We start from the raw sequence: 121,896 nt of genomic DNA on the forward strand, positions 1-121,896 counted from the left end.
GTGTACGGGGTGGTCTTTTTTAATCGCCCCAGTCGAATATTTCGAAAACTAGATGAGATACAAGAAAAAGTTTGATACCAAGTTTGAAAAATTCTGCAATTTTTCTAAAAATTTTGAGAAGTAAAAAAAGAAAATTGACATTTTTAAATTTTCCTTCAAACTCAATATCAGCCGGTCATGGTCGAAATATGTGTTCCCTATCTAAAACCACGAAATACTCGAAAACTCACGAAAGTGACATAATCCACAAACCCTCCAAGTTTTGTATCCAACTTTTTCTCGTATCTCTTCTAGTGTCCGAGATATTTTCCTGGAACGATTGAAACAGACCACCCTGCATAGCGATGCACGTCTAGGTTTTGTCTCAGAGAATCGTATCTTTTTAACAGCATTCGACCCTATTCCTCGAACAAGTTTTTCTTGTTCTAGTATCACAAAACTATCCAAATTATAGTCTAGGAATTTTCTATGAATTTTTGTAGACTGATTCGTTTTTTTCCCTTAAAAATTGAACTGAAAATTGACTAGAAAATTGTACCTTATACAGCAAAAAAAAGCACCTCTTACGTCATTGCCTTCATGTCAGTTGATTAATTAAATTTTGTCAGTGTAAATTTTGTACGCAACATGTGGAAAATAATCTGTCTAAGACTTCCTCAAAACTTTTTAAACTTCGGAAAATTATTCTGAATTGAAAATTTTTACGGGCGGTAAATAAGAATTGGAGAAGTATGAGAGTAGGATAAAGATGAGAATGGACAGAACTGTAAGGTAACGATGTTTTAAGAAAAATCTGCGTTATTTGTCGAAGTTATTCAGCAGCTGCGAAATAAAGTTACTCAAATCTACATGGTAAATAAAATTTTATGAAAGTCTAAAAAGCTAATATTTCAATCGAGGATACAGATGGTATGAATACCCTCGAATAAGGTCGTGTTTCCGAAAACCTCGCCCACATATATTTTTAACTAAAGCTGTTGATTACTCCATCTTCAAACCTAATTTACGTACGACAGGAATAACTTAATCCGTTACGGGCGATAAAAAAGAGAAAGAAACGAATTATTATTGCTCAGGGTGAATTTGAACAATTGTATAGGAATCGATTTCGAAGATATGAAAGCAAAATTGGTAAATTTTCAATTTCACGTTTTATGCCCAATAGTGAAGACTACTTGCCAATATATACAACTTAGAGTTCTGACATTTGAACTAAATCACTGAAAAATACCTTGATAAATATTTACAACCATTAAGAAACATATGCCTGTTGGCCAGAAAATGGTGAAAATCGTTTGATCGAATCTGGTTTTACAAATCTCTCAAATTCATCATCACGTAGATTGTATTTGGTGCATGTATTCACCCTACACGGACCATTCATATTACAGAAACATTACAAAAATATTACAACCGTAATGTTTTACGTTTCTGTGAATATTTAAGTCAAATTTTTGTGACATAGAAGCAAAATAACGTTTTGCACGGAAATGTGAAATTCATCATGTTTTGTTAAGTATTCATCCAACGTTGGAGTATAATGTATTGATAATATTTCTTCGATGTTTTGCGGTTGAAAAAAATAAATATTTATAAAAACTCATCAGGATCATTCTAATTCCAGAATCGTTATTACATCTGGAGACATATTGGAAGTTTTTTTTTTTTCGAGAGAAATTAAAATTACTCAGGTATTCAATTTTGGGGCTCATACCTTGAATCCTGTAGTTCCTCTGGTTCGAAATCCACCACGCTATCATCAATTTCTGCTAAAATCCTCATATTTGCCAACAGATTCTTGATAAGTCCGGCGCAAATCGAATGGGGATGTGCCATGATTGCTCATCGGGGAATGTTGGTGAATTGGTTTTATCGGAAACACAAAAGATTTGATTAGCTGGAGTAGACAAAAGGCTCGATTAGTTGAAGCAGTCAAAAAGTTTGATTGACTGGAATAAACAAAAAGTTTGGTTCCCTGAAACGAACGAAAAGTTTGGCCACCTGAAACAGACGAAACATTTGGTTAGCCGAAGCAGAAGAAAGGTACAAATAACTGTAACAGTTAAAAAGTTTGGTTAACTGAAACAGACAAAAGGTTTCATTAGCTGAAACGGGCAAACGATTCGATCAGTTAAAACAACCGAAAATACGATTAGCACAATGACAAAAGTGCGTGCACCGACAAAGACAATGTCGTTCGAGTAAAGACTAAACATTTCACGGTATACTTACAACGACTTAGTTCGTTGCCCTGAAACAAGAGAAAATACAGTTATTAAAAATATTCTTTCATACACCTCAGATATGTTCTATAAATACTTACGTTAAGATTCTTCACCATCACTGTACACTGCACGATTTTTATCCCCGTGACTTGACCGCCGACTTGCAAATGCCGCACTTTCTCTCAGAACCAAAAGGTATCAAGTCAACGCGCAATATGCACAGTCAAATTGAACTTGAAAACTCAGTTGTTCCGCGTAACAAGATTGTTTGAAAAGCTGAAGGCTTAACATATCGAGCGTGATTTACTTTTCCTTATACCGTTTACGAAATTATCAAGCAAAAGAGGCGATCGATCGATTCGCATCACCAGGGTGACGATAATTTTGCTCAAATATAATTCCTTGACTATGCCCTGACATTTCTCGTCAAAACATTCAGAATTCATTCAGACATTTTCCCACGGAACTTGAATTAGGTAATGTTGAGCAGTTTTTACGACTAAAAGCTCCAGAAGTTCTGCACCTTGAATATATAAATTTGGATCGAAAAAATACATGGTACTGCTTCGTTTCACACGAATAATTAGAAATTGCACGATCCCATTTCCGAAAGTTAACTTAACTGAGTTTACGAAGCATAGCTGAAATTTGGAAACGATTCTTTAAAAACAGCACGTTTTTCTTCTTTATGCCCAATCATATCTCCCTGACGTTTTCCTGACTTTTCCCGATGAAGTGAATTCCCGGTTTTCCCGGTCCGTCGCCACCCTGACTCGATCACTGGATCACTCGACCTCTCGACCACTCGACCACTGGGTCACTGGATCACTCGGATACGGGGTTACTATCACTGGATCACGCGATCACTGAGCCACTGGGACCCTCGATACGTTCGATCCCTCGATCAGTCCGCAAGGGAACATCAGTAATTTCCGGCCCACATCCACAATCTTCATTGTTTCTCTACTAGTTATCCGTGTGTCGTATAATAGTAATAAACGCCTTCCAACGCACCCCCACGACGGAGAGGCTACAGGAGGGTTACAATTGCAGCAAAAAATTGACAAAAAAAAGTTTACAGTCGCTCACGCGAATCTTATTGTACGCATTAATTGAAACATAGGAAGCCTAGAAAGTATCGTCTGCCACCTAAATTCCACGACAAAATTCGTCTTCCACCCACATAAGTAAGTGCGATAAAATATTTAAAGAGCGCAAACCTGTGTAAGAACCTGTATGTATATACACGACGCTGTTTTGAGGTGTATATGTGCGGCACTGGCGAGGCGTTGGGATTCGCGCTATCGGACAGTCGGTCCGCAAACGTGACAGCAACAAGACAGTATATGTAGGCTTGGCCAAGAAAATTTCTCTACATTCATTTTGCTGTGATTTTAATAATTATTTAAGTTATTTATTCCTTTCGACGACCCTGTTGGGCTATATATACATATATTTTTGAATAAAGGATCAAGGACCGACTATACGACGATCGCCAAACAATAAAGCCCAGATCAAATCACCAAAAGATAAGTTATCACAAAAAAGGGATTTTTATCCAGAATTTTATCGTTCTTTTTAATTATTTATTATTAATTTTGTATTGCTGTCTCTTTTTATTTATACTTCTTTATACTCTTATTTATACTTATTTATACTTTTATTTATATTTATTTGTATTTTTATTTATATATATATATCCATTTCTTTTCATATGTTTATTTTATTTCATTATTAATTTGAGACAGTATATTTTATAATTTTAACCTCATAATTTAATTTATTAAATTCGTTACATAATTGGCGCCCGAACAGGGATAATTATGTAACGAATTTAATAAATTAAATTATGAGGTTAAAATTATAAAATATACTGTCTCAAATTATTAATGAAATAAAATAAACATATGAAAAGAAATGGATATATATATATAAATAAAAATACAAATAAATATAAATAAAAGTATAAAGAAGTATAAATAAAAAGAGACAGCAATACAAAATTAATAATAAATAATTAAAAAGAACGATAAAATTCTGAATAAAAATCCCTTTTTGGTGATAACTTATCTTTTGGTGATTTGATCTGGGCTTTATTGTTTGGCGATCGTCGTATAGTCGGTCCTTGATCCTTTATTCAAAAATATATGTATATATAGCCCAACAGGGTCGTCGAAAGGAATAAATAACTTAAATAATTATTAAAATCACAGCAAAATGAATGTAGAGAAATTTTCTTGGCCAAGCCTACATATACTGTCTTGTTGCTGTCACGTTTGCGGACCGACTGTCCGATAGCGCGAATCCCAACGCCTCGCCAGTGCCGCACATATACACCTCAAAACAGCGTCGTGTATATACATACAGGTTCTTACACCCGCAAGGATGAAATTGATTACAATGCTTCATTTTATAGTAAGAAACTCAAGAATAATAGTCAACCACCTAAACTATACATCAAAAGTAGTCTTCCAAGTCCATGAAGCTGCTCCAGGCACGCGTCTACGATGCTGCATCTTTACGAGCTGCCTGAAAGACGATCATTGCTGTTCTGCATGTTGAAAGATTGTCATGAAGTTTTTTTTTTATATTGTACATTTGTTCAGTGAAATAATTTGAACTTTGGCGGATAGTTATACTAAATCTTTTACCATGAAAATCAAGAGTTAGATATATTAATGAAATTCTATAAAATGCTTCAAATTAAAACAACAATGTTTTAGTATGACATTGATCTTTGATATCAGAATTGTTGATTTCACCACCGTCTTCTTCGTCTGATTGATCTGGGTTTTGTTCTGTACTTGTTTTTTTACTTGTAAATATATGAATATAATAATTTGTTAATGTCTAGATAATAATTTTTACATAACTTTTTTAGTTTTTTTCTTTATTCACAATACCTAGACTTTCTGCTGAATTAATTGTTATGTCATCGACGGATTTAATTGAACAACAAGTTTATTATCTGATTCATTTCAACCATAGTCAGTAGGATAAAATTCATTCGGTTGCGGGAGACAAGCATGCCTCCAAAGATTTTGTAAATTTTGATTTGAACAAAATTTTCTCCGGCTGACTGTGGTTGGGAAAAGTCAGATAATAAATTTGTTTCTCAATTGAATCCACCGATGACATAGCAATCAACTCAGAAAAAAATCTAGGTATTATAAATAAAACATAAAACATTATACATAAATAATTATTTAATCATTACTACATTTTTATATTTATATATCTACAGATGAAGAAATAAATACAAAACGAGACGAAGACGCAATGCTGAAATCAATAGTTCTGATATTAAAGATTTCAATGTAATAATGGATGAATGTTCATAGAATTACCTTTGTCAAACAAAATGAGCATACGTTATACAGCATGCACATTTTAAATATAGAATTCTTTCAAGTGAAAATCAATAAGTAATTTTTTCACCTTAACTTACAACTATTCAATAAAAGAATAGACTGAAATTTTGGGAAATGACGGTGTAATATTACTTCGGCTTTGAGATTTCCGAATATTAGTGCGGATTTTCTCGGAATTGATCCTTAATGTCATTGTAAAAGATTGTTTTTCTTATCGTAAATCATTTTATCGAATTTCATCGATATATTTAAGTCTCGATTTTAACGGTAGAAGATTTAGTACAACTATTCACCAAAGTATAAATTAATATACTAAACAAACATGTAACATAAAAAAAAAACAAAAAAACTTCATGATAGTCATTCGACTATTTCGAACAACAACGATCGTCTTTTAGGCAGGACGTAAAGATGCAGCTTCATAGGCTTCGAAGACGACCTTCGTTGAATCTTAGAGCGGTTCAAATAGGGCATTATTTCAGATTTCGCTCTCCACTAAAATTTTTGTACTTTTCACCAAAGAATAGCTCAAGTAAAAGGGCTGGGCTGATAAAAAATTTTTACTACCGCCTCGAGCACATTGAAATTTCGAAAAAACGCTATCCTAGGGAATTTCAAAATTGAGATATCCTTGAATCCTTCAGCGGCTATGTTTAATTTGTATGACGAAACAAAAGTTATTGCAAGACCTGGCATGCGTGCAGTTTTTTATAGTGCCGAAAAATCTGCATTGAAGTTCATTGCAATGTTTAAAAGTTAAAAAACTTCTTCATCTAAGACTTTCAAGATAGATATTTCAGTACTCGAAAAAATCGCACGCCTCTCAGGACTCGTAAAAACTTCTGTTTCGTCACACAAAACATATCCACCCAAGGATTCAAGAAATATCTCAAATTTGAAGTTCTCGAAAATAGGCTTTTTTTGAAATTCCATCGTCGTTGAGACAGAAGTGAAAGAAAATTTTCATCCCAGCCATTTAGCGTTATCTATTTTTTAGTAAAAAAGTGCAAGAATCTCGGAGAAGACCGAAAACCAAAAGAAAGGCCCTTTCTTGAACCACCCTGTGAAATGTATCCTGTAGATGGAAGACTATTATTTTTGTGTTTCTCACTATAAAAAATAGCATTCCAATCAATTTTATCCCCGCAGGCATGAATATTGAAAATATTCTTTCACCCTTACTTATGTTGGCAGAAATAGAATTTCGTCGTGGAATTTAGGCAGAAGACGATATTTTCTAGGCTTCTTATATTTCAATTAATCCCTTCGATAAGTTTCGCGTATGCGGCTATACATTATTTAGTCAATTTCCTGCTGTAAATTGTGCCCCTCCTGCAACCCCCCGTCGTAGGGGTGCGTTTTTAAGGCGTGTACATTACTGTTTTGTGATACACGGATAACTAGTACAAAAAAATGAAGCCTACGGAAATGGTGTAATGAAATATGTTGTTACCTCCCGGACTAAATCACTCGACCCATCGACCTCTCGAACTCTCGGTCACAGGATCCCTGGATCACTCGATCTCCCGATCACTGGATCACTCGAGCACTCGATCACTCGATCACTGGATCACTCAATCACTCGATCAGGTGCAGGATGGCGTCGATTTTACCCAAATAAAATTCCCGACTCTTCCCGTAATAAACTCCAGAATTCCCTGACGTTTTCCCATGAAAATTAGGCAATGTTGGGCAGTTTTTATGGTCAAAGGCTTCAGAACTTGTGGAGCTTCAATATATAAATTTGGATCTAAGAAACACGTAGTATTGCTTCATTTCACACGAATAATTATAAATTGAACGATACCATTTCCCAAAGTTAGCTTAACCGACTTGGCGAAGCATAGATGAAGGTTAAAAAATATTTATTAAAAAGCCAATTTTTTCCCATGGTCCATCATAATTCCCTGACTTTATGAGGTACAAAAAATTCCCCAACTGACTACCCCGGTCTATTATCGCCACCCTGATTATCAATCATATAACGCGCGAATGACGCGTCTGATTCCCGTGATTAATCTACGCGCAAAAAGGCGCGGCCGATTAATCCGTCAAAAAATCTTAAACATCTAGGACTTGTCGCAAAATTCTGTAGAAAACCAATCCGCATTTGCGTCTTTTTAAATCCGACACATTGCGATGCGGATTGTTGTTCCGAGATGCGAGTCAAGTCCGGGAGGGAGGTTGGAGGGCATGCATTATTGTGTGGCGTGACGGTCGGCGGTCCTCTTCGACGCGAAGTCTTCGAGCTCAGCATCTCTCCCGATCTAGCGTGCCACGGAACGCGATAGATGGTCCAGAGATGCATTTTGCCCATTCAGACGATCACAGAGATTAATCGAATGAAACAATCATAGACAATGACTAAATAATTGAATTCAATAACGGTTGGAAAATGGTAGCAAAGTGACGAGATATGGGAAATTGAACCTCGTTAAAACTTGAAAGTTCACTAACAAATAGTCCGGAGACTCTTATATTCAGTCTCTCACGTGTTTCTGGGTGAAAATCACTGTGATCATTTGACGCTGTGGATTACACAAGTTATTAACAACGCGGTGCATCGCGACCTTCCTACCCTCGCCTGATTCCCAATTGAACCACCCAACGGAAATGTTGAAAAGACATTCACACGCACATCCACATCAAATCCCGCGACGGATCCCACAACGACCACCTACCTACCCGATTACCTATATTCGCTCTAAACGATTCTCCATTCTTTCCAACACACATCATTCTTTCTCATTTGCGCCGTGGTCACTGTGACTTACTTTTTCATTGGTTACCTGTGGGGAAAAAAACGTTTTTGTACCATAGTCAGCGAGAGGATTGTTTTAGCGATTACTGACGGACTATCGGTACATCAACATTTTGTAAGATGGATTAAAAACATCCTGTATGCTGATTAGCATTTTTCTAAGCGAGCTAAGCCTGATGTTGTTCGGTATTTACTAAGTATGAAAAAGTTGAAAATGATTCAAGATATATCATGCAAGTTGATTACGTTATGTTATGCCAGACTTTGAAACGTTATGAATTAAACAATCGTTGGAATATGTTCAAACCTCAGGTTTATCCACCGCTTAAACGACATCATAGGAAAATTCAAATACAGGTAGGTAATTATATCTGTAGCTAAACACAATTATTTTTCGCGAAAGTCGAGTAAGCGATGGTAACCTGTCGCGATGCTCATTCCACTTTCAGCAACGTGCCAAATTTCTAACTTTGAGTAACTGTGGTGAAATAGGTCAACTTCGGTGAGAAAGAGAAAAAAAGAAAATGAATCGACTGAAAGTCAAGCACCGTTGAGATCGCGAATGAGCCTATCCATGCAGCTAAGAAATCGAAGATTTGTGTAACAATTTTTACCGCCACGCCACGTGACAAAGGAATCCCAGGGAAATACCCGTAACCTAAACACGTGCAAACTCACCAACGTTGCTGAGTAATGGAGAAGTTACTCAGATGTCTCTGCTTAATTCTGAAAAAACGAAACAGGAAGCTCGAATTAGTTAAGCAAACTGGATTTTCTATTATTACTGTTGTCTACTTCCATATTTGTTTGCCGGATATTACGCAATGACATAAATTAGGTTTCAAATGCAGCAATTGAATTATCAAACAATAATTGAAATAAATTTTTTTACCTCCTCTGGGTTGCTCCACACTTTCCATGTATGTGTAGTAGTCCTCGTGGCTTCCCAGGTTGTATGTCAAATAAGTTTTTTCACCTCCTCTGGGTTGCTCCACACTTTCCATGTATGTCTAGTAGTCCTCGTAGCTTCTCAGGTTGTACGGTGGTGACACACTTTTCACACTACAATGAGAATACAATAAAATATTATAATAAAATAATAACAGGCTAATAAAAAAAGAACAGATATTGAATTAATGCATAAAATTATTGAGCAGCTAAAATCATGTTCAATCAAAAGGGACACAGTAAATGAAAATCATATCGAATGTGTACCTTTCAGTTTCATTCACTGCGTAGCGGGTGGTTTAGTTTTTAGTTTGTTGTCAGAGGTCGATTGATTGGATTACGTCATTTGGATCATCGCTAAATGTGCTCGATAGTGCTGCAATATGGTGTTCTCCTGTTAACAGGTCAGAAATAAATCACTTTATTGGTATTTGTTTTGCAGAATTAATATACAAACGTTGAAAAACCACGATTGCTCGGGTCCTGAACGTGCTTTTTGTGTTCTTGACAGACGTTTCAAACCTTACAGCTTCTTCGCGGTTTAAAAACGTTAGATCTAGAAAGTGTTGGGCCGATTTCAAGAGAGAAAAATAAGTAAGTGAATGTGAGGCTACACAGCGAAAATTCCTGCATCATGCATACTAGATAAAAGTGATTGGAAATGATGATTGAAACGACGAGGGAACGAAATATTTGAACTCATTTCTTGATTTCTCTGAGTGGCATACGATCGCAATTGATATTTACAGACATATGCTGTGTAATAATACCTCGTCTGCATCTTGCCAATTTTTAGAACTGTACAGCATATTTGATAAGTAAAATACAATCATTTATAGTTTAAGACACTAGTCGCGAAATCATAAATTTTTAAGATAACGTTACAGTTAAGAAGATATTGTAATAATAATAATACTAACAATAGTGGCAATGATGGGAGCAGTAAGAATTATTGTTATACTGGTGTACGGGGTGGTCTTTTTTAATCGCCCCAGTCGAATATTTCGAAAACTAGATGAGATACAAGAAAAAGTTTGATACCAAGTTTGAAAAATTCTGCAATTTTTCTAAAAATTTTGAGAAGTAAAAAAAGAAAATTGACATTTTTAAATTTTCCTTCAAACTCAATATCAGCCGGTCATGGTCGAAATATGTGTTCCCTATCTAAAACCACGAAATACTCGAAAACTCACGAAAGTGACATAATCCACAAACCCTCCAAGTTTTGTATCCAACTTTTTCTCGTATCTCTTCTAGTGTCCGAGATATTTTCCTGGAACGATTGAAACAGACCACCCTGCATAGCGATGCACGTCTAGGTTTTGTCTCAGAGAATCGTATCTTTTTAACAGCATTCGACCCTATTCCTCGAACAAGTTTTTCTTGTTCTAGTATCACAAAACTATCCAAATTATAGTCTAGGAATTTTCTATGAATTTTTGTAGACTGATTCGTTTTTTTCCCTTAAAAATTGAACTGAAAATTGACTAGAAAATTGTACCTTATACAGCAAAAAAAAGCACCTCTTACGTCATTGCCTTCATGTCAGTTGATTAATTAAATTTTGTCAGTGTAAATTTTGTACGCAACATGTGGAAAATAATCTGTCTAAGACTTCCTCAAAACTTTTTAAACTTCGGAAAATTATTCTGAATTGAAAATTTTTACGGGCGGTAAATAAGAATTGGAGAAGTATGAGAGTAGGATAAAGATGAGAATGGACAGAACTGTAAGGTAACGATGTTTTAAGAAAAATCTGCGTTATTTGTCGAAGTTATTCAGCAGCTGCGAAATAAAGTTACTCAAATCTACATGGTAAATAAAATTTTATGAAAGTCTAAAAAGCTAATATTTCAATCGAGGATACAGATGGTATGAATACCCTCGAATAAGGTCGTGTTTCCGAAAACCTCGCCCACATATATTTTTAACTAAAGCTGTTGATTACTCCATCTTCAAACCTAATTTACGTACGACAGGAATAACTTAATCCGTTACGGGCGATAAAAAAGAGAAAGAAACGAATTATTATTGCTCAGGGTGAATTTGAACAATTGTATAGGAATCGATTTCGAAGATATGAAAGCAAAATTGGTAAATTTTCAATTTCACGTTTTATGCCCAATAGTGAAGACTACTTGCCAATATATACAACTTAGAGTTCTGACATTTGAACTAAATCACTGAAAAATACCTTGATAAATATTTACAACCATTAAGAAACATATGCCTGTTGGCCAGAAAATGGTGAAAATCGTTTGATCGAATCTGGTTTTACAAATCTCTCAAATTCATCATCACGTAGATTGTATTTGGTGCATGTATTCACCCTACACGGACCATTCATATTACAGAAACATTACAAAAATATTACAACCGTAATGTTTTACGTTTCTGTGAATATTTAAGTCAAATTTTTGTGACATAGAAGCAAAATAACGTTTTGCACGGAAATGTGAAATTCATCATGTTTTGTTAAGTATTCATCCAACGTTGGAGTATAATGTATTGATAATATTTCTTCGATGTTTTGCGGTTGAAAAAAATAAATATTTATAAAAACTCATCAGGATCATTCTAATTCCAGAATCGTTATTACATCTGGAGACATATTGGAAGTTTTTTTTTTTTCGAGAGAAATTAAAATTACTCAGGTATTCAATTTTGGGGCTCATACCTTGAATCCTGTAGTTCCTCTGGTTCGAAATCCACCACGCTATCATCAATTTCTGCTAAAATCCTCATATTTGCCAACAGATTCTTGATAAGTCCGGCGCAAATCGAATGGGGATGTGCCATGATTGCTCATCGGGGAATGTTGGTGAATTGGTTTTATCGGAAACACAAAAGATTTGATTAGCTGGAGTAGACAAAAGGCTCGATTAGTTGAAGCAGTCAAAAAGTTTGATTGACTGGAATAAACAAAAAGTTTGGTTCCCTGAAACGAACGAAAAGTTTGGCCACCTGAAACAGACGAAACATTTGGTTAGCCGAAGCAGAAGAAAGGTACAAATAACTGTAACAGTTAAAAAGTTTGGTTAACTGAAACAGACAAAAGGTTTCATTAGCTGAAACGGGCAAACGATTCGATCAGTTAAAACAACCGAAAATACGATTAGCACAATGACAAAAGTGCGTGCACCGACAAAGACAATGTCGTTCGAGTAAAGACTAAACATTTCACGGTATACTTACAACGACTTAGTTCGTTGCCCTGAAACAAGAGAAAATACAGTTATTAAAAATATTCTTTCATACACCTCAGATATGTTCTATAAATACTTACGTTAAGATTCTTCACCATCACTGTACACTGCACGATTTTTATCCCCGTGACTTGACCGCCGACTTGCAAATGCCGCACTTTCTCTCAGAACCAAAAGGTATCAAGTCAACGCGCAATATGCACAGTCAAATTGAACTTGAAAACTCAGTTGTTCCGCGTAACAAGATTGTTTGAAAAGCTGAAGGCTTAACATATCGAGCGTGATTTACTTTTCCTTATACCGTTTACGAAATTATCAAGCAAAAGAGGCGATCGATCGATTCGCATCACCAGGGTGACGATAATTTTGCTCAAATATAATTCCTTGACTATGCCCTGACATTTCTCGTCAAAACATTCAGAATTCATTCAGACATTTTCCCACGGAACTTGAATTAGGTAATGTTGAGCAGTTTTTACGACTAAAAGCTCCAGAAGTTCTGCACCTTGAATATATAAATTTGGATCGAAAAAATACATGGTACTGCTTCGTTTCACACGAATAATTAGAAATTGCACGATCCCATTTCCGAAAGTTAACTTAACTGAGTTTACGAAGCATAGCTGAAATTTGGAAACGATTCTTTAAAAACAGCACGTTTTTCTTCTTTATGCCCAATCATATCTCCCTGACGTTTTCCTGACTTTTCCCGATGAAGTGAATTCCCGGTTTTCCCGGTCCGTCGCCACCCTGACTCGATCACTGGATCACTCGACCTCTCGACCACTCGACCACTGGGTCACTGGATCACTCGGATACGGGGTTACTATCACTGGATCACGCGATCACTGAGCCACTGGGACCCTCGATACGTTCGATCCCTCGATCAGTCCGCAAGGGAACATCAGTAATTTCCGGCCCACATCCACAATCTTCATTGTTTCTCTACTAGTTATCCGTGTGTCGTATAATAGTAATAAACGCCTTCCAACGCACCCCCACGACGGAGAGGCTACAGGAGGGTTACAATTGCAGCAAAAAATTGACAAAAAAAAGTTTACAGTCGCTCACGCGAATCTTATTGTACGCATTAATTGAAACATAGGAAGCCTAGAAAGTATCGTCTGCCACCTAAATTCCACGACAAAATTCGTCTTCCACCCACATAAGTAAGTGCGATAAAATATTTAAAGAGCGCAAACCTGTGTAAGAACCTGTATGTATATACACGACGCTGTTTTGAGGTGTATATGTGCGGCACTGGCGAGGCGTTGGGATTCGCGCTATCGGACAGTCGGTCCGCAAACGTGACAGCAACAAGACAGTATATGTAGGCTTGGCCAAGAAAATTTCTCTACATTCATTTTGCTGTGATTTTAATAATTATTTAAGTTATTTATTCCTTTCGACGACCCTGTTGGGCTATATATACATATATTTTTGAATAAAGGATCAAGGACCGACTATACGACGATCGCCAAACAATAAAGCCCAGATCAAATCACCAAAAGATAAGTTATCACAAAAAAGGGATTTTTATCCAGAATTTTATCGTTCTTTTTAATTATTTATTATTAATTTTGTATTGCTGTCTCTTTTTATTTATACTTCTTTATACTCTTATTTATACTTATTTATACTTTTATTTATATTTATTTGTATTTTTATTTATATATATATATCCATTTCTTTTCATATGTTTATTTTATTTCATTATTAATTTGAGACAGTATATTTTATAATTTTAACCTCATAATTTAATTTATTAAATTCGTTACATAATTGGCGCCCGAACAGGGATAATTATGTAACGAATTTAATAAATTAAATTATGAGGTTAAAATTATAAAATATACTGTCTCAAATTATTAATGAAATAAAATAAACATATGAAAAGAAATGGATATATATATATAAATAAAAATACAAATAAATATAAATAAAAGTATAAAGAAGTATAAATAAAAAGAGACAGCAATACAAAATTAATAATAAATAATTAAAAAGAACGATAAAATTCTGAATAAAAATCCCTTTTTGGTGATAACTTATCTTTTGGTGATTTGATCTGGGCTTTATTGTTTGGCGATCGTCGTATAGTCGGTCCTTGATCCTTTATTCAAAAATATATGTATATATAGCCCAACAGGGTCGTCGAAAGGAATAAATAACTTAAATAATTATTAAAATCACAGCAAAATGAATGTAGAGAAATTTTCTTGGCCAAGCCTACATATACTGTCTTGTTGCTGTCACGTTTGCGGACCGACTGTCCGATAGCGCGAATCCCAACGCCTCGCCAGTGCCGCACATATACACCTCAAAACAGCGTCGTGTATATACATACAGGTTCTTACACCCGCAAGGATGAAATTGATTACAATGCTTCATTTTATAGTAAGAAACTCAAGAATAATAGTCAACCACCTAAACTATACATCAAAAGTAGTCTTCCAAGTCCATGAAGCTGCTCCAGGCACGCGTCTACGATGCTGCATCTTTACGAGCTGCCTGAAAGACGATCATTGCTGTTCTGCATGTTGAAAGATTGTCATGAAGTTTTTTTTTTATATTGTACATTTGTTCAGTGAAATAATTTGAACTTTGGCGGATAGTTATACTAAATCTTTTACCATGAAAATCAAGAGTTAGATATATTAATGAAATTCTATAAAATGCTTCAAATTAAAACAACAATGTTTTAGTATGACATTGATCTTTGATATCAGAATTGTTGATTTCACCACCGTCTTCTTCGTCTGATTGATCTGGGTTTTGTTCTGTACTTGTTTTTTTACTTGTAAATATATGAATATAATAATTTGTTAATGTCTAGATAATAATTTTTACATAACTTTTTTAGTTTTTTTCTTTATTCACAATACCTAGACTTTCTGCTGAATTAATTGTTATGTCATCGACGGATTTAATTGAACAACAAGTTTATTATCTGATTCATTTCAACCATAGTCAGTAGGATAAAATTCATTCGGTTGCGGGAGACAAGCATGCCTCCAAAGATTTTGTAAATTTTGATTTGAACAAAATTTTCTCCGGCTGACTGTGGTTGGGAAAAGTCAGATAATAAATTTGTTTCTCAATTGAATCCACCGATGACATAGCAATCAACTCAGAAAAAAATCTAGGTATTATAAATAAAACATAAAACATTATACATAAATAATTATTTAATCATTACTACATTTTTATATTTATATATCTACAGATGAAGAAATAAATACAAAACGAGACGAAGACGCAATGCTGAAATCAATAGTTCTGATATTAAAGATTTCAATGTAATAATGGATGAATGTTCATAGAATTACCTTTGTCAAACAAAATGAGCATACGTTATACAGCATGCACATTTTAAATATAGAATTCTTTCAAGTGAAAATCAATAAGTAATTTTTTCACCTTAACTTACAACTATTCAATAAAAGAATAGACTGAAATTTTGGGAAATGACGGTGTAATATTACTTCGGCTTTGAGATTTCCGAATATTAGTGCGGATTTTCTCGGAATTGATCCTTAATGTCATTGTAAAAGATTGTTTTTCTTATCGTAAATCATTTTATCGAATTTCATCGATATATTTAAGTCTCGATTTTAACGGTAGAAGATTTAGTACAACTATTCACCAAAGTATAAATTAATATACTAAACAAACATGTAACATAAAAAAAAAACAAAAAAACTTCATGATAGTCATTCGACTATTTCGAACAACAACGATCGTCTTTTAGGCAGGACGTAAAGATGCAGCTTCATAGGCTTCGAAGACGACCTTCGTTGAATCTTAGAGCGGTTCAAATAGGGCATTATTTCAGATTTCGCTCTCCACTAAAATTTTTGTACTTTTCACCAAAGAATAGCTCAAGTAAAAGGGCTGGGCTGATAAAAAATTTTTACTACCGCCTCGAGCACATTGAAATTTCGAAAAAACGCTATCCTAGGGAATTTCAAAATTGAGATATCCTTGAATCCTTCAGCGGCTATGTTTAATTTGTATGACGAAACAAAAGTTATTGCAAGACCTGGCATGCGTGCAGTTTTTTATAGTGCCGAAAAATCTGCATTGAAGTTCATTGCAATGTTTAAAAGTTAAAAAACTTCTTCATCTAAGACTTTCAAGATAGATATTTCAGTACTCGAAAAAATCGCACGCCTCTCAGGACTCGTAAAAACTTCTGTTTCGTCACACAAAACATATCCACCCAAGGATTCAAGAAATATCTCAAATTTGAAGTTCTCGAAAATAGGCTTTTTTTGAAATTCCATCGTCGTTGAGACAGAAGTGAAAGAAAATTTTCATCCCAGCCATTTAGCGTTATCTATTTTTTAGTAAAAAAGTGCAAGAATCTCGGAGAAGACCGAAAACCAAAAGAAAGGCCCTTTCTTGAACCACCCTGTGAAATGTATCCTGTAGATGGAAGACTATTATTTTTGTGTTTCTCACTATAAAAAATAGCATTCCAATCAATTTTATCCCCGCAGGCATGAATATTGAAAATATTCTTTCACCCTTACTTATGTTGGCAGAAATAGAATTTCGTCGTGGAATTTAGGCAGAAGACGATATTTTCTAGGCTTCTTATATTTCAATTAATCCCTTCGATAAGTTTCGCGTATGCGGCTATACATTATTTAGTCAATTTCCTGCTGTAAATTGTGCCCCTCCTGCAACCCCCCGTCGTAGGGGTGCGTTTTTAAGGCGTGTACATTACTGTTTTGTGATACACGGATAACTAGTACAAAAAAATGAAGCCTACGGAAATGGTGTAATGAAATATGTTGTTACCTCCCGGACTAAATCACTCGACCCATCGACCTCTCGAACTCTCGGTCACAGGATCCCTGGATCACTCGATCTCCCGATCACTGGATCACTCGAGCACTCGATCACTCGATCACTGGATCACTCAATCACTCGATCAGGTGCAGGATGGCGTCGATTTTACCCAAATAAAATTCCCGACTCTTCCCGTAATAAACTCCAGAATTCCCTGACGTTTTCCCATGAAAATTAGGCAATGTTGGGCAGTTTTTATGGTCAAAGGCTTCAGAACTTGTGGAGCTTCAATATATAAATTTGGATCTAAGAAACACGTAGTATTGCTTCATTTCACACGAATAATTATAAATTGAACGATACCATTTCCCAAAGTTAGCTTAACCGACTTGGCGAAGCATAGATGAAGGTTAAAAAATATTTATTAAAAAGCCAATTTTTTCCCATGGTCCATCATAATTCCCTGACTTTATGAGGTACAAAAAATTCCCCAACTGACTACCCCGGTCTATTATCGCCACCCTGATTATCAATCATATAACGCGCGAATGACGCGTCTGATTCCCGTGATTAATCTACGCGCAAAAAGGCGCGGCCGATTAATCCGTCAAAAAATCTTAAACATCTAGGACTTGTCGCAAAATTCTGTAGAAAACCAATCCGCATTTGCGTCTTTTTAAATCCGACACATTGCGATGCGGATTGTTGTTCCGAGATGCGAGTCAAGTCCGGGAGGGAGGTTGGAGGGCATGCATTATTGTGTGGCGTGACGGTCGGCGGTCCTCTTCGACGCGAAGTCTTCGAGCTCAGCATCTCTCCCGATCTAGCGTGCCACGGAACGCGATAGATGGTCCAGAGATGCATTTTGCCCATTCAGACGATCACAGAGATTAATCGAATGAAACAATCATAGACAATGACTAAATAATTGAATTCAATAACGGTTGGAAAATGGTAGCAAAGTGACGAGATATGGGAAATTGAACCTCGTTAAAACTTGAAAGTTCACTAACAAATAGTCCGGAGACTCTTATATTCAGTCTCTCACGTGTTTCTGGGTGAAAATCACTGTGATCATTTGACGCTGTGGATTACACAAGTTATTAACAACGCGGTGCATCGCGACCTTCCTACCCTCGCCTGATTCCCAATTGAACCACCCAACGGAAATGTTGAAAAGACATTCACACGCACATCCACATCAAATCCCGCGACGGATCCCACAACGACCACCTACCTACCCGATTACCTATATTCGCTCTAAACGATTCTCCATTCTTTCCAACACACATCATTCTTTCTCATTTGCGCCGTGGTCACTGTGACTTACTTTTTCATTGGTTACCTGTGGGGAAAAAAACGTTTTTGTACCATAGTCAGCGAGAGGATTGTTTTAGCGATTACTGACGGACTATCGGTACATCAACATTTTGTAAGATGGATTAAAAACATCCTGTATGCTGATTAGCATTTTTCTAAGCGAGCTAAGCCTGATGTTGTTCGGTATTTACTAAGTATGAAAAAGTTGAAAATGATTCAAGATATATCATGCAAGTTGATTACGTTATGTTATGCCAGACTTTGAAACGTTATGAATTAAACAATCGTTGGAATATGTTCAAACCTCAGGTTTATCCACCGCTTAAACGACATCATAGGAAAATTCAAATACAGGTAGGTAATTATATCTGTAGCTAAACACAATTATTTTTCGCGAAAGTCGAGTAAGCGATGGTAACCTGTCGCGATGCTCATTCCACTTTCAGCAACGTGCCAAATTTCTAACTTTGAGTAACTGTGGTGAAATAGGTCAACTTCGGTGAGAAAGAGAAAAAAAGAAAATGAATCGACTGAAAGTCAAGCACCGTTGAGATCGCGAATGAGCCTATCCATGCAGCTAAGAAATCGAAGATTTGTGTAACAATTTTTACCGCCACGCCACGTGACAAAGGAATCCCAGGGAAATACCCGTAACCTAAACACGTGCAAACTCACCAACGTTGCTGAGTAATGGAGAAGTTACTCAGATGTCTCTGCTTAATTCTGAAAAAACGAAACAGGAAGCTCGAATTAGTTAAGCAAACTGGATTTTCTATTATTACTGTTGTCTACTTCCATATTTGTTTGCCGGATATTACGCAATGACATAAATTAGGTTTCAAATGCAGCAATTGAATTATCAAACAATAATTGAAATAAATTTTTTTACCTCCTCTGGGTTGCTCCACACTTTCCATGTATGTGTAGTAGTCCTCGTGGCTTCCCAGGTTGTATGTCAAATAAGTTTTTTCACCTCCTCTGGGTTGCTCCACACTTTCCATGTATGTCTAGTAGTCCTCGTAGCTTCTCAGGTTGTACGGTGGTGACACACTTTTCACACTACAATGAGAATACAATAAAATATTATAATAAAATAATAACAGGCTAATAAAAAAAGAACAGATATTGAATTAATGCATAAAATTATTGAGCAGCTAAAATCATGTTCAATCAAAAGGGACACAGTAAATGAAAATCATATCGAATGTGTACCTTTCAGTTTCATTCACTGCGTAGCGGGTGGTTTAGTTTTTAGTTTGTTGTCAGAGGTCGATTGATTGGATTACGTCATTTGGATCATCGCTAAATGTGCTCGATAGTGCTGCAATATGGTGTTCTCCTGTTAACAGGTCAGAAATAAATCACTTTATTGGTATTTGTTTTGCAGAATTAATATACAAACGTTGAAAAACCACGATTGCTCGGGTCCTGAACGTGCTTTTTGTGTTCTTGACAGACGTTTCAAACCTTACAGCTTCTTCGCGGTTTAAAAACGTTAGATCTAGAAAGTGTTGGGCCGATTTCAAGAGAGAAAAATAAGTAAGTGAATGTGAGGCTACACAGCGAAAATTCCTGCATCATGCATACTAGATAAAAGTGATTGGAAATGATGATTGAAACGACGAGGGAACGAAATATTTGAACTCATTTCTTGATTTCTCTGAGTGGCATACGATCGCAATTGATATTTACAGACATATGCTGTGTAATAATACCTCGTCTGCATCTTGCCAATTTTTAGAACTGTACAGCATATTTGATAAGTAAAATACAATCATTTATAGTTTAAGACACTAGTCGCGAAATCATAAATTTTTAAGATAACGTTACAGTTAAGAAGATATTGTAATAATAATAATACTAACAATAGTGGCAATGATGGGAGCAGTAAGAATTATTGTTATACTGGTGTACGGGGTGGTCTTTTTTAATCGCCCCAGTCGAATATTTCGAAAACTAGATGAGATACAAGAAAAAGTTTGATACCAAGTTTGAAAAATTCTGCAATTTTTCTAAAAATTTTGAGAAGTAAAAAAAGAAAATTGACATTTTTAAATTTTCCTTCAAACTCAATATCAGCCGGTCATGGTCGAAATATGTGTTCCCTATCTAAAACCACGAAATACTCGAAAACTCACGAAAGTGACATAATCCACAAACCCTCCAAGTTTTGTATCCAACTTTTTCTCGTATCTCTTCTAGTGTCCGAGATATTTTCCTGGAACGATTGAAACAGACCACCCTGCATAGCGATGCACGTCTAGGTTTTGTCTCAGAGAATCGTATCTTTTTAACAGCATTCGACCCTATTCCTCGAACAAGTTTTTCTTGTTCTAGTATCACAAAACTATCCAAATTATAGTCTAGGAATTTTCTATGAATTTTTGTAGACTGATTCGTTTTTTTCCCTTAAAAATTGAACTGAAAATTGACTAGAAAATTGTACCTTATACAGCAAAAAAAAGCACCTCTTACGTCATTGCCTTCATGTCAGTTGATTAATTAAATTTTGTCAGTGTAAATTTTGTACGCAACATGTGGAAAATAATCTGTCTAAGACTTCCTCAAAACTTTTTAAACTTCGGAAAATTATTCTGAATTGAAAATTTTTACGGGCGGTAAATAAGAATTGGAGAAGTATGAGAGTAGGATAAAGATGAGAATGGACAGAACTGTAAGGTAACGATGTTTTAAGAAAAATCTGCGTTATTTGTCGAAGTTATTCAGCAGCTGCGAAATAAAGTTACTCAAATCTACATGGTAAATAAAATTTTATGAAAGTCTAAAAAGCTAATATTTCAATCGAGGATACAGATGGTATGAATACCCTCGAATAAGGTCGTGTTTCCGAAAACCTCGCCCACATATATTTTTAACTAAAGCTGTTGATTACTCCATCTTCAAACCTAATTTACGTACGACAGGAATAACTTAATCCGTTACGGGCGATAAAAAAGAGAAAGAAACGAATTATTATTGCTCAGGGTGAATTTGAACAATTGTATAGGAATCGATTTCGAAGATATGAAAGCAAAATTGGTAAATTTTCAATTTCACGTTTTATGCCCAATAGTGAAGACTACTTGCCAATATATACAACTTAGAGTTCTGACATTTGAACTAAATCACTGAAAAATACCTTGATAAATATTTACAACCATTAAGAAACATATGCCTGTTGGCCAGAAAATGGTGAAAATCGTTTGATCGAATCTGGTTTTACAAATCTCTCAAATTCATCATCACGTAGATTGTATTTGGTGCATGTATTCACCCTACACGGACCATTCATATTACAGAAACATTACAAAAATATTACAACCGTAATGTTTTACGTTTCTGTGAATATTTAAGTCAAATTTTTGTGACATAGAAGCAAAATAACGTTTTGCACGGAAATGTGAAATTCATCATGTTTTGTTAAGTATTCATCCAACGTTGGAGTATAATGTATTGATAATATTTCTTCGATGTTTTGCGGTTGAAAAAAATAAATATTTATAAAAACTCATCAGGATCATTCTAATTCCAGAATCGTTATTACATCTGGAGACATATTGGAAGTTTTTTTTTTTTCGAGAGAAATTAAAATTACTCAGGTATTCAATTTTGGGGCTCATACCTTGAATCCTGTAGTTCCTCTGGTTCGAAATCCACCACGCTATCATCAATTTCTGCTAAAATCCTCATATTTGCCAACAGATTCTTGATAAGTCCGGCGCAAATCGAATGGGGATGTGCCATGATTGCTCATCGGGGAATGTTGGTGAATTGGTTTTATCGGAAACACAAAAGATTTGATTAGCTGGAGTAGACAAAAGGCTCGATTAGTTGAAGCAGTCAAAAAGTTTGATTGACTGGAATAAACAAAAAGTTTGGTTCCCTGAAACGAACGAAAAGTTTGGCCACCTGAAACAGACGAAACATTTGGTTAGCCGAAGCAGAAGAAAGGTACAAATAACTGTAACAGTTAAAAAGTTTGGTTAACTGAAACAGACAAAAGGTTTCATTAGCTGAAACGGGCAAACGATTCGATCAGTTAAAACAACCGAAAATACGATTAGCACAATGACAAAAGTGCGTGCACCGACAAAGACAATGTCGTTCGAGTAAAGACTAAACATTTCACGGTATACTTACAACGACTTAGTTCGTTGCCCTGAAACAAGAGAAAATACAGTTATTAAAAATATTCTTTCATACACCTCAGATATGTTCTATAAATACTTACGTTAAGATTCTTCACCATCACTGTACACTGCACGATTTTTATCCCCGTGACTTGACCGCCGACTTGCAAATGCCGCACTTTCTCTCAGAACCAAAAGGTATCAAGTCAACGCGCAATATGCACAGTCAAATTGAACTTGAAAACTCAGTTGTTCCGCGTAACAAGATTGTTTGAAAAGCTGAAGGCTTAACATATCGAGCGTGATTTACTTTTCCTTATACCGTTTACGAAATTATCAAGCAAAAGAGGCGATCGATCGATTCGCATCACCAGGGTGACGATAATTTTGCTCAAATATAATTCCTTGACTATGCCCTGACATTTCTCGTCAAAACATTCAGAATTCATTCAGACATTTTCCCACGGAACTTGAATTAGGTAATGTTGAGCAGTTTTTACGACTAAAAGCTCCAGAAGTTCTGCACCTTGAATATATAAATTTGGATCGAAAAAATACATGGTACTGCTTCGTTTCACACGAATAATTAGAAATTGCACGATCCCATTTCCGAAAGTTAACTTAACTGAGTTTACGAAGCATAGCTGAAATTTGGAAACGATTCTTTAAAAACAGCACGTTTTTCTTCTTTATGCCCAATCATATCTCCCTGACGTTTTCCTGACTTTTCCCGATGAAGTGAATTCCCGGTTTTCCCGGTCCGTCGCCACCCTGACTCGATCACTGGATCACTCGACCTCTCGACCACTCGACCACTGGGTCACTGGATCACTCGGATACGGGGTTACTATCACTGGATCACGCGATCACTGAGCCACTGGGACCCTCGATACGTTCGATCCCTCGATCAGTCCGCAAGGGAACATCAGTAATTTCCGGCCCACATCCACAATCTTCATTGTTTCTCTACTAGTTATCCGTGTGTCGTATAATAGTAATAAACGCCTTCCAACGCACCCCCACGACGGAGAGGCTACAGGAGGGTTACAATTGCAGCAAAAAATTGACAAAAAAAAGTTTACAGTCGCTCACGCGAATCTTATTGTACGCATTAATTGAAACATAGGAAGCCTAGAAAGTATCGTCTGCCACCTAAATTCCACGACAAAATTCGTCTTCCACCCACATAAGTAAGTGCGATAAAATATTTAAAGAGCGCAAACCTGTGTAAGAACCTGTATGTATATACACGACGCTGTTTTGAGGTGTATATGTGCGGCACTGGCGAGGCGTTGGGATTCGCGCTATCGGACAGTCGGTCCGCAAACGTGACAGCAACAAGACAGTATATGTAGGCTTGGCCAAGAAAATTTCTCTACATTCATTTTGCTGTGATTTTAATAATTATTTAAGTTATTTATTCCTTTCGACGACCCTGTTGGGCTATATATACATATATTTTTGAATAAAGGATCAAGGACCGACTATACGACGATCGCCAAACAATAAAGCCCAGATCAAATCACCAAAAGATAAGTTATCACAAAAAAGGGATTTTTATCCAGAATTTTATCGTTCTTTTTAATTATTTATTATTAATTTTGTATTGCTGTCTCTTTTTATTTATACTTCTTTATACTCTTATTTATACTTATTTATACTTTTATTTATATTTATTTGTATTTTTATTTATATATATATATCCATTTCTTTTCATATGTTTATTTTATTTCATTATTAATTTGAGACAGTATATTTTATAATTTTAACCTCATAATTTAATTTATTAAATTCGTTACATAATTGGCGCCCGAACAGGGATAATTATGTAACGAATTTAATAAATTAAATTATGAGGTTAAAATTATAAAATATACTGTCTCAAATTATTAATGAAATAAAATAAACATATGAAAAGAAATGGATATATATATATAAATAAAAATACAAATAAATATAAATAAAAGTATAAAGAAGTATAAATAAAAAGAGACAGCAATACAAAATTAATAATAAATAATTAAAAAGAACGATAAAATTCTGAATAAAAATCCCTTTTTGGTGATAACTTATCTTTTGGTGATTTGATCTGGGCTTTATTGTTTGGCGATCGTCGTATAGTCGGTCCTTGATCCTTTATTCAAAAATATATGTATATATAGCCCAACAGGGTCGTCGAAAGGAATAAATAACTTAAATAATTATTAAAATCACAGCAAAATGAATGTAGAGAAATTTTCTTGGCCAAGCCTACATATACTGTCTTGTTGCTGTCACGTTTGCGGACCGACTGTCCGATAGCGCGAATCCCAACGCCTCGCCAGTGCCGCACATATACACCTCAAAACAGCGTCGTGTATATACATACAGGTTCTTACACCCGCAAGGATGAAATTGATTACAATGCTTCATTTTATAGTAAGAAACTCAAGAATAATAGTCAACCACCTAAACTATACATCAAAAGTAGTCTTCCAAGTCCATGAAGCTGCTCCAGGCACGCGTCTACGATGCTGCATCTTTACGAGCTGCCTGAAAGACGATCATTGCTGTTCTGCATGTTGAAAGATTGTCATGAAGTTTTTTTTTTATATTGTACATTTGTTCAGTGAAATAATTTGAACTTTGGCGGATAGTTATACTAAATCTTTTACCATGAAAATCAAGAGTTAGATATATTAATGAAATTCTATAAAATGCTTCAAATTAAAACAACAATGTTTTAGTATGACATTGATCTTTGATATCAGAATTGTTGATTTCACCACCGTCTTCTTCGTCTGATTGATCTGGGTTTTGTTCTGTACTTGTTTTTTTACTTGTAAATATATGAATATAATAATTTGTTAATGTCTAGATAATAATTTTTACATAACTTTTTTAGTTTTTTTCTTTATTCACAATACCTAGACTTTCTGCTGAATTAATTGTTATGTCATCGACGGATTTAATTGAACAACAAGTTTATTATCTGATTCATTTCAACCATAGTCAGTAGGATAAAATTCATTCGGTTGCGGGAGACAAGCATGCCTCCAAAGATTTTGTAAATTTTGATTTGAACAAAATTTTCTCCGGCTGACTGTGGTTGGGAAAAGTCAGATAATAAATTTGTTTCTCAATTGAATCCACCGATGACATAGCAATCAACTCAGAAAAAAATCTAGGTATTATAAATAAAACATAAAACATTATACATAAATAATTATTTAATCATTACTACATTTTTATATTTATATATCTACAGATGAAGAAATAAATACAAAACGAGACGAAGACGCAATGCTGAAATCAATAGTTCTGATATTAAAGATTTCAATGTAATAATGGATGAATGTTCATAGAATTACCTTTGTCAAACAAAATGAGCATACGTTATACAGCATGCACATTTTAAATATAGAATTCTTTCAAGTGAAAATCAATAAGTAATTTTTTCACCTTAACTTACAACTATTCAATAAAAGAATAGACTGAAATTTTGGGAAATGACGGTGTAATATTACTTCGGCTTTGAGATTTCCGAATATTAGTGCGGATTTTCTCGGAATTGATCCTTAATGTCATTGTAAAAGATTGTTTTTCTTATCGTAAATCATTTTATCGAATTTCATCGATATATTTAAGTCTCGATTTTAACGGTAGAAGATTTAGTACAACTATTCACCAAAGTATAAATTAATATACTAAACAAACATGTAACATAAAAAAAAAACAAAAAAACTTCATGATAGTCATTCGACTATTTCGAACAACAACGATCGTCTTTTAGGCAGGACGTAAAGATGCAGCTTCATAGGCTTCGAAGACGACCTTCGTTGAATCTTAGAGCGGTTCAAATAGGGCATTATTTCAGATTTCGCTCTCCACTAAAATTTTTGTACTTTTCACCAAAGAATAGCTCAAGTAAAAGGGCTGGGCTGATAAAAAATTTTTACTACCGCCTCGAGCACATTGAAATTTCGAAAAAACGCTATCCTAGGGAATTTCAAAATTGAGATATCCTTGAATCCTTCAGCGGCTATGTTTAATTTGTATGACGAAACAAAAGTTATTGCAAGACCTGGCATGCGTGCAGTTTTTTATAGTGCCGGAAAATCTGCATTGAAGTTCACTGCAATGTTTAAAAGTTAAAAAACTTCTTCATCTAAGACTTTCAAGATAGATATTTCAGTACTCGAAAAAATCGCACGCCTCTCAGGACTCGTAAAAACTTCTGTTTCGTCACACAAAACATATCCACCCAAGGATTCAAGAAATATCTCAAATTTGAAGTTCTCGAAAATAGGCTTTTTTTTAAATTCCATCGTCGTTGAGACAGAAGTAAAAGAAAATTTTCATCCCAGCCATTTAGCGTTATCTATTTTTTAGTAAAAAAGTGCAAGAATCTCGGAGAAGACCGAAAACCAAAAGAAAGGCCCTTTCTTGAACCACCCTGTGAAATGTATCCTGTAGATGGAAGACTATTATTTTTGTGTTTCTCACTATAAAAAATAGCATTCCAATCAATTTTATCCCCGCAGGCATGAATATTGAAAATATTCTTTCACCCTTACTTATGTTGGCAGAAATAGAATTTCGTCGTGGAATTTAGGCAGAAGACGATATTTTCTAGGCTTCTTATATTTCAATTAATCCCTTCGATAAGTTTCGCGTATGCGGCTATACATTATTTAGTCAATTTCCTGCTGTAAATTGTAACCCTCCTGCAACCCCCCGTCGTAGGGGTGCGTTTTTAAGGCGTGTACATTACTGTTTTGTGATACACGGATAACTAGTACAAAAAAATGAAGCCTACGGAAATGGTGTAATGAAATATGTTGTTACCTCCCGGACTAAATCACTCGACCCATCGACCTCTCGAACTCTCGGTCACAGGATCCCTGGATCACTCGATCTCCCGATCACTGGATCACTCGAGCACTCGATCACTCGATCACTGGATCACTCAATCACTCGATCAGGTGCAGGATGGCGTCGATTTTACCCAAATAAAATTCCCGACTCTTCCCGTAATAAACTCCAGAATTCCCTGACGTTTTCCCATGAAAATTAGGCAATGTTGGGCAGTTTTTATGGTCAAAGGCTTCAGAACTTGTGGAGCTTCAATATATAAATTTGGATCTAAGAAACACGTAGTATTGCTTCATTTCACACGAATAATTATAAATTGAACGATACCATTTCCCAAAGTTAGCTTAACCGACTTGGCGAAGCATAGATGAAGATTAAAAAATATTTATTAAAAAGCCAATTTTTTCCCATGGTCCATCATAATTCCCTGACTTTATGAGGTACAAAAAATTCCCCAACTGACTACCCCGGTCTATTATCGCCACCCTGATTATCAATCGTCGCGCGAATGACGCGTCTGATTCCCGTGATTAATCTACGCGCAAAAAGGCGCGACCGATTAATCCGTCAAAAAATCTTAAACATCTAGGACTTGTCGCAAAATTCTGTAGAAAACCAATCCGCATTTGCGTCTTTTTAAATCCGACACATTGCGATGCGGATTGTTGTTCCAAGATGCGAGTCAAGTCCGGGAGGGAGGTTGGAGGGCATGCATTATTGTGTGGCGTGACGGTCGGCGGTCCTCTTCGACGCGAAGTCTTCGAGCTCAGCATCTCTCCCGATCTAGCGTGCCACGGAACGCGATAGATGGTCCAGAGATGCATTTTGCCCATTCAGACGATCACAGAGATTAATCGAATGAAACAATCATAGACAATGACTAAATAATTGAATTCAATAACGGTTGGAAAATGGTAGCAAAGTGACGAGATATGGGAAATTGAACCTCATTAAAACTTGAAAGTTCACTAACAAATAGTCCGGAGACTCTTATATTCAGTCTCTCACGTGTTTCTGGGTGAAAATCACTGTGATCATTTGACGCTGTGGATTACACAAGTTATTAACAACGCGGTGCATCGCGACCTTCCTACCCTCGCCTGATTCCCAATTGAACCACCCAACGGAAATGTTGAAAAGACATTCACACGCACATCCACATCAAATCCCGCGACGGATCCCACAACGACCACCTACCTACCCGATTACCTATATTCGCTCTAAACGATTCTCCATTCTTTCCAACACACATCATTCTTTCTCATTTGCGCCGTGGTCACTGTGACTTACTTTTTCATTGGTTACCTGTGGGGAAAAAAACGTTTTTGTACCATAGTCAGCGAGAGTATTGTTTTAGCGATTACTGACGGACTATCGGTACATCAACATTTTGTAAGATGGATTAAAAACATCCTGTATGCTGATTAGCATTTTTCTAAGCGAGCTAAGCCTGATGTTGTTCGGTATTTACTAAGTATGAAAAAGTTGAAAATGATTCAAGATATATCATGCAAGTTGATTACGTTATGTTATGCCAGACTTTGAAACGTTATGAATTAAACAATCGTTGGAATATGTTCAAACCTCAGGTTTATCCACCGCTTAAACGACATCATAGGAAAATTCAAATACAGGTAGGTAATTATATCTGTAGCTAAACACAATTATTTTTCGCGAAAGTCGAGTAAGCGATGGTAACCTGTCGCGATGCTCATTCCACTTTCAGCAACGTGCCAAATTTCTAACTTTGAGTAACTGTGGTGAAATAGGTCAACTCCGATGAGAAAGAGAAAAAAAGAAAATGAATCGACTGAAAGTCAAGCACCGTTGAGATCGCGAATGAGCCTATCCATGCAGCTAAGAAATCGAAGATTTGTGTAACAATTTTTACCGCCACGCCACGTGACAAAGGAATCCCAGGGAAATACCCGTAACCTAAACACGTGCAAACTCACCAACGTTGCTGAGTAATGGAGAAGTTACTCAGATGTCTCTGCTTAATTCTGAAAAAACGAAACAGGAAGCTCGAATTAGTTAAGCAAACTGGATTTTCTATTATTACTGTTGTCTACTTCCATATTTGTTTGCCGGATATTACGCAATGACATAAATTAGGTTTCAAATGCAGCAATCGAATTATCAAATAACAATTGAAATAAATTTTTTTACCTTCTCTGGGTTGCTCCACACTTTCCATGTATGTGTAGTAGTCCTCGTGGCTTCCCAGGTTGTATGTCAAATAAGTTTTTTCACCTCCTCTGGGCTGCTCCACACTTTCCATGTATGTCTAGTAGTCCTCGTGGCTTCTCAGGTTGTACGGTGGTGACACACTTTTCACACTACAATGAGAATACAATAAAATATTATAATAAAATAATAACAGGCTAATAAAAAAAGAACAGATACTGAATTAATGCATAAAATTGTTGAGCAGCTAAAATCATGTTCAATCAAAAGGGACACAGTAAATGAAAATCATATCGAATGTGTACCTTTCAGTTTTATTCACTGCGTAGCGGCTGGTTTAGTTTTTAGTTTGCTGCCAGAGGTCGATTGATTGGATTACGTCATTTGGATCATCGCTAAATGTGCTCGATAGTGCTGCAATATGGTGTTCTCCTGTTAACAGGTCAGAAATAAATCACTTTATTGGTATTTGTTTTGCAGAATTAATATACAAACGTTGAAAAACCACGGTTAATTTTTGTAAATATAATGAAGAAGTAAATATTAATCAATTTTAGCTAACTGACAGATTTCTTCGATTGAAAGTAGCCCAAAGGTATAATCAAGAATGATCTCAAACTTGTACCTGTTTTTTATTCTTCCACAAACTTGCGAGCTGTGCAGCTTGCATGCTTTGTTATCCAACATATATTCCCAGGATCATTCGATGCGGATACTTGCTAACTTCGTCCATTCCTGCAGTAGTTCAGTTCTGCAACCAGGGAAAGAAGAAAACCATAAAAAAAACTATTCAACATCCATATACTTAGGTTTGTAGGTAATGCGTTATGGCAAGCTTTGGAAAATCTTACTGATTACATATAAATCAGTGAAAAATTATTGGGATTGGTATATACCTATTATTCATATGTAATAAAGTCGTCAGTTCCGCTGCCGAGTGATGTCTTCCAAGATTTATCGACAAGGCCTTTCAATCTAGGTGATCACTAATTTCAATCAACGTTGCTGCAGTCTCTTTCTGTAATCAAGTAAGATAACGCAATATTTCGTTAGTACTTAATGTATCTTTAACAACGATTTGAACAGCGTTCAACCAAATTACCGTATATAATTATCTAAGATATAAGAGGTATGTATCAGAATTCAATAACGGTTGACGATTTAAAGTTTGACTCGAAATTTCGGAACAATTAGTAACGACGCTGCGATGCACTTACTTTTGTTAAACGGTAATAAAGGATTACAAAATGGAGGATCCCTCCATCGATTAATCTCCAGGAAGAAATTCGGAAACAGATGCAATCGCTCACAGTTTTTTCTTACACAAGACACAACGCCAAAATCAACTACGCAATGAAATTTTCACTTCAAAAACGTGTGGCCACGTGCGAGACGCGATCCACGAACCGAAATCCGAGACGCAACTCGCACGAAGGTCACCTTCCGCAAGGTTCGTTTTCTCAGAATATTAGAAAAAAAACGACAACGGATGATTATCAATTCGTTTTCTCGTCACGAAACCCTTGTGACTAAATGCAGCGTAGTAATTACACTCGATTCCAATTCCATTTACACTTTTGTGTTGTATCCGGCTGCCTAAACGGACTGAGGTCAACTTGCGAACAATGCAACTACGCACTTTCCGAAAACCAGCCGTACAAACAATAACAAACGACACTCGACGCAGACAGCAAACAGTCGAGACAGTCGAGAATCGAAATCACTATAATCTGAAGTTGCGTAAAAGAATGAAAATTTTACACACGATAACTCACCTTCGATGTCCTCGGCTGTTTTTGTTTCAGTAACTCGGCTCTTTCATGGGTCGTACGCTGCATGCCGTTCGTACATTATTCACAGTGAATTTCGTAGGTATTATAAACTGATCGAATCACGTTACACAGCCTTTTTTAAACCACACGGTATCGGTGCTTGGTCATGTCACGAATAGTCAAAGCCTGTACATACATGGCAATCCGAAATCTCGACTTACAACTTGGGTAGCTTCTCTACGGCTGCTCGGAAGCGACAGACGCGCCGCGCTACTTTCGGAAGTAATTCTCGAGCGGTTGAAACTCCGTAAGAGCTGCGCACAACGCGGTCACGTGTTAAAAAAATTGCCGTTCCACACGGCGTCAGGCGTGAATTAAAATCTTCTAGAGAATTCCAGCCGAATAAAATACGTATATGTATAATTAGTCTCATTCCGGAGGGTTAAATTAGTGGAAAAAGAGTCCGGCAAAACGATTCTAAGACGAGAAGTTTCCGATCTCTAAAAATCGCAAACAAAGGAAGGTCGCAAACAACCGGTATAAATTTTTTTGGAAAAATCAATCACTTACATCAATTCTTTGATGCACCATATCACCGTCATTTTGCGAGAGGAATCGATTGCACGGAGTTTGCATACCCCATCAGCTTCTCCCTATCGCTTCTTTATTTTCTCCAGGTTTTTACACTTCCAATTCACAAGTCTCGACTCTTAAATTCTTCCAATAAATATGTAATTGAGTTCCACTGACCTAACCACGTGGGTTTCAACAGTTTCAACGCTAGGCATTGAAGATGTCTCTCCTTCTATACACTTTATACACTCCGCGATACACTCGCAACGTTAGTGCTCTCTTCACAGTGGCTTTCATAGACTGATAAATTCTATGGCGGCTTTCTAACAACTCTGATTTGAAAACAAACCGCCAGATGGCACTGAAGAACCAAATGCGATCCGAATCCGCTTGATGACTCAGCGTGCGAGACTCACAAAATGACGCAGCTGGTGGTCACGAGTCGAGCAATCTGTTGTATCGATACTCATAGGAGAAGGAAACTGAGTAGGACGGCCAAGTCATCTTGAGCGATATTCAGTGTTGAGCGAGTTCGAGCTTGACACTAGGTGCGGACGGTGGATAGGAGTGTTTTTCTTTTTCTTTATTGAAATTTCGTGCACATAATAAACGGCATTGGCATTGTTTACAATATGAAGACCATATTATTGGCGCTTTGCGCTTTTCTAGCTGGTAAGTTTTCACCTTCTAACCAACGATTAAATGACAGTCCGTGGACTTTTCTCTTTGTTGACTTGCGACGTAATTACCAGTGTTAATGACCCAACTTCCTCAAATGTCGGGTTTGCTGATGATTTGGTAACTTCTAGTTGCTATCTGATGACCTACAAGTATTCCGAACCTGCGTTAATCGGAATTTTAGCAAACAAGAATCATACAAATGAGCAAAAAATGAACTTCACCTTTCACCCTCTCTTATTTACACAACTAGTCGCCTGATTAGCCCAGTTGATACTCGTATTCGCAATATCTTACAACTCGTTGCCCACTGCTATCACGTACGCTGCTAAAATCTCTTCTATCTTTATGAATCAGAATCCAAAATGTAGCAAAAGGTTTGAGTAATCGAGATGTAGCCAAGCGAATCACTCATATTTCAGAGATTAGTCACACATAGTGGGGATACGTCCAATTTATTGATCATTAATGTCGGATGATTCAAATCTACAAGTATAATGCAATTTGACAGTGATTAATGCCATTTCCAAGTAACACCTCAATTATGTATTTGCATAATTTTACTACACTGTTAAATTCATGGATTTTGAAAGAAATTAACACCACCAACTTCAGGTTAAACATCGACACATTTTCTCTGAATTTCAGTTGCTACAGCTAGAGTGGTGATCAGAACTGGAGGTGATGATACGACACATCTTCTAGGTGCTAAAGCATGTACTTGGGGTCCGTCATACTGGTGTCAGAACTTGACGTGAGTAAAACTGATTTGTTTGAGAAACTTTTATATTTAAGTCGTTTTCTCTTTACTTAAGTCTCCTCTTACCTCAAAGTTTCATAATGTTTTTCCCATCGCTTTTATATGCCAGCATAGCGATGCGTGAGACCGAAGGTCTGTAGATAATGGTATTTTCTAACCACATTCATGCATACTATCAGTTCAACATTCCGTGTTGCTTCTCTCCCCTCCTTTATTCCACTGTTCATATGATCAGCATTTTGCCACCGCTCAGGATGTTTTCCAAAACATAACAATACACTGAAGTTCAGCTTACGTATCAAGCCTGAGTTATCGTCAACAGACTTGCAATTATAAGCTGCTTTCACATTATTGGGTGCTAACTTGACAGTCTCAGCATCAGTTGCTTTCTGAAGTTAGTCATAGCTGAACCATTGCCCTCCTCATGTAGTACAAGTCTTTGTGTTCCTTATCAGCACACAGTATGTATGTTTGTGGTGCACTGATAAAAGAGTTTTGATGTCTCAATTCGTAATGATGAATAATAGCCTTGGTTTGGATAAAAAATCAGAAGAGCTAAGAAGGGATCTGCAAAATCTGATATATAAAACTCGTAAATAACAGCTATATGGTCTTGGCTAATTATATTTCAATGCTTCGTTCTACTGCATTCTTGTTCTCATTCCAAGTTTTCAACATATAATATATATATTTATTTCATTTATACTTGAGTTCATTTGTAAGTTGCAAAAAAACAGTTGTATTGTCGACCTGCGCATGTATTATAAATAGCTATCAGGCACTTACTTTAAACACTGCACACAGCAAACCCTGTGTTTATATAGTACACTGGAAATTTTAATGAATTTGTTTACAGTATGAATCACTCCAAAGGTCGTAGAAGGAGTTGATGTTTGCCACATTATTTCTGGCCCAGTTAATTATTATTGGCAGATTAAAAAATCATTTCGATTATTCTATGTAGTTTAAGTTACAAAAATATTGAGGTTCTGATTTACATTGTAGTATAATAACCGATCATATGATTCCGACGATGGTTGAAATCATTTTGCATTCGTTTGTGCGCTTTAGAACTTGAGCCACTGAACTACATAAATGTGAAATCTTTTAAACAGTACTGCAGCAGGATGCAAAGCAACAAAGCACTGTATCAAGTCAAAATGGGAAAACATGGAGGTGGAAGACGACAAAGATAGTGTCTGCGATGTTTGTAAGGATATGGTAAAGCAAGCTAGGGATCAACTAGAAAGCAATCAAACTCAGGAAGACCTGAAAGCCGTGTTCGAGGGTAGTTGTGCTCTCATGAGAATTAAGATTATAGTCAAGGAGTGCGACCAACTAGTAGATCAATTCATACCAGAGCTGGTCGAGACTTTGGCGTCTCAAATGGACCCTTCTGTGGTTTGCTCAGTCTCCGGACTCTGCAATTCAGCACGCATTGACAATCTGCTTCGTGAATATGAAGAAAAAATGACCGAGGTATGAATCTGCATTATCTACACTTTCATGATAGCTACTTTGAACCACCTGAATACGCAACGCAGAAAATATACAGAATTGTATCCGTTTCTACCCACTCTGTTCTACAACTGTCTAAATATGTTCAACCAATCGCTTACAGGATGATGAAATTGTACCAAAGTCCTTATTCAACGATGAGCTAGAACCTGATGAGTGTTCGAAATGTTACCATATAGCAACGCACCTGGAGCACAAGTTAGAGGACATGTCGCGTGACCAGATTCTGGAAAATATGTTAACTGCATGTGGTCAATTTAGCTCCTTCTCTGATGCTTGTTCTTCCATTGTTCTTACACACTTCGAAACCATATATGAGCGACTGTCGACCGAATTCAAAGCAGAAAACATTTGCCACCTTTCTGGCCAATGTAGTTCGAGATTCCATAATCATGAAGAAATAGATGGCGAGGTAAAATATTCTCTAATACTAAATAGATCTTAATCTCTTCTTTGAATAGTGTTAACTATCAACAGAACAAACAAAGAGTCGTTTGGTTTTTACAGATAATCGAGGTTGAAGTCCGGCCCTTATCCAGTGTTGGTATGGTTGATGTTAGTGACGAACTTCCATGCAAACTTTGCGAACAACTCGTAGCACACTTGCGGGATCTCTTAGTTGCCAATACCACAGAATTAGAATTCCAAAAGGTTCTTGAAGGGCTTTGTAAACAGACAAAGTCTTTTTCATTTGAGGTATACCTTTAGTTTCCGTCTTATTTTAATGTTTAACATGTGCTTTTTAAACTTCTAGTCGACTTTTTTCTATTTTTACAACCCATTCCACCAACAGTCGGTGAAGAAATTTGCTATAGAAACAATATATCAAAGTAGATCGTTGTTGAAAGGATTTCCTCAATGATTTCTGTAATATTACTCATCCTAATTCTGACTCATTTAGTACTGTATGATTTTATAGTGCACAGCAATCGTTGACGAATATTATCCACAAATATATTCATATTTGACTAATGAACTGGACGGAACTTCAATATGTCAGATAATTGGTGTGTGCCCAAGTCCAGATAAATCTGTCTATGTAAGTATTTATTCAACTAATACATTTTACACACAATAAAACGTAAACAAATTCTCAAAGCTATGGCGTAATTCCAATCGATTAATGTTTAAAAAAAGACCACTACAAATATTACTTCATCTATCAGAATGGACCGATATGGCCTCTTCTCCCTGAAAAACCTGCAGCTATTGGTGTGAGAATAATGAACGAAAAGAAGCACAATCTTGGCGAAAACGGAGGTGGGATCAGAAAGCATAATTTAGGAGAAAATGGATCTGGGCTGAGAAAGCATAATTTGGGAGAAAATGGTTCTGGATTGAGAAAGCAGGAACCCAAGTCGGAAGCTGAGGAAATGCAGTTACCGTTAGAAAGGATGCAGGTTTCTTCTCTGGCGTTCCCTGTTGCAGGAGGTGGTAATGCGCAAACCTGTGCATTATGCGAGTATGTCTTGCATTACCTGCAACAAGTCATCACTAATCCTACGACCGAGGTACGTTAAGTTAATGTTTAAAATATGTTGCCTACCTATTTATTATGGTGAAAACAATGCTCTGTACTGCTTATATTCAAGTAACTGACGTGGAAATTTTAACCTAATTTCAATAGGAGGAAGTGAAAGAAGAAATTGGAAAAGTCTGTAGAAAATTACCAAAGACTGTACAGGGCAATTGTAACCAATTCATTGATGTCTATGGAGATGCCATAGTAGCGATCCTTGCCCACGAAATTGATCCTTCCATGGTTAGTAACAAAACTGTTTTTTAATACATTGCTGTCGGAGTAGTAAATTGATGTCGGTCAACTATCCCACAGCTCTGTCCAACTCTTCATCTGTGTCCAACTGAGGAACTGATCAATGCCTGGGACTCAATTCCTAAAGATATGGTTATCGTAAGTGAGGTCGAAGACAAACCCAGTTGTCCGTTGTGTCTCCTTGCTATCACACAGTTGTACAAAGTTGTACAGAATAACAGGACAGAGGTAAGCAACAATTGAATATTTATTTTCACATTGCATACCTACTAATTGTGTGCTCGAAAAATTTCTGGACCCGTTTTATCCTGATCATCAATTGAGATTAAGCAATCACTATTGTAAGATTTGAAAGTTTGACGCAAGTGATTGGATGCTAAAAAAAAAGAACTTGCATGTTTTCATTTGGTGATTTGAAGGACACTGGTCGACGCGATTTTTGGGTCTGACTTAGGAATGTCAAATTTTGGTTTCTTCTACGTTACTAATAAAAAGAAAAAAAAAACGTTTTTTTTTTATTAAAGTTTGCTTTTGTAAAAACCAGAGCAATTTTTCCAGTTTTAAGAAAAATAACTGAATTTTTCATAATTTTATTTTAAATTATGATCAGAAAAACTTTTGCTAAACGTCGGAATTCTTTTAATTCAAGAATAATGATTAGTAATAGCATACAAATATAAAATAATAAAAAATCAAGTTCCAAAATGAATATTTTTAGTGATTTTATTATGTTTGTTTGGACTTTCTCGTATTAAACCCCAAATGTAATCTCCCATCATATTATCATATGAGAATTGAGATTCATTGGGGTTAATTCTGATGATTTTTCCGTATAATATTAACAGCTATTGAGTATTCAAAAATATAAATATGTTCGAAACTTTTTTAGATTTCAATTTTAGATATAATTATAAATTTACATAGGCAAAGTAAGGTATCCATTGTTTATCTTTATTCCGTATTCGCATGTCAAAGTAGGCTTCATAAGCTTCACTTTAAATTTGTTGCGAAAGAAAATTTTTTGCCTCTTACGTTAATCAATTCATCGCAAATATAACAGAATGAATCAACATCTTGTTCATACTGTCTAGACGCCATTTTCTAACTCAGTAATACATAACAGACTCAGTAACTCAGTAAAACAGACAAAAGCAAACTTTAGAAGCTAAGAATGCTATTCTGGTGTAATTCGATGCCTAGCATCAGAATTTATGCACTGAAACAGAAACACAGGAAAAAAAAGTTTTTTTTATCAATCTGTGTAATTATATAAATTATTAATAGGCAAGCATAGAGGCTGCATTGGACAAACTGTGCATCCACCTCCCAAAGAATCTCAAAGGCGAGTGCTTAGAATTGGTAAAGGTGTACAGCAAGGAACTAGTTGACCTTTTAATAGCAGATCTCACCCCGCAAGAAGTCTGTGTATACATAAAATTGTGTGAGGCTACACAGAGCCCTGTTCCATTTATTGAGAATTCTATCCCTACCGACAAAGATGGAGAAATCAGTGAGTTGATTAATTTCATTTCCAATATTTTGTCAATCAAAACCTTACAGCTTGTTTACAAGTTCATTAAAAAATTATATTTGACTACTGCAGTGACAAATGAGATCCCGGACTTTCCGCTCTACCCGGTAGTAAAACAAGAAGTCAGCGCTGATGCAGAGTGTGTGGTTTGCGAGTTCATAATGAAGCAGCTAGAACAATCTATGAAATCGAAGCACAGCAGAGACGAGGTTGAGAAAATTGTGCATGGAGTTTGCAACATCTTACCGAAAACTGTTAAACGAGAATGTAACGATTTTGTAAACAAGTATGCTGATTTAGTCATTGATATGCTTGTGGCTGAGGTCAATCCCAAGGATATTTGTCAGGCAATCTCCCTCTGTGGACAACAGATTGAGCAAATGCAAGGTATGGTATTAGAAATGTTAAAATTTATAAAACATTTCATTAAAGAAGCTGTGTAGTAAAGCGAATTTCATGAAATAAAAGTGAAGTCAGCACTGTGCACATTCGCTGAAAATGAAGTCGTATTCAATTTTAAACTTCAGTGGGTTGGTTAAAATTAAGAATCAGTTATAACTTAACGTAACGCTATTATTATTTCAGAATCTGTAGCCGAGTGTGCTTTGTGCCAATCTGTAATATCGGCGATCGAAAAAGAATTAAAGGACCCAGAAGTGGACCATGACATTGAAATTATTGTGTCTAAAGTTTGCAAGTATATACCATCTGGAAAACAAAGCAAGGTGCGTTAAATGCCACCAGCAATTGAAAATTTTCGTTCTGTGCACCGTTATTGATACGAGTATTTATTCATTGCCTTATTTTTTCTCTTTCTCTTCCATATAGTGTGAATCAATGATCGAAGTATACGGCCGAAGCATAATCAACCTTTTACTGTCATTCGTTGACACTAAAACAATCTGCACTAAACTTGCACTCTGTTCAGACCGAGATTACCTAGCAATGTCAGCAGCCAGCTCAAGATTGAGGCGTTTCACTAATCTTCCTAATCCTAATCTCGGTCAAAAACGCTGTACATGGGGAACAGCATATTGGTGTTTGTCCGACGTAAACGCCGCCGAATGCAATGTAAGAAAATAAGGGTTACTCTAAAATTGCTTCTTTATATCTCGCTATTCAATTCTTAAGATGAAAATTACGCTATTAAACTGATCTTATTTTCACACTGAATACGTAGATACATACGACATAGTGATCACAAAAATCCGGAAATAAATCAATTTCATTCTCTTATAGGTTGTGGATCATTGCAGGGAGAAAGTCTGGAAGGCAAATTCAGCGCCATCAGTTTAAAATTTGGTATAAAATTTAATAAATCTAATTAAGGTTACTAAAGAGCATCAAGGTATTCGATACTCTACTATAAATAACATTGATTGAATAACACTTGAAAAAATATGAAGAAATAATTGATAATAATTAGCAAAGCACTCTTGAGAAAGATACTTGGCATAGCTATAGTTTGTGAAATTTGAACTATTGAGATTGACACTGAAACTGACAACCTCTTGTTTTTCAAAATATTGATGCTAAAATGTTCCTTAATTGAAACAATCCGCCTATAGTCTAGCCAGTGTCTTTTATCGTATTGTAATATTGCAGTAAATTTATGAATAGAATATAGCTGTTTGATGTTTGACTTTTTTATGCATTTTAATTAGTCTTTATCTATTCAAAAACTCAATTTTTCAACAGCGCAAGAACGTGAATGAATTTTCTGATTAAATTTAACTGTGATAATAAGGAAAATAAAAAAAAAGTTGTTAATAACCCGCTAATTACATTAGAACGTATAGGTTCCGTCCCACATTAAAAATTAGTCAGCCAACAAATAAATTATTTCGAGTTATAATAATTAACTTATCATTAGGTTGTTCGTGTGATCATAACGACCAATTTTAAACCGAATCTTGTAATATTGGCTCAGAAAAGTATGTTCGAAAGAAGAAATGATGAAGATATTATGGGAAGGTACCTAAATTTCGCAAGATTTGACAGATTCACTATACAAATTTGCCAGTGTACAAATATAATTTTTCAAATACTATTCTAATAAAAAGTACACAATTATATAAAATTAAGCATTTCCGTAATTGAATATAGTAAAATTCATTTATTATTAATTTCTACATTCTCAGCTTGCAATAAAACTTAAAAAAACTTTACAAAACTTGACTGAAATACAAGTTCTTATAAATGATTTGAACTTTTGAACAATGGCAACTCTTTAATATTTTATGTGAATGTCGCCACAACTCTCCGGAGTGTTTAGGCATAATTTTCGATCAATGCCAATTCTGATGTGATTTTGGGAAATTTTCGGTTGAACAAGTTGCAGAGGTCTTATCGTTTGTTTCTATACGGTCTGAAACGCGAAATGGGGGGGGGGGGGGGGGGGCAACTTAATTGCGATATTACAGTTCGTTACGCAGTAGTGAAATCGTGAATAGGACATTTCATTTCCAGTCGAGCAAACGGGCATTTCATCTTATCGATGGTTTCGAACAATTGTTTCGGTTTGAAAACAACTTTGAAATCGCCATAGAGCTCTTTAGACTTGTCCCTTGGTAATCTGAGTTCCGTAAACCCAGATTTTGGCGGTTCGTAAACACCTGTTGCTACTCGAATGGAAGTATCCCAAGTGCATGGCGCCTTGCATCGAGTGACTGTTCTGAAGGGCACTTTAGTACCGAATTTTCCAGACTCCGATTGCATCCGAAGCCGATCAATATTTTTCAAACACTTTTCTTGCTCCTCGTAAGATATGCCTACGAGTATCAAAGGTTTTTGGTACTTGTAAAATAGAGCTCTTCAAATAAAATTGAACACACTCGCCTCTGCGAATGGAGCCCTTGCCGAGTTCCAAACTTCGCTCTAAATCTCGAATCTCTTTTTCGCAACGTGCAAAATACGTCCCTTCAAACAGCAGCGGCGGTGCATCCGGTGGTTGGGCACTGCACTTTTCTAGGCGCCGCTTTTCCACGTACAGGGTATACTCCAGGCTTCGCATCATCTTCTCAATCTTTGTGAGCCTCGTTTTGTCAATGCGCGCTAGGACACCCGGTTGAGACTCGGTGCTCAGAAGATGGTGTAGCTTGAAGAGGATGAACAGAATCCAAAGCATGGATTCACGCTCCATGAGGTTCCTCATGTACGCCAATTCCGAATCGCGAAACCTGAGGAGAAACAGTTCTTAGCTGTATCCTGGATATAATACTTTTGGAAAATTAAGTCCATTCAATATCAGGGATTTGCTGTTTCGTTGGGCAGAAGACTTGTCGTACTCTTTCATCCTCGTCGATGTCTCAGTGTTCTTCTCATAGACCGACTGCAACCATTGGCGGTACTTTGGAAAACTAACGCCATTTTTGCGAGCTTCGTAGCCACGCCAAAGTGCTTGAATCTTCGTAGCACATCGGTGATAATGCTGCCACCACATTTTCGTCACTTGATCTATGAGATGGGATCTCGCGGATTCACGTGCCATAAAACCTCGCCAGTGCCGCTGTATCGTCGTCGCTGATTGATCCAACATTCTTAAGTGATTCCGAGTAATAAATCCTCGACACCAGGCCTTAAAAAAATACGAGGGAATGAACGTTTTTTTTTATGGCGACGTAATTGAATATTACCCCGGTGAAAAGGATTTTTACGATTTTATACGAATTTAAAAAAATATTGCAACATTTCATATAACTGTATGAAAAAAAATTGATTCCATACAACATTGTAAATCTGCATAATCATTCCTCATAAAAACTTTTAGATCTTCATGAAAATTTGTATTTTTCAACAAAAAAATCTACAAGATACAATTTTGAAAGAAAAATAACAATTCCTTACGAAAACTATACATATTTACAATTTTGTACGAAAAAACACGAAATCTCAAAATTCTTATAAATAATCGTAGTCGCAGAAATTTTTACCAGGGTATAACGACATTTTACTGATCGAGTTATGGGCTGACTTGAATCTTACGAGCCGCAATGAATTCATGCACACGCTGTAATTCTGAATCGTCGTCTCGCTTTTTGATTTCCTGATAAAGCTCTATTTTGCTTGTCAAAAAACATCGGATCGAAACCATTTTCGTGGGAGATGAGTGCTTAGAGAAATGATAAACCAGTGTTCCGTAGATTCAGTCAGAGTTTCTGTAACCTTCAAAAACCTTGCAAACTGATATCGTAAACTTTATTTCTAAATTAGCTCGCGTCGTTTCTATTCTGTCTTTCTTATAGGGTGTGGCGTACTAAATTCTCGGTATCATTTGTCTTGACACGATACGGTCTTACACCCACGTAAACCAAAATGAATTAACAAAATGGAAACCAATGTAATCATTACGCCCTGCAGAAGTGATTTTGGGCTACTTGGAAGTAGCGTCCCTTTAGAAGCCTGCAGTACCTGGATGGAACAAAGGTCCTTATACTCCTTAAATTCCGTAGTGAGGAAGAATAGGGAGGGCATACCTCTCTGGAATTACATACATTGTATAGTATAGTGTGTGGTACTAATAATAAGTACTAATACGCGTGTTTTCTGAGCGATTTGTACTTGTGCGAATATTTTGGTGGCTCGTGAAGAGAGGCGATTGTTTTTAGCGTTGACAAAAGCCTTTTTTATCCGGAAACTTTCATAGTATAAATGATTAGCTTCGGATATTTTATGCAAGGTTCTGAAAACCTGGATCTAGATTACTGCACTAGCCAAACCTCAAATATATAGAGGCTTTAATAATCGCAGCTGCTCTACGACTATATAAACGATATTTATTCGTGGAACAGGATGACAAAAGTGTTTTTCGAATGGCTGCGAGTAGTTTTCAAAATCGCTTTTTTAATCCCTCCGAAAGCGTTTTTGAGTAACTGGAATCCCGATTTTAGACTGATTTTTCAACACAGAACTAATCTCATTAGCGTGTAAAAAATTAATGCCAGAGTTCGAAAGTTTATAATATTGAAAACTAATATCTAAATAGGAATATTTCTTTCTTGCAGTTTTGAATTTACCATCCAAATGACCAATTTCATGAAATTTAGAAAAAATCATGCTTTCTACGAATTTACTATTGCAATTTCGGCTCATAAAGAGTGACCTGAAATAAGTCCGAAGTTTTTCTGGAAATAAGTTTTCCCCGCTGGCGTACAGTGTTGACGGTGTCTGATGACGTCACTACTACCATCTGCGCCATCTGCGAGAGGCCACATCGTGACTAGATCTATGGTTGGAACACCTATTCTCCTTAAACTATGGACTCTGCTTTTCAGGTTCATACTGTACATAGGACCGGCGAGCACGTTGATTTCGGTCATTTCATCTGAGACGCCGTGACGTGCGCATCGTAGCGACCCTGAACTTCACATAGAAACTTGCAAAGTAGCCACGCAGTCAGGTAGGTGTAGCATCCAACTGTTCAAACTTGAAGTACAGTATAAAATTATTACCATAATGAAGGTCAGTTAACAAATTTGTAATAAAATTACACTTGCCAATTAAACTTTTTTTTAAATCTCTTAATTTAGACCTTAATTATTGAAGGAGTATTAAAAAGTTAGTATAGTTTTTCAATGTACAAACAAATCCGTATTTCATTCCAGCAATAATTGAATTGTTATTATTATGCCACAAAAAATGAAGTTTAAAATTTTTTTTAACAATATTCTACCCTTGTTCATTTAACTGTAAATAATTGAATTGTGTTATCCGATTCATTAATTAATGGGTTGCTCTACGGTGTCGGATGTTTAAATAAGCTATTTTTCAGGAATTAATTTCGGAAAAACTGCTGATGCAATATTGATATTTTTTTGATATCAACTCATCTAAATATTAAGGAGTGTGTACACAGTTTTAAAAGATAGAGTTCAGTTTTGGTATTTAGTGGCAAAAGTTTAATTATTTTACATATCAGATGTTTTTGATGCAGATTTCACGACCTTCTGCAAGTATGCGATCCGAATTCTACAAATATTTACTATGGCGATTTCGTAAAATGAATATGCATTGAAGTATTTTTGTTCGCAATTATGTATACAATTAACTGTTAAGCCCTTTATCGCGTTTGAGATACGTCAACTTCGAAATCGACCAGAGCACCCCCTTAAAAGTCGATCTTAATCGACTTGAAGCGAAACGGATTGGTTCTGAATTATCGACTATTTTCAACGAAAAATCGATTTCCGATTAAAGTCGAAGTCGACTTTGCCATCCCTATTAAACTTGGCGATTCGCTGCCGCGAATCTTGCCAAATTTTAACTGTTCGAACTATTTTTTGAAGGGAAAAAAATAATAGTTGATTGTATACCAAGGATGCAAAGTAGATATTTTTACTTTGACTCCATGGTGTACACATATGCTTTATACAACAAAGGTGTAATTAAAAAATTTGTTTTCAAAGCCGCGTACAAGAAAGAGATTTAAGTACTAGGATGTAAAAGTATACTTTTACGTACTCCGATGCACTTTTTTGTACCGTCGCTAAAACGATTGCTTCATGAATGTACCAGCTGTAATTGGGTTTGATTAAGTTTGACCGAAAACTTATTAATAGTACTTGCAGAGTAAATGAAACTTTCTTAGCTATCTAAAAGCACGAAATGGTCAAATTGAGACTAAATATTCGACTCACGTGTATGATATTTTATAATCAAGCTCAAAATAGATGAAAACTTGAGTTTCAGATACTTCAGATACACAATTAATATTATTCTTCATGTCACTTGTTCCACAGCAGCTCAATTTCATAATTTATTATCTATATAACTATCAGAATTCATTCAATATGATTCATTTAATTTAAAATTGTATGTTCAGGTGGAAATATAACATCGAACAATATCATCACAGAGCAACTGCAATACCCTCAAGCTTAAAACGAGTCCAGCAACATGGCAGATTACGTGATCAGTGATGCGAGTCAGGATGAGAAGGACCTTATTCCAAAAGATGGCCTTTCAGCCGCTCAACTCCTGTCTGGTGGAAACGGATTGACATATAATGACTTTATTATTCTCCCAGGGTACATAGATTTCACTGCTAATGAGGTTGACCTTTCTTCGCCTCTCACTAAAAAGATTATCTTAAAAGTACCTCTGGTCTCTTCTCCGATGGACACGGTTACTGAATCCGATATGGCGATAGCTATGGCTCTGTCTGGTGGAATAGGTATAATCCATAACAACTGCACCGCAGAGTTTCAGGCGAACGAAGTTCAGAAAGTGAAAAAATATGAACACGGATTTATCAGAGATCCGGTTGTCCTATCGCCAAACCATACTGTGCTCGATGTCCATAATGTGAAAACTAAGCATGGTTTTTGCGGCATCCCGATAACAGAGACCGGCAAACTAGGGGGAAAACTTGTGGGTATCGTCACATCTAGGGATATTGACTTTCTCCAGGACACGTCGAGCCAACAGAATCTCAAGCTGGTACATGTGATGACTAGATTGAACAATTTGATAACTGGGACCTCCGGGGTGACATTACAGGAAGCTAATTCCATTCTAGAAAAATCAAAGAAGGGTAAACTGCCAATAGTGAATAATAAAGGTGAACTTGTTGCTCTGATGGCTAGGACGGACTTGAAAAAGAACCGGAGCTACCCAAATGCCAGCAAGGATGAAAACAAGCAGCTCCTGGTTGGTGCAGCGATCGGAACCCGTGAGGAAGATAAAGATAGGCTGCGACTGCTGGCAGCTTCGAAAGTCGATGTGATCGTCATAGACTCGTCTCAAGGGAATTCTCAATACCAAATCGACATGATTAAATACATCAAGTCCAAGTATCCAGAGCTGCAAGTAATCGCGGGTAATATTGTCACAAGAATGCAAGCAAGAAACCTCATACAAGCTGGGGCTGACGGTCTTAGAGTCGGTATGGGATCAGGATCGATTTGTATAACTCAAGAAGTAACTGCAGTCGGTAGAGCTCAGGCTACAGCTGTGTACAGTGTCTCAGATTACGCTAAAAATTTTGGAGTCCCTGTGATAGCCGATGGTGGTATACAGACTATTGGACACATAATCAAGGCGATGAGTTTGGGTGCGAGTACTGTGATGATGGGATCGCTGCTTGCGGGAACATCGGAGGCTCCAGGAGAGTATTTCTTTAGTGATGGAGTCCGTTTGAAGAAATACAGAGGAATGGGGTCGCTGGATGCTATGAACCGAAAAGATGCGAATGGTTCGGCAATGGATCGATATTTTCATAATGAAATGGACAAAATGAAGGTGGCGCAGGGGGTCAGCGGGTCAATAGTTGACAAGGGTACAGTCCTAAAATTTTTACCGTACCTTCAATGTGGCATTAGGCATGGATGCCAGGATATTGGCGCAAAATCTGTATCCACCTTGCACCACATGTTGTACAATGAGGAGCTTAAATTTGAAAGGAGAACGCAGTCGGCACAGTTGGAAGGAAATGTACACAGCTTATTTTCATATGAAAAGAGATTGTACTGATTTATTAATAATAGCTATAACCAAAATGGTTATTGTCTGTTGAATATATAACCAAATGGTTGAGCTAGCTAGCAGCTGCCAAGTACGTGAATTATGAGTTAGCTACTTGTAAGAACGTCAAAGGTTTCAACCAAATATTCCTTTAGTAACAAACTACATTCGAAAAAGTCCAGAAGGATGGAATCGCTGGACAGGATAAACTGTGAATTCTCAAATCTGAATATAGAATTATGAGATTTCTGCTAAATTGTTATTCATTGTGCCGATTCTGTATTATGCCTTCTATACCTTGACTATTCTACACTTTGAATTTCTTGTGTCTCGATTTTCCATATTAGTATCCGATAGAATATATTTTATAAATAAAGTGACAAAAGCACGAATCATCAGATATACGAAATCAAAAATGATATTTCAACTACATAGTTTACTATATTATTTTTAATCCAAGGTATATCCGATATATGTATGATATATCTAACGATTCGTGCTATTGTAATTTATTCTGTGATTTCTCACATATCTTGTCTAATTTACAAGATAAATCACGTAATAAATTACACGGCGAATTCTTCCATAACATTTTATGATCTATCACATGAACATTTTTAATAGGGGAGGTATTTATAGAGTAAGACCTAATTAATATTTTCAAATTAATTAAACTACATTTTTCACTCCAAGAATTACAAAATTGTACAAATAAAAATGAATGTACTTATAAGTGATAATGTAACTGTATTTGTATGTATGTTTGTATAATATGTATGTATGATAAATTTTAGACGAACTCGATCTGCATGCCAAATCAGTTTTGATTTATTTATTGTACACGTAATTGGTAGATCTGTGCTATCATACTTTGATAAAACGTTTTTTGTGTATTAATTGTAAAAAATTTGATTCCGTATTACACAGAAAATTACGATACTGTAAAATGATAATCGTATATGTATACTATAATTTTTAAACGAATAATTGAATTTTGTACTCTCGCCGTATTTGCCTCTATCCTTATTTGACCATCAATTTCAAATTATACATGCTTTTTGTCAAGAACATTTGCTCATTCAATTTGAATGGAATTCTGATAAATTCTATTGGCGATGAGTTTGCGAGGCGCGGCATTTGAATTCCAGACCACCTTTTCGCCTCCAGACCTACCAGTGGCGAAAAAATAAACTCAAAGAACGCTTAAAAATCAACCGTGACAATGGAGCTTTCTATCTCCCTAACTATAGAAATTTTCGCTCACTCCCGCGATCTCTTCTCGACGAGGAATGTCTTAAACAATCCTGTAATCGATGACTCGCTTTGAATTTCCCGCCATTCGCGCACCCACTCGCTACCTGTGAATAGTCCGAAGGCGTAACAACAGGTAGCTCAATTTCGATATTCGATGGATCGACTCGAGCGATGGCGATGTCGATTTCGATAACTAACCGGCTGAGGAGGGGGGGCCAAGCAGAGAAGCCACTAATGGCGGCGTTTAACTCTTCGCATTTGAAATTAGTACTTTAGTTATGTATATCGAGGCCCTCGAATCGCACCGAGTTTCAAATAAAACGGGAAACAACGGCTCGTCGCGTTAGCGTGGTGAGCTAAGCTTGGCCCCGGGGCTAAGCTCGCGATTCTTCGCGCCTCGAACCTCTGACGACAGTCGGTGTCGGTGTCGTTGCGTGCGGGGTTAACCTATTCAGGCTAGTCCTTCGCCCTCGAACAATGACAATGAATGAGGATTTCAACTTCGCCGAACTCTGTCGGCTCTGCTCGTTGAAAAGTAACAACCATCTCCAGATATTCGACAAGGAGGGCGAGCAGCGGCAGCTCCTCTTCAAAATTCGTTCCTGCATACCAGCTGTGGTAAGCACATAACTACCTACATGTACAGAGACAATTGTAAATGCAGAGATTATCACTCTGTACTGCGCGAAAACCGTCCAATCTCTAAATTTTTACCTACGACCTCCAGTCTTCCTGTAAGTCGAAGGATAATTACTTCCCGAATTTCGCAGCCTGTTTCACCGTCACGGATTTGCTCCGTCAATTATCGCGTTAAAAATTTATTCTTATTCCTGTTTTAAAACAATCCTCAGTTTGCCGCAGCAGTTTCGTCGTATTTACAACCTTTGGATGAAAGAAACTGCGATTGTTTTTATTTGCTAACTTCGCAGTCGCAATTTTCGCCTGTCCAACACGTATCGCTTACAGTATTTGGCAATGCGTGCGAAGTATTGCAGCGGAAAAAGCCACATTACACCGGACTTTGCATTTGGCTTGAAATATCATTGTTTTGTTTTGTTTTGTTTTATTTTATCATGATTTGATCTCGAATTAATTTTCTCATTTTGTCAGGTTAATTAGGCTGAAAGTTTGCTCTGTAAATTTTTTTATAAACTAGTCGATCTTTGAACTAAGCATCTGTAAACAAATTCACTAAAGACTTTGATGATTATTCGATGAAAAAAAAAAAAAAAAAAAAAAACGTCAACATTTGTTGTGTACATACATACATCAATTGTAAAGAACGGTAGAAAAATGTGGGCAAAGTTTGTTTCTGCAGGGAAAAACCGTAGCACAATGCTGAAAATAGTGTGCAAAATTTATTGCAAAGAAAAAAAAAACGTCGCTGTGAAAATAGAAAACGTAGATTGAAATGACTATTAATTGTAAAAAATTGCTGAAGAATTGATAGAAGATCTGAAAAAATTTGCACTGGGGAGAACTTAGCTCCTTACTTCCTGTGTTCAATCAACCTTTTCTTGTATCTTACATTTCCAGCAGGTGAATTAGTTGAAAATAAAAAAGATAATTTCAAGTATGTTTACATAAACGCAATTCAATTCGTATCTTTGTCTTTGTTTCTTGGAATACACATGCTTTAAAAAAAACAAGGAACAAGACAATGCAGTTGGAAATATGCATTCACACGTCTTGAGAATCCCAATCGTAGTAATCCTGAGATAAAATAACTTCGTTTTTACCTCTAAATAAATTACACTTAGAGTCGAGTACTCAACCGTTGCATTTCGCACGAATGCATGTGTGCAACGTTTCGTGGTCGTGGAAAATTTGCTGGTCGTAGAGTGTCTAGAAATGTTTCAACTTATCGCATCTATTAAATACGATGGTGGAAAATGATATTCACACCTCACACTCGTACCATTCATATCTTTAACTAATTGCCAAATATTTTTCGCAGATTACCAAAGAAGATGCTCTCCCAAAAAATATCTGCCAGCGGTGCCTCTACAAATTGGACATGTTCTACGAGTTCAGAGCAAGCTGCATGACGACTGACACTGTGCTAAAGAATTATGCAGATAGTTTAAAACAGCTAGCCGCTTCAGTCAACAACCAGGTACACGTATGGAATTTTACATGATTACGTGGCTGAAGCTGGCGGCCAGAATCAGTAGCTAAACGGTCTAAAGTTCATTCGAATAAGTAAGTGAAGTCCGAAATTCAAAATTTTGTCAAATACCTTGAATCCCAAATACTTTTTTATACAATTATGAGGATAGAATTGAAAATCTGCATTTTTCTATTTCCATAAAGTTGGCTGCTAACTCTGGTTGCTGGCTTCAGCTTCATTACACGATTCACGTAATTCGAATTTCTCCGTTCAAGCTTTACGCGAATCTAATTTCTTTTGTCGATACGCCAGCATCGAAGATCCCGCGCGGTTTGATTTCACGGGCTTCTGAATAATTGATTTGCAACACGAGACCGCGTATTACATTTCCGTAATCTTTTTTCCCTTGAATTATCCATGCTGGATTATAGTTTTTTGCAGAAAAGTTTTTGCACATTGCAGTGAAAGCATCATTCTTATTTTCTACTGTAAGAAACATGCGCGGCGAAAATACCTGATATAACTAACTAACTCGATAGCAAATTATCATCAATCGCATATTGCAATCGCAGATTAATTATGTGTAGTCCGAGTTTTACGGATGAGTGTAATCGCACCGATAATTATCCCGGTTTTAACAAAACGACCGTTCAAAATACATCATCGAGGGCCAAGCAGGTACACAAATATTGTTATTCTTCCAACGAACCCCGGCATATATTCTTCTCTCTCGGAATTCGGACGCTACTTATATATATTTATATACATATATACAATATATATATATGTATGCACATAATCCCCATACTTCGTGCTTATATATTATATGCTTCTCCGCCGAAACCGATACCTGACACGTTTTACACATACACCTGTTCGTATCCGATGATAATATAGGGAGCATGTGAACAGTGGCTGCAGGTCGGTGGATGTATACGTGAAAGTTTTTTTTAGAGGGTCGCATCGTTCGATCGAGAAAAACATTAAATTCTCACATTTCAACGGAACAGGTAAAGTCAGGAAAGTTTTTTAATCAAAATATAACCAAATTCCATTTTCGTAAAAAAATTATACCTACTTTGTGGGTTTCGTACGGATCGTTTGGCTGATGATTAATTTAATCTGATCCTGTGCGACGTCACAAACATAAAGCAATAACTGTACGGGTATAGGTGCTGTTCTTTCGTTTCATAGCTGCATTAGGACTATTTAGAAAAACCTATTTTTAGCACATTATCAGATAACAGTATTCCGCCGAAATTCCAAAAATATTTGAGCATGGTGTAACCGTGTTCTAAAAACAACACGCAAAGTTTTTATTGACAGATTAAACTGTTATATTATTTTCTGACCTAGTGAAATAATAATTTCCAAGCGTATGTTTCGAGTTGCGACAAAGCTACACAAGAGAAGAAATTTTCCTTTTAATTATCGACGAACGCCGTTTCAAAGTTTAACTAAATTTAAAAAAAAAGTCATGAAATGGTGAAAAATTTATTTCGATTAGAAAGTGCAAACGCATCGCTAAGAGGGAAATCCGCAGCGGAGACACGTGCGTAGTAAAGCCGTGAACGATGAGTTCACGTCATGACGCGAGGTGTAAATGGAGTAATATATATAACATATGAGGCATTCCGTAACGATTCGACCTGGGTTTGATCTTCGACCTGTCCGATTGAGATTTCGATTTTTTATATCGGTGTTTCTATTCTGAAAGGTATTTAGATTTTTTAAATAATTTTTTCAATCAATTTTGATTCGTTTATAATTTTTAAAGCGAAAACATGGTTAGCCTGGTTTCTAAAATCTGAAAAAATTCGCAAAAATTTGGGGTGGGGTTGAAATTCCGAATTTGAAAGGTTCCGAAAACGCTTAATTCCGAGTTATTTGGCTGCGAAACTTGCAGTAAAGAAATCAAATTTTGAAAACGCAACAAAGTTCCGGAATACAAAATTCCGAAAATTCAAGTTCCGATGGAGCGAAATTCTGAAAAATAAGTTTCGATAGAGCAAAATTCCGGAAAATAAAATTTACTCACACAGTGTAGTTTACTCAACGAGTGGGTGTAAAATATCAGAGAATCCGAAAATTGAAATGACGAGAATTGCGAACGTAAAAATATCAAAAATCTAAAACAAAATAAGACCAAAGTGGTGAGATTTCACCGAGTTAGAAATTCACAGAACTGAAAATCTTCGATCACTCAGAATTACGATGTTTCGAATTTTTAAATTCTCTTTCACAAAAATTCGGAATCTGACGCTTCCGGAACTATTCTCAAATTTGGAATTTCAACCCCACACCGAGAATACTAATATATCCGCCACATGATTTTCCATAATTATTTCAGATTTTTAAATCGCATCGATCTGTAATATGACCAATTCGTTATCAAAACTTGTAGACAATTCAAATCGATTGTAAAAATTTGTAGAAAAAACTGATTTCGAGAGTCTACACACCCGTATCTAAAATCGCTCCCACAAAATCAGAGACAAGTCGAGTTGGCACGGAATGCCCCATATATACACAGCTGCACAAAGCGTGCACATGCCGCACTGACGAGACTGTTTCGTGCGTGTGGTAGGTACGGGCCGTAGCCGAATAAAGGAACAAGATCCCCGTTGCAGTTGGCCTGCAGGTTCGGTTCACCGTCGGGGTTCTTGGTTCTTCGTCGGGTCGCGTTATTCCCCCACCCGACGTCCGGCGCGAGCGCGACGAAGGATCTCGACTCGAGGATGGATCCCCCCCTCGGACCGCAACCCCAACCCCAGTTCTCTCGATTCCTCAATCCTCTTCCCTTCTACTCGGCACCGCCATAACCGAGAGTGTTGCTGCGAGAGCGAGAGCGTTTCGTCGTCGTCGTCGTCGTCGTCGTCGTCGTTTCCTTCCATCGTCCGTCCGTCGTTCGCTGTTTGGTATTGATCGACGCGTCGCGGCGCCCTGCGTCGTGAATAGAGAGCGAAAGTGACTAGCGTTTTGCTGCTGCTGCTGCTGCTACCGCCTCTGCTTAACGCGACGAGAGGAAGAAAGGACGAGCCAACAATGCCGCAGTGTGTGTTTTTGGAGTGCAGTTCCGGCCGTCGGCTGGTGCAGTTACGACTCTAAAAGTGCAGCGGAGTCGCGTGTTCTTCGGAAGATCCTCGCGGCACGCCGCAGGTGCAGCACCACCCTGCCTCGGTCTGCAGAAAACCTGTTATTCCTCTTTTTGGCCCGCCTTTGTCGCCTGCTACTCCGCGTTCCTCACGCTCGCTTCGGGTGATCCAGAAAATCGAGCCTTCGGAGGCGGACGACGTCCCGAAAAGAGGGAAGAGCGAAGAGGGAAGAGAGAGGAGGAGGCCGTCCGATATCTCGCTGCCCCTCTCGACGATCCGCGCTCAATGTCAGTGTCAAGGTCGGCGGGCCGACGCACCGTCGAGGCGAACCTCGGCTGCCTCCCGCTTTTGAGTTCACGAACATCACCGAGCTAGGCGCTTCACTCTTTCGACAATTCATCTTTTTCCGACATTTTTAACGAACGTATTACTGCCGTTGCGAAGAGGAGAGATTCTACTTGTCGTTCCCGCTGCTTTTAGGGCTGCTTCGTTTCTTGAACGACGATTTTACAGGACGGAGGAAACTATTGGAGCAACCGAACTGTATCTCGTCTGAATAATTTCGGTAAGCCATCGTCAGGGGATTCGGGGGATTATCCTACCGGCGATTGCTGGGAAGGAATGGAATGGAATGGAATGGAATGGGAAGGGGCGGGAAGGTAGGGAGAAGTAAGGAAAGTGAGAGGGTGGGAGGGAGGCGAGAGTGTGCAAGACCGGCTGAGGAGATACGGAGACCAAGCTCGGTTGTATAGGAAACTCTGGTTTACTTCGACACTTCGATGTGGTTGTAGTTTCGACAACTTTGGTCTCTTTGTTCCGTGAGAATTCGTCATCTTTACTAACAGTATAGAATCTCTCGTGGCGAACGGTTAGAATGGGAATATTCATGAATCGTGTGGAAGATTGTGCAATTTATGACCACCCGGTGTAGACCAAGTTTCGATAAATCGTGTGGAAAACTTTTATAACGGACCCAAAGCCCAGTGAAATCGATTTACAATTAGCAACAGGTCAGATGTTATAAGATTAAACGTTTTTTCTATCTCATCTGCTTCTCTTTGATTCGAAAACTTTGTGTCAAGGTACGTTTTAACGCTTGATATAGTTTTTCTTACAACTCTGCTAGAATTTGAATAGAAAAATCGGATATGTATCGTTTTATGATATTCAAAGTTTTGTCTCTGATTTTCGACAATACTATTTTCCAATTACCACTAACGCAGAGGTTCTGCTTATATCCTTCTATAAATTTATAAGTATAGGTGAAAAGGCCAGTAGACAATATCTGCTTTTGTTACAACAAAAGTATAACGCTAAGAAAGGCATTAACCAACTTGTTGAACCAACTTGTAAATTACAATTGGAGCAACCTGGTTCTCCAATTTCTCCAAGTGTTAAGTTGTTGTTACATGGAAAGAAAAATGTTTTGTTCTTAATTTGGAATCGATATTTTCCGCCTGTTTGTTCATTTCCGTAGTTTCGTTGTTCATTTTTCTTTTAAAACGAGTTCTAAAGCACTTATGCCATATTAAAATCCCTTTGTAATGGATACTTGCTGGTCACGTTTATCCTTGTGTTGCTTTGGTTTCGAATGTCACGTGAACTCCTTGCGCGGAGGGAACAAGTCCATTCCGATTGAGGGAAATATGAAAAACTAAAAAATATCTGAAATTCTGAGGAAACCGAAGTTATGGGAAAGGGTAGAAAGAATACAGAACACGAGTTGTAAATCGGAACGACGAGGACGTGGTTGAAAAATTCAGCTGTGTACTTGAAAGGTTGAACATACAAAATACGGATACAAAACTGCAGAACGACTCAGCAAAAGTTAGCAGAAAACATTCGGGGACCAGATGTGTGGCTGTAAATTAACCACTTAAGCTCTAGCGAAGGTTTTGGAAAGCTGCACTTGCATATGGAATATATAACCTTTACCCCCGAATTCACGAACGTCCGTTTACAATCTTGTGTTTTAATTGTTTTTATCTTATGAATTAATTAACCAGCGTAAATTCGACCGTCAACAATAATAAAAACAGATTATTATAACAGGCCGTTATATATTACGCCCATTAAACTTGTAAACTTTACAGTAAAGAACAATAAACACTATAGATTAGTCCTTCGAAACGTTTGGACTCGCGTATTTTTAATAATACGGCAAATTTTTACAAACATCGCACGAGCAACCATTTGTCTTATGTGATGCAGATATTTTGAAATCCGAATTAATTTCGTTTTACCTAACAACATTGATAAACGTGAAGAAATAACAAAAAATTGCGTAGAAAATCTCAAACAGAGAGCTTTCGTGCCCAAACACTGAAGCCATAAATTCGTGGTTGCATATCGCGTGTGTGAACTCGCGAAAAATGTGTGGGTGCAGGCTTGAGAGTGAAAATTGTCGCGTTGTTCGTTGCATCACACAACGCATTGCATCGGTGTGCCACTGATCGAACAAACGATGGACCACCCGCGCTGCCTTGTGTCTTTTACGGAGCTTGTACAGCCGGTTACACTTTCTTCAGTTTTTTATCATACCGGAAAATTTATCTCGCTCGGGAGGCTTGTTTCGACTTTAACAATTAGGACCATTTATCCCACAGATTGATTTATCAATTTAATTGTAAGAATGAAAACGATTTTCGCATCTAGTCAGTTATGAAATTGATATTTATTTATCGAATCACCTGAGATGGAGAATTGATATTTGAATATTGAACTTCTTTATTTGCAAAAGGAAAATAAATTCGATTTCTGAATTATTTAAAATCGTAAACGAGAATTATAACGGGATTATTAACTTGGCAATGTAAGATTGTTGGGGGTGGGGTCACTACAAGAGTCAGACCTAATTTGATATTATTTGAAAGTAACGAGGTTGAATTCAGTAAATTAGAATTTCAGACAATTCTGACGTTGCAAAATAACGCTTTTGCCCAAAAATCAGCATCCTTTATAATAACATTGTCAATTTCAACCGCAACCGGATTATGCGAAAATTTGTGTAAAATCAACGTCATCGTATTGATTCAAATGACACAAAAATAACATTTCTGTCTTGTAATTATTTCCTTTTAATTTTTCAACCTATTTTACCAAACGATCACGGATTTCGAGTGAAGAATAGTCAACCCTGAACTAGTCCGTCTTGTTAACGATGATAAAGAAGCGGTAACTCATGAGATTAGAAATCCCGTCATTCCCTATTTGTGTACCTAGTATGCATCACAGAATTCAATTTTGCAACTTATCCTAGAACCGTTTTCAAATAAAACTCCTGAATTCTCAAATAATAATCCAGGTTGGTTTTAACTTCCCATTTCTCTAGGTATCAGAAAAAGACAAAATGTCCGGTGGTAGTCAGCAGCAACAGCAACGTACGGCGTATGTTGAAGCCCATGCGGTTGCTCATGCTGCAGTTCAACAGCACATGGCGCAGCAAGCAGCCCAAGCAAGACTCGCCGGTCCAGGTCCTCCTGCTGCTCCTCAGCCACCAAATCCCACGTTCACCATCCCAGATGATGGACTGGGATACGACGACGGTGTCCGAGTCCTCCGCTCCATTGGAACCTGGTATGTCAAGCGACTTTTGCAACTCGTAATAGAGAGTGTAGGATTTCAAAAAGATACAGCATGACGTGAATGTAGGCCAAATTTTATATCCACACTCAACCATTGAGTGTTTTTTTTTTCATCGAACGATTGAATCTAACTAATGTAGCATCATCATGAAATAATATTAGTCAATTTCTTCATTTTATGCATCCTCATGACCTATTTGACGATTGAATCGAATTACATTGAATTCAAACGGAATACCTAATAAATTCTGACATGAAAAAATCATCATTTTTGAAATATTGAAACAGGTCACCAGATTATTCTGCAGCAATGCGACCTGGAGGCGTAATGCCAGCATTTCCTACAGCCACTGAGCAACAGTTCTCTAGAGGACCAACGGTCACTCAGGCCCCACGTCCGAGACCAGGCTATGCATCTAAAGCCACAAATACAGGAGAGCCTACAGTCAAAGCGTTTGCTTGCACAGTTTGCGGCAAGGGTCTTGCTCGTAAAGACAAACTGGTTATACACATGCGTATACACACTGGTGAGAAACCATATTCCTGCGAAGTTTGCGGTAAGTTTGATGACTTTTTCCAGATTTATCAATTAGTCATTAATTGCTGTTATGTATTCATATTCGAGAATGTGACGTTCATCCTCAACGCAAAAACATACCTCCCATACTCTCTAAATTTAAAACTTTCGAATTGAAAATATGCTGTAATAGCAAATTCTGTCGCCCCAAGTATCTAATTGTTCGTGTCTCATAGGAATTTATTGAACGTTACTTTAGAAAAAAAATACTTGTATCGAAGCTTATTATTATCATGTTACCATCTACTTTCACCTTACAAAACTATGAAACTCACTATTGAACTAGAAGATTGAAAATTGTACTCGAGATATGTCAGTATATGGAAAAATTTGATTCTAGAATTTGTGTTTTCCATATTCCTTACGGTGATAATTTTGAAACGTGTTTATTTGACTCGAATTGATTAGCAATTGAAGCAAATGAATATTTTAATTTCAAACTAATTGTATAAATGATATTTGAATTTCGAATCTCTGCACCTGTATTGTAGGCAAAGCATTTGCGAGACGAGACAAGTTAGTTATACACATGAATAAACTGAGACATAGACCGGGTGTGACTCCTCTTTCAACTCCAACTGCACCGAACTCGGATCAGCAGCAACAGCAGCAACAACAACAGCAGCAGCAACAACAGCAACAGCAGCAACAACAGCAGCAACAACAACAGCATCAAAATCGTCAGGATTCTATTCAAAAACCAAAAATTGAACCTGTCAGTTGGGCTTGTGAACTTTGCGGAAGGGCTCATGCAACCAGAGAGGAATGGATGCAGCATGCAAGGTAATTAAGTGGTTAGATTTTAAAAGTTGATGTTCCATCTAAGAAATAGTTACTAGCAAACAAAAAGTCGTTGAAAGTCAGATTGAAGTTTTATGCTGAAAAATTGTGTTATTTGTGAACAGTAAAGTAAAAATTCGTATATTGAACGAAAAAATCTTGATAGTTTTTGTCATATCTCATATCGAATAGATACTCGAATAGAGTTCACACCGATTTCCACACAAATTTTAGATCTCATCTTGAGGCTTCAGCACCACCACAGCACGCCGCGCCATATTTTCCTGCCAGTGCTGCGCCACCGCAACCTTATGCAGCTGAACGAAATTTCTGTCTGATGTGCCGCACAGATTTTACGGACAAAGCTGAATTCATGTTTCATGTTCGCTCGCATTTTGAGCCTCATTCACAACCGACTCCATCCCAGCATTCGAGTGGTAAGCAGGGTGCAGACTCTGCTACCGCTGAACTGATCGCCCGTGGCTTAGTCGACCCCTCGGGCCTCTGTAGCTAGAACCACACCACCTACCATTGCCAGTCGTCGATTCGTGTCTTACCGTAGTGCAAACTTTCGACTCTACCGTTGGCGATGTGACATATAGATTGATATAACATCACGCGGTAATCGGTGATCGAAACGTTAGTGCCTATGTGTCATGGATTTATTATTAATCGAAGATATGTAACAGTGAATAATAATTTTAATTATGTTAACTTGGATCGTGCGGTCGGTCTTACTCAGTTTCAGCGGCCGATTAAATCATGATTCTTTAAAAGTCGCGTATGAGTAATTTAGCCGCAAACTAGATTTATACATATAGGTATATATAAATACATATAAATATGATATACATATACATATTATACATATACGTACATATACATTGCTCGGAGATATCTGGTTAGGAGGAGTCGCATGTCTATTTTGTATAACTTGCATGATTATTAAGAGCAATTTATATATTTGCAGTATATTTGATGTGTAAAAGAACTCTCTTCCCGCGTTATGATTGAGTTACTTGTAAATATATTCTATCTAGGTCAGCCTATTTTGTAATTGTAGTTATTGGTTTAGGCATTATACCTCGTGGTATTTCAGTTCGTCGATTTATAGTAGGTATATCTGATACAATACCCAGTTGTATAATATTGTCGCAACATAATTATAAATACACATACACATACGCGCACACATACACAGACGTTGACGGACAAACTTGTGTTAGGGTGTCGAATTATTCTTTACTTCGAACCTTAAATGTGCAGACGTTGAATCTCCAAAAATTTGTTATCTTTGGTAGAAAAATCATAGAGTTCAATAAATTGCTCAAAAATAATCATAAACCCGAAAATTCCAGCTATGATGTTTTGTATTTCTTGTGAGCTTACTGGTCGTTGAAAAAAAAAACATTTTAAACACAAAAATAAGAAGATGAAACTGAGAAATTTAAAACTCGACTGAAGCATCTCGTGCCTCAGATTCAGATAAGTTCAATTTTAAATTCGAAGTAGCGGATTTGAGGGATGGAATTACAAAAATTGCGATAGAGAATTGTTTTCTCTCTTCACACCCTAACATAACTTATCTCATGTGTCACAAATTATGTATACTTTTTACGTTGCACAGTGGATTGAATGAGCGACTAGCATATCAAAGTATTGTAATAAGATAACTTTACATATAGAATAGTCGAGATACTGTCCAATGCAAACTTCTGCGTGAAATCTACGGTGTAACAATTGTTTTGACTTAATCTTTGAACAATTTAGTTTTCGATTGATTTCCGGATTTCTCAAAGATGGGACTACCGACTAATTATAATATTCTCTGTTTCCCACCAATAAAAATTACTTGCTCTACTTCTGCTATTTTATTGCTCTAATAGCAGAATTTTTGAAAGTTTCAATACGTTCGTGAAAAGCGCCGCTGCAAATTATTGACAGCCTTGACATTCAAACTCGTAATTATTTTATAGCCGTAACATAATCTAAGTTATTCGTAATGCTTTTAGCATTGCTATCATTTTATAATAGAATTTGTTCTTCCGCGATTACGTCACGAGACTAACGCTATATCACGTAATTTTTTTTTTTTTTTTTGATTAAAGAAACTTCACACCCTCTACTCGACTGTAGTTAGTATCTTGTTGAGTTCTTATCGTGATTTTTCATTTCAACCTTCAGAATGGTATTCAGAGGTGAATTAAACATTCACTGAAGAATTATTTGATTTATAAAAATTTATTGACAAAGTAATTTATGCATTAACAGTGAGAAAGTAGTAAAAACAGATAGGCAGAAATTTTTCAAAAGCTTTGAACATTTTGAAGAGATCCAAAAAGTTGTGCTTGTTTTTAGGATTAGATTCGTTTTATTCTGATGGGATTAGTGATTTTTACTTATTCATTTCCATGCGGCCTGGTGTTTCATCGTAAGTTACTTTATTGTTAAGTTCGTACGATTTGATTGAAACTCTATTTTTCATAGTATCGCAGCGTTGCCGCACTGTGTCGTATCTAGATATCTAGCCGCGTAAAAAATTTTTGGTCTTTGCACATTGAAAGAATGCACAAGATGGCCTAGTGTTCTCAGATTCTGGAGGTTTTTTTTGGTAACGATTGAAAATTAAGAAATTCACTTTACCTCTTCTAGAATCTTTGAAGAAATGAAAATGATCTCAAGTACTTCCAGTTATGATTTTTTTTTTTTTTTATTTAGCAGTGCGAAACTCGCTTTCTCCTTTAGTGAAACATTCCATCTACTTAAACGCTTTTCTTAGGCAAACTACGAATTGAAATCATATTTCGTTTTCACAGAAGCTTTTTTAACTGCAGTCTGCTCTTTTATTTAGAAGAATGAACATCCAAATAGACCCAATTTTGTGAAAGTTGTCTGGGTCTGATAGACCCAGTGCGTGCAACTGAACAGAAAGAGATATGTGGTCACTCCTGGGGATAATAGATTCACACATTTTGGAACCCGCAATTGATGTAGCTTCAATGGCGCTTACTTAGTCTTGTCTAGATGCATACATACATATTCATACACATGTAAGATTTATTCTAGTTGAGGGAACAGAGAGCGTGTTGAGTTTTACTGTGCCTCCTTTGTACACGTGTTATTTTATTAACGTTTTACACTTTTATTATCTTGTTTTTATACTTGTTGACTTAGCCAAAAATTTGACTGACTATTGATTGTAACGATCTGTAATTATTTTTATTATTATTACTATTATTTTCTTCATTATAGATAGGCTAATGAGACCGAAAATGTAGATTTGTAAGAAAAACCTTCCTCCAGAGAGATAACTATATTAAAAAAAAAAAAAAAAAAAAAAAAATACTAAAAAACAGTCTTTCATCGATTTTGGTGTCATTATAATTTCTGTTGAGATTATGTGTTGAACCTATCGCAAACTTTTAAATATTTTTGATTTCCTTGTTAATATAGCTATACCTATATGCACATTATGTTGTCAAGTCTTTGAGAATACACAACAATCGATGAAACGTGTTTTGAAATTTTTTATCTTATACAAGGTTTTTGATTCAACTATGAGGCCCGAAACTTAAGAAAGTGCATATTATGGTATATATGCAATTAACCATCTGTAATTATTCGTAATTGATAGTATTCAAAATTATCGAATATTTACTTTCATTTGTAAACGAATGTTGTTACGATTTGTACAGATATGGGTAATTGATCGATCTCTTTGTTTTCTATCATTTTATTTTCGTTATTATGTAACATATTCAATTATATATGTATCCATTCGATTTTTACTCACAATGTACTGTAAACATAACGAAATTTATTCTGACCACTTCAAGGATATAGTGGCGTTTCGAATTTGCACATTACATGGCTTTGGACCAGTCAGAATAAATTTTGTGGTGCGCATTCGAGGTACGGTACTGTAATTATTGGTTACGGCGGTGATGTTTTTAAATTTGAATCGGCTAAGATGGAAAAAATTTATTGAAAATACAGAGAAAAATGACCAGGCCCACATAATGAAACGAAAAGAGATTGAAATTGGAAACATTGATGAACGAGTAATGTTTCGAATTATTTCCTTCTTTATTGCGCATAGTGCCTTCTCTCTGGGACATGATAATTATGTATTGTATATGTATATTAATTATGTGTTTACATATAATTTTGACTTGCACGTTAGGAGGCACAATGGCGTAAACATTATTACTATTACTACACTGCTACTATTACACAGATAAATAAATAAGTTAGGATAGATTATTTGATGCTGTTTGGTGTTGTCAGGAGTGAACATTTGACGCCACTGCCTCTAGCAGCTGTTTTAGACTACTTTTATACCGTTAATGTCACATGCAGCTAATCAGAGTTGGTACATTACTGCCATAACCATAACATACAATGTATACTCATATACCTATACCTTTATAAATAAAATATATAAAATAACATGACATTTGTAATCAGAGTTGGAAATCAGCTTTGGAAATAATTGGCATGACTTTTACGATTTTAATATTGCGATTTCGAGAATCCGTGCCACTTCGTTATTTATACGTCAGATGAAAATTTATTGGAATTTTTTCGTTTAGAATTGTGTATTGAATGGGGCTGTTAAGCCCTTTTTCGCTCTCGAGATACGCGGATTTCGATATATCAAGATACCTAAGACAACATCGAAATCGACTGGGGCATTTCCTTAAGGGAGAACTCCGGTGAAATCTCGATAATATCGAGTTATTTGTTTTTGAATTGACTGAAAAGATGTGATCAAAAATTTCATTCAGAAAAATTTAGATCATGGTAGTATGTGACCTGAAAAGAATATGTCAATCTTCTGCAATGAAAGTGTATCTGCAAGCAATTTTTCGCAGATAATTTGACTGAAGTTCATTGTCCATACTACTTTCATTGCAGAAGATTAAAATTTGTTTTCAGGACACATACTACCATAATCTAAATTTTTTTGGAAGGAATTTTTGATCACGTGTTTTTTAGACATTTCAAAAACAAAAAATTCAACGTTATTGAAATTTGACTGCAGTCCTCCCTTAAGAGTTTGATCTTGAAGGAATTACAGAATAAGCTGTGTATTTTTTCTTGCTTCATTTTATAGTCGAAAAACATAGTTAAAATCAAGTCTCACGCAATTTTGTTGAGAGAATTGATTTTTGCTACTGTCAAAGTGTTAGGGTTTTCGGTTATATTGAGAAAGATGTACTATCTGAGAAAAAATATTGAAAACTGTGTAGAATATTTTCGACATACATGCCAATAAGTTTCTAATAGGTAAGACCATCTCTGAAAATGTAACTATTACAAAAAAGATTTCTGTTCAAAGATAAAACGCGTAAAATCAACAGCGTAGCAATGTGTTTAAACTATTCAGTGTTTGTTAGTGAAGTTCTAAATTTTTCTTACAATGGGTCCGGCGGCTATTTTTAAGTCCTTCCAAGGGCAGAGTTTTCGATAACTTTTTCCGAGATCAAAACATTTTTTCATTCATATCTTAAATGTTATCAAAAGTTTTTCTCATTGGTACTTAACGGCCGTTGAATATTAGAATCAACTGTACATGGCGTTAAAATTAATCACCTTTTGAAAAGCTATGATTTTTTATACTTAATTTTTTATCTTTTTTTGCACTTAACTTATCAGTACAATTCTTATACTTCCCACAGTAAGTCATCAGGTTTTATGATTTTTTTTGTATTGTGTAAACGTATATGGCACATGATCAAAAAATTCAAGCAACTCTGAAGGTGTGATTTTAGTGTTGTACAAGATGAAAAGTTAATCCATAAAATAATTAAATCATAAAATCTCAAACCAGTGACGAATATTTCTCAGGTTACAGGTTCGTGATGTTTTAATTTTGTGATCGTAGCATAAACTTTTCAAAAATGACCGATTTCTCTATTCGCCTTCGCAAAGCAAGCAATAACAAAGCGTAGTAAGTTCGCAATTTATTGTGCTATGCGTGTTTTACTATGAGTTCGAAAGATTAGAAGGTCTAAAACAATAACACCGTGAATAAGCGGCGAAAAATTGAAATACTTGTTTTAAAACATTCTGATTTTGTTGTTTTCAGGTTTTCCATTGAGTTTCAGTGACAAATCAAATGGAGGATCGCAATTACAAGATTCGTATGTATTATACAATATACATATACCTATAATTGCAATAAATCGTCATGAAAAAAACTGATTCTGCACTGTTTCAAAGGTAATTAAATTATACCTATTATAGCTATTGACGATCGCGGAGTAAAATGAAACCAAGGAGTGCATCAAATATATAATATAAACATTAAGTACCCAGAAAGCACAAAACTTGAAGTCGTCAAAAAGACGTCTAAAGGATGTCTTATGCGCCATTTTCTGACGTCTATGAGACACCAAGGACATCTTTTAGGTATGAAGATATCTTTTGGACGCAAAAGACGTCATTTCGACGCCTTCAAGTTTTGTGCTGCCTGGGTATGTTAACAGACTAATAATCGCATAAATATATTGGCTAACTTTACAAATTTTATTTTACAAAAACATTGTACCCTATAATGCCCTGAAACATACAAATTTTCGTCTCTCATGAAATAATATGCATACGCAAAGTCGCAAATGCATTTATTCAGAAAAGAATCGTTAAGAAAACATTGAATTATGCAAAGACTTAACATCCTCTTCGCGTTGCACGGCACGTTTCTTCTCCTTTTTATACAGTTCATAATCTTCATCATCTGTAGGCAGTTCGTATCTACACAACGGACAGGAATTGGTCTGAAACAATGGAATTCAAATGTATCGATCGTACTGATATCGAAGTAACTTCGTGAGACAGAAATGTTGTTTTTATAGTCGATGTTTTCAAATCTTCGATAATGCCTACCTTTTCTAACCACGGTGTAATGCATTCGTTATGAAACGAGTGACGGCATGGCATTGATTTAATTGAACTAGCAGCGTCGAAAGCTTTTAAGCACACGGGACACTGATGGGCATTTTCGTCGAGTTTAACATCCTTCAGATTGGAAATTGCCTCTTTCGAAGCCGGAGGAGCCAGTCGCTGTCCTTGTCCCAGCTCTTCCCACATTCCAAAATCTCTCAACAATCGCGCCATGTGCAAAAAATGATTTGGCGCTTCTCCATCTCTCAAAGGTGTCCAACCCATTTCCTCAAAGTAGTCTGACATCTCGCTGTATAACGTGTAACAAACGATACGCTTAGTCAGTTTTTATAATTCAACTGCATTTAACTTACCTCTAATTAATTATAGCTTTCACTGATGAGTTTCACTTTTGACATTTGTTAATACAGGCACTTGTCATTGCGCATGGATTATTATATTATATACTTTTAGACAATGTCATCGCCACGGAACATGAGATTATAGCACTGACATCGCAACGCAACTTTCAGAATGCTTCATAATCGATAGGAGTTGAGTAAATTCAAGCCTGAAGCTGGTTTACAATCAATACCAATGAGGATGTTCAACCAGTAGAATGCGAGTAGAATGTTCACGGTAAAGTGGGAATGTGCTCGTTGAAAATCGGCCTTAATACGTGACAAACTTGTCTCGCAGTTTCATTGGTTCCGTCATGTGTTTGTCAAATTTTAAATTTGAAGTATGAATCGCGAGCATTTAATATTCGGCAAACAAGTTATTTGAATATGACATGAATTCTAAGGTGTTTAAAAATATAAAATGTTCTCGTTACAGGATTGAAAAAGAAAATATGCAGTTTGTTCAAAGTTCCCGCCACAACGAATTGCCAGAAAACTGAAGATATATTTGCCATCTAGAGGCTGCACAGGATACAAATATCCAAATATTATAGTTCGATGATCACTAATTACCATATATTATGTGTATACGTATATTTTCGATACATTTCTATATCTACCACATCAGCTAGACAGTTATCGTCTCATAGAAATGCTCCAGTGAGCCGCCATCTTCTGGCCGTTCGTTAGTGGAAATTTCAAACGAGGGTTCCAAACACTGGAAAACGGGAATCCAGCAACTTTTCAATCATAACGTCTACATACATTACATCAGTAGTGGTTATGACTATGTCACAGCCTTCCAGCACATACAGAAGTGAGTGGCTAAACGACTTGGGTGTCAGTAAGTGAAAACAAGTCGATATAAACGACTTTCAATATTTCAGAATAAAAGTTACTTTTTTCAAACTTTCATCTCACGTTAAACTTAATCTTCTTTCAATTACGTTCTGTTTGAAACTGATTAAGTATCGAATTTGTCAAATCAGGACAGTCCAGTGAAGTATTCAAAATTAGCAATCTTACGTCAACTATACACATATGTACAATTTTCGATTCCTATTACACGTGTCGTTATTAATTATTGGCTATATACTGACGAACGTTTCAAATTCAGCATTTTTTTTTAACGACAATAATATTATACATGTAGACGGTTTTCATTACGCGTATTCGCCATATTGTTATTCGTGTATGTATGTGAGAGGGATTTCATGCGGTTGCATTTAGCATCAGACGGTTAGGATTCCCAATTTTTATGTAACTTAATTCGGTATATTATGGTACTACTCTTAAAAACGACCATCTCTATTTATTTCTCAGCATGACTCATAGTTTTGAATCATGAGAATTAAGACTGGAAGAAAGAAGGAGTGGAAAACAAAGCAAAAAACATAGAAGACAAAAAAAAACATGAAAAGACCTGGTCAACAAGTGCTCATTATTTATCTTCATGAGTATAATGAAGTACTAACAGATGACTGAGACCTTTATCTTAATTCAAAATGACTGTTTCGACGAAAAACGTACTTTATTTTATTACTGAAATCCGTAAAAATTAAAGATTCTTCAAAACGTAAGTGCACCATATAAAAAGTAACGTACAGATAGCTTTACGTCTAAATGTGTTATGTTAATTCTGCAGCACAACGTCTCGTGCGGAATAGACTCCAACAATAAGACTATCTTCAATTACCGCCATTGAAGTATTCTGCGCTAAAGATTAATGTATGCGCAATCCGAGTCGCTCAATTACCGGAAAGAGCTTGAGATGAAGGATAAAAGGTCCGAAGCAATTGACACCGTTCACGATCAACGTAAAGTGATTTTCGTTTTACGACCATTTCTTTTTCTATGTCTCGTCTTGACTGTATCAAACTGCTGGTCGAATCCTCTGCTCGCTTCAACTGTCCCAAAGTAGCAGACACGCTCTCGGAAAGTGATTTCACCTCTTCAATAAGCCTGCGTATATATACGGTAACATAAAATCACGGGTCCAATACAAATGAAAGTAATAGTAGAGAACTCAGAAATAAGGTATCCCAGGTCGATCTTTCCGATTTGATTCCTTTTGTAATATGTTTTATATACACTAAAAACTAAGCGACGCGATTTTTTTTTATCTGCCATTAAACAGTTTAAGGGGGTAAAACCACCCTCCAAAGTAAAGCATATCAAGTGGTGATTTGTTTGTCTATCATAATTGCGTGGATTACTGTTACACACATGGAAGCTGGAGGTACTTGGTTGGCCTTAGTAATCAACCAAAGGATTTGTTTAAAGTGATTGGCTTACCCAAACTGAGGAACGTCACGACAATTTTCAACACCATGACGAAGTAATCTTTTGTCTAGCCGTGTCTGGGCACACTTCATTGCACCATCCAATTTTTTTGATGCATCGCGCATCCCATCGATCAGAGTTTCTGTGTCCGAGATTTGCTGCAAGTCCTGTAGAGATTTTACAGCATAAATGAAGTTTAATCAACTGAAAAATTGTAGCAACTTGATCACACGTTAAAACGACTTGCTTTGTACAATTCCGCCTCCAACCGCCTCAAGGCTTGCTCGTGTAGCTGAATTTGCTGTGTCAATGTAAGATCCACGCGGTCCGCCTGATCACGAAGATCCTGAACTGCTTTTTCGATCATTGCATCGACGTTCACTCGCAGTGTGCTTGACCTTTGCTTTGCAATGTGTCCTTCGGCAAGTACTTGCTTTGTTGAATATTCGTAGCCTGATGGCGATGATTGACTACAATTGCAGGTTTTTATTGGGTTATTATATTTATATTCTTTCTGTTATCATGAAAGGGTTGTTTGGAAGTATTGATCCGTGCAGTATTTACTCCGGTGGGGTTCTGACTGATCCGGTTTTCCAAAGAATAGTATCAGACTGGCTGCCTAGTCCCCTTGATTCCGTTTCTATTTCGTAAGCTTCCTTTTTTTCCGACCAGTCAAACTCCACTCGCCGCTTTGCAGTTATTAATTCTTCGATTTGCATTTTTATTTGATCTAATAACCTTATGTACACATCTCTAATTTCATCGCACAATGATAATTCCTACAATGAATATAGGAAATAAATACTTCACGCAAGTTTTTTAAAAAAAATGTGAGAATTGGTACCCAGTTTCTGTACTTTGATCACTTCTTCTGAAACCTGATCACGAACGAGGTCGTTATCCATGCGAAAACATCGTACGCGCATCACGTCTTTGCCAATATTTTCCACTACCTGCAATACAGACTTTGCTCGCATCGTTCTTCTCCTTACTTCTTGTACTAAGTCGATTTCTTCAACGATTTCTGCTATCATACGTTCAAGCTCTACTTTCCATCGATGGATTGTACCAGCCCTCACGCTGAGACGTATGTTATTGTCCATTTGATTTCTATCAGCTTCGGCATAGGCTCTCGATATGCTACAGAGAGCATTAAATCCTGCCGTCCTAGAAATGAGTATAAATTTTTCGTGTCAGTAGCTGGAAACGAAAGACCTTTTACAAAATTGGAAACGAGTTTTGAGAAGTTAATCAAAAAAGTCCCGAGTTTGAACAAAGAATTGTGAAGGTAATGCGAAATTAACTTTAATCGTCCAATCAAGCTAGCGAAAGGATTCACACATGAGCACTACTTGCAAATGTGAAAGAATCCAGATAATCTCCAAGCAAGTAAAAGACAAGAGGGAAGAAACAGAGAAAATTATCGTACGTCGCCACTTGAATCCCATCATGACAAGCAGCAGAAAGTTTTTTATTGTGTTCACTCCATTCATTGGGACTGAATCGTGATAAGGAAAAGTTTTCGACTGCCGGACGAGTTCCTGTTAGACCCCCCAAAGGCGTCCAATACTCCAAGGGAACATTTTCTCCTTGTCCTATTGGTACCGGGCCCAAAGGACCTGGTGGAGTGTTTTTCGCTCGTTCTAGAGCAATTTTGTCTCCATCACCTTTTTCCGTCTCACATTTCTGCTGTGAGTTATTTTATGATTACATTATGTGATTACTACTACGAATGAATCCCAAAGAAACATTAAACCCTGACTAATTTGTGGATATGACATACAGTTTGAATTGCTGCTGTTGCAGGGCACGGATCTATCCTAGGACAACCTTCTGGTACACGCATGTTGGTGTCCGTAATGCCATCGCCACTAGGAGTATCTATCACCTGCTGAATAAGTGGTTCTGTGGGCTTTAAGGACTCGTCCATATGTGATTTGGCTGCATTTGCATCTAAGTCTCTTGCTGCACAGCAGTTATTGGATTCAGACATTTTTCCAAGGCATCAATTTTGTATGTTGAATAAGAAGAGTGATACTCTGATAAAATGACTCGTGCTTATTACAACGTTAAAGCGATGTTGAAGCCTCTGAACATATCAAAACCGTTTATTCTCTATTGGAATAAGGGCAATCATCAATCAACGGGCAACGTAAGTTCTAGATTTAATTACAATGAATGAAAAGCAATGATTTGATCAGTTCGATAAAATACACGAATTGTACGATGTGGCTGAATAACAGATAACCCTCCACCACTTCGATGAACTCGAATTTCTTATTAGAGACTAAGTTCAGAGTGAGGAATAAAAAAAAAATTGATTTTCATCGTGTCATTTGCTATCGAATGAATCAGTTGTTATTTTGGAAAACGTTACTGAAGGCGGGATGAAAGCTACAATGAAACAGTGCGGCCTAAAGCTTAGCCAGATTAAACCAAACCAACTTGAGCAGACAAAGGTACAAGGGATTTACCGCAAAACACAAGCTTTCGCACAGAACACACTACACACATTCCGGTGACAGACGATTCAAGGTTTGGTATGTAAATCAAGGGTGACTACACATGGAACGAAAGTCAACAGAGGCTAGATAATAAAGGAGATATTCGAGAATACATTACGTCTTTCATTCATCAAATAAAAGTTCTATTCAAGTAAGTGTATATCTAGTACATTGGTATATAAAAAATCAACAAAATCCTAAAAAGTATTTAAAAATTCTATAAAATTGGCTTCTATCAAAAATCATTTAACCCAAGAACACAGGCTCAGGAATGTCCTGACAGAGCCACCGCTGAAGGATAAAAAGAACGCAAGAGTTGTCCTCGATCACGATCCATGTAGAGTGATTTCCTTTTCACAATTATCTCACGTTCCAAATCGCCGCGAGCTTTGACTAATCCCATCTGCGATTGTTCCGCTCTTTCTATCTGACCCTTCATCATCGTTATGTTTTCCCCCAGCGTTTTCACCTCCTCGATTAATCTGTAAACCGACGATAATGTGAGTTTTTTGAGAAACCGATCTAGTCTCAAAGACCATGCAATAAATTGAGTTGCAGTTATAGCTACGCTTACCCAAATTGTGGCACATCGCGGCAACTTTCAACATTGCGTCGAAGTAATCTGTTATCCAAACGACTCTGGGCAACTTTTAATGTATTGTCAAGATTTCTGGTGGAATCCTTTAGATTCTGGATAGAATCCTCGACCTTAGAGATCTCATAAAGACACTGGGGGAAACATAAAAACGAATATTGTGTTTCAAAAACTTAAAAATTCCTTGAAAATTCCTTAATTCTCGAAGAATCCTCCCAGTATAAATCAATTGATCAAATCCTCACCCTGAGCAATTCCTTTTCAAGCCGTTCGCAGCATTGCTGAGTTACGGTAACTTTTTGGGCCAAGGCTGCGTCGACTCGATCAGCTTGAGTGCGAAGATCACGAACTGAGTTCACATAAATTGAGTCTAACGTTGAACGCAGAGTCGCTGATTTTTGCCGGGTTGTTTCAGCCTGGGCGAGGGCTTCACGGGTCATGTGCTCGTATCCAGCAGGTGTTGATTGCCTACGAGAGAAATAGGTAATTACAGTACATCTTTTACCGAAAAATTAAGAGTTGAGATGGCACCGTTAACGTTGGACTCTAGACTTACTCGCCTGGAATTCTTGCAGCACCAGCTTTCCATAGAATCAAGGGAGAATCATTGGCCAGCCCTATGCATTGGGCGTCTATTTCATAGGCATCTTTTTTATCGGTCCAGTCAAACTCGACTCGTGTCTTTGCAGCCTTGAGTTCAAGGGCTTGCCTCTCGATCTGTTCTTTAGTTCTGCCCAGAAGTTCCCTGATCTCAGTGCACAGGCCAAGTTCCTAAAGTTCAGGTAATGTTCAGGTTCAGAATTTATGGTCAGACCTTTCAGGGCGAGTAATTCTAGGAGATAGCAAAGTTATACTTTTATCAGTTCTGCATCCACATCGTCACGAACAAGATCAGGCTCCAATCGCGTCGCTCTTAGCTGAAGGAATTCCCCGGCAATCGATTCTGGAATAGTCAAAACTGACAAAGACGCTTTCACTCGTCGATACTCCACTTCCAGTAGATCTATTTCCTCCGCCATCAACTGCAGTTCTCGTTCCAATTCGCTTTTCCATTTAAACACCTCACCGGCTCGTTTCATCAACCGTTCTTTATTCTCCTGTTGCTGACCGTCTGATTCTTTGAATACCCGCTGTATGCTATTCTTACCATTATATGCTGACAATCTGTATAGTTATTGAACAACGAGATCAAAATTACTTTTCAGATCATTCATTTTAACAACCACAAAATATCGCTCAAAATCATTTTATTCTACATGCGCTTAGGTTCAGATCCACTAAACGTACCAAGTAGAGATAGATAAATAGATAGAGTTTATTTCACCATAGCAATATTGGGAAATGTATATATAGGCAGGAGAAAGGTAGATACACGAAAATAAAATAGATAGACATAAAAAAAAATTAAGGGAAGAGAGAGAGAGAGCAGGTAACTTCATATTCTCACTGGGCATCGTGTATCATTTTGTTCGACTGTTGGAAGAAGGTCTGGTTGTGCGACCTCCATTCCCCAGGGCTAAACTGCGTTATGGAATACCGATCGCAGATCGGTCTCAAGCCAGTAATACCACCTTGCGGTGTAAAGACAGTTCGTCCAGTTGCCCAAGGACCCATCGTGCCCATTTCGCCGTCTGATTTCGCTGGCACAGAATCTTCGGGTTGCGGAAAGTAAAGAGGTGGTCTTTCGCCATCACCGCCACTCTCACCTTTCAGGAAATCCATCATTGGGCAAGAATCGGTGGGTTGTGACTATAAATTATACAGTGGAATGATCAGTATAAGATTTCGTCAGGTATCACACTCTCAAAAGTAAAAGTCATTTTAATTTCAATGGAATTGAACCCGTGTTTTCCGTAATCAATTGTATTCGTGGGATATCGTGGCTCCTAGACAATACTTCGATACAAAAAAAAAAAAAAAAAACATAATTTCAAATCGGGAAGTTAAAATATTGCACGACAGAAATGAAGACAAGTTTATGCTTTTCGTGCAAATAGTGACCTGTAACTCTATTCATTACATACTTTGCTTTAATTAGGCTTGAGATTTAAGGTGGAACTGAGAAATAAGAATCTTATGTTGAATTTTGATAATACCACTCAACCAAAAATTGTCATCGGAGTTATATAACAATCATATTTGGTAATACGGTATTGTTTTGAAGACATTAGACCAGCAACCCTTCTATATAAATTTAGGACAGTATATACATCGACCCATTTTCAGTGAACGGTGATTATCGGATCACCATGTCCTGAGGACAAAGTTAACTGCAAGTACTCCTAAAGTCAAGCGCTTGCACCTTTCCTTGAATCCGTAACAATAAAATACTTCCAACACTTGGGCACCATTGACAAACGATCTATAAGATTTCGTATGTTTACCTACCGAATAATTTCTCGTTGGCCCATCCGGGCACGGTTCGGTGACTGGACATCCCTTCTGGTCATTCGGGACTGTCAATGCTTCCTGAAGATTTCCAGTAGCAGCCATGGCACACCTGTCATCTAAACATTTACGCTGCAACATTATCCGTAGTTAACAGTGACAAAGATTTTCTGGTTAAACTAATACGTCCGCAGAACTCAGAGCTGAGACTAACTGACTCAAGGTGTGTTTCAGGTGGAACGACCGTTGGCAACGAGGATGGTACTGTACCTGGTGGAATCAAGGGCCTCGACGTATCGACCCTGCTTGAATACTATTCCCAAGCCTGATGCTCGCACGTGCGCTCAACAGCCATGATCAATTCACCCCGTTATTCTGACGGCGTGAGCTTGGCACCGTTTTGTTAATATCGTTATGACAACTGATGTGACAGCCGAGAGTGTGTTATGTCGTATTTAGAAAAGCTTGGCAGGCTGACAGTTTGCACGCGGGAAACATCTTGACCTCGCGGTGAAAGTAATTAAGAAAAGCTGATCATAAAAAAAAAAATTTAATAACCGAATTTGTCGTGAAACACTGCTGCTGGGTTTGCGAAATTGTTTGTTTCGATCAAACTTTTGACTTTTTGTTACGATTGAGAAAATATGCTTATTTGCAAGTAAATGGTTTATATTTTATTCATTTTCTTTTCATATCCGTAACATTTGTCAAAAAGATGAGGTTCCAAAATATGAAAAGCAGGAATTCAATCGACGATTATGACAGCCACGTCCATTGATCCACTCACATGAAACACTCCAATAGAGGTCCATACAAGATCCATAGCTCCATGAAAGGTACGTATGCATGGTGGATCTCTAATAGATGTCTACAGAAGTTCACAATATCTACGGTCAGCTTAAAGTGGATAATGGATATGCATTGGATGTCTATGAATATCCACGCTCATAAGTAGAGGTACCATAGAGAACCACCAGGTGGTGAAGCGTCGTTTTTCTCTCTCACCACAAAAGAGAGTTCCAAATCATATAAACCCACAGCAATTTTAACGTCTCGGTTAGCCCGAATTTCGTCTGTTACTTCCGTATCCAGTCGTTCTTGACTGCCTAGCCTATATTGTCTCGGCTTTGAACTATTACATTCTTTCGAAGTTCTTCAGTGTGTTTGTTCTAGTGTTTATGTCAAAATTTTTGTAAACGCTTATATGTCATATATCAAGTGAAATTTTTTTTTTACGAGTTTATCGGCTCCACAAGTGCCAATACTGTTGCTTCGGTTTTAAAATTAATTAAAATGTAAAAAAAAAACAATTGACCTACAAATAATTTAAGAAATTATACATTTTCGTTTTTGCAATCGCAGCTAAAATTCGACAAAGTAAAAGGGTGCTGCATTCGCTCCCGGGGTTGGATTTCTCTTTAATTATAGATAAACATATCGTCGTGGGATAGACAATTACCCATATTCAGCTGAAATTGCGAGGAGTGGTTAGCTAGTCCAGTAGACGGTCTAACCAAACAGTGATTAGACAGCTAAGCCGAGGGTAACCGAGTGGAAGGGTGTCCGATAGATTCTCCGCTTCCACACTTCGACACTTCTGAACTTGTGTACTTTGATAATACGTATGCAGATTCAGGTTTATACATGGGGTGGTCCAAAAAGTGGGATCCCTTATTCAACAATGATTGATGTATTTAAACTACAAGCTCAGAATGAACCATCCCTGGCATAAATTAAAAATATATACCGTATCACGGCATAACGTGTGGTCGAATTACCTACCGCAGCAATTCTCACAAAATCAATTTTGTGAATATTTTACCATCGAAAGAATCCAAAAATAATGTATCTTCTTCAAAAACTACTCGATCCATCTACGTATGGAAAATATATTTAAGTTATAAGGAAAAGTTGATACCTTGGGCTTTTATTCAGGGTACGTCACGTTAAAAAAAATGTTGTAAGGGGCAAAACTATTTTCTAAATTTAAATGAGGTTCAGTTTTAGCAGAAAGACACCGGAAGCCACAGATTGCGTTTAAAATAAAGAAGGAGAGGAAAATAATTGGTTGTATAATAAAAAAAAGTATTCTATCAAACTTTTGATATATTGTTCTGAGAAATTGAAGAACATTTTCAAAATTGTTCGCAGAAATTTGTAGAAGACACGGAGCTGTTTTTTTGTTGCTAATCTGCATTCACTGTATTTACTCGCTTTGTTATTTAAAAATTGATGAAATACTATTTCTTGTTTTTCTGGTAAAAATACAATCTATAATAGAAAAAAATGTAAAAAGTTGTGAATTAACGAATTGGCAAGTGCGGGAAATGTGAAAATATTTAAATTCCAGTTGTTTCATATATTATTAAGTTCCTGCAAGCTTCATTTTCGTCAGGGTTCATAGATCTTCTTCACTTCGTCTCCTTTTCTCTTCTCGACGTCTAGATCCTTCCTACATCGACTCGATGGGCGGGATAACTTAGGCAAGCATGCATCAGGAGTACCTTATACGGTTTATCACAGATATGTGCGCAAGCTTTGATCCGGGTGCAGATCTACGGATTATTCGAGTGGTCCGAAGCCTCGGGCTTTGAAGCTCGGCGAAGACGTGTTTGAAGCCCGGTCATACAGCCTTCCAAGGTTTGTTCAGGCGAGCGTGAAAGCTTAAGCGAATACACACGAATTTACGCGCGTAGAAACCGCTCCGTCCGTCCCTCGGCGTTGACGCACGCGTTAATACCCACGACTAGACCATCGCCTGCAGGACTCGGGAGTGACATTTCTATCTCTCTGCAGTCGCTCTTCTCCGTCTTCTTGTCTGAGAGTTTATTTGTCTCTTGATATCGGAAACTTGCGGACCCTGCGTGTCCGGCAGCCCGAGGGCAAAGCCACGCCGTGGCGACACGATCCAGGAAATTTGTCAAATATTTGAAATGTCCGAGGGGTTTGGGTTTAGATGTTCGGATAAGAAATTGTGCGAATACTTCAACAATGGTAACATAAACAACAATAAACAGTCATGTGCTGTTCAAGTTTATACAAGACTAATGGAATAAACTATAAGACTTCAAGGAAATCGCGAATTCAAAATTAATTTATACACAGAATGAGAAATTTCTCTTTTATGGGATCATGTATAGAAGAACTGATATGATGATTAAAAGTTTACACCGGACTTTTCAACATATGCAGTTCAAAAATATTTTAGCATTATTTCAATGAATATAATATCAATCTTTTCAATTTTAACCAAATAGTGTTTACCTACTTATTTTTGGGAAAGATTTTTTGCGATCAGTATTATCAGAGTTAAGTTTCGTTTTACCTACAAGAACCCACTGAAATTGCAAATTTATTGAACAAAAACTGTTGAAAAATATTACAGAAAACTAAGGGAAGCAAAAACCTAGTCATCGAAGGGAATTTTTCTAACGACGATCAAGTTAAGAACAAGTTGAATCTGAATCCATGTATTCTGCGTATTCTGTTTCTATACTGGATTAAAAAACAAAAAAAAAAAAACAAAAAAAAAAAAATAAGAAACGTATGTGGCAAATTTCTTGCAAAAACTTATATTCAAATGTGAGTTTTGACGAAGCGTAATTGTGAAATATATCTTGACGAAGCAAAGAAAAGAAGCAAAATACAGTCTCGTAAAATCGCGAAGCTTGACGAAACGTGAAAAGATCTTTTTCAATCGGTTCTCTGTCATTACACGCATCCATGGTGGTATCAGATAAGGTTCTTAACATTAATGTGAGAAGTCGGACTTTTCACGGTCTCCATTGGCAGGACGATCCTGTCCTGGGTTTGTTGCGGTGTTAAGGGTCCCTCCTTGATCTAAGAGCAGGGAGAGGGGCCGAGAGTGTTGTGAGAGGATGAACCGATTGTCGAGGCAACACAAGGATACTATTTCACGCTACCAACCCAACCCAAAACTCCGTCGCACCCAGTTGTGTTCAGTGTTGAGGGCGTTGGGTGGTTTTAGGTCGAAGCCGGAAGAAAGCTGGAGGAGGGTAAGAGAGAGTGAGAGAGAAAAAAGAGAAAGAAAAAGAGAAAGAGAGTGAGGACGATTTGTCGAGAGGGCGAGAAGGGCCTGGAGGGGTGGAGGGGGGAGGGGGGGTTACAACGAACCATTAGCTCGCGTAAACGCCAGTTTTATGAACCGTGGACGGCTTATTTCAAGGGTGCCGGCTCACGAGGGTGCGCGACTCTCTCTTTCACGGTAAAATCTTCTCGAGCCCGGAAGTCTCTCCCTCTTACTCTGAAATACAATTCGTGAATTGAAATGATACCCAAATGAGGCGAAGGTTTAAAATCGGAGAATGAGACACGCTCGACGTGGGGTGAAAAATGTAAAATTGTTAATCATTGTCGCGTTGTAAGATTTCGAGAAAACTAAAGTGATTGCAATTTTGATGAATCGGAAAAATGATTATTTTTAACTACAGAAAATTTAATTACTGTAACTTTAACAAAGAAATATTACGAAAAGAATTAAAAATAAAATGTAAACATTCGAAAATTAACTTTACTAACTGACATAAATTTACGACAATTTTAGTAATTTATGAAAAGAAATATAACTATTTCGTCAGCCGAATGAATATTTATCGTTGTAAGATTCTTCATTGGTTTGGTATCAATTATTGGGGTAATGCACTCTCCAGCAAAAAAGCGTTTATTGTAACACTATAAGAATTTTTTATAAAGAAAAAAGATTGTCTCGACATAACAATCGATCAGGTTGTTTTGGAATAATTCTGCTAACAATAATTTCACAAATTCACACGATAGATGAATTCCTAAAGAATCACAGATCCTATCAGATTTCACATTATAATACACAATTCATGTAATTTTTTCCGTTTACCAAGGAAGAAAAGAAACGATAAAGTATCGAGCACATCAGGGATGAATAAACTCGTTTCATGTACGCAATCCGTATGTTAAATTTAATTGTTCAATTATGTCACGTTTGTTTCCATATGATTTCGTATCGCAAATACGTACAAAATATGGGAAAAGATATCGATAGAGGTACAATTCGGTACGAAAATAAAAAAGGTGACGTTTCTGTGCGAACAGCTAATCGAGATAAAAAAAAGGAGTGGTAGTAGTTCCAGAAAAATATAACCAAAATCGTATCGCCAAAAGAACCTCACAGAGCTTGTCTTGGTGAACATTCGCGACTTGGCGAACTTAGCGTAGACCATATAAATGAAAAATAACCATTTGGTTCTCATGAGCGTTCCGACGTACCCCCATGACTGTATTTCGATAACCTCGAGACGTTGGTCCGACGTTCAGCGAGTCCCGAACTGACTTTAGGTCCAACACCCTCGCAGGTACATACATAAAATGATGTGCAAAGAGTAGATAGATAGGCGTAGCCGGTTGATCGCTGCGGAGACAAACAGGCCCGGAGGATACCGCGACGAGATTTCCCCGCACCCGCACCCTCAACCCCAACCGACGATGGAGATGCAAGGGTGTCCTCGAGACTCGGGGGTAGCTCCAGTCGCTCCGAAACCCCGCCCTCAACCCCCGAGCCGACGAATCAGGCCGCGCGTCTCAAGCGGTGGGGGTCGGGGGCCTGGGGGTGGTGGATACCCATGACGCGGTTGGGGCGGCTCGGCCACCCCCGGGTGACAACATGGCCTTGGAGCCGCCCTCCACGAGGTAGAGCCAACTTGGCACCCCTGCACGACGAGCTGACGCGTAGAGCCAGTCAGCCAGCAAGCCTGGGAGCCGCCCTTCGGCGCCCCGCCAACGCGTCACGTCAACCCCGAGCGAGCAGCGGCCAAATCGCGTCGACGTTAAGAGTTCTGCGGCGTCGGCGTCGCGACGCCCGCCTCGTCCTAACTCGTCCTAACAAGTCTGCGGCGTTCTCCCGCCGCCCCCGCGAAAAACCTGGCGAACGCTCAAGTCTGACTTGATCGACCCCCCGTGTGTTCGTGTGCCGTCTCCCGGGGGCGGTCGAACGACCCTGCGGACCCCGACGGGAGAGAGAACAACTCGACTACACGACCTCGACTGAAGCAGAAGTCTTCGACGGGGATGCCCGACTTTTGATTCGTCGCAGAGGATGGGAACAGGTCAGTCTTCTGATCGTTTTTACCTCATTTGGGCAGGAAGCATATCCGTCGATCTTTATTCTACACGTCGGAAGTGCGTAGTGCCTTATTTGGAATAGTCCTCGAGGCTTTTTCGTGAATCTGAACTCTATCGCGTTTTGTCTTGTTAGTTTTTCTTGTTTGTTTTCAAGTTTTATCGGAGATTTCCGAAATTTGTTGGCTACGTCATTAACTGCATACACGATCCGATTCTTGTTGATGGTTTTCTTCCATCTTCGTAAGTTTCTTTTTTTTTTTAGTTTCTATCGAAAAGAGTGTTCTGATGTCTGAACAAGTGATTACTTTTTAAGTTTTAAAGAACAAACAATTACTTAACAAAATGTTCTTTGTTCTTCAAATTTTGTTGTTCGAATAACTCGTTAAATACTGAGCCGATTGCATACAAAGTCTAGTCGATTCTGAGTTGAGAAGAGGCCGATTGAGATTAAACTCTGAAAATCTGTTTATTCATTCTCGAGATATTCTGGGACAAATAATTGTCCATGCACATGCGGACGCCTATTTGAAAAATGTCGAAGGTCATTGTCTAGACTTTCGAACATGTAGAATTAGTTCGAATTCCACTTTTCATTTTTGAGGCGATTGATATGACTTTTGCCTTATTCTCTTTTATCGAGTGGGAGGACATAAAGTTCAGTTTGTGGAACTGCGATTACCTAAAGTGATTCAGTAACACTTAAATGAAACTTTAATACGTCCATGCGTAATAATAGCTGTTGATAATTAACTCTGAAACGATTTATTGTGAACACTTCTCAGTAAAAAAATCGACTAAATTAGTTGCTTTTTTGTCAATAATTGATGGATGGTTTGAAAAATCTTGACGTGAATTCTGCAACGGAATTAAATGGTATAATAAATAGTTGACCCACTGTAAATATAATAATGCATCAAGTGATTAAAGTCGTAAAAATAAGGTTGCAAAATTTTCGAAAGTTAAATGCCAGAAAATCAGTCATCAAAGGGGAAGAAAAAGGAGAGAAGTTATCATAAAAATCCGAAAATGAAAGGTTGCGTTCTTTTCATTTGGATGGTTTTCTTAAATTCGAACTACTTAGATTTTGGATATGATCGATCCAATAGCTTCCGAGTTATCCAAATAGCATCTAAATAAGAAAAAAATAAAAATGATCATATCTCGAAAATGGATTTTCTTAGCTTTGAACTAACTAAATCTGTAATGTTATCGGTTGGGTAGTTTTTGTGTTATTTGAATAGCAAAATAACAAAATACGTAATTTTATTTCTTGATGTTCGATGGATAAGAAACGCATCCGAGTGTCAAGTTCTTGAGTTAGCCCAATCACGATGAGCCAAGTTGACCACTCAATTAAGTCTTGAATGTCAGTATTCTTTTTTTTACCGACTTTAAATTTTTTTAAGTTTGCCAAAGTGTAGAAAAAAAATCTGTAAGTAAATATAATGCTTTCTTTTGAATTACCAACATTTGATTACTTGATCCATATTTTTGAGAAACATCGAAATATTTCTTGTTCACTATTTAACTTCTTCTACCAGTAGAGTGAAATTGACTAAATTGTATCAAATATACTTAATGGCTATCACATAATGCTACAGTATAGTCTGTTATAACTAGAGAGGAAAGAGACAACAAATAAATGTTCACATTGCTCGTATAATTAGTATTCCCATCAGTGTTTCCTCGTTCAGTAGTAAAGCGTCTGAGTAATTTCCACTGTGATTTCTATGAGTTCTGGAACAATATCGGCGGTCGAATATTCGCTTATGTGCTAAAGAAAGCTGCAAAAATGGCTGAAAAAATTTTATCCATTGCATAATCTGCACTTCTGTTTTTCGAAATATCATATCGATATATCCTTCCTGTAAACCTACGTCGAAGAATCGAACCGCAGATATCGCACGATGAAAATTTGTCGGTCTAAATATTTTCAGCTATACGTAGTTTCAAAAATTCCTTGAAATGTCTCTCGATCCGATTTTCCGACGACAGCATTATGTGCTTATAAAAGGAATAAAATAACTGCGGTGGAAAAGTCTTGCGGAATATATACATATATTGTATATATATATATACAATAAGCCGTTGCTATCATTTCTTTACTGAATACAATCGTCTCTGAAAGAAGAGATTAAACATAGCACGAAAGCGCGCCGCAGGGGGATGTAATTACGTAGCTCGTTAACGCTAGATTGAATCCTAATGGCGACGTGAAAAGGAAAATCTAAAAAAGTTTAATTCGCTTTGAGGAAATCTCTTGCAGGGTGCATTTCGCAGTTCGGAAATTGTACCTAATGCAGGAGCCGTGGCATAATTAAAACCTACAGAAAAACAGACGTAGTAATAAAAAATTACTTCGTCAAAAACAAACAAATATATATATATATATATCAGAATACGATTGCAGAATTTAATTTTTTTACTCAACTGAAAAATTATCGAAGCGTTTTTATTCACGCTTCAATTACATTTAACGGTGTAGGTACACCTTTTAAGCGGCATTTGGAATACATTGATGGAATTATACGGTATTATTACTTAGGCAGCGTTGACTGCTCGTTTCGATGTGACGTGAACGAATTGGGGATTTCACACTTGGAGAGAATAATAATTACCTGCAAAAATCGAGTAACATGTGTTCACATTGTTGGAATTTTTTTTCTTTACGTTTTGACTGCAAATTTTAATTTTCAACCTTATAATTTTCATCCTTTACATCCATTTTTATCATTTCTAGAAAATTTTAATTTATCTTCTATTTTTTCAACTTTATATTTGCAGTAATTTCATTCGCTTGTTTAGCTACTTACGTTATCTAAAATAATAAATGAATCCACTTCCTCGCTAGATTCAACAAGTACTAAATTTATGCACGTTTCCTAAAAGAATGCCCAAATCGACAGAATCGTCCTTTGGTTGGGGTACAAAAATGCGAAAAACCAAAAAGTCGATGAGACGAAATCCCGAAAGTGAAATCACCAACAATTAGAAACGTAAAAAGGAAAAGTTGTCTTGCGGAAAAATAAAAATCGATAAAGCAAAAATGTATAAATAAATTTATACAGAAATTTTTTTTATTTTGGAACGAGCAAGATTACGGAGGACAAAATATTGAATTACAACAATACCGGACAGTCAGAAAGTCCATTTTTCAAATGTCAGACTCGTAGGTTTTTCGAAAATTCACGAATCCGAATTTTTCAATCACGTTTGACCAATGACTCGGAAGGTCGAAATCCCAAAATCCACGTCACCAGTTGCAGCTAATAGATGGCTTTACGCTTTTGAAGTGACACGAGGCTGCGTACGTGAATGTGGAACGCGATTTAACGTAATAATGTATTGAATAAATCGAACACCGTACGAGAAAAAAGATGCACTGTTTGAATGTTATTAAAAATATGTTGCTCGTTTCTTTGCGTTTGTTTTTTTTCTTTTTATGACTCAGACGGTTGTCTAATGCAATGAGATAATCTTGATAAAACTGGTATCGAGTTGAAGAATTTTACAACTTCCGAATTTTCAGGAGATTCGGTATTTCGGACTTTCGATATTTCGTCCTTTCGGGATTCTCGTCCATCTGCATTTTGCTCTTTCTGAACTTTGATTTCCGACAAACTATTTATGATTTCCGAACTTTCCTTCTTCTATACCTTGACATTCCGTGCTTTGTTCATCCGGAATTCAGGCTATTCTGCAAAGACTTTTTACAAACGCATAAATGAGCGTTTGATTAAATAAGCTCCAAGGAAAACATTTATTCTAAACCCGTTTCTCAAAAATTTCGGGTTTTCGACCAGTCCATTTTTTCATCTTCCAGGATTTTGATCCCCACCCTGTCTTCGCTTCCATTTCACGTCCAGTCGTGGAATGCATGCGGCAAAAAGATCGACGAACAAAGTGTAATCAGTAAGCCGATTCCTGCCAACGAAAGCTGGGGGCCAGTGTCGTTGAATGCGCGACTTTGAGTTGCAAATTGATTAAACGCCAGGGGGAGGTTCTTCTCTCCTCCGCGTTATACGAATTCATCCTTAAACGTCTCCACCCAGCGTCGCGTGTCGGGTGGGTTTGTACGAGGTGAAACTCCGCGGGTTTCGTCCAGGGGTAGGTTTACTTAAATTACGTGCTTTGGGGTAGTGAAAGGTGGGTAAGCAGATGAAGATAATCCTTTAGGGTTGGCGGCGTATACGGGCCGGAATTGTCTTCGTCTCTACGGTTGGCTTAGGCACGCGGCTGTGTTTTTCTTGCTGTGGATCATTAGGACGATTAGGGTTGCCGCGAATGGGGGAGAACAGATTAGCACTGAGCTCGATTCCTGCCCTTCGCGGACCGAAACACCCTGCGCTCAGTCTCCCCGTCTTCTTGCGCCTTTTCTTACACCCCGCATCTTTTTTCTCATCCGCCGTCTTCGCGATTTTACAAATTGAATTGTCCTTTCTTTTGACTGCTGCTTCTTCTTTTTCTTTTTCTTGCTTTCTATTCCCTCACTTTTTTTTTTTTTTTTTCATCCTTACAAATTTTATTCCTCCGTCCTACGACAGCTAGAATATAAATATTTCGTGCAACGTCGCTGTTTGAGACACAGCTTTGATCAATTTTTCTAATTCTGTTTGATTTCAGGAGACAGGCTACTTGATATCCCGTGCAAGGTATGCGGGGATCGTAGCTCGGGCAAACATTACGGCATCTACAGTTGCGACGGCAAGTACAAAATTTTGATGATAAATAATGAGACGGTTCTCGTGGAAAGGAATCGTTGACTCGTGCTTTAATTGACTCTTTGATTGATCACTGACTAAATTCTTCGGCAACAAAAGGATCCATATATTAAATTATCTCAAACTTTTAGGCTGTTCTGGATTTTTTAAGAGAAGCATACATAGAAATCGCGTCTACACGTGCAAAGCTCAGGGTGATCTGAAGGGGCGCTGTCCCATCGACAAAACGCACAGGAATCAGTGCCGAGCCTGTCGTCTGACCAAGTGTTTTCAAGCCAGCATGAACAAAGACGGTAAGTCGGCGTCGCAATTGCATGCTCACTGTTGAAATAGATTGTTTGCATCGTTATACGACGCGTCATGTCATACCTACTCAATTGTGGTTCGACGTTAAATTGCGAGAGCGAAATTCCACCCTTCGTTAAATCAAACGAACAACGAAATTACACGGTGCTTAATCCGTAAACAAACGTGTTAATTATTGTCGAATAACTTCTCATTCATCGTGACGTCGCACTTTGATGATTGTGGAACCGATTCATCGCTCCCCCGCAACGCTCTGAATGAAGTAGAATTACACGAGGGTTTTGTGAGCTTTCGTTAAGTATTCGAGACCGCGTCGTTATCACTGAAATTGACTCGTTTCGAAGTTGGAGAAAACGGACCGAGTCGAGAGTCTGGGATAAGGGAAGAAGCGACGAATCGATAACTTGATGTCAACTTTGTCGTTTTAACCCCCGCGACGGACAACCCTTTCAATTTTGCCACACGCTTCGCCAACGATTGATCAGGATTATAAGCTCGGGCTTTTTTCTCCGCAGTTAAAATCGATAGAACTTCCATCAGCCGTTCTATCTGCTGGGTGCAGAGAACGCTGGGTAATTTCAAACGTCTCTGTAAGAAGAGGTTTCAATCTTATGAACACGTTTCCTAACATCCTTAGCGCAAAGTCATTACAGATGGATAAAATTAGAATAGTATATTTGAGCATCCTCCAAGGTCTCCGATTACGAAATACGTACACTGAACGATTATTTTCAAATTTATTGTAATTTTAAGAAATGAACCTCACTTCATTCCGACGTGTTTTTGTCTCAGGTACGAATAACTTTCAATTCTGAAACGGTATTAATAAATTACGATTGCACTTTCTCTGATAGATGATCTCGTTGCAATATGTTGCTGAATCGTCTCTAAATTTTTCCTCGACTAACCCACTCGCAAAATCAGAATCAGTCCAATTCAGCACAAGTGATAACGAATATGGCAAAAGTGCATTCGACTGCATTTGAAGTGATCTGAACCCCATTCTTCAGCTACAAGAGTTTGCAAAATTTGCAATACGATTCAAAAAGCACAACCGATCGTGAACCAAAACTGTGATGAGCGACCTCAAATTCCTAGATTATCAAAGTATTTAATCCTCGAAACGATAAGCCACAGTATAAACCCCGCTGTGGTATCGCAAACGGCTAGAATTCTAGTACCTACCAGATTAAGTCTCCTCTGATTAAGATTAAACCAAAGATCCAGACATCAGTGTAACTTCGCTCTCGTAATAGAGCCGTCAGAATATCATATCCGCACCGTCACTGACCGTCCATTATGGATACCTACAAAGTCGGAGTTTGCGTGTGGGTTTGCGACGAGGCAAATGAGCTTAGCATTCTTCGGTCATCCGAAGAGGCGTCTTGCATGTGCCGTTGTAGACACAGAATCCGGCCAAGACGATGCTCCGCACACGATGTTAGAGGGGCAGATATCTGGGCACCACGGGGGGTGAGCTTGCGGAGAAATCGAGGGAGGGAAAGAGGCCATTTGACGGACAGGGTGAGGGAGGAGCGGACTGGCTGAGGCGCAACCGCTTCTGAAGCATGGGGGTGGGGTTGTGGCGGGGCGCTTCGGGGGTGGCAGGGTGTTTAATGCAGGACGGGTGGCCGGGTTCCCAGCGGCCGCGGGGGCTCCAGACGAATAAGAGAGGAGATTCAATTAGCGGCAGAGCTTCGTACCTTAGGGTGTCTGCACACGGTTGGATCGGTTCCTCGGGTGGGCGAAGTCACCTCTGCATGGAAGCCGCGTCCGTTCTCTCCTCCGTGGTTCCCATTTCCGTTAACGGAAATCGCACGTTGTGTCGAACGGCGCGTTTCGACGCTTCCCGTATCGTGTCGCGATCGTCTTTTCGGTGGGGGTGGTACCTTTAAAAGTTATAGCTGGAGCGGGTGATGCTTCGGTAACCGCCCGAGGCGTGCAATCATCCCGTTCTCCCGCACCGCGGGTTCCCCCTTCTTCCCCGTCTGGAGCGCCACCCTCTAGACCCCGATCTGCCAACTAGCTAGCACGAGTACCTTTTGTCTAACTCGGTAGATGTTTAATAATATATATGATTTTCAGACTGGTCGAGAGATCGCCAGGTGTTATAATAAATGGGCGACATGCCTCCACGGTCACACGGGAAGATGAAAGTTTTGGGCTTTTTGAATTATCGCAGTGTTTTTGTCTCTCCCTCTCGACTGTACAGACGTATGGGGTTGGATACATTTGTACTTTTTTTTGGTTTCATTTTTATTTTTCTACTAGACAATTAGAACGAAAGAATCAAGAATGTATCGCAATGAAGAGTCAATTTGACGTTTAGATTATCAAGTATAGAACTTTCGAGACCATAAGAACTTAATAAAATGCGAGGTGCAATGAAGGCCACTTTCATTGAACTCATGATCTTTAAATTGCTGGAATCTGTTCAACCCCATCTTATAAACGATAGCTTATATCCTCATGTTAAACCAATACAGTCAGTCATTTCAACCCAGAACTCTTTACATACATATCATGTAATTCACTTTTACTAGATTTTGATTATCATTGACGTAATAACTAAGCTACAAATTTGAGGAGTTAAAGGTAATCTGGGGTCAGGATATTATTCGGCAATATCTTGAAGGGTGCACATTTCGTCTACGTACATCGTGATGTTGCTCATTACATTGACGGTATCGTCATTCAATTGGTCGTAACATTAAAATGATGTAACAATTACTTGAATTCCTTTCATCATGAATTTTGAACGATTTTTCAAAATCGCCAGACCAGATTACGCCCGTTATTACCAGTCTATTTTTTCGAGATTAGCCTACGTTGTGAATATCTAGTGGATAATCGTCTCGAAACTCGATCTTTGGGCAGTGCAAACCGTCGATTTGCTTACGACGGAAGATCTGCAAAATCAGTTCAAAGATTTCGCGCCGCCTCGATTTATCGCCTAAGTGTATAACGTATACGTATACACCACGCCCGTATCATTCCGCTAATGCAGAACGCCACCACGGCTTCGTTGCCTCCTCGAGAGTCTTCGACCCCCTCCAGCACGTTTCTTCCCCCACTTGCATCTTCCATCCCCTTCCTCCGACCGCGAAGAATCCTCGAGGAGCGAACCCCGAGCCCATTTCACCCCATTATGCCACCACATCGAGCCCCCTCCTCTGGTCCTTCAGGTATTACTGGCTCCGAGAGTGCGTGTGTGTGCGTATGTGTGTATGTGTGTCTGTGTCTGTCTGCTGCTGGTGGTTACTTATTGGTATGCGGATACCAATACATTCTTCCACCTTCCATATCCACGCAGCTGCAGGAGCAGCCATCGCGCGTTCTCGGCTATGTATCAATAAATAATATCCCGGGGATCTGGGACTTTATTCCTCGACAAACAGTTTTTATGAAAAAGAAATAAAATAGAACTCGTGTGCTCGGATCAAACTCTGTATATAAATATGAATATGTTCAGATATACGAAACGTTCAATTCCTTTGATTTGTATAGTTGTATATAAGGTTAAACTGATAACTGAGGGTTAAACAAACTCTTAATTTCGTTAACGAAAAAACTGTTTTTAGGTCAAAGATTTTTTTTTTATTTTAACTTAATATCAGCTTAAGCAATTCTTTGTTCGTTCGAGCAAGTTTTTTTTTTTTTTTCGATTTTACGAAATTAAGAGTTTGCTGAATTTGAGCAATGGAGAAAATTTTCATTAGTCCAGCTACGATCTTTTTTGATCCAGTAACCATAGCTAGGAATTCGACTGCCATTTATTAATGAAAAATCAAATTAATATTAACATAAGAAGATTTGCAATACCTTCAGAATTTATTCTAGACTATTGGTACTTCAATAAAACTATTCAGGTTCGGATAATTTTTTTAGCTGCTTGCTATAGTATAGTTTTGGGCTGACAATAAATAATTTTCGTAATAATACACAGTATGCACTAATTATTCGAGATTAAGAGTTCTTAGGATGATATATTCGCCGTGTCGGTTGCACAATGTTCGAAACTGTATGAACGTGGAGTTTGAAATTTCCAAAGTAAACTCTGGGACGGAAAGGCAGACCGACGGATGATTGGTTGACCTGCGCATCGAGTCTGTATATGGCCTCTTCTACTTGTTGGCAGTTGGTCAACATCATCTGAAAAGCACACAGTGTTAAATCCGGGAATATATCCTGAAACTTTCCGTGAAACCAATTCACGCCCAATCAATTCAAAACTTGTCAAACAAAAAGTTGGAATCTCTTTGTTTTCTCTGACAATTTGCCCCTGCTCAGTCTTTTGAACCTTGTTTCAAAGGATTATAAAGTTTTCAACTCTCGACGAACCGCATCTTCCACGTCGCGAACAAATCTTCGCATGAATTATTGCAAAATTGATTTAATCGATCAGCTGATAGAAAGTGCAAATTGATTATCGATCACTTAAAAATTCTCTACGTCTCTTGAGAAATTGTTTTCAAAATTTTCCCACAAATAACTGACAAAACTTTCCGCTAGCAGCTTATTTTTATCAAATATAAAGAATTGTTCAAGGTTTCATTAAATTGAGAAACACTGAGATGGATGAGTATTAATCATTTCCATATTAATGCTGAGAACTAAATTGTGAATAAAATCGGGGACAATGACCTATCGCGATACAGTTAAATTAACACGCTCATATTATTCGGTCTTACGTAACAAGATTATTAATAGAATAGATTGCAGAGAATCTTTTTTTAATTTCTGTTGTACGCTATAACATTTTTTTTTTTTTTTTTTCCAAATGTTCCAGAGTGTTTTTCAATCAAGTCATTAAACTTTTCTTGGTTGGTCAGGGTTTCAATTACCCTGGACGTCTAAAAAACGTACCGTATAAAAGCTCAGATTTTACAAACGGTTATAAATTATTATTGCACATGAAAACCAATCGTACACGATAAAATAAATGGACAGTGTTTAGACTAATTAAACCATAAATCGATCTAGTATTTTCGGTGAAAATGATGGTCATATTTTCAGAATTTGGAAAATATTTGTACATGCATCAGCGATTTCTTGTACAGTCTGCAGGCTGAACCACAAAGAACTATAGCAAGCCATGAAATTAGACAATTTAATACTTGAACAATGAATGACCAAACATAAAACATTATACAGCTCAAGAAATAATATCCTAGTTTTTCATTCACAGAAACATAGTTTTCACTTATCATTTCATTGGGTTGTTCTTAGGATGTCTGTGTTATGTGTTTTTTATGACAATTTTTCAATTTTTGCTCATCACTATTTCCACTTCAGAAACTTTCTCCTAGTTTTTAAAACTTCTGCAACGTGGTCAGCAAGTTATTTTACAGAAATTTTCTAATTGTTCTTTCGAAAAGTTTGCCAGTCCTTTCAAGAGTCTGATTCGATTTTTACTGAAACAACTGTAAACTTAGAAAAAAATCTCTCAATTTTCATGCAAACAATGTGCAAAACGTGCATTGACTACTTTGATATCTTATTTATTTTTTATTTCACTTCAATTACGTTATGCATATCATAAGCGACTTGGATTCAATATAATCCATTAATGTTTGTACACAATTTAATAGACCAATTTTTTAAACAGCTTGACTGAAACTGATCGGTAATTTCACGTTTATTAATTATACAAATGAATGTTTGTTACACTAAAAATTAAATAAACTGATACAAGAGTGAACACTTTTTATAAAATACGTGTTTAATATACTCCAATACGTACTGATTCACGTAGTCAGACTGATGCCTCAAATTTATTGAAGCTACTTGTGCTGGCAGAAAAATGTCTGACAAAGTAAATCAATTTGAATCGTTCAAAATATTACGGTTACCTCATGTGATACGATAATGTTTTATACGTTAATTATACCGTAATTAATCAATTTCAACGTTTTTTTCTACAAAATTCGAACTAAGATGATTCACGGCTGCTTGATTCCTCTTTCTCATCGATGTAAATCCTCAGGTCTTTCAACGTCCGGTTTCCCATGTACTTGTCAACCTGGCTTAGGCCAGCCTTAAAGAACACGAGGCTGAAAATGAATAGACACATTAATCATCCTTACTTGTCAGTTTTTTGTCTTCAATTAAATCTTATCCTTTGGTTAAATTGCTCGAATACTAGATTAGAGATACTACAGTCGAAAAATCAAACTCAAGGTAACGAGAAGCAATTTTATGGTAATTATTCATCATTACGTTGGGTATCCTTTAACGCTGTATTGCCCGCAGAGTCTACGATGTCGATCACAGTCGATTTTGGCAATTTGTATTTGACTGACGTTGAAGTTTGAAGCCAGTTGATCCCACGTCGGCATCAGTTCCGTAGAATATATGCACCTGATGAGTATCAAGTAGGTATATTTTCAATAATTATATCCGTGGGGTGGGTGGAAATTTCGAAGTTGAAAAGCTTCGAAGGTTTCAAATTCCGGAAGAACGAAATGTCGAAAGGGCATAACTCCGCAAAGCTAAAGTTCTGAGAGTGCGAAAATGGAAGAAATTTTAAACTGAAGAATTTCCGAATGATCGAAGATTTTCAGTTCTCTGAATTTCTCGTTTGATGCAATTTTACCATATTGATTTGATTTTTGTTTTTTTTTCTGATTTTTTACACCCACTCGTTGAGTAAACTACGCTGTGTGAGTATATTTCAATTTTTGGAATTTTACTTTATTGAAACTTTATTTTTCGGAATTTCGATCTATAAAAAGTTCACTTTCCATGACGTTTCTCTATCGTAACTTGAGTTTTCGGAATCTTGTATTTCGGAACTTTGAACCGTCAGGTTTCCCACCATTCAAAACTTCGTTAATTCGTAAAAATCTGACTTCCTCACTTCAAGTTTCGTCACTAATTAATTCGGAATTAAGCGCTTTCGGTATCAATCAAATCCATCACTCATTTCTGTGTAAAAAAAATGCAAACGACTTACCATGAGGTGTAAAACATAACAAAATGATCTTTTTTTGCTACTTCTGTGCGGAACTCCTTCGCCGAATAATCAACAGCACGAACATCGGCAGCCTGTGCATCAAGCGTTGTTCGGCATATGAAAAAGGTGGTGAGAAGTACGATGAATTTAAGAAACATGGTCGGAAATCGAGTTTGTAGATCAATCGCTTTCCAGTATTCCTTTTGTGAGATCGAGGGAATTTAATCAATCAATTGCTTGAGAGTTAATTTAATAGAGAGTTGATGAAATAGTCCGACCTCTGCTTTCAGACCAAATTTCCACGAGCTACTGCATACACGTAATAGCATTTACTAATCGCGAAATACATTTCGAATAAACATTTCACTCACTTGCTGTGTAAAGTTCAGGCGATTACGCTGTTTGAGATTAGAGACGATTGCCTGTTTTGTTTGGGCTTAGCAAGCCGGGCGTGAATAGATTGTTTATAATTACGTATGATAACTAGTCAAACAGGGATAAAAATCTGTGCCTTTTCAAAACCATTCCTGCTGTTATCATTGAGTAAGTAAAGTTTTACAATGAAAATCGGTAAATACAGTGATACGTTCATATTCATTAATAATATCGAATATAAATTAACTTTTCGAGCTTTAGTGAATTAATTCCGAGGTTAATTGCTGGGCAATGAAAATGGATTTTACGTTAATGAGTGTTTAAAACTTGTGTAAGATCGGATTCCGAAGAAATTCGGAACAAAAGTTTCTGGAATTTTTTCATTACGGATTTAGCGCCAATATATGAAATAAATATGCCCTCGTACAATTGTTGATACATCCTGTATCCCATTTTTTTTCTCTATGTCGTAACTCATTAGACGCGGTGAAAAAATTTAATACCAAAAAATCAAAAAAATCACAGTCCGGATTAAATAGGAAAAGGCATGGATTCGAAACTTGGAAGAAAATTATTTTTGTAGCGATAAATATTTTTTTTCAGTTACTTGTTAAAAAGCTTCTGGGACAATTTTCACATACTCATCATAAGAAACACTTTTTCTTACCATGAGATAATCTTCAAATGTGAGAAAAAAAAGTATAGCTAAAGAGACTTTTTACGTGTCTCCAGCATTTTTAAAATCTTGTCATGAACTGATATTTTGCAAATTCCCTAAATTTCTTAGATCTTGCAGGTGAAAAAAAAGTGTTAAATATGAATAAAACTTGACTCTGATTACCGAAAACAAGGCATAAAATTCAACTAGATATGAAATTGTTGGAATAAACCAGAATTTCGAAAAAAGGGATCAACATTATCGATCATTTAAAAATTGCAAACCATTGTGCCTTTATTATAATAATTGTCCTAAAATTTATTAATACTGCGTTGTCTCTTAAATAGTTTTTCCATCATCTAACTTTTCTTGTCCTGCCAGGCTATCAATAATCCTAAATTACTTACGATGAGTATCTGACGTAGTTTCAGTTAAAAAAACGTTTTCCTTTGCGCAAGGGATAGAGAAGATGTAATAGAAGAAAGAGAGAGAAACCCAACGAAATTTTCAGATGAAATGTTATCTACTTTTCTTTTTAAAAAATTGACTTTGACGTTTTCTCCAATTAATTATTCCTGCTGGCGCTATTTAGCATCGCTATTTACCCATCCAAAGATCGTTTCTCAATTTCTTAATGCTAAAGAGATAAATCTTGCAGCAATTTGAAGATTTGTACATACAGTCGTATGTACATAATACAGTCGTATTATTTCAGTAGTAAAACCAAGAGTGCGTCAGACACGGTATATAATTTGAAGCAACAGTCTGCATTCAATCTATTCCATCTATTTAGAAGTGGTTAATTATTTGACACTCTCTCTACAACTTTCATCATACCATGAAAAGGAAAAAACCATTAACGCTTCACTCTGTAATGTAAGAATCATATTTTTCAGAAAAACCACAAAATTATTGGAAATAGAGATTAAATCATTCCATTTTAATATTCAGACAATCTCAAAGATTCCAGAATTCCTAAACAACGTTCCAACATCTTTCGGAAATGTTATTTTGATATGGACAATTGAACTACAATTTTAAGAGAAAAATTTACGACTGTCAAACGCGATCCTGAATGTAAAACGTAGCACTCCATACTTGTTGGCAGTTGATCAACGCAATCACAAAAGCACACAGCGTTAAAGGAATGTATCTTCCGCGCAGCTTAAATTTCCTTAAACTTTCGCTGCAATCTTCGCACGCCAAATTGATTCAAAAGTTTAGAATCGCTTTGTTTTCCCTGACAATTTTCCGCAGCTCAGCCTCTTCTACCATTAAATTTCAGAAGATTATGACAAAGTTTTCGCATTCTAGTCAACCGCAATCTCCACATGAACAATACAATTGTTTAAATAATGTGAGTGCGCGTATAATAACGCCCATAATTAGAAAGTAACAGTGCAGAAAATTTGCCATAATTTGCTGAAATTACTGAAAGGGTACAATTTGAAAAAAAGAATGTATGATCGAAGCTCACTAAAGAAAAAGACTAAACAAGTACAATAAATAAAAAAATAAATAAATTTAAAAAAAAATACTTGCGGATTAATGCTGCACTCGCAATGTACAGTGGGGATTGTCAAGCTTTGCCGGCTAGTCGTGAACGGGAACGGGAACAGGAACGGGATCCTCTCTGCGTGGGAGATGGCGGCTGGCGAGAGGCATTCGTGCGAGGCGTGCCTTACACGATACGAACGGCGTCAATCCATCCAACGCTACGGGGGTGAAACTGTGAGCTCGTATGGGTGTGACGGGTCGTTGCGTTAAGCTGCTCTTTGATCGTCACCTGTCACCCTCGTGTATAGGCATATACCTACAGAGAACGTGATACGGCGCCCCGTTCGGATGGAGGAATTAGCCAAGTGAAAGACGAGGCGAGCCTTTCTCACTGCATGCGGATACATAGTCTATTAAGAATCAACTGAAAAGGGGTTGAAGAATTGAAACTGTATTGTTTCTCACATCGTTTGCGATGAGAATTTATTTTTTTATTTTTTTTTTGTGGGGGAGGGGGGGGGGGGGGTTAACAGAAAATTTTACAATTCCTAGCTTAACAGATGTTATAAAAGTTAAATGCAATCATCCGGGTTCTGATTTTTCATTATATTCGCTGGACTTATTATGCTGCACTTCGTCCTGCTTCAAATTTGAAACACTGTGTTCCTGCAGACAATATACGTCATGTCTTGGAGCTTTCATGACGATTCGCAAATTTTTTAGTACTGTGGAAGTTTGTCTTGTTTATCTCGTTCATTTACCAATGTATTTACACAGTCTTCTGGAAACTAAAGTAACTACTGATAAAATTATTGCAGAATATTCCCTTAAAAATTACATCTCAAGCATTTCGAGAAGAAAAAGTTTGTTCATTTATCAGCATGCGACTACAGTAAACTGATATTCGTAGCTCTAAGATTCATCTCGTTCGATCAGAATTGATTCACCACTCTGTCCTATTCTCAAGTGAGTGGAAATCAAGCCTTGTGTTAGCAAATTTGTTGTTTGACGCTTACTAAAGTAAACGCGCACACGCGTACATGAGATAAATTATGTGCAGTGTCAATGTCGACGAAATATTTTTCCGAATAAACCGCCAAATTACCAACGGTTAAATTCACCTTGCCATTCCTACAACATTTACTTCAATACTTTTCCTTGTGCACCAGGATAAAGTATGAAAGAAAACTGACAAGAAGGTGTAACAACATTGGCTATGAAAAATCTTTTAAATTTTCAAGAATTGCGTACGATTTTCCCATGTTCACGAAGACTCGTAGCCGTCTCCCAGCGCTACACGATGCGTGTGTAGATCTCGTTCGATCAGATTCGAGGCAGGCGTGTCTTGAATACAGCCAAAGACAAGTTTATATTCCCGTATGAATAGATATCGGGAAGAACCCTCAGCCGGCGTGTTACACGCTTGGAAATCCACGGCAAGGGTGGGTCGGGGGTGGGTGCATGTAGCGCGACCTCGCTCACCCAGGGATTAGCCTCCGAGCTCGCTGACTGCTGAAATGTTCACAGATCGGTTTACCGTTTAGTTGGATGGCGAGTGTGAGCCGTTTTATAGGGGTTGGAGGCTGGAGGCTTGGAGGCCTGGAGGACGTGTGTGGGAACGCGCATTGTGGCTCGCACGTGCCGCCCCTGATCCCCATCCCTATCCCCATCCCCATCCCCCTCACCTTCCTCTCCTCTCCTCTCCAGGGTAACCCGCGGCGCCAAGGGACACGTGTGGGTGGGGGTTGTGCTATCAGCCTGCACCCCCAACCTGGGCGCGGTTCATTCCAGCGCATGCGATTCGCAACTGGGGCAATGTGAAAACCTGAGCTTGAACCAACGACTTTCCCGGATGCATTCGTACGCCCTGTGAATTAATACTTAAACTTATCAGCTTATGCCGCGCGTTTCAAACCGTATATAACCGCTGCCTTATCGCTGCTGCCTTTTCCTTTCGCTTTTAAGACTCGCGTTTTTTATATCATTGTGCGGTTGAAAAACGTCGACAAATGTCAAATCCATTTCATTCAGTTTATGCTGTTTTTATATTCATCGGACTTGTTGCGATAGGTCAAGTTCTGCTGAACTATTCGGAAAAATATTGCAAAGACGTATGAATAGGATATTAGACGAGTTATCGATAAATAAATTTTCTCTCTTTTGTCGAAAAGCTTACATCTTAAGATATATTCACGTATTTGTCGATTTAAGTAAAAGTATCTTTGAAACGAAGTCGAACACTTTTATCTTGTTTGTATAATGTAGGTAGTAATGAAATTATTGGAAAATTATTTCATTATCTTCACGAAGATCAGGTAACAACGGTTAACTCGTAATAATCGTATATATTTGTTTGTTTTCACGTCACCGTCATTAGTTTATGATAATCAATGATTTAACATCAATCTCAGAAAGTCTGCAACTTCTTTTGCCTCACAGTTTTTTGTTTTTAGTATGTATCAAAATTTCTGTAAAATATGCAGAGTATGGTGAGTGAACCTTTATAGTTCATCATTACCTGTCAAAATTAAATCTTACCGCTCCCAAATCATCGGAACATTCAGGGACATAAAAAGACACCGTTCCTAGAGATTAAACACTGACAATGGAGTGCAAGAAATCAATTTTTCATGCATTCAATCTCATACTGCAGGTAGTAAAAAAAATTTCAGTAAAATCGTGAATCACCGCAATCAAAAAATTGATTTAAAGGTCACTGATTTGAACTTCTAACACTTAATCTTCGTGCTAATTATCTTTCGAATTTCTACACGTGATGAAGTATATAATATACTCGTACTATTGTAGAAATGCGAGTGGACGGCCGACCAGCGACGGTCAATACTACTGCAGCCGTATCGAGATGCACTAATCTTTGAATGCTGCATCGCATCCCGATATAGATAATCAATCTCTCCCCAATGTTTGATTTGATGATCTGAATAAATGAAACTATATCCCAAGTAAATAATCTTTAAGCACGAGGGGCGCGTTATACGTGTGAATTTATCATGTTACATTTATTGAAGCCTTTTTACATTCAGAATACATTTTCAGTATTTTTGGGGCCAGCAGGTTGGACTTTTCAGCTGTCAGCCTATTTTAATCCTTTCAAAACGGTTGCTAATTCCAGACGACATACATTTATAAAATTTATAACAAAAGTTCCACTCATGAAAATTTTTTTTATACACGGATGTTTTTTGTCAACGGTTAGAATACCTATCTAAGAAAAAATGTATCAAAGACTTTACCTGCATTCAAGTATGTTTTCTACTCGAAAAAGTGCAACTGAAATAGTCAGTAAAAGATGCGCCTGATTTTCGTTTTCACGTCGAATTTCACAGTATGTTTAAAATTAGTTTCGTCTGAAAAAAAATTGTTTATGTTTCTAGAATATTCTCAAACGTCATGAAAAAAATATAATGAAAAGTTGTAAACTTGAAAAACATTTCGTGTTTACTGTAATGGACATGCGTGTAACTTTTCATATGGGCTTAGAAAAATTCTGAAAGAAATCATGAAGTTACAATTTGTTCGGAAGTTTACAGTAGTTTATTGTGAATTCGAACTTCCTGGCCAATGCTAAAAATTGCTTAAAATAATCCGTCTTTGTACAATCCGGAATAGTTTTAAAACACGAAAAATAAATACTTCAATCGATTTTATTGACACACATTTCCGATTCTGTGTATACGTGTACCTTGAATTTTTCATATCTAAAATAGCGTCACTAAAAGTGACAAAATATTTCATGGAAGTTTCTGTTACTTTAATTCAGACTTTTCATCAAAGGAAAACACCATAAATCAGTGGCACACTGTTTTTCGGACAATTCATGCCTCGTAATTTGCATCGATCGAGCTTTCCAGAACTCCATATGAAAACATATCTGCTAAAAGAAATAACCAGCCTTGAGCACACATGCACACGTGTTTATTCAAATTTCCCAAATAATCAATAAAGAAAATACGCCAAGAGCGGTTTCAGCAGCACTTGTTATTGCGCACGTCACTCATTTTATTGTGATTCCAATATATTATACAATACATACGCGTAAAAATATATATACATATATTTATACCAATTGTATCAATGAATACATGAATCGTTACAGTGTTAAAAATCTAGTAAAACGTTTTTCTGTTGCGGAAGGGAGCAGAATATCTGGCAACGTTTTCATCGGATTGTGTGAAAATTCTGTTTCAATTGTAAAAAAATTTGCAGTATCGAAGCGTCGAATTTTTTTCTGTTAAAAACTTTGGTGATAAATTTACACAGACTTTTACGAAATTTCATCTATAGGAATTATAGTCATCTATGAGATGCAGTTAAATTTTTTCACAAAATTACAGGATTCATTACTTTTTCGTACCATATGTTTCACTAAAGCCTTTTGAAAATCAAGAACAGGAATCATTTTAATAAACTTTTCACATCGATATTTTCTTCGCCAGAGTATGAATGTTAATTGAACTGTTGCATCTTTTGTGCCTTACATACAACTACTTAGGTTCAAAAAAAATGTCAATATCTCAAGTAAACGGTAATAATAATTTTCTTGTGACCAACTTAATATTTATATGATTTTGATTAGTTCCAAATTGCAAGTCCAAAGTTTGTCACGAAGCTAATTTTGAAGTATTTAAAAGAAATAAAAACCGTGTATGATGAACTACGTTTCCTGTTCACCAATGCAGCTGCAGAACTGCAGCTAGGCTGTCGTTTGGGACGAATCGAATATCCAGGGACGCGAGTTAGAGCGTGGGATTCACCGTCTGTGATCCGCTCAGCCTCATTAATGATGATGTGCTCTGCTACTCTCGGCTCTGCCCAAAACACACGGGTTTTCTCTCACCCTGCCGTTGAGCACCGGTCCAACCCTCTTCTCCAGTCCCAACCGCGTCGCCGAGCCTCGGTTGCTCATATTCGTATATAATTTACGAAACACGTATTCCCGACTAATTATTTATCATCACGCGTCTCCGCCGTACCCGGTTTTGGAGCACTCTCCGAACCCAGGATCCGGGGCTTTTCGTTGTGGCTTTCCGCTCGCATCGAAACCCGAAGGTGGATGAATACGTACAACAGCTACATCCTGAAACAATATAGAAACTGTTTGCCGATCCTTTGCTTTCCGGGAACTTTGGCACGCGTTGTATAACACCGATTCACCACCCACGTGAGGTCCCATACAGGGTTAAAGCCAGCTTCAATTAACATCCGAAACAGGATTAGCGGATCACCTCAAGCACGTTGAGCTCCAGGCTTAGCCTACTTACCGAAGATGGTGCCTAAATTTCCAACAAATTGTAGCGCTCATCGGTGTAAAATGCTGGTGAAGTTTTATCTCACACAGTTAAAGCTCTAGTTGTACTGATGCCGATGATTGATGGGCCGAAATTATCAATGACATAAGAGTATGTAATTGCTAAGGAACAGATGGTTTCATACACCGGAAGATGTTTGGTGTAATTGATGTTTAGCAGTGCAGCACGAGCGGGGTCCCAGGAAGCCAAAGCCTCATCTACACTTGTCTCATCACCACCATCACCACCATCACCAACAACCGCCACCACCCCACGTGACGCATCATCCTCCAGGTCACCCGGCCACACCTGGACACCATGGACCAGCGGCACATCTGTTGACTCATCACAGGTTGGGCCCGCCTCTTTCTCTCTTTTGTTGCACCTAGTTGCATGTCTTAATTTATGAGCCTTTCGAGGGTTTCAAAGACGAATGTACCGGGTTATTTCCGTGATGTGCTCCAAAGGGGACCCCTAACTATAGGCAAATCGGGGTATGAGTTCACTTCGACTCCTAATTATAGGCAAATCGGGGCACAAGGTTACTCTGAACAGCTCCGATGCTTTTTTGTTAACACGCAGTCGATGTACCCTGTACCCTGATTTGCCTATGATTAGGCGCCCCCACCGGGCGCATGACGGAAATAATCCGGTATGAGTCTCGAACATCATGTCTTATTTAAAAAAAATGTATGTACAGGATCCTAAGATGCGACCAGAAACCATCGCCGTATCCACCGTCGGTATCGATACTGCAAAAAGCAAGCGAAGGATCACCGCCCCCGGCACCTCTACCGCCTCCGCCTCCGCCGCCGCCTCCAAATCTCTATCATACAGCTGCTGTCAATCTCGGACCACAGCCACCGCTTCTGCAAATTCTGATGTCCGCTGAAAAGTGTCAGGTAGTAAGATCAGTAAATATCAGTGGTAAAGAATTTGGAATGCGAGCTTGAGAAATTCGTCTGTTATTGTTAGTTATGTCGTCGAATATTAGCTTTCTTATGCAATGCTATCGACTGACAGAAGATTGAAAAAGAATCGTGAATGAAAATTGTTTGCATAACTTTTTAGTTCTCTCAATAATATTTCTCATACTTTCTGACTTAATGTATTTCTTGTCTAAGTTTACGATGTACTTGATCAGTCGTTTTCTGATCCTGAGTAATTTTTTAAAACACTGTCTGTAGATCGACCAATTCATAAAGGAAGCTTATACAGGTGAAAATAATTTCTACGATAATTCACGAAAATACGGATAGATGGAAAATGATATAAAATGTTTATATGTCGTGGAAAATCCTTGTTGTTTTTGTGGATTATTCGTAAATGCAATTGTCTACTGAAATTAGTTACAAAAAAAAATAAAAATTACTCTGAAACGCGTACGAATTTTTACGGGAAATTGTTATCATCATAAGGTACAAATAAGTGTAGAAAACTACGGCTGCTTCAATATCTATTTGTAATCATGATTTTCTCCAAGATTACGAATATCAGAAAGTATGATATAGAATTCTTGAGCCACCTCTAGATGTCGCATATCAATCGCAAGAAAAATTACTAAAGACGAGTTAAGTATATACCTAGCAGATAGCGTTTCTATATTCGAAACTTATTTCATCTCTTGAGTACGATCTCAGCAAATTTAGATCCGTCGTGTATTTCGGAACTCTGCTGGCATCTCAATAGACGAGTCTTGTGGAAAATTACAAACATTAGTTATTTGTTGAATTCAAAGTTCAATGATTAATATTATACGAACAATAATTGAACAATCCCGGAATAGCAAATCATCCTGCAGTTACGATTAAAATTACAACAAAATTCTAAGAAAACTTCTGTTCGAAAACTGGTATGGCCATGTTTCAAAATCGCAGAACTTGTTTTTTACCAGGGTTATATTCCTCCAAAATGAACAAAACCTTTTTTCGACACACGCTCTGAAAGAAAACTTTGATTTCGACTCGCTGTATAATAAAGTTTGAATTCTAAATTCGTTTCATCTCAGGAACTTGTATGGAGTGCCAGACTTCAGCCAGATGGAGAGACGTCCCCAGATCAGACAGAAACCGAAGCAAGCCACAGCCCTCCCACAGGAACTTTGCAAAGTCTCAGTCCAACATGGGAAGTTTTACAGGTGAGCGTGTTTCACCCTTTTCGGGAAACAACAAAACACTGGACTGGGAAAATCCAGTGAGTCTTTGCGATCTGAGGCGAGCTGTTCGATCTTTTAGGAAACAACGGCACGACTGCTGTTCATGGCAGTAAGATGGGTCCGTTGCCTGGCCCCTTTCCAAACCTTATCTAAAAACGACCAGCTTCTCCTACTTCAGCAGGCCTGGACCCAGCTCTTCCTACTCCATCTTGCCCAGTGGTCAATATCCTGGGATATTTCGGGGCTTCTCGAGGGTGAACAGGTCCGGGGTCGTTTACCCCCTGGGGATTCTTCGCACGAAGAACTGACGACGATTCAGGTACAACATGCACCTCCTCTTCTTATGTTATATTTTCAATACATTAATCTTGGTTTTCATAATTTAATCGAAGGTGAAATTGTACTTGAGCAGCTCTAGCTGCCATTTTGTTTGGTGTGAAAGAAAATTTGATATACAACAAACGCTGACAATTAGTGTAAAAGCGAAGTAAAATTTCAAGTGTGTCTAATAGCGGCCATTTTGATTTCGCATCCAAGTTTCAAATACGACAGACGAAATATTGTAAAGATATTGTTTTCCTCGTTAATAAGAGCCTAAAATTGTCAGACTTATAGTATTTGATAAATACCTTTTAATCTCCATGAGCTTAACCCGTGAAAATTATATTATATACGTGTGTACCTGCATTGCAAAGATAAATGGACATGCTTGATTCTTTGATGAATCATTATTAATTCTGTTCGTTCATTTTTCTTTTTTTTTTAGGTTTTCTTCTTTATTGTGTCAGACTTTTGATATACTTATTCAACTGTTATCAGGGTATATTAACAAAAACATACGAATACAAAGAACACTCAAGAGAAACTATCCTATTTCGTAGATCACGTTATTTAATTCATTCAACATGACTCTAATAATGCAGATCCGTTACAACTGATAACCTATGATTATTATTCAGGAAATCATGTGCAGATTCAGACAGCTTTCGCCCGACGGTAGCGAGTGCGGTTGCATGAAAGCGGTTGTTCTCTTCACGCCAGGTAAGATAATGCTTTTCGTCATCTATAATGATACAAGATAAATATCGGGGTTCGCAAAGAAGGATTTTTTTCGATTCCAATGCATAAATAAAGGATTTTATGAAGCAAAAAAAGTAATCAACTACTCTCGATGGCCGGTATTTCCATTGATTCGTGAGCTGATAAAGAGTAAAAAAATGTCATTTTTGCAGCTTTTTTGAAGTAGATTGATAAAACAGAAATAAAGTAAGCAGGTCCAGCCCCGTTAGTATTACTGATGCCGAAGTAACAAAAAAAAACTGTTCATATAATTTTTACAGTGTACTTTTAATACTCCGTTCAATTTTTTAGGTATAACTGTTCTGTTACCATCGTTAAGGAATTAATTGTTTATAATCATAGTCCGCTAAGTGAAAATGATAATTCTTGCAGCCATGTTCTAGAAAAAATACTTTTCACACGCATCGTTAAAATTGTGATCGTGCTTTTTGGCCTCACTAGAAACCAGGGGACTTCACGAGGGGCAGCCGGTCCAGATGCTGCAAGACCAAGCCCAGTGCATTCTGGGAGATTACGTGAGGTCGCGATATCCTCGTCAGCCAACAAGATTCGGGAGGCTGCTGCTCCTGTTGCCGAGTTTGAGGGCTGTCAATCCTTCGACGGTCGAGCTCTTGTTCTTCCGGGAAACGATCGGGGAAATACCGATCGCTCGCCTCCTCGGCGATATGTATCAGATGGAAAGATACTCGAATTGAAAGTACAGATTCGTATTTCATGAGAAAATCTGATGTGACTAGGGAACGACTTTGACGTGTTTTTATATACGAACAAGATTAAGTATTATGTTATTTTATGCTTTAAGTATTATGTTATTTTATGCTTATCCCGCGATAAGATTGGCTATTACCCATATTCAGATAAGATTGGGATCTTCTTATAGGTGAAATGTACATATATGTATGTTTTATTGTAGTCGAAGTGTGAAGGATCAATGGTCGTTTAATTATTCACTGAAGGCTGTTGATCCTTCTCACGATGAAACGTTATAGTTGTCAAGAATGTAGGTGTAAGGTTTCACATGCAAACTGTGAATAACAGCTGTCAGCAGAATGATAATGTGTGTCCATTACTATAATACGTGACAAAGTGCATTCCGCTAATTTCGTTAAATAACTGCTAAACAGAAATTTAAAAAAAAGTAACAATATTTTAGAAAACGTGGGAATAATTTTAATATTCAAGTGATTGAGGCCTACGTAAAACTAAATGCAGGTATATGGAGACAATTTTTAATACAGTGTGATGAAAAAAAATAGCATCTCATCTCGTTACAAAAGATAATTAGATACATTTCTCTTAAATAAATATTCGTTGTAAAATTTAACGGACGATACTTTGACCAAAGAATCTATGCTTCAATTGTATATATTATAGGTACACATATAGCTGCATATATTTATTGATACGTTTTTCTCAACAATCTGTTACGTTTATCCGTATAGGAAAAAAATTCATATTCAATTTGTTCCTATTCGCGCTATCTTGCGTATAAGGAAAAAATCTTGCGCAAATAGGAACAAATTAACTATGAATTTTTCCCTCACACGGATATTTGCGCTATCTTGCGCAAATAACAGAGAGATAAAATTATATAATAAAACACTATCAATATCTGGTATTATGAATCTAGATTTCAATTATCCATACATGCCAACAAAGATGGAATACACATTTTTTTCAATACAGTACTGACTTTGCAATATTAGGTTTGAACTTGATTATAAATTGCTCCAAGTACGTTCATCACTTTATACGCCCAAAATGAGTATCTTATATATATCATGGTATGGCTCCTTTTCAGTATTTGAAACGAAAGAAAACGGACAAAAATGTGCGAAACGATAAGCCGATTCAAGAGATCGGTTCAACATCGCCAATGCATTGCATTTCTTATCAAAAAATGAAGCACAATACTAAAATCTTGGACTCGTGGTGGAATCTGTTCTATATATAACAGACTTATACTCACGGTATAGTTTATGCACGGACTTGCAATATTGCCACGGCTATGGGGATGTGTTGCATTCTATCTTATCTTCGTGTCCGCCCAGTTATGACGGCTACGTATGAAGCTGATAATTGATTCGAAAACAAATCGGTCGCACCATTCCTATCAATCGTTCTCGTAGAGATTCTACGCTACAATGGCCTGTAATATATATATCGATGTTCACTTGGTTGTGTTATGTTATTTCAATCGTTTGAAAAATATTCCTACTTGCTTATTCGTTTACATTTGTAAAACACTTGGGAAAGTTGGGCAGATGTAATATATGGGTAATATTTATCGTAAAAATTGAATTGAGAATTTTTCATGCAGTATTATAGTATTATAATATACACATATACAGTACTATATAACTAGGTGTATGTATAAAAATTTATTAGCAAAGTATTTTAGCGATTTCCCAACTGTGATACGTTATACAACCCCTTTCATTCGTCGTGAGTAATAAGAGTACCGAAAAAATGAAATAATATATGAATAGTAATGATTGATACTCGTAAGTATCAATAAACGATAATTGATTGTATAGTCAGGATTCACGTGATTATACTTAATACCGAAGGAAAGTTGATGCAAATCTAAAAACGTACTTTATTTATATCGCTTTTTCCAGTATCTGTGCTTTATTAATTGTATACGTATTCCACTAAACACAGTTTTTTTTTCGTTGAATATTGTTTAACAAGATTTCACGCCGGTCATACAAAGTTCAGAGTATAGTTTTCACAAATTTTTCGCGAAATCGGCGAGAAATTTTTTTTTAAAAAGTACGAAAAAATTTGTTTGAAAATTAATTTTGATGTCAGCTGTAACATTTTTCGATATTTGCGTAAATACATTCCGAAACGGCGTTCTCAAATCTTCTGAACTTCTCTCTTATCACTGTTTAACCCCCTAAATTGAAAGAAAATTAAATATAATCTATTGAAATTGCGAGATAACTGTTTCGTCGATACTTCGTAAGTTTACTCATACGGAACATTAATCTTTCATCGTGACACGAAGACTGTAAGCAGTAAATCTCGATAAACGACGGTAATCTGAATAAAATTTACGTTATTTAATTATACATACATACATACAATGTTACGTGTACATACTGTAAAGTAGGTGTAAAATGTTTCTGCTATAAATCGGAACAATGTGTATAAATGTATTACGTACTCATATACATATGATATAATATACATGCTTACTATTATCATAAGGTGATTCAGTTCCCTATTATGATTATGTGCTATCTGTTTGATTGGAGAAACAGAAAATAATAAATAAGTATAAAAAAGGTATGAATGAAGTGTGAACACTTGGCAGTGAAAATATGTCTGAGGGTATTGTTAGATATGATAATAACAAACATACGCCGTTTAATATCGAACCATTTTAATAATCCACTCAACACAGGCAATTAATTATAAACACAATATTTATACTCAGTATTCATTTCTCGTTTTTACAAATGTACATTACAGGCTCAATTGTAATGCTTACCAACTAAACATAAGTATGTATACAGACTAAAAGGAATAATTCAACAGTTTCTTTCGAGTATGTGAATCGAAACTGCTGCATGCACATTATGATATAAGTTGGACAACGGAAGCTCACATCTTACCTCAAACAAATGACTTCAAATCTGACTAAAAATGGGTACCAGTTGTTCTTGTTGAAAGCTCTGAAAACTTCTTCTATACGCGATGTTGACGCAAGAATAGAAACAAATCTTATTAATTGATCGCGATTTATCGGATTTGTAAGAATATCAGTTAATGTATTATCAACTCAAGGGAACAAAATATTTCACATGTACTAATACAAGTTGTGTTTATTTCAGGTGACATAATTATGTTGATCCATAGAAATTGATAACCAGAATTGACGTACCAGTTTACTATTTCAACTTAGTTTTCCTCCAATGACGTCTCTTCGTATTGGAGCGTATTGTCAACAGTTCGCATTCTGACACATCACGGCATGGGCCGGTTATGATTCAATTTCTAGGCAAGTTTTCGTTTTATAATAAGTGTCTTGCAAGGCGACATGTTAGAAGCTCTAACAAAACGCCTTACTAATACGATACGCTGTGGCAGATTGTCATGAAACAAGTTTGCAAAATATGACGAAAATTTTTTTTTTAAATAGAAAGTATCATTCAGATCAATTACGCGAGCCGATTTCATCTACGAATCAGAAACCGCTCGTAAACTCCCACCGATAAAAACCGTAAGTACCAACATATGTTTGAGTCACAAAACATGATCATAGTTCGTCGCGGGACTGTATATGGTTCATGACGAATTCGTAAAGGTCGTCCAATGTGCGCGATCCGTTGTACTCGGACAATTTTCGGCCGTCCTTGTACAGGAAGAGAGTTGGAAAGCCGTCCACTTCCTGCTCATTGCAAAGCTGTTTGCTACTGTTCATAGTACAGTCGACCTTAACTATGTGCACATTTTCGTTCGCCCAGAATTTTTTTCCAAGCTCTTCCCAGGTCGGAGCTAAACGCTTGCAGTGTCCGCACCATGGTGCGAAAAACTTAATGAATGTTACACCCTTCTCAATACCATTCTTGAAACTCTCACCAGTCAACGTGAACACCGCGTCCGACGGACCTCCAGACTCTTTCTTTTCCTCGTCACTACTCTCCACGTTTTTGCCTAGCATCGTTGACACGTAAGTCTTCAACTCTTCGTGAGATCTCTGCCCCGTGTATTTGTCGATCTGAGAAGTGGAAAAGAATTTTAAGTGGCATGGTCAAACCATTCTTGAGAAAATTTCATTCATTCGGAAGTTTCAAGTTTCGACTTGAAAGAAGACTGTTGAGAGGTGAATAATTGATTTACCAGGTGAATAAATCATAAAAGTTTCGATGTATGCTCATCGCAGTTGAATTTGATATATTAGGTGAGGTACACAGCTCACCTTTTTGCCATCCTCAATCCAGAGCAGAGTCGGATAGCCTTTAATGTCGAATTGACCACAAACTGAGCGATGCTGGGTGCAATCCACTTTAGAGATACTGACTAGATCGCCATGAGCGAAACTGTTTGCGAGTTCATCCCAAGTGGGTGCTAACTTTTGGCAATGTCCACACCATGGTGCGTAGAATTTGACGAAATGCTTTCCGGTGGATACGTGTTTGTCAAATGTATGTTCGGACAATTCCAATAGTCCGTTGACGGGTTGTGGTACAGCTGGCTCGTTATTCTCTTCCTGCGATATAAAATTACCTGATAATTATACAGAATTTTTGAGGATCGCATTACAGATAAAATATAGAGCAGTGATACTAACAACTGGAACGCTTCCAATTTGCTCGTTGATGAATGTTGTCAGGGTGGGTAAGTCTCGAGTCCCACGGAACTTGATACCTTTGCTTCCGCCGGCTTTAAAGAACTTGAGACTGAAAATAAATGCCGGTAGTTGTATAAGGTTATAGAATTTCCAACTAGTTGGTAATTTACTAAGAAAAAAAGACAAACGAAAGTACTCTAATGACCCTAAAAAAAATTCGTGAAACTCTATTGGGTTGAAGAGAAATTGATAATTATTACGTCGGATATCCAGTCACATCATTATCCGAACAGATGGTTGCATCCACAGTACAATCGACTTTGGCAATTCGAACTTGACCATCGTCAATTCCATTGAGCATTTCAGCTAATTGTTCCCATGTCGGTGCCAGTCGCTGGCAGTGTCCGCACCTGATAAATAACAGAATATTTTCATTCTGTGTGTCATGTTTATTGAGATTTAGATGTTCGTAGTAATTTAAAAAAAATCGTATATATTTTTTCTTTGTATTTTGTATAATTGAGAATAATTGAACACTTGTTTGAACGAAATATTTGGTAAATTGAGGGAGCAGAATTTCCTTGAATAATAGATTGGTAAATGTAGGTTGGAATATAAAATCTTGAAGCCATTCCCTCAGGAATTATGCTTTTCAAAACTTTGGGGACGATTACTTGAGAACTCTAGTGGAGATTGAAGCTGAATTTGAGCTGTGTATTTGTTGATCTGTGGCTCTTATTCAACAGTTGTTTGGTGTACTACAATTTTAACGTTTCTAATAAAAACTCACTTGTCATATTGCAAACACACTAATATGACAATTTTACACATTTTTCTTTCTTAAGAATTGCATATTTGAAAATCACATACTCAAACAAATTACAAACGCAGGGTTTTAAACGAAACATAATATTGACAGGGAAAAAATTTAGGGAAATCAGGTACGATTATTCAGTGTTCCGGAGATGTGTGTCCACTTCATATTTGTAATGAGTGCAATGACAATTAGAATATTAGGAATTATAAACCATAAATTTTATATTTGCTTGTGTGTCTAAAATTTTTTGACTTACCAAGGAGCGTAAAACATGATAAAATGATCTTTCTTGGCTATCTCAACAGGGAAGGTTTCCGCCGAATATTGAAGAGTGTGAACGTCATCGTCGTGAGCGATGACCTCGCTTTGATATGTTAAAAATGTGATGAGAAGTGCGATGATTTTAGGAAGCATAGTTACGAGTGTCTCTGATTCGCTGCAATTCAATCGTTGCTAAATCAATGAATCGTTGTTCACTGGTTTTTCTGAAAGAAATAAAGAATCAATCGTGGGTTTGTTATCGGATAACAAGAACTATGAGAAGACGCGAGAAAATTTGCGTGGAAATATAATCGGCGGAATTAAACTAAACTTCCAGTTTAATCAATTTAAGGTTAGCTGATGAATGCGCAATTTCTGATAAGAAGGAAATAAATCTTCCGAAAGCTTGTTAATAAGAGAAATATTTTATACTTTTGTCAGAGGAATTACTCGGGGGGAGGTGCAGTCTTGATATCGAAGCTCAAGACTTTCTCGCAAGTACACGTTACTTCGCCGACCGATCGAAAACACACAAAACTCCTATTCCGCCCACCGGGTACCAGAGAGCGTACCGCGCGATGACACCGCGCTTGATTAGAAACGACTATGGCTCTACCTGGCATCGAATCGAAGTACTGATATTTGAAAAGTGGCGGGACATTTGTCAGATAGGTGGCGCGACGAATTTAAGAATTTTTATGAAGATCTACGTCATTCTTTCGCAAAGAATCGATTCCATTGAAAATTGTTGTGATATTACCAGTTTGATATAAGGAAGTGCGCTGTGTAGTCAGCTGGCACCGATGAATTATCATGTTAATTATTAAACATATGATCTGCTAATATAACCTCAAGGCTTGTATCAAGGAGAAATTCATGGATGGAAAATATGTAAAAGAGTGATTCAGTCTGGGCTGATTGTGAAAATAGCGCATGTATAACAACGAAAAGTACTATGATTGGGGTAGAATTATACGTTGTCTAAAGATATATTCTCGGTTGACGCGCGATATTGAATACTTTTTAATTATAGTCCTAAGAGTGTACGTGCTTTGAGTTGTACGACGAAACGTATACGGATGAGATTTTAATATTAAAAAACACACATTCAAGTTGCGAAGAAAAAAAAGTTGATGGTCGTAGAAGCTACAAGAAAATATATGCGTTGTGAATTCATTTGGATTTTTTGCAAGAGTTCGATGATTTTGAAAATTGCTGAGCGATCCTTTCATGCGCTATTCCGAAGTAACTGTGCGAGAGAAATCGATTGAGCGCAGTCCCAATACGCTGTGAGCGATAGCTGAAGAGTTACGGCCGAAAAACTCATGATTTTTATCGTCATTTCTCTGCTGCTGGTCCTACGCTCTTTTTGATGTGTTTTCTGAGTTCCTGGGGGTCGAATTACTCTAGAGATGGTCATACAAATCGATTCCGAGACGAGAAATTTTCGGCTCCGAAAATGACCAAAAAAGTAAGGCTTACCCCTTTGGATTTTTGCCGAAAATTTCGACGACTTTGGAAAGTGCTGCAATTAATTTTTGTAGGCACTATTCCGACGTAATTTTGCGAGAGGAATCGATTAAGTGCAGTCCCAATACGCTGCGAGCGATAGCTGAAAAGTTACGGCCGAAAAACTAATGATTTTTATCGTCATTTCTCTGCTGCTGGTCCTACGCTCTTTTTGATGTGTTTTCTGAGTTCCTGGGGGTCGAATTACTCTAGAGATGGTCATACAAATCGATTCCGAGACGAGAAATTTTCGGCTCCGAAAATGACCAAAAAAGTAAGGCTTACCCCTTTGGATTTTTGCCGAAAATTTCGACGACTTTGGAAAGTGCTGCAATTAATTTTTGTAGGCACTATTCCGACGTAATTTTGCGAGAGGAATCGATTAAGTGCAGTCCCAATACGCTGCGAGCGATAGCTGAAAAGTTACGGCCGAAAAACTAATGATTTTTATCGTCATTTCTCTGCTGCTGGTCCTACGCTCTTTTTGATGTGTTTTCTGAGTTCCTGGGGGTCGAATTACTCTAGAGATGGTCATACAAATCGATTCCGAGACGAGAAATTTTCGGCTCCTAAAATGACCAAAAAAGTAAGACCCTTTGGATTTTTGGCGAAAATTTCGACGACTTTAAAAAGTGCTGCAATCAATTTTTGGAGGCACTATTCCGACGTAATTTTGCGAGAGGAATCGATTGAGCGCAGTCCCAATACGCTGCGAGCGATAGCTGAAAAGTTACGGCCGAAAAACTAATGATTTTTATCGTCATTTCTCTGCTGCTGGTCCTACGCTCTTTTTGATGTGTTTTCTGAGTTCCTGGGGGTCGAATTACTCTAGAGATGGTCATACAAATCGATTCCGAGACGAGAAATTTTCGGCTCCGAAAATGACCAAAAAAGTAAGGCTTACCCCTTTGGATTTTTGCCGAAAATTTCGACGACTTTGGAAAGTGCTGCAATTAATTTTTGTAGGCACTATTCCGACGTAATTTTGCGAGAGGAATCGATTGAGCGCAGTCCCAATACGCTGCGAGCGATAGCTGAAAAGTTACGGCCGAAAAACTCATGATTTTTATCGTCATTTCTCTGCTGCTGGTCCTACGCTCTTTTTGATGTGTTTTCTGAGTTCCTGGGGGTCGAATTACTCTAGAGATGGTCATACAAATCGATTCCGAGACGAGAAATTTTCGGCTCCGAAAATGACCAAAAAAGTAAGGCTTACCCCTTTGGATTTTTGGCGAATATTTCGACGACTTTAAAAAGTGCTGCAATTAATTTTTGGAGGCACTATTCCGACGTAATTTTGCGATAGAAATTGAACAAGCGCAGTTCCAATACGCTGCGACAACGGACCAAAAGTTACAGCCGAAAAAAGAAACACGTCGTTCTCTCATTCATCTGCTGTATGTGTTACTACTGCAATTTCTCTGCTGGTGGTCTAACCCGTTTTTAAGTGTTCTTCCAGTCCCCGGGCAGTAATGAGTTCAGACAGGTTTATGATCATCGATTTTAAGACAAAGTACTTCGACCCATGAGAAAACTAAGGCATCCCTTCGGAATCATTGAAAGTTCTGACTATTTTGGATGATGTCGAAGTCAAAGTCAAGATCCACGATAACGATGTAATCCTGCGAGATGAATCGAGTCAGCTTATATTTGATTGGACACGAACAACGGATGAGCAGAAACGGCCATAAAATATGACATCTGCATCAGTTTATCGTATAAATGATAAATGAGAATAATGAATTCACGTGCTACGAAGTTTTGTTTCAGTTGAGTTTCAGTATACGACTACGCCTACATCTAAGTAGGAGTTCCGGGTGTAATTGTATAGTATGTTAATAAATTGCTATGTAATATCGACGAGAATGACAAGAGAATATGAAAATGTATGCATAACGAAGCTGACTATTATATTAAGATGAAAAAGTACAATACATGTTAGTTTAAGCATCTGAAAAGTAGTATATTAGATAGTATTTAATGTACTTCCGAAGTATGTCTTAGGTTTCGCCCTGTGCACACCTGCAATGCACTTTTATAGGGTGCGATATGTATAGCAATGTAATAATTGTTTCAAGTAACTTGAATTGGAATAAATGAATAAAATAATTTTCTTGTGTTTTTTTCTCATTTCCTTAACTGTCGGCCCTACGCTCAGCTTCTCCTTTTCAAGAAAAGGTCATAAGCTTGCATAATAATTCGGAGAAATTTCAGCATAAAATTACTCCTGGTATCAGGAGAACATCTGAGCCGAGGAGGTCTTCCAAAAACAGGGACTGATTAATTAACTGCTTGCGACGTTGATACTGTGTGCTTTTATGCATGCCTGCTTGCCTGAGAAGGCATGTGATCGCTTGCTTACGTGCTACATCCGCTTAGAATTAGGCAAATCGGAGAAATTTCAGCATAAAATTACTCCTGGTATCAGGAGAACATCTGAGCCGAGGAGGTCTTCCAAAAACAGGGACTGATTGATTAACTGTTTTCGACGTTGGTACTGTGTGCTTTTATGCATGCCTGCTTGCCTGAGAAGGCATGTGATCGCTTGCTTACGTGCTACATCCGCTTAGAATTAGGCAAATCGGAGAAATTTCAGCATAAAATTACTCCTGGTATCAGGAGAACATCTGAGCCGAGGAGGTCTTCCAAAAACAGGGACTGATTGATTAACTGCTTGCGACGTTGATACTGTGTGCTTTTATGCATGCCTGCTTGCCTGAGAAGGCATGTGATCGCTTGCTTACGTGCTACATCCGCTTAGAATTAGGCAAATCGGAGAAATTTCAGCATAAAATTACTCCTGGTATCAGGAGAACATCTGAGCCGAGGAGGTCTTCCAAAAACAGGGACTGATTGATTAACTGCTTGCGACGTTGATACTGTGTGCTTTTATGCATGCCTGCTTGCCTGAGAAGGCATGTGATCGCTTGCTTACGTGCTACATCCGCTTAGAATTAGGCAAATCGGAGAAATTTCAGCATAAAATTACTCCTGGTATCAGGAGAACATCTGAGCCGAGGAGGTCTTCCAAAAACAGGGACTGATTGATTAACTGCTTGCGACGTTGATACTGTGTGCTTTTATGCATGCCTGCTTGCCTGAGAAGGCATGTGATCGCTTGCTTACGTGCTACATCCGCTTAGAATTAGGCAAACCGGAGAAATTTCAGCATAAAATTACTCCTGGTATCAGGAGAACATCTGAGCCGAGGAGGTCTTCCAAAAACAGGGACTGATTGATTAACTGCTTGCGACGTTGATACTGTGTGCTTTTATGCATGCCTGCTTGCCTGAGAAGGCATGTGATCGCTTGCTTACGTGCTACATCCGCTTAGAATTAGTCAAATCGGAGAAATTTCAGCATAAAATTACTCCTGGTATCAGGAGAACATCTGAGCCGAGGAGGTCTTCCAAAAACAGGGACTGATTGATTAACTGCTTGCGACGTTGATACTGTGTGCTTTTATGCATGCCTGCTTGCCTGAGAAGGCATGTGATCGCTTGCTTACGTGCTACATCCGCTTAGAATTAGGCAAATCGGAGAAATTTCAGCATAAAATTACTCCTGGTATCAGGAGAACATCTGAGCCGAGGAGGTCTTCCAAAAACAGGGACTGATTGATTAACTGTTTTCGACGTTGGTACTGTGTGCTTTTATGCATGCCTGCTTGCTTGAGAAGGCATGTGATCGCTTGCTTACGTGCTACATCCGCTTAGAATTAGGCAAATCGGAGAAATTTTAGCATAAAATTACTCCTGGTATCAGGAGAACATCTGAGCCGAGGAGGTCTTCCAAAAACAGGGACTGATTGATTAACTGCTTGCGACGTTGATACTGTGTGCTTTTATGCATGCCTGCTTGCCTGAGAAGGCATGTGATCGCTTGCTTACGTGCTACATCCGCTTAGAATTAGGCAAATCGGAGAAATTTCAGCATAAAATTACTCCTGGTATCAGGAGAACATCTGAGCCGAGGAGGTCTTCCAAAAACAGGGACTGATTGATTAACTGCTTGCGACGTTGATACTGTGTGCTTTTATGCATGCCTGCTTGCCTGAGAAGGCATGTGATCGCTTGCTTACGTGCTACATCCGCTTAGAATTAGGCAAATCGGAGAAATTTCAGCATAAAATTACTCCTGGTATCAGGAGAACATCTGAGCCGAGGAGGTCTTCCAAAAACAGGGACTGATTGATTAACTGCTTGCGACGTTGATACTGTGTGCTTTTATGCATGCCTGCTTGCCTGAGAAGGCATGTGATCGCTTGCTTACGTGCTACATCCGCTTAGAATTAGGCAAATCGGAGAAATTTCAGCATAAAATTACTCCTGGTATCAGGAGAACATCTGAGCCGAGGAGGTCTTCCAAAAACAGGGACTGATTGATTAACCGCTTGCGACGTTGATACTGTGTGCTTTTATGCATGCCTGCTTGCCTGAGAAGGCATGTGATCGCTTGCTTACGTGCTACATCCGCTTAGAATTAGGCAAATCGGAGAAATTTCAGCATAAAATTACTCCTGGTATCAGGAGAACATCTGAGCCGAGGAGGTCTTCCAAAAACAGGGACTGATTGATTAACTGCTTGCGACGTTGATACTGTGTGCTTTTATGCATGCCTGCTTGCCTGAGAAGGCATGTGATCGCTTGCTTACGTGCTACATCCGCTTAGAATTAGGCAAATCGGAGAAATTTCAGCATAAAATTACTCCTGGTATCAGGAGAACATCTGAGCCGAGGAGGTCTTCCAAAAACAGGGACTGATTGATTAACTGCTTGCGACGTTGATACTGTGTGCTTTTATGCATGCCTGCTTGCCTGAGAAGGCATGTGATCGCTTGCTTACGTGCTACATTCGCTTAGAATTAGGCAAACCGGAGAAATTTCAGCATAAAATTACTCCTGGTATCAGGAGAACATCTGAGCCGAGGAGGTCTTCCAAAAACAGGGACTGATTGATTAACTGCTTGCGACGTTGATACTGTGTGCTTTTATGCATGCCTGCTTGCCTGAGAAGGCATGTGATCGCTTGCTTACGTGCTACATCCGCTTAGAATTAGGCAAATCGGAGAAATTTCAGCATAAAATTACTCCTGGTATCAGGAGAACATCTGAGCCGAGGAGGTCTTCCAAAAACAGGGACTGATTGATTAACTGTTTTCGACGTTGGTACTGTGTGCTTTTATGCATGCCTGCTTGCTTGAGAAGGCATGTGATCGCTTGCTTACGTGCTACATCCGCTTAGAATTAGGCAAATCGGAGAAATTTCAGCATAAAATTACTCCTGGTATCAGGAGAACATCTGAGCCGAGGAGGTCTTCCAAAAACAGGGACTGATTGATTAACTGCTTGCGACGTTGATACTGTGTGCTTTTATGCATGCCTGCTTGCCTGAGAAGGCATGTGATCGCTTGCTTACGTGCTACATCCGCTTAGAATTAGGCAAATCGGAGAAATTTCAGCATAAAATTACTCCTGGTATCAGGAGAACATCTGAGCCGAGGAGGTCTTCCAAAAACAGTGACTGATTGATTAACTGCTTGCGACGTTGATACTGTGTACTTTTATGCATGCCTGCTTGCCTGAGAAGGCATGTGATCGCTTGCTTACGTGCTACATCCGCTTAGAATTAGGCAAACCGGAGAAATTTCAGCATAAAATTACTCCTGGTATCAGGAGAACATCTGAGCCGAGGAGGTCTTCCAAAAACAGGGACTGATTGATTAACTGCTTGCGACGTTGATACTGTGTGCTTTTATGCATGCCTGCTTGCCTGAGAAGGCATGTGATCGCTTGCTTACGTGCTACATCCGCTTAGAATTAGGCAGATCGGAGAAATTTCAGCATAAAATTACTCCTGGTATCAGGAGAACATCTGAGCCGAGGAGGTCTTCCAAAAACAGGGACTGATTGATTAACTGCTTGCGACGTTGATACTGTGTGCTTTTATGCATGCCTGCTTGCCTGAGAAGGCATGTGGTCGCTTGCTTACGTGCTACATCCGCTTAGAATTAGGCAAATCGGAGAAATTTCAGCATAAAATTACTCCTGGTATCAGGAGAACATCTGAGCCGAGGAGGTCTTCCAAAAACAGGGACTGATTGATTAACTGTTTTCGACGTTGATACTGTGTGCTTTTATGCATGCCTGCTTGCTTGAGAAGGCATGTGATCGCTTGCTTACGTGCTACATCCGCTTAGAATTAGGCAAATCGGAGAAATTTCAGCATAAAATTACTCCTGGTATCAGGAGAACATCTGAGCCGAGGAGGTCTTCCAAAAACAGGGACTGATTAATTAACTGCTTGCGACGTTGATACTGTGTGCTTTTATGCATGCCTGCTTGCCTGAGAAGGCATGTGATCGCTTGCTTACGTGCTACATCCGCTTAGAATTAGGCAAATCGGAGAAATTTCAGCATAAAATTACTCCTGGTATCAGGAGAACATCTGAGCCGAGGAGGTCTTCCAAAAACAGGGACTGATTGATTAACTGTTTTCGACGTTGGTACTGTGTGCTTTTATGCATGCCTGCTTGCCTGAGAAGGCATGTGATCGCTTGCTTACGTGCTACATCCGCTTAGAATTAGGCAAATCGGAGAAATTTCAGCATAAAATTACTCCTGGTATCAGGAGAACATCTGAGCCGAGGAGGTCTTCCAAAAACAGGGACTGATTGATTAACTGCTTGCGACGTTGATACTGTGTGCTTTTATGCATGCCTGCTTGCCTGAGAAGGCATGTGATCGCTTGCTTACGTGCTACATCCGCTTAGAATTAGGCAAATCGGAGAAATTTCAGCATAAAATTACTCCTGGTATCAGGAGAACATCTGAGCCGAGGAGGTCTTCCAAAAACAGGGACTGATTGATTAACTGCTTGCGACGTTGATACTGTGTGCTTTTATGCATGCCTGCTTGCCTGAGAAGGCATGTGATCGCTTGCTTACGTGCTACATCCGCTTAGAATTAGGCAAATCGGAGAAATTTCAGCATAAAATTACTCCTGGTATCAGGAGAACATCTGAGCCGAGGAGGTCTTCCAAAAACAGGGACTGATTGATTAACTGCTTGCGACGTTGATACTGTGTGCTTTTATGCATGCCTGCTTGCCTGAGAAGGCATGTGATCGCTTGCTTACGTGCTACATCCGCTTAGAATTAGGCAAACCGGAGAAATTTCAGCATAAAATTACTCCTGGTATCAGGAGAACATCTGAGCCGAGGAGGTCTTCCAAAAACAGGGACTGATTGATTAACTGCTTGCGACGTTGATACTGTGTGCTTTTATGCATGCCTGCTTGCCTGAGAAGGCATGTGATCGCTTGCTTACGTGCTACATCCGCTTAGAATTAGTCAAATCGGAGAAATTTCAGCATAAAATTACTCCTGGTATCAGGAGAACATCTGAGCCGAGGAGGTCTTCCAAAAACAGGGACTGATTGATTAACTGCTTGCGACGTTGATACTGTGTGCTTTTATGCATGCCTGCTTGCCTGAGAAGGCATGTGATCGCTTGCTTACGTGCTACATCCGCTTAGAATTAGGCAAATCGGAGAAATTTCAGCATAAAATTACTCCTGGTATCAGGAGAACATCTGAGCCGAGGAGGTCTTCCAAAAACAGGGACTGATTGATTAACTGTTTTCGACGTTGGTACTGTGTGCTTTTATGCATGCCTGCTTGCTTGAGAAGGCATGTGATCGCTTGCTTACGTGCTACATCCGCTTAGAATTAGGCAAATCGGAGAAATTTTAGCATAAAATTACTCCTGGTATCAGGAGAACATCTGAGCCGAGGAGGTCTTCCAAAAACAGGGACTGATTGATTAACTGCTTGCGACGTTGATACTGTGTGCTTTTATGCATGCCTGCTTGCCTGAGAAGGCATGTGATCGCTTGCTTACGTGCTACATCCGCTTAGAATTAGGCAAATCGGAGAAATTTCAGCATAAAATTACTCCTGGTATCAGGAGAACATCTGAGCCGAGGAGGTCTTCCAAAAACAGGGACTGATTGATTAACTGCTTGCGACGTTGATACTGTGTGCTTTTATGCATGCCTGCTTGCCTGAGAAGGCATGTGATCGCTTGCTTACGTGCTACATCCGCTTAGAATTAGGCAAATCGGAGAAATTTCAGCATAAAATTACTCCTGGTATCAGGAGAACATCTGAGCCGAGGAGGTCTTCCAAAAACAGGGACTGATTGATTAACCGCTTGCGACGTTGATACTGTGTGCTTTTATGCATGCCTGCTTGCCTGAGAAGGCATGTGATCGCTTGCTTACGTGCTACATCCGCTTAGAATTAGGCAAATCGGAGAAATTTCAGCATAAAATTACTCCTGGTATCAGGAGAACATCTGAGCCGAGGAGGTCTTCCAAAAACAGGGACTGATTGATTAACTGCTTGCGACGTTGATACTGTGTGCTTTTATGCATGCCTGCTTGCCTGAGAAGGCATGTGATCGCTTGCTTACGTGCTACATCCGCTTAGAATTAGGCAAACCGGAGAAATTTCAGCATAAAATTACTCCTGGTATCAGGAGAACATCTGAGCCGAGGAGGTCTTCCAAAAACAGGGACTGATTGATTAACTGCTTGCGACGTTGATACTGTGTGCTTTTATGCATGCCTGCTTGCCTGAGAAGGCATGTGATCGCTTGCTTACGTGCTACATCCGCTTAGAATTAGTCAAATCGGAGAAATTTCAGCATAAAATTACTCCTGGTATCAGGAGAACATCTGAGCCGAGGAGGTCTTCCAAAAACAGGGACTGATTGATTAACTGCTTGCGACGTTGATACTGTGTGCTTTTATGCATGCCTGCTTGCCTGAGAAGGCATGTGATCGCTTGCTTACGTGCTACATCCGCTTAGAATTAGGCAAATCGGAGAAATTTCAGCATAAAATTACTCCTGGTATCAGGAGAACATCTGAGCCGAGGAGGTCTTCCAAAAACAGGGACTGATTGATTAACTGCTTGCGATGTTGATACTGTGTGCTTTTATGCATGCCTGCTTGCCTGAGAAGGCATGTGATCGCTTGCTTACGTGCTACATCCGCTTAGAATTAGGCAAACCGGAGAAATTTCAGCATAAAATTACTCCTGGTATCAGGAAAACATCTGAGCCGAGGAGGTCTTCCAAAAACAGGGACTGATTGATTGATTGCTTATAATGTCCATGCTGTGTGTCTCGATACATGTCTACTTGCTTGAGAGAGCATGCGATCGCTTGCTTACATGCTAATTCGGAGAAATTTCAGCAGAAAATTACTCCTGGTATCAGGAAAACATCTGAGCCGAGGAGGTCGACAGAAAACAGAGCCTGCATGATTGCTAAATGGCACATTTTCTAGTCAGAAATTTTTTTCACGTTTTTCTTTAGTGTTATTGTGTCATGTAACTGGATTTGGCATCTGCAATGCAAACTTACTTCGTCACAACCCATTCACAAAACAAAATCCATTATGCTTTATACATTGCCACGCCAATGTAAACTATTATCATGCACTACACCAGAAGTTACTGTATATTCGAGTTTTTCGCCCAACATTCGTTCTCATCCCTTATTGAATTGTCTAACAAAGGGAATAGGAACAGTCAGGTCAGGGTTTTCAAATAATTACTCGAGACAGATAGAGTTTCATATTTATGTATGCATATTTGTATATTTATTAATGCACGAAAATAAATACAATATAGTTTCATGTATGTACAAGTGATGCTGATATTACATTAAATATAATTGAATTAGAAATAACTTCCAGCATTACTTCAATCCAGATTTTTAATTGCACTAGTTCGAAGGATACCCATGCATGATATTGACTCATATGGCCAGACAGACAAATTCCTCCAAGGAAATATGTATCAAGGTACGTGCATTAGGGTGCGCTGAAACAATACATTTCATTTATACATTTTAAGATTCTATTTAATATGAAAAAAATAAATAAATAAGTTCACGTACAATCCTGAAATGAAAAGATCTAGAGACCTTCAAGTGTCGATTCACACATCCTCGAATACCCGCAACTGTGAATTACACCGATCCGTTAGCAGAATCTTCTTTTATTGTGAGCATCTTCTGAATGAAATCGCTGTACAAATGCTTTCGGCCTGGAATAAAGTGACCACCATCATGGGTCAATCTGGTTGCATCAGCGAATAGTAATGCCAAATCTTCAGCCATATCTATGTGAAATAAAAAGTTTACAGTCAGTATTTGGTTTTTCTATCAGCCACACAGTAAGGTAAAGAAAAAAGATATTTCTGACAATATCTCACCGGTAGGAATAATTTGGTCTGAAGTTCCATAAATATGAAGACTGGGTAGGCTGAACTGTTGTTTGTAAAAAACGGAATGTGGCTTACAAAGTGACTTAAATCCTGATATGAGAATGGCGAAATTGAACCTAATTGAAGACACTGTGATATTATTAAAACATTTCATATCAATTCATTCGTACGATCAGGTGTATCTCGATAGTTACATTTTTGCTGTTGCATCGCACACAAAATTGCAACAAAAGCTGCTCCCTGTGAAAAGCCAAGTATTCCATCAAAGGGGCCTTTTTCTTCGAAACATTTCTCGACCGATCGAAGACTTTCTTCTAAGCCGACACATTCAGGGCTGCCCACAGTTGCTTTAAATTCTGAATTTTTGTTGTTGAACCACCATCCGTATGCTGGAATGGAAAACAGAACTTGAACTAAAATTCTGTACGTTTTAGAATGATTCAAGCATTGGATCAATTTTCATACCTTCAGCACCTTCTTCCGCTTCTTTACCGCTGGGGTCTCGTGGTACCTTGTGCGGGGCTCTTATAAATGTGAAGTTGATTTCTTTTTTGAATGCTTTTCGCAAAGAACCAATTTTTCCTCTGAAAACAACGTCCGACTGATAATATCCATGCAGTGCTAGAATCTGCAACAAAATATCTGATGAAGATAATCCAACTCAGGGCAAACACATCGAAAGATTGGTTATTATTTATGCAGCGATGTTAGAAATAGATATTGCGAGACAATCATACTTGCAGTTGTCTCTTCACCTCAGTCATTATGCAGGCACGTGAATGACTTTTACATTGATCAGATATAATAACACGAGTAGATATAAATATTCTACTATAGAGAAGTTTCAGGCATTCATAATAGTCTACAACAGCATTAGCCTAGTTTTATGTATTCAGTCGGTTTTAGTTAGTCAGATCAAGTGCAGACTGTACTTAACGTTAGTAAGATGACAGCGCTATCTTTATAAAATGAGTCGTACTACGCAGCAACTAATTTCTGTAAATAAGATTATATAGTACTCTTGACTTACCGACCGAGCAAACTTTAAATATTGAAGTGGAGATTGAGGGTAGCTTCTATGTTTGTACGAAAAATTAGGATTGCGATTCAATCGAATAAGAAAAATCAGATGACAAGTGCAAATATGGGGTTCGAGTGATTTGAAACATCAAAATAAACATTTATGGTAAACTGCATCACCAATCGTTTTCCTTTTTAT

The 121,896-nt window shown here is 37.7% G+C and overlaps 11 protein-coding genes and 1 pseudogene across 15 annotated transcripts; 4 read left to right on the forward strand and 8 right to left on the reverse strand.

Moving 5' to 3' along the window:
* The first annotated feature begins 32,579 nt into the window (after positions 1-32,579).
* On the forward strand, positions 32,580-40,260 carry LOC124408462 (prosaposin). Of its 2 annotated transcripts, XM_046885396.1 has the most exons (15): positions 32,580-32,816; positions 33,471-33,576; positions 34,698-35,061; positions 35,204-35,512; positions 35,608-35,796; positions 36,020-36,139; positions 36,267-36,368; positions 36,405-36,611; positions 36,728-36,862; positions 36,935-37,102; positions 38,159-38,384; positions 38,478-38,792; positions 38,991-39,130; positions 39,234-39,476; positions 39,645-40,260. In XM_046885396.1, the coding sequence occupies exons 1-15, from the start codon at positions 32,777-32,779 to the stop codon at positions 39,699-39,701; spliced, it is 2,721 nt and encodes a 906-aa protein (XP_046741352.1). In that variant the 5' UTR covers positions 32,580-32,776; the 3' UTR covers positions 39,702-40,260. The 2 variants fall into 2 exon arrangements, with proteins under 2 accessions (XP_046741352.1, XP_046741341.1); XM_046885385.1 differs by having other exon boundaries at positions 36,267-36,611.
* A 623-nt stretch (positions 40,261-40,883) lies between these two features.
* LOC124408518 (spermatogenesis-associated protein 17-like) lies at positions 40,884-42,036 on the reverse strand. The gene is made up of 2 exons (XM_046885494.1): positions 41,693-42,036; positions 40,884-41,584 (listed from the first exon to the last, which is right to left on the reverse strand). Exons 1-2 carry the CDS (start codon positions 41,941-41,943, stop codon positions 41,134-41,136), a joined length of 702 nt encoding a protein of 233 aa, XP_046741450.1. The 5' UTR covers positions 41,944-42,036; the 3' UTR covers positions 40,884-41,133.
* A 1,656-nt stretch (positions 42,037-43,692) lies between these two features.
* LOC124408467 (inosine-5'-monophosphate dehydrogenase-like) lies at positions 43,693-46,874 on the forward strand. Its single transcript, XM_046885410.1, has 2 exons — positions 43,693-43,803; positions 45,226-46,874. Exon 2 carries the CDS (start codon positions 45,300-45,302, stop codon positions 46,872-46,874), a length of 1,575 nt encoding a protein of 524 aa, XP_046741366.1. The 5' UTR covers positions 43,693-43,803; positions 45,226-45,299.
* A 1,365-nt stretch (positions 46,875-48,239) lies between these two features.
* On the forward strand, positions 48,240-58,933 carry LOC124408482 (zinc finger protein 48). The gene is made up of 6 exons (XM_046885433.1): positions 48,240-48,737; positions 50,077-50,235; positions 56,656-56,900; positions 57,197-57,465; positions 57,977-58,268; positions 58,500-58,933. Exons 1-6 carry the CDS (start codon positions 48,597-48,599, stop codon positions 58,777-58,779), a joined length of 1,386 nt encoding a protein of 461 aa, XP_046741389.1. The 5' UTR covers positions 48,240-48,596; the 3' UTR covers positions 58,780-58,933.
* A 5,842-nt stretch (positions 58,934-64,775) lies between these two features.
* Positions 64,776-65,584, reverse strand: LOC124408502 (E3 ubiquitin-protein ligase RNF181-like). The gene is made up of 3 exons (XM_046885468.1): positions 65,526-65,584; positions 65,154-65,462; positions 64,776-65,044 (listed from the first exon to the last, which is right to left on the reverse strand). The coding sequence occupies exons 2-3, from the start codon at positions 65,454-65,456 to the stop codon at positions 64,910-64,912; spliced, it is 438 nt and encodes a 145-aa protein (XP_046741424.1). The 5' UTR covers positions 65,457-65,462; positions 65,526-65,584; the 3' UTR covers positions 64,776-64,909.
* A 1,715-nt stretch (positions 65,585-67,299) lies between these two features.
* On the reverse strand, positions 67,300-69,827 carry LOC124409189 (tektin-4-like). The gene is made up of 7 exons (XM_046886631.1): positions 69,618-69,827; positions 69,264-69,523; positions 68,692-69,001; positions 68,399-68,613; positions 68,082-68,304; positions 67,847-68,001; positions 67,300-67,513 (listed from the first exon to the last, which is right to left on the reverse strand). Exons 1-7 carry the CDS (start codon positions 69,825-69,827, stop codon positions 67,300-67,302), a joined length of 1,587 nt encoding a protein of 528 aa, XP_046742587.1.
* A 620-nt stretch (positions 69,828-70,447) lies between these two features.
* Positions 70,448-72,707, reverse strand: LOC124408473 (tektin-4-like). The gene is made up of 6 exons (XM_046885421.1): positions 72,381-72,707; positions 71,788-72,097; positions 71,490-71,704; positions 71,179-71,401; positions 70,913-71,067; positions 70,448-70,820 (listed from the first exon to the last, which is right to left on the reverse strand). Exons 1-6 carry the CDS (start codon positions 72,656-72,658, stop codon positions 70,604-70,606), a joined length of 1,398 nt encoding a protein of 465 aa, XP_046741377.1. The 5' UTR covers positions 72,659-72,707; the 3' UTR covers positions 70,448-70,603.
* Positions 72,708-79,207: 6,500 nt separating this feature from the next.
* Positions 79,208-103,283, forward strand: LOC124408489 (protein dissatisfaction). Of its 2 annotated transcripts, none has more exons than XM_046885447.1 (9): positions 79,208-79,419; positions 84,059-84,139; positions 84,288-84,449; positions 99,434-99,608; positions 99,957-100,158; positions 101,265-101,393; positions 101,491-101,730; positions 102,371-102,452; positions 102,933-103,283. In XM_046885447.1, exons 1-9 carry the CDS (start codon positions 79,410-79,412, stop codon positions 103,184-103,186), a joined length of 1,335 nt encoding a protein of 444 aa, XP_046741403.1. In that variant the 5' UTR covers positions 79,208-79,409; the 3' UTR covers positions 103,187-103,283. The 2 variants fall into 2 exon arrangements, with proteins under 2 accessions (XP_046741403.1, XP_046741411.1); XM_046885455.1 differs by having other exon boundaries at positions 99,437-99,608.
* LOC124408513 (thioredoxin domain-containing protein 5-like) lies at positions 88,306-91,649 on the reverse strand. Its single transcript, XM_046885480.1, has 4 exons — positions 91,418-91,649; positions 90,682-90,822; positions 90,315-90,515; positions 88,306-88,614 (listed from the first exon to the last, which is right to left on the reverse strand). The coding sequence occupies exons 1-3, from the start codon at positions 91,573-91,575 to the stop codon at positions 90,395-90,397; spliced, it is 420 nt and encodes a 139-aa protein (XP_046741436.1). The 5' UTR covers positions 91,576-91,649; the 3' UTR covers positions 88,306-88,614; positions 90,315-90,394.
* Positions 103,284-105,865: 2,582 nt separating the features above from the next.
* On the reverse strand, positions 105,866-106,679 carry LOC124404520 (annotated as a pseudogene).
* Positions 105,866-109,438, reverse strand: LOC124404512 (thioredoxin domain-containing protein 5 homolog). Of its 2 annotated transcripts, none has more exons than XM_046878697.1 (6): positions 109,305-109,438; positions 108,867-109,095; positions 108,054-108,203; positions 107,794-107,902; positions 107,422-107,712; positions 105,866-107,220 (listed from the first exon to the last, which is right to left on the reverse strand). In XM_046878697.1, the coding sequence occupies exons 2-6, from the start codon at positions 109,022-109,024 to the stop codon at positions 106,759-106,761; spliced, it is 1,170 nt and encodes a 389-aa protein (XP_046734653.1). In that variant the 5' UTR covers positions 109,025-109,095; positions 109,305-109,438; the 3' UTR covers positions 105,866-106,758. The 2 variants fall into 2 exon arrangements, with proteins under 2 accessions (XP_046734653.1, XP_046734663.1); XM_046878707.1 differs by having other exon boundaries at positions 109,381-109,398.
* Positions 109,439-120,341: 10,903 nt separating this feature from the next.
* Positions 120,342-121,582, reverse strand: LOC124406860 (esterase OVCA2). 2 transcript variants are annotated; one of them, XM_046882509.1, is made up of 5 exons: positions 121,415-121,582; positions 121,143-121,305; positions 120,872-121,066; positions 120,666-120,806; positions 120,342-120,572 (listed from the first exon to the last, which is right to left on the reverse strand). In XM_046882509.1, the coding sequence occupies exons 1-5, from the start codon at positions 121,439-121,441 to the stop codon at positions 120,421-120,423; spliced, it is 678 nt and encodes a 225-aa protein (XP_046738465.1). In that variant the 5' UTR covers positions 121,442-121,582; the 3' UTR covers positions 120,342-120,420. The 2 variants fall into 2 exon arrangements, with proteins under 2 accessions (XP_046738465.1, XP_046738474.1); XM_046882518.1 differs by having other exon boundaries at positions 120,382-120,572; positions 120,666-120,793.
* Positions 121,583-121,896: the final 314 nt, after the last annotated feature.

The sequence above is a fragment of the Diprion similis genome, chromosome 1 (genome assembly GCF_021155765.1).
Source record: "Diprion similis isolate iyDipSimi1 chromosome 1, iyDipSimi1.1, whole genome shotgun sequence".
Taxonomy (NCBI): domain Eukaryota; kingdom Metazoa; phylum Arthropoda; class Insecta; order Hymenoptera; family Diprionidae; genus Diprion; species Diprion similis.

Coding starts and splice junctions, on each gene's coding strand:
- LOC124408462 (XM_046885385.1), top strand. CDS start 32,777: ATGAAGACCATATTATTGGCGCTTTGCGCTTTTCTAGCTG. Junction 36,863..36,934: donor ACGAAATTGATCCTTCCATG/GTTAGTAACAAA, acceptor ACTATCCCACAG/CTCTGTCCAACTCTTCATCT. Junction 38,385..38,477: donor CGACAAAGATGGAGAAATCA/GTGAGTTGATTA, acceptor TGACTACTGCAG/TGACAAATGAGATCCCGGAC.
- LOC124408467 (XM_046885410.1), top strand. CDS start 45,300: ATGGCAGATTACGTGATCAGTGATGCGAGTCAGGATGAGAAGGACCTT.
- LOC124408513 (XM_046885480.1), bottom strand. CDS start 91,575: ATGTTTCTTAAATTCATCGTACTTCTCACCACCTTTTTCATATGCCGA. Junction 90,823..91,417: donor GTTATGTTTTACACCTCATG/GTAAGTCGTTTG, acceptor GATACTCATCAG/GTGCATATATTCTACGGAAC. Junction 90,516..90,681: donor AGCGTTAAAGGATACCCAAC/GTAATGATGAAT, acceptor ATTCATTTTCAG/CCTCGTGTTCTTTAAGGCTG.
- LOC124406860 (XM_046882509.1), bottom strand. CDS start 121,441: ATGACTGAGGTGAAGAGACAACTGCAA. Junction 121,306..121,414: donor AGGTGAAGAGACAACTGCAA/GTATGATTGTCT, acceptor ATTTTGTTGCAG/ATTCTAGCACTGCATGGATA. Junction 121,067..121,142: donor AGCGGAAGAAGGTGCTGAAG/GTATGAAAATTG, acceptor TTTCCATTCCAG/CATACGGATGGTGGTTCAAC.
- LOC124408482 (XM_046885433.1), top strand. CDS start 48,597: ATGACAATGAATGAGGATTTCAACTTCGCCGAACTCTGTCGGCTCTGC. Junction 56,901..57,196: donor CTCCGCTCCATTGGAACCTG/GTATGTCAAGCG, acceptor ATATTGAAACAG/GTCACCAGATTATTCTGCAG. Junction 58,269..58,499: donor GAATGGATGCAGCATGCAAG/GTAATTAAGTGG, acceptor CACAAATTTTAG/ATCTCATCTTGAGGCTTCAG.
- LOC124408489 (XM_046885447.1), top strand. Junction 99,609..99,956: donor CATCTGTTGACTCATCACAG/GTTGGGCCCGCC, acceptor ATGTATGTACAG/GATCCTAAGATGCGACCAGA. Junction 101,731..102,370: donor AAGAACTGACGACGATTCAG/GTACAACATGCA, acceptor ATTATTATTCAG/GAAATCATGTGCAGATTCAG.
- LOC124408518 (XM_046885494.1), bottom strand. CDS start 41,943: ATGTTGGATCAATCAGCGACGACGATACAGCGGCACTGGCGAGGTTTT. Junction 41,585..41,692: donor ACATCGACGAGGATGAAAGA/GTACGACAAGTC, acceptor GTTTCTCCTCAG/GTTTCGCGATTCGGAATTGG.
- LOC124408473 (XM_046885421.1), bottom strand. CDS start 72,658: ATGATGGATTTCCTGAAAGGTGAGAGTGGCGGTGATGGCGAAAGACCA. Junction 71,402..71,489: donor GCTGCAAGAATTCCAGGCGA/GTAAGTCTAGAG, acceptor TTTCTCTCGTAG/GCAATCAACACCTGCTGGAT. Junction 71,068..71,178: donor TTGAAAAGGAATTGCTCAGG/GTGAGGATTTGA, acceptor TGTTTCCCCCAG/TGTCTTTATGAGATCTCTAA.
- LOC124409189 (XM_046886631.1), bottom strand. CDS start 69,827: ATGTCTGAATCCAATAACTGCTGTGCAGCAAGAGACTTAGATGCAAAT. Junction 69,524..69,617: donor CAACAGCAGCAATTCAAACT/GTATGTCATATC, acceptor AATAACTCACAG/CAGAAATGTGAGACGGAAAA. Junction 67,514..67,846: donor CGTGACGTTCCTCAGTTTGG/GTAAGCCAATCA, acceptor ATATATACGCAG/GCTTATTGAAGAGGTGAAAT.
- LOC124408502 (XM_046885468.1), bottom strand. CDS start 65,456: ATGTCAGACTACTTTGAGGAAATGGGTTGGACACCTTTGAGAGATGGA. Junction 65,045..65,153: donor TTACACCGTGGTTAGAAAAG/GTAGGCATTATC, acceptor CCATTGTTTCAG/ACCAATTCCTGTCCGTTGTG.
- LOC124404512 (XM_046878697.1), bottom strand. CDS start 109,024: ATGCTTCCTAAAATCATCGCACTTCTCATCACATTTTTAACATATCAA. Junction 108,204..108,866: donor ATCATGTTTTACGCTCCTTG/GTAAGTCAAAAA, acceptor GTTATTTATCAG/GTGCGGACACTGCCAGCGAC. Junction 107,713..107,793: donor AAATTGGAAGCGTTCCAGTT/GTTAGTATCACT, acceptor TTTATATCGCAG/GAAGAGAATAACGAGCCAGC.